The following is a 139,748-nucleotide window of genomic DNA, read 5'->3' on the forward strand; positions in this document are numbered from 1 at the left end:
GCCCCACCCTGAAGCATTCAACACCTGTACTTTGTTTGAAGTCATTCTATACTGACAGAGTCCCAGAAAAAATTTTTTTGTTTTCCCCAAAAGTGTTCACCTAACCACGTTATAAACAATAACTCCTTGACCCATCAAGTTATCAAAACAAGGAACTTCTTTCCCATCATTCTTCTGGTCACAAGGCCACACACAGGAGTGGAGGAGTATTCCCAGCAGTGGGAACCACACTAATCTATCAGTTATCACCCACTCACCTATAGCCTGTATGACTTTTTAAGCAATGAGCCATACAGGCTCTGTGCCATTGTGCATGAGGCCTTACTTACATTCACTACTACCTCAAAAGTAGCACGGTGTAAATGGTTAAAGCCCTCTATAATTTTACACTTTCATGACAGTTTTGCTTGTTTCCATGGCAAGTGATGCGTCCATGAGCAGTTTGTGTTTGCCATCACTGCTAGTAAAGTGACAGCTCTTGCTGTTAGGGTCTTCTGAAACCCCCTAAACCCACATTAGTGGTATGCTGAGCAAGTTCACAGCTTTGCAGGAGACAACTTTATCCCTCATACATGTAGGGCAAAACAAAAATATTTTTCATGGTTTACAAAACACTTTGGCATTTATTCAGATTTTTATCATCCATGGTTGTGCATGTTGCATATATGGATAAATCATGAGCCGTATCACATTTTGAACCATGTAAAGAAAGAAAAATGACCCTAGAAGTCACATACATTGCTTTTCAAGAGGTAGCAACAGTGGTATCCACCATTATAATTGCTATGCACTTCTATCATTCTGGATAACGTGTACAAGGACCAGCTTTATTTAAAATAAAAAATATATATAAAATACATTTTAGGGCCACACACAGTAGCTAAACAATGATGAAGCAGTTTAATGCCCTCACAATAAGACTAAAAATACCACTCATTAAGAGTCTTTCAAAAAAACATGCTGCCGTATTTAAGTAACAATAAAATCCTTCTTCATTTGGTGAATAAAAAAAATTCTGAAAAAATATCCTGAGATAATAATGCAGCAATAAAAGGGTTAGGGTGTTCTGCAGCAGAGGTAAAAGTAAGGTGTCCATAGAGTTTGTAACTTTTTCCATGAATCTGTCAGGAGTTCTGTAGTTTGATGACGCCAAATTCAGTTAAGAGTGCGATAACCAGAAAGAGCACATAGAGGAAGATTAGTGCGACCCCATAGCCTCGATGTAGGTGAAAACACTGTATAGGTACTGCTATCAGGGAGAAAACCAGACTCGCGCCAAGACCTCCGGCCAGGATCCACACCAACAGCCCTTCTGCTTCAAGCTACAGAAGAAACTAAATATTAGGCAGAAGTAAAACAAACTCCTTCCTGCTCTCAATCAGAACATTGGTCAGCCCAGCATAGGGAGTAGAACATTACCCATTATTTACTGTATACTCCACCCAATAAAAGGAACGGAAACCACAGGTTAAAAATGGGACACAAGATTCTGGTGTAGATACAAATTTCAGAGACATAGCAGTTCCCCATCTGACCTGTAACACTGTCGTGGATGGACCCATCTGTAGAAGACAACCAAGACCAACTCCGATGAGGACATCTTATATTGGGTCAGGATAAATTAATTACAGTGTTTAAAGGTAATGCTACACAAAGATTTTAGTCTATCATCAGTGGAAGGACTTCAATTTATGAAATACAGTTCTACTTTTAGTAGAGAGCACACATGAAAACAAGCAACTTTGTAACATATCTTAACAGAGAAATCTGCTTTCTCCTTCAGGAATGATCCTTTCTTCAGAAATCTTCACTGAATACAGATGTTAACCCATTACAGAGATAGGAGACGACTAATGATGAGCGAGTGTACTCGTTGCTCGGGTGGTCTCCGAGTATTTGTTAGTATTCGGAGATTAAGTTTTCCTTGTTGCAGCTGAATGATTTACAGCTATTAGCCAGCTTGATTACATGTGGGGGTTGCCTAGCAACCAGGCAACCCCCACATGTACTCAGGCTGGGTAGTAGCTGTAAATCATTCAGCTGAGGCAATGAAAATTTAATCTCCGAGCACTAACAAATACTCTGAGAACACCCGAGCGCGCTCGGGAAAACCCAACAACGAGTATATTCGCTCATCACTAGAGACGACCAGTGCTACTGATGAGCTTCTAAAATCATGTGAGTGGGAGGAGCCTGCCTCTAGCTCCTCCCTAGAGCCTCTCAGTAGCAACTCCCAGCTCCATGATTTATAGATCTGTCTTAACTAAATATAGATTTTACCCAGGAATTGAGAATTTTGAGAATGAGTGCTCAGCCCAGGAGGAGAGAAAGAAGCAGATTTCTCCGATAAAAGTGTACTATATTGTATCTTCTTTTCATGCATATTATTGATTTATGAACAGAAAATTAACACAACAGTTACTCTTTAAAGAACACTGCCATATTACTTCACTATAGCCACCGATTCTACTTCTGCATGCCTCCAAATTTATATTGAGGTTTTCATACAGGATGTGAAAAAATAAAATCTAACTATATGTGGCACGTTCACACAATCAGTAAGAGCCATACAGATGACTCTGCCAGGTACAAGAGCAGTAAACTGAAACAGCAGAAGCTACTTTCATGACCGGCGTGATTTTTCCAGAAATTAAACCTAGATTCCTGATATCACTGGCCATGAATGTTGATCTGTCAGGCTTCCTATTCTGCCCATCTCAGGGCAGCTGCATAGGTTTACAATTGTCAGGGTCAATTACACAAAGTAAGACCCCACTAATATTTTTTTTTTTAAAAATGGGGGGGGGGGGGGGGAAAGGAGAAGGAGGGGGGTCTTAAAGCGCAGGTGTCTTAATTTCAGAAATCAATACTACACATGTAAATAAGCAAGTCTGATTTTCTCTAACAAGTAAAACTACTGGTTTCTCCCCAAGATGAATTGTTAGTCTTAAAGATTCTCAAAAATATAAAAATTTGACAGTGGATCAGTTGCCTACAAAAGAACCCCAAAACAGATCTGGCAGAGATCATTTAGTAAATAACAAATTAAACTTGTTTTAGCATAATTTTTCCCCAATAGATTTCTGCTGGACCCATTGCATCAGATCATTACTGGACATGTGAACATAGCCTTACCTGGGAAAAAATGGTAGTTACCTGCTGATAACGGTATTTCTCTGATCCCATGATGGCACCACGGAGAGAGGGGTCCGCCCCCAGGGACAGGAAACCTACAGGTGAAAAAGGGCATACCTCTCTCCCACATCAGTTGGATTACAGAGCCTTATACAGAACTTCAGCTGCAACTCAATATTTGCACAAATTAAACTTAACCTATTTAACTTAACAGAGGCACCGTGACTAAAATTAATTACTAGTACATTACAAAGTGCACACCTGTGTGTGAAAAGGGAGGGAATATACGGGTGCCATCATGGGATCAGAGAAATACCGTTATCGGCAGGTAACTACCATTTTCTCTATCCCCATGATGGCACCACGGAGAGATTTGAATAGATAGAACTCTTAGGGAGGGACCACTGCCTCTAGAACCCTTCGCCCAAAGGTAGGATCAGAGGAGGTCAAGTCTAAGCGGTAATGCTTGAAAAATGTAGACTGGGAAGACCAAGTGGCCGCTCTACATATCTGTTGTATTGAAGCGCCAGCTCTCTCCGCCCAGGATGATGCCACTGCTCTGGTCGAATGAGCCTATATATTCTCTGGGATGACTGTCCCACAGGATGAGTAGGATAGGGCGATGGCGTCTCTTATCCATCTCGCTAACGTGGCTTTCGATGCTTTTTGTCCCTTCCGTGGACCCTGGAAGCAGACAAACAGAGCCGTATCCTTCCTGCACTCCCTAGTGGCTGACAGATATTGGACCAGACATCTTTTTACGTCTAGGGTATGCAGTGTTTTTTCCCCCTCATTTTTAGGGTTTGGACAAAAGGAGGGCAAAGAAATTTCTTGCGTTCTGTGAAACTGTGACACTATTTTAGGGAGGTAAGCCGGGTCAGTTTTAAGAATGACTCTGTCATCAAGTATCTGAGTAAAGGGTGGGCATGAAGATAACGCTTGTATATAGCTGACACGACGAGCCGAGGTTAGGGCTACTAGGAGTGTGGTTTTTAGAGATAAGATCTTTAATGTAACTTCTGCCAGGGGCTCAAAGGGAGGTTTGGTTAGAGCGTTTAATACAAGGTTTAGATCCCACGGAGGAGAATTGTGGAGGGGAATAGGCCTGGACCTACTTGAGGCTTTAATAAATCGCATGACCCACAGATTTCTGGCCAAATCATAATTATACAGTGCTCCCAAGGCTGCCACCTGAACCTTTAGAGTACTTGTAGCCAAACCTCTTTCCAAAACTTTCTGTAAGAACAAGGATTTTCTCTATTGGGATCTCCCCGGACGGGTCTGCACCTGATACTGACATAAATTTTTTCCACACTTTCCCATATATTTTAGTGGTTACGAGTTTTCTACTCTGTAATAGAGTGGACACTAGGTTGGGAGAGAACCCTTTATCCCTCAGCAGCCTCCTTTCAAAAGCCAGGCTGTCATGTGTAGATTTTTTACATTGGGGTGAAATACCGGACCCTGGGACAGAAGTTTCGGAGTGTCTGGTAGAACCCATGGACTTGATATGGACATTTTTCTTAGCCAAGAAAACCATATTCTGCGGGGCCAGAATGGCGCTATTACTATCACTGTTGCTCCCTCCTCTCGAATTTTCCTCAACACTAAAGGGATGAGCGATATTGAAGGGAACGCGTAGGCGAGGTGATAGTTTCAAGGAATTGTCAGTGCGTCTAGAGCTACAGGGCTCCCCCGGGATCGATTGAGCAGAATGTTTTTACTTTGTGGTTTTGGCTGTTCGCGAATAGGTCTATCTCTGGTAAACCCCAGAGATTCATGATTTGATTGAAGACCGACTGGTTTAGTTCCCACTCTCCCTGCTTCAAGCATGTTCTGTTCAGGAAGTCTGCAGTTTGGTTTTCCGAACCCTTTAAGTGGAGAGCTGTCAAAGACTTTAGACTGTGTTCCGCTATGTGGAAGATGGATTGGGTTACCTCCATCAATGCTCGACACCTGGTGCCCCCTTGGCGGTTTAGATATGCAACCACTACTTGGTTGTCTGAAAAGACTTTTACGTGATGGGAGTGAAGGAGATATAGAAAGTGCGTTAGGGCCAGTTTTACCGCTAACAGTTCTTTCATGTTGGAAGAAGCTAGCTCTTGACTTTTGCTCCAATTCCCCTGCGCCACTTGATCGCCTATATGTGCTCCCCACCCCCAGGGGCTTGCATCCGTCGTTAGAATTTTCTCCGTCGGTAGCGCCCAAGGAACCCCCTTGGTTAAATTCCCTGGGTCTGCCCACCATACTAGGGAGTGTATCGTGTTTGATGAGATACTTAATTGCCCGTCTAAATTTCCGTGCAGAGATATGCCTGAATCTAAAGTCTCCCATTGTAGGTCCCGGGAATGACATTGTGCCCACTGTACGGCCGGGATGTAGGCAGTCATAGAGCCCAGCAGGGACATTGCTTTCCTCAGAGTAGTGACTGGGGATACCGTCAACTGTAACACTGCCTGTGTCATTTTTTTAATCTTCTCCTGAGGAAGATAGCACTTCTGCGTGATCGAGTCTAGGACTATCTTTAAGTATTCCTGTACCTGGGATGGCACTATTTTGGATTTGGGTATGTTTAGCAGCCACCCTAGACTCGACAGTGAAGCCATGACCAGATCCAACTGTTCTTCGCAATGTTGGAATGAGGTCCCTACCACGAGGAGGTCGTCCAGATAGGGAACTATTAGGACATTCTGTTCCCGTATGTGGGCCATCACTTCTGACATTATTTTCGTGAATAACCGAGGAGCGATGGCTATCCCGAAGGGGAGAGCTCGGAAATGGAAGTGTTTTACTTCCCCCTGGATATTCACTGCCAGTCTGAGATATTTTTGATGATCTCTGTGGATGGGCACATGGTAATATGCGTCTCGTAAGTCTAGAACAGTCATGAAACACAAGGGAAAGAGTATTTTCACGCAAGATTTTACTGTCTCCATTTTGAAGTGTTGGATCTCTAGGAAACGGTTTAATTTTTTGAGATTTATGATCGCTCTGTACGATCCGTCCGGTTTCCTGCTGAGGAAGAGGGGAGAATTGAAGCCCGTGCCTCTTTCCTGGTATGGGACTTCTTGCAATACTCCTTTCTGGATTAAGTTCAGAATTTCCTCCTGGAGAGCTGACTGTTCGTGTGACTGTTTCTGAGGCGTTATCATGAAGGAGTTGCCGGGAGGTATACGAAATTTGAGTCTGAGGCCTTCTCGTATAATACCTAAAATCCAGGGACTGTTTGAAATTTTTTCCCAGGCTGGAAGAAACTCGGCTAGTCTCCCTCCGACCCGGGGAGTACCTTCATTGTGATTTTTTTATTATCCGGAGGGGGGGGGTTTGTTGAACAAAAAGCCCCTGTTTTTGTTCCTTCTATCTTCCCATCCGTCTTTATTCCCTTTTGGGGGTCTTCTCCGCATGAACTTTCTGTTCCGAAAGGAACGCCTATACGACTGGTTAGGAAACCCGGGGAAAGATTTCTTTTTATCTCCCGCTTTGTCAAGGATGTCGTCCAATGTTGACCCAAACAGAAATTCACCTTCGCAAGGTATTGAGCATAATTTGGTCTTCGTTTGCAAGTCCCCCGGCAAGCACTTTAGCCACAGGGCACTTCTTGCGGCATTTGAGAAAGAGGCCGACCTGGCTGCTAATCTCGCTGAATCCACCGAAGCGTCCGCCAAAAAGGCTGCCGCCCCTTTCATCATGGACACGGACTTCTGGATTGTTTCTCTTGAGACTTTTCCCTTGAATTGGGAATCCAAGTGCTCGAGCCATACCATTAAGGCGCGGGCCGTACAAGTGGATGCGATGGCTGGTTTTAGACCACCTCCTGCTGCTTCCCAGGAGTTTTTTAAGAAAGTGTCAGCTTTTTTGTCCATCGGGTCCTTTAGGGTACCCATGTCCTCGAAGGGCAGGGCGAATTTTTTAGAGGCCTTTGCTATGGCCACATCCAATTTGGGTGCTTTGCTCCAGGATGAGCAGGCTGGGTCATCAAACGGGTATTTTCTCTTGGGGGTCAAGAGAACTTTTTTATCCGTTTTTTTCCATTCTTTTTTGATCAATGAGTGAATTTTCTCGTTTATCGGGAATACTCTTCTTTTCTTTTGTTCCAATCCGCTGAACATTATGTCCTGTGCTGTTCTTTTAGGGCGTTCGTCTACCAGACCCATGGTCGTTCTGATGGCCTTTACCAGTGCGTCTGTCTCTTCGATGGGGAAGCAACTGCGTCCCCCCTCTGACGATAGTGAAGAGGTCTCGGATGTCGACGAATCGTTAGAATCAGATGTTTCACTTTCTGACTCGTCTACGCTAGATTCAGGAGACTTGTGACCTGATCTGTGTTTCTTCTTTGGAGCTTTAATGCCTTTAAGGGCAGTCTCTACCTGATTTTTTATTAGCAATTTTAGGTCGGATGCGAACGCCGGGGATTCCTCCTGAATGGTTTTCTCTATGCAAGACCCGCATAGCTTTTTCTCCCAGGAGGAAGGTAGCTCTTCTAGACGTATCGCACACACTTTGTGCTTTGATTTGGCTGTACATTTTCTTCCCTAGGAGAAAGAGTAACCCCATATTACATTAGTACTTTCACGTAGATCACTCACCCCTTGTGAATAAGAGATACCGTCTCTGGCCTCGGGACTACATCCACTGGATTCGTCACCGGTCGCATAGTTTTTTCAGAGACTCGGCTGCGTTGTGACCCTGAGCGTCCACTGCTGCTGCGCTGCTGAGAGGAAGCGTTTCCCTTGCGCTGATGTTGTGAGCGCGGGTGCCGCTGTACCTCCACTTGCTCAGGCGACAATTGTACACACTCCTGTGCATCTTGCTGCTCTTTGTCACTCATAGTGGCCTCCACGCTGCGTTTTACCAAAGAGGAGGTTTGATCCACATATCCACCTTGGAAATGCTGCTTTTTAAATTTACTGCCGGTGGAAGCGGCGATCTGCGCATGCGCGCGCCACTTCCGGTCCCAAGCACAGGCGCCCCATAGGGAGGATATAATCGGGGACGCCCGCGCGCTTGCTCTAGCGTTCCGCCCCCGTCCTGCCGTCCCGGGTTTCCGGTTTAGGCGGCCGGCGCCAGCGGTGCCATGTGCGCTTTTAGTGCGCTCCTGCGTCCCCTCATGGTAGCGTAGCCGCCGCTAACTCCATGTACCGATTAGCGGTACAGAGGCTAGATCGGTGACCGCCGTCACCTGCCTCCTTCCTCCCCCCTTTTTTTTTTCCCCCTCGGGTAAGGCAGGCTCAATCCCCTTCACTGCCTCACCCCCCACACTCACCCATAGGGCCCGCCGACCCCAGCGGTGGTGCTTCAGGGCCGGAGAAAAGGGGGGAGAAAACCTGCTGGATCCAGCCATGACAGGGCGCCCCCTGTCAGGAACCGACCGGACCAGCTCCCTGGAATCCCACGCCGAATCCTCAGGTACGTGCTGTAGGTTCCCCGTCAGGGACAGGAAACCAACTGATGTGGGAGAGAGGTACGCCCTTTTTCACCTGTAGGTTTCCTGTCCCTGGGGGCGGACCCCTCTCTCCGTGGTGCCATCATGGGGATAGAGAAATGAGAATTTTGAAAGTCATGGCAGAGAAGGAAGTAGATTTCTTTCAAGATCTATTAGGGTATGCGTCTGCTGCATCCAAAGCACTGCCGGCTATTGAACGCAGATGCATCCACATATGTTCATTGAACTGTGCGGATTCACCACATCCAATACATTGTATGGGTGAAATGTATTTTGTCTGTCTCCGCGGGTGATCTGCGGGCATCTCTGGATGCATAGTGGACATGAGATTACTTGAAATCCCATCCACTGTGCTGTAATATCTGGACACTGCACAAGTAGATAGCATTAAACCCGCAGCGATTACCGATCGTGGGCACCTACCCCCAAAAAACACAACACACACCTTTATTTCCACATGAACTATTGATTTTTGAAATGATTAATAAATCTATTTACTCCTGGTTGTTTACCCAGAAAGTCATTAAAGGATACTGAAGATGATTCCGCCAAAACAGGCAGAAAATGCCATGCGTGGATAGCCCTGACGAGCCATTGTGAGGTCAGATACAAAGTCTGTAGGAACATTTATGGTAATTGGATAGGAGAAGAGAAAAAAAAAACAAAAACTGTTAGACACTACACATACAATAAGCGATTAGGCAATGTCCACACACTACATTTGTCTGTTCCTATGAGGAATAAATGCAATTAAATGTCCCAAACCATTTGGCTGTATAAGTAAAACAAAGCCCAGAAGAACCCATAATAAGGAATTTGGACCCTCCTTTCCCCTTTCCAAAAAGACCCAGAAGTAAAGTGCATCATGCAGAATTAATCATACATATTGTGCATGAAGATTTATAAGTGACGAATTCAAGAAATAGAACATTTGGCAGTTTCCTGCAGGACAATATCGGCACACCGTGAGCGAAGCTTTAAGGCTAAGTGCACACACTGCATGTTTTATTGCGTAATTTTCCGCAGCGGATGTGCAAAATCCGCAGTGAAAAACCGCTGTGTTTTTTACTGCGGATTTACCGCGGTTTCTTTTGCGGTTTCCTCTGCGGGTTTTCACCTGCAGATTTCTACTGGAGCAGGGGCAAACCCGCAGCGGAATCTGCAGAAAGAATTGACATGATGCGGAAAATAAACCACTGCGTTTCCGCGCGTTTTTTTCCGCAGCATGTGCACTGCGGATTTCATTTCCCATTGCTTTACATGGTACTGTAAATGCATGGGAAACGGCTGCGGATCCGCAGCTGCGGAAACGCTGCGGATCCGCAGCAAAATCCGCAGCGTGTGCACATACCCTTAGAGATTTGATTTTCATGGAATGAGGTCTTTTTTTTTTTATAGGTTACCATTTGAGGGTTAAAACGTAACCCCCTTCCAATTTACGGTTTGCTCCTATTTGTGCATGGAAATTGCAAATTCTGACTTTTTTGGGGGGGAATTATTTTTACATGACATTGAGTTACAAATAATCTGGCAATGGGATTCACCTCAGCAGCAAGATTGCGGCGATATCAAACTTGTCCAGAGTTTGTTATTTTAGTGAATTAAAAAAATAAATAAACAAACTTTGAAAATGGTGACAAAAGCAAGATTTTTTTTTTTTTTTTTTTTTTTTCTTCAATGGAGACCCATAATGCTTGCATTTCTTTGGACAATGGAGCGGTGCGAGTGCTTGGGCAGAAAAAAAAAAAAAATCCTAGTTATTTTTATATTGTGATCGTTAAGTCTGAAAGCTTTTGTTACAGAAGGACCGAGGGTCCAGAAATTTTATTTTTGGTACAGCCTCCATTCAAATTTTAAAATCTAATAACCAAATCTGGACCAATAATAGAGATTTCAGCTCTGAACCCTGAGTTATTGTAGCTCTAGAGAATAATACGCTGCAAACTATCTTTGTTACCGATTCCAAATTATAATGTATGTACAAAGTATTAATGCACAGTATTTACCTCATTTTCAAATTCTACACACTCACCCCCAATACTATTCCCCCAGGCAAGTAAAGTTAGACCTAGCACTGTGTTACTCAAGCGAAAGATTACGCCAAAGGTGCGCAAAAGGTTAACGACTTCAGTTGCAGAGGCACTTATCCAAAGTGCACTAGTAATGAATCCCACAAAGGAAAAGATCTGTGAAGAAGAGGCAAAAAAAAGGGGGGTTACATAATCTGTAGTCCAAAAGAATAAACTGTATTTTTTTTATTTTTTATATACACACAAATGGTATACAAATTCTTACCCAGTGATATTTTGGGGGTTCTTCATTTTTGGTGCAAAAGAAAATAATAACTGATAAAGGGAATCCAATCAGCAACAAAATGGCCCACACCGGGAGCGCTCCCTGAACATAGAAAGCATCTAAGTGGATAGGAAAAACAATTCCACCAATAAATCTGTTACTATATGTTGCCCAACACTTTCAGATACCCAAGGAGACACAAGGAAGTCTTCTGTAACCGATACTTACAAATTCCTGAATTTAGACAGAATAAACAGAGAAGTGGACTGGTGATTACATGTAGACAGTTCAGGGGTCTTTGCCAGTTGCGATCTTCTTTATCTGGGTCCACGACTGGCACACAGAGTAGCAGCAGAACCTCTACAGGAATCTAGAGGAAAACATATGCCCTATGCGATTACATTTATTGATCCTGATTCTTTACCAAAGTCAATTAGGAGGTCTACTTGGTTCGCATCTACCATGTGCTCGATGCAAGATTTATTTTTCTGGAGTAAGAAAAATATAATGTCTGGTTCACAAAATGTTTTGCTGTATAATTAAGAGTGATCTTCCCTTGATTGGTTTCCTCTTAGTAGCCATTTTGGTTTTGGATAGTTAAGTTGGAGTATCAAACTTGTTCCATTCCTTACACAGAATTCAGCTTGGAGATGGGGAACCCCACATTTTCCTTACTGCAATATGTAGAAGTGCTCAAGGTCAGATCCTGATCAAGCAGCATCCAGACTACTGCAAAATTCACTACAACTTTAGTACCTAATCACAATAAGCAGTCACTGATTATGTCCAAGTACTTTCCATCAGGAATTTCAGGATATGGATTTTCATGGTTAAGCAGTGGCACATATGGGACTTCAGGTTTAACCCCTTCACGACATGTGCCGCACATGTAGGGTTCCCCCATTGATGTGGGCTCCAGCGCTGAACCTACATCTTTTACGGCACGTCAGCAGACATGTGCCCCCAGCAGCCGCGGGTGAAATTGCGTTCCACCCACAACTGTTAACATGGTAAATGCCACTGTCAATCTCTGACAGCGGCATTTAAAATGCTTGCACCAGAAGCGCGTAAAAATCTTCGCCCATCACCACCCGTGTCACATGACTGCAGATTGACTGGCATGACAACCTGGAGTCTGCAGGAGATCGGTAAACTGCGTAACTAGAAAAAATAAAAAAGCCATAATTACATTTTTTTTTTTTAGCACCGCAACATTGCATAATTAAATTGCAATAATGGGCAATAAAAACATCGTATTTACACCAAAATGGCACAAAACAGTCAGCTCGGCAAGCAAAAAAAAAAAAGAAAAACCCTCACCCAGCCCCAGAAAAATGGACACGCTACAGGTCTCGGAAAATGATGTAATATTTTTTTTAAAAAAATTAAACAAAATTTTGGATTTTTTTCATTACTTAAATAAAAAAAAATTATACATGTTTGATATCTACTAACTCGTAATGACCTGGAGACTCGTAATTGCAGGTCAGTTTCAGCATTTGGTAGACCCCCCCCCCCCAAAAAAAAAAAATAAAAAATTGTGGTATTGCACTTTTTTGCAATTTCACTGCACTTTTCTCCCTGTGGATCTGAGCTCTGATGTCTCAATATAGCGAGCATGATGTCACATCGCGCCCAGAGCTTCAGAACACACGATAGAGACTGGAGCAGCAGAGGAATGAGGAAAGGAGGTTTTTTTTTTTTTTTTTGTTAATCAATGAGTACATTGTGCGGACTATAATATACTGTTGGGATGGCATTATACTATAAAGGAAGGCCATCTATTGCCCATTATACTAGAAAAAAAAGTGGTGTAGGAAAAAGCAGGTAGAACCACTGCACAATTTAAAAATATTTCTATTTAAAACCATTGATTGCCTTTATAGTGTGATCTAGGTGGCAGCTGTCTGCTCGCAACAAAGTATCACCACTGACTGGTTTTCTAAACATAGCTGTGTGAACCACCCCAAAATCCACATTACAATTTTCAGATATTGACTTTGGGAAGAAGGAATCAATATCACCATTACACACTGAACGGGAAACCACTGGGTAAATCTGACAGGGAGAAGGACTTGGGGATCCTAGTTAATGATAAACTTACCTGGAGCAGCCAGTGCCAGGCAGCAGCTGCCAAGGCAAACAGGATCATGGGGTGCATTAAAAGAGGTCTGGATACACATGATGAGAGCATTATACTGCCTCTGTACAAATCCCTAGTTAGACCGCACATGGAGTACTGTGTCCAGTTTTGGGCACCGGTGCTCAGGAAGGATATAATGGAACTAGAGAGAGTACAAAGGAGGGCAACAAAATTAATAAAGGGGATGGGAGAACTACAATACCTAGATAGATTAGCGAAATTAGGATTATTTAGTCTAGAAAAAAGACGACTGAGGGGCGATCTAATAACCATGTATAAGTATATAAGGGGACAATACAAATATCTCGCTGAGGATTTGTTTATACCAAGAAAGGTGACGGGCACAAGGGGGCATTCTTTGCGTCTGGAGGAGAGAAGGCTTTTCCACCAACATAGAAGAGGATTCTTTACTGTTAGGGCAGTGAGAATCTGGAACTGCTTGCCTGAGGAGGTGGTGATGGCGAACTCAGTCGAGGGGTTCAAGAGAGGCCTGGATGTCTTCCTGGAGCAGAACAATATTGTATCATACAATTATTAGGTTCTGTAGAAGGACGTAAATCTGGGGATTTATTATGATGGAATATAGGCTGAACTGGATGGACAAATGTCTTTTTTCGGCCTTACTAACTATGTTACTATGTTACTTGCCAGCTATAGTTTTATTGCAATGCGAAGCAGTGAATTTGAAATTAACATAATTGATGTTTAACGAAGTTTGGTATGGCTGCCATGTCTCCGTTCCATATAGACAAATGTCATCGACATAGCGGCCATACCACATCAACTGATCACTGAAATGGTTAATGTCAGTAAATGTGAAATTTTTTCCACCAGGAAACATAAAATAGCTAGAGAATGCGAGAATCTAGGACCCCCATTAGGGCTCCCTTAATTTTTTGCAGACATTAAATCAAAAATAAATTATGTGATATTTTATTGTGATGGCAGTAAATTTTAAATAGTCATATGTACTGAAAGTGTTTAAATTATATGCTACTAACTTCAGTCCAAGGTGATGAGGAATATAACGAGTACAAGTTTATTACATCACAGGTAATAAAGCCCCACCCCCCAAATTAGAAATCATGGGGACTAATAGCTGAAGTTCTATGTATGCTGTGAAATTTTTAAATATAATATATAAGTCTTACAAGGCTCATAGACTTACATTGAGAAGATGTGACGGACGTTGTGGTCACCAAATGGTAGTGCACGACCCAAGTGGCCCCAGGAAAAGCTCAAGATGGCAGCTGGTGAGTATAAGGCTATGTTCACATGTTGCGTTTATGCCAAATTTTAAGCTGCGTCTTACAGTACCAGCAGAGGCTGTGTGATTTCAGAAGTCTCATGCACACAGTTTTTTTTCCTGACAATTGGAACACTGCTGTGTTTTGTTTTCTTCTTTAAACTGCAGCATGCCACTTTCAGCACTTTTGCAGCATTTTTTTCACCCAGAGAAAGCAATGAGTAAGTATGTATTAAGTTTTGCTGCTTTTTAGAGGAAGAAAAGAAAAACAAAAACAGGTATAGCAGTACATAAAACCCATTTAGTAATGACCCCTAATAAATTTGACACCACTGCCCTCACAGAAATGAGCTTTCAGGGGGCGTGGCCTATCTGCCGATGGAGTAGGTCGCACAGAGCGGTAGCTCCGCGGCCAGGAACCTTAAAGCGGCTCATATCTACCTCTCCGGCGTCCTCGCTCACCTCCACGATATCGGTACCGGTCCCCGGTGCGGTGGTGAGTGTATGGGGAAATCCAAAGCTGGCGCCCGTGATCCCTCCAGGAGAATTCCTGATTTCTTTGCGGCCACCGCCGAAATCCAAGATGGCGCCGTCCTCCCCCAGGCCTTCCCGCTCTTCACAACGCAACGCTCAAGCGTCGCAATTAGGTGGTGCAGCGTCGCATTCAGGCGGAGCAGCGTCGCATTCAGGCGGTACAGCGTCGGATTCGGCTGACGGTCCGGTGACTGCTGCTCTCCTCAAGGGCTTACTTGGAGACCTCAGAACCTCCATTCAAGAGGATATGCGCACTATGCTGGCTGAATTAAGAGGGGAGGTGGTGGAGCTGGGTAATCGCACTGATCGCTTGGAACGCAAGATGGCGGAGCTGGTCTCCTCTCATAACGAACTCTGGGACGCTCATGAGACCCTGCAAACCCTGGCCACTAAAACCCACTCTAAAGCCCTGGACCTGGAAGATAGGTCCAGGAGAAATAACATTAAACTCAGAGGCATTGAGGAATCTGTCCTGGCAGGGGATTTGAAGCTATTTTTGCAGGATTTTATGGCTGCAGCTCTCCCTCAGTTTGCTCCAAAGGATATTCTAATTGACCGTGTGCACAGGATCCCTAAACCGTCTGGCCTGGGGCCCTCCGTCCCAAGAGATGTGCTGGCACGCATACACTTCTACGAAATGAAGGAAGATTTTCTCCAGGCTCTAAGGAAGAATCCATTTCTTCCTGAAAGATTTGCACGCATCTCTGTCTTTCCAGATCTCTCCCCGGGTACTTTGGCCCTTCGGAGGGCCTTTGCCCCCTATACTACTATCCTCAGAGAGAAGGGCATCCTGTACCGCTGGGGGTTTCCTACCAAGCTCCTCATCCGTAAAGATGGATCGATCACCACCTGCCTGACTCCGTCCCACGCAGCTACCGCTCTCTCCAAATGGGGACTCTCAACTCCTGACTCTCCGGTCTCTGTGACCCTTTCTAGGCCTGGAGGTGGCGGAGGCCTCAGGGCCCGCATTACACCGGACTGGGAGGTGGCCTGAGCCCACTGCATCTACGGTTCCTGGCTATTTTCCCGCACGGATTTACTTTGTTTTCCTTTTTTTAAGCTGCGCTGGTCCCTCTTTTGAGAGTATCCGCAGCATTTGTTTGCCCCATAGGTGAACTGTTTTTCTGATTCTCACCTTTAGGACTCAGGGTATCCCTGAATGGACCTCGGTCCACTGGTTTATTTGTTGTGTGTCTTGTTTGTTTCCTCCCCTTTTTTTTTCTTCCCTTCTTCCGGTCTCCCCCTACTTATGCTCTAGTTTACTGGCCACATGTCTTCTATTCTTTTACACAGGTTATCGGTGTCCAGAAGATTGTAAAACTGTTTACATGCCCTCATTATGAGTATTTCGTTGTATTCAATTAATGTTAATGGTCTCAACTCTCCGGGCAAGAGGTCTGTTGTATGGCGTCAGTTGGGCAAATCCCGTCATGACATTTTGTGTCTTCAGGAAACACTTGCTGGGATGTGATAATCCCAGAATGCACTCAGGTTTATACCCGCATCAATTTTTTGCCAATGGTCCGTCAAAAAAGGCGGGAGTAGCCATTTTCTTTAGCAGGGCCAACTCCTTTCAGCTGGTTCGCTCCATAGCGGATCCGCTGGGTAGGTTCATTGTGGTTCTATGCCTTATTAATAATGCCCCCTACACCATTGCCTCGATCTATGCCCCTAATGTAGGGCAGCTTAAATTTCTGGAGGGGGTTTTCAAAATTCTACACGACATCCAACACTGTCACAAACTGATTGCTGGTGATTTCAATGCCCCAATGTCTAGAGATCTGGACTGCTCTGCCTCCTCCCTGTCAAGATGCTAAGCGGGACCTCTAACTAATTCTTTCAACCTACATGATATCTGGAGATATCTGCATTGCGGCGAGAGAGATTACACGTTCTTGTCTCCCAGGCACGGTTCCTATAGCAGGATTGATTTTGTGCTGGTGAATGACGAGGCTCTTCCTCACTGCATCTCAGCAGATATAGGCAGTATCACCTGGTCAGACCATGCCCCGGTGTCCCTTACCCTAAAAGACCCCTTGGCCATCAGGCCCCCCGCGCACTGGCGTCTCAACGTCCATCTCCTTGCTGACCAATGCAACTCCCAGTATGTAGAGGAGGCCTTGCGGGAATTTTTTGCCTCCAATGATACTCCTGACATATGTGACGACACCCTTTGGTTTGCCCACAAGGCGGTAATTAGGGGTTGTTTCATTAAGCTGGCGGCAACGGCAAAAAGGAAGTATAATGAAGCTCTCCAATCTGCCCTAGATTAATTAATTCATCTGGAGTCTGCTCACAAACTATCCCCTACTCCAGCGCTTCTCTCTGATCTTTCTAAAGCTTGCATGCATGTCCGCAACTTACTCCTCCATAAAGCTGAGAAGGCCCTGAGGAAAACTAGAGCTAAATGTTATACAATGGGGGATTGAGTGGGTGCTGTTCTGGCTAGACGTGTTAGGAAGAGAGAGGCTCAATCCAAGATCCCATTCTTGCTCAGGCCTGACTGTTCCCAGGTGTGCAACCCTATTCATATTGCTGAGGAGTTTGCATCTTATTATTCCGCTCTCTATGACCTCGGGTCTGACCCAGGGATTCCCCAGCCTTCGCGGGAGTCAATTTTGGCATTCTTGGAGAGGGCTAATCTCCCCTCGGTCACCCCGGAGCAGCTCTCTTTCCTAAACTCCCCCATTGTCGAGTCTGAGCTCTCGCAGATTGTCATAGAAGCCAATAAGGGTTCCTCCCCTGGGCCAGATGGCTTTTCTTTTCTTTACTATGCCCAGTTCTTTTCTGCCCTCTCCCTTTATCTTCTGCGCCTTTTTAATAATTGGTTGTCGGCAGGCAGTATTAGGGCTGAGGGGTTGGAGGCTTCCATAGCGACTCTCCCCAAACAAGGGAAACCCCCAACATCTCCGGGGAACTTCCGCCCGATAGCACTCCTAAACTGCGACGTTAAGATTTATGCAAAAATCTGGGCCAACAGATTATTCTCGGTTCTCCCTAGCCTCATTCACCCCGACCAAGTTGGGTTTGTTCCTGGCAGACAGACCAGGGATGGCACCAGGCGCCTGATAGACCTTTTAGATGTGGTGGAGAGGGGAGTCCTCCTCAGTGTATTTCTGTCGCTTGATGCGGAAAAAACGTTCGACAGGGTGCACTGGGGATATATTGAACTCACACTGGAGAAATTTGGGCTCACCGGACAAATTGGTAAAGCGGTTATGGCATTATATTCCAACCCCTGTGCGTCGGTTCGATCGGCGGGATTTGGGTCTCGGACATTTCCCATTCGGAATGGTACGCGTCAGGGCTGCCCCCTCTCCCCTATCATCTTTGCTCTGGTCATGGAGCCCTTGGCTGCAATGGTCAGGCAAAGTGCGGACATAAAGGGAATTGGGGTGGGGGGAACTGAACACAAAATTGGTCTCTATGCCGACGACGTGGTCCTGACCTGCACCTCACCTTTAACCTCGTTGAACGCGATCACCTCCATTTTAACTGAGTTCTCGGCGGTTTCATATTACAAACTTAATTTGACCAAATCCACAATTTTTCCCCTTTTCCTCCCAGCCCCCCTTCAAATCCAAATTCAATCTCAATACGCGTTCATTTGGGCTGCCCTGGGCTTTACGTACCTAGGTATCAGGATAACTAGGTTAGACAATATAGTTTGTGCAAATTGTGAGGAAACTCTTGGAGGTCAGGAAGGGCATGGATCACTTATCGAATGCGTCGCTCTCATAGATGGCCCGCATACAAACTGCTAAAATGCTATTCCTACCTAAAATTATGTATCTTTTCCGATGCCTCCCCCTTTTTGTCCCCTCGAAGTTTATTTCAGCTTTTCAATCGCTTATAGATCGGTTTATTTGGAACAAGAAGCCTCACAGGGTCAGGTGTCGGATTATGTCCCTACCGTATTCTGTGGGTGGGCTGGGCGCTCCTGCGGTGCAGTCTTACTATAAGGCGGCGATCCTTGAGCCCCTTAAAATATGGTGGGAGGGGAACTCATGTTTGCCCTGGTTTCTTATTGAATCTCACTTTGCCCCCCAAAACTCGCTTAAATTGCTCTTAGAGCTTCAGCTGCTTCGGGTTCCTCTTGTGGGCCCTTGTCTCCGTTCCATCAGGAATGCTTCTAAACTTTGGGCGCTGCTTAGCACCTCCCATCTGGTGTTTATGTATGATTATGTCTCTTTGCAGGCTTTGGAGTATGCTATCGGGCACATTTCTCTTTCCTCCTGGAGAAGTCGCGGGGTGCTCCGGGTGGCGGACCTATTCGGCTCAGATGGCCTTCTGTCGTTTGAGGACCTCTCGGGGAGATTCTCCCTTACTAATTCTGACTTTTTCCAATACCTTCAGCTCCGTAGCTTTCTCAGGTCATGTCGGTCGTTCGGGGCACCCCCGCCTTTGACAGAGGACCCGGCTCATAGATTCTTCAGACCGGCCACTATATTGCCCCATGGCATCTCCATTATCTATAAAGCCCTCATATCCTATAGTACTACTGACAAGTTTCCTTTTATGGCTTCCTGGGAGTCCTCGCTGGGCTTTGAGGCCTCCCTGGAGGATTGGCAGTTTGCAATGGTACATCCCTCTAAGTTCTCCTCATGTCTTGGCCACTTGGAACAGGTGAAAAAGATTCAGCTGCATTGGTACCTTACCCCTGTCCACTTGGCGAAGTTTTCCCCGTCTTCCTCTCCTCTTTGTTGGAAGGGGTGTGGCGCCTTGGGGTCCTCCTCTCATGTCTGGTGGTCGTGCCCGCAGATTCAGGCTTTCTGGCGCGAGGTGGAGGCATTGATTGCCGATCTGACTCCCCCTGGCGCTGAGTGGTCAGCTCGCTGTCCTAGGCATTTCCCTCATTGATCTCCCCTCCCCTCTCCGGCCCATAGTCTCTAATGTCCTAGTTGCCGCCAGACAATGTATTACGAAGCATTGGAAGTCCTCGGATCTCCCTTCCAGAGCCGAACTGATCTCCAAGATCGATTTACACTTCTGCAATGAGGTTATTATGGCTCAGGGTTTATCGAGGAAAACTAAGGTCCTCTCATGGTGGGACCCCTGGGTGTCCTCGGCATTCATCTCTCAGTCTGCTCTTACCCTCATTTAAAACGCATGTTTCTTTAATTTTTTGCTGTATCTGACACTGTAATTGTGTATTTTGTACTGATTATGTTGTGGTCTTCAAGTATTATGCACTGGATTTTTCCCCTCATCCCCCTTCCCTCCCCGATTGCCCTCCTCTCCCTTCCTCCCCCTCCTCTTCCTGAAGTTTTCTGATGTGTTTGACATGCAATATCTCAATAAAAATTTATTGGTTAAAAAAAAAAAAGTAATGGACTTTCAAAGTCTTTCTCTAAGGATTTTGTAAAACCTCGTGGAGGCCCAGACAAATTGTACGCACAGCAATTTTTGACACAAAATCACCATTCATCATTTTCTAACTGGACTCCTGGAGATGCAATAGAAAAGGAGATTTTTGTGTACTCACAGTAAAATCTTTCCTCCGAGCCAATCATTGGGGGACACAGGACCATGGGTGTTCTGCTGCTTGCCAATAGGAGGACACTAAGTAAACACAGAATTAACTCCTCTGCAGTATTCACCCCTTGACTGGCCAGTAATGACCTAGTTCGGTAGTAAAGCAGTAGGAGTATAAGAAACCAAGACAAGTAAACTATGTCAAAACTGAGGAAGACCAACAACAACAACCAGCCAATAGGCTAACAGGGTGGGTCCTGTGTCCCCCAATGATTGGCTAGGAGAAAAAGATTTTACGGTGAGTACACAAAAATCTCCTTTTCTCCTACGCCTCATTGGGGGCCACAGGACCATGGGACGTCCTAAAGCAGTGCAATTGCACTGCTAAAACCCCATGTACCACTGGCTTACTGAGGTACCGCTGTCTGCAGAATGCGCCTGCCAAGGGCAGCGTCTGCCGAAGCCTGGGTATGAACGAGATGGTCCAGCCTGCATACTTTTTACGAAGCACTAAGTTGCAGCTTTGCAAAGCTGCTGTGCTGACGCCTGGTGCGGAATGGCCCAAGAGGCACCAACCGACCGAGCCGAATGCGCCCTAATCCCTGCTGGGACAGGGATGTTCCTAATGCGGTAGGATTCCTGGATAGTTGAGCGAATCCACCTGGCTAGAGTGGCCTTTGAGGCAGCTAGACCTTTCCTATGTCCCTCCGGAAGCACGAACAGAACGTCCGACTTACAGAAGGGAGCCGTCCGAGAGATGTACCGCCAAAGAGCCCTAACTACATCCAGAGTATGGAGCGCTTTCGCGATACGATGGGTTGGTGCTGGACAAAATGACGGCAAGACAATGTCCTCATTTTAGGTGAAAAGAGGAGACGACTTTAGGTAGGAAAGAGGGAGAAGTCCTCAAAACTGCCTTATCTGGGTGAAAAATTAGAAAAGGGGGTCGGCAAGAGAGCCGCCAACTCAGACTCGCCCGATTGACATAATCGCCACTAGAAAAACCACCTTCCATGAAAGGAGGGTGAGAGATGTCCTGCAATGGTTCGAAAGGGGCCTCCTGAAGAACTCTGAGAACCAAGTTAAGATCCCATAAGCCAATGGCATTCTATAGGGAGGGACCATCCGGGAGACTCCTTGGATGAACGTCTTAACCTTCAGTCTGCAAGCGATCTTTCGTTGGAATAGAACTGATAATGCGGACACTTGTCCCTTGAGCGAGCCTAAGGCAAAGCCTGACTCTAAACCTGATTGGAGGAACTCCAGAATGGACGGAATGGAAAACACCAGAGAAGAACATCCATGCGCATTGCACCATGAAAAAAAAAAAGGTGCGCCAGGTGCCATGATAAATGCGCATGGATACGGGTTTCCTAGCATGAATCATGGTAGAAGAAACCCCTGGAGAGAATCCGGCTTGGGCTAAAATCCAGGATTCATCAGCCACGCCGTCAAAGGCAGGGCCCCGAAGTTTCAGGTGGCAAATCGGGCCCTGTCAGAGAAGATCCATGCAATCTGGAAGTCGCCAGGGGACGTCGGCGACCATTTGGACAAGTTCCGCGTACCATGCTCGGCAGTCCGGTGCGACAAGGATCACCGTCTCCCCTCTGCCCTGATCATCTTGATGACCCTTGGGAGCAGAGGAAGGAGGAAATTTTTACGGCAGCTGGAACCGATGCCATGACAGAACCATAGCATCTGCTCCGATGGCGCAAGGATCGCGGGATCGAGCAATGAACTGGGGAACCTGGTTGTTTTGCCTTGAGGACATGAGATTCACATCCGGCGCCTCCCCAGCGAAGACAAATCTGCTGGAAAACTTCCAGATGGAGGGACCACTCGCCCGAGGCAAGATCTTGGCGACTGAGGAAGTCCGCTACCCAATTCTCCACACCCGGTTTGTGGATCGCCGAGATGAGCGAACGATTGGTCTTGGCCCAGCGTAGGATGTGGGTGACTTCGCGCATGGCTGCCCTGCTGCGGGGTTCCCTCTTGCCGGTTGATATACGCCACAGCCGTGGCGTTGTTTGATTGGATTCTGATGGGATGGCCTGCGAGGTTGTGCTGAAAATTGCGTAAGGCAAGTGTGATCGCTTGAATCTCCAAGATATTGATTGGGAGACGCGACTCTCTTATGGACCAACGACCCTGTGCCGTGTGGTGATTGAAAACTGTGCCCCAGCCCACAAGGCTGGCATCGGTGGTCACCACTAACCAGCACATCGATAGAAAGGACTAACCTTGGTTCAGGGAGGACTGTAGCGTCCACCACCTGAGGGTCTGTCTGACCTGTGGGGACAGGCGAAAACGTCGGTCAAGGGAGAACGGACTCCTGTCCCAGGCTAACAGCAGCACCTGTTGCAGGGGACAGAGATGTAACTGCGCAAACGGAACGGCTTCTATTGCCGCAACCATTTTCCCGAGGATGCGCATCGTGACGCAGATGGAGTGAGGGACTGGGCGGGAGAGCTTGCGCGCTCCCTGTTGTAAGGACAATACCTTCTCTGGAGGGAGAATGACTAACCAGCGGGAAGAGTCCAAAATCATGCCCAGGAAGCAGATTTGCTGAGCCGGCACTGGAGATGATTTCTCAAAGTTGATTTTCCAACCCAGGCGAGAAAGAGAATCCACGGTGATACTTACAGACTCCTCGCAGGCAGAATGGGACAGACCCTTGATTAGTAGGTCGTCCAGATACGGAAGAACTACCACTCCCCGAGCGTGATGAATGGCCATGACAGCTGCCATGACCTTCGTGAAGACTCTGGGGGCAGTGGCGAGTCCGAAGGGCAAGGCCACAAACTGGAAGTGTTCGTCCTGGACTGCGAAGCGCAGAAACTGCTGATGAGAGGGACAAATCGGGATGTGGAGATAAGCATCCTTGATGTCTATGGATGCTGGAAACTCTCCTTTTTCCAGAGACGCGACAACGGAACAGAGCGACTCCATCCTGAAGTATTGAACCCATACGAACTTGTTTAGCAGCTTGAGGTCCAGTATGGGCCGTAGAGTCGCGTCCTTCTTTGGGATCACAAATAGGTTCGAGTAAAACCCCTTGAATCTTTGGTCTCGAGGGACCGGAACGATGACACCGTCCCTTCGAAGCGCCTGTATGGCCTGAAGAAGGTGTGATGCTCTTGATTTGGGTTAGAGGACTGGAAGAAGAGTGGGGGGAATTGAAGAAAATTCGATTTTGTATCCGGAGGACACTAGCTCTGACCCACTCGTCGTGAATGACAGAGCCAATTTTAACGGAATGAAAGAAGGCGTCCGCCTACTTTGTCGGTGTCCACCGGACATGTCGACGAGTTATTGTGTAGAAGGTTTAAGGGAAGCGGATGCCTTAGGGCCAGAAGGTCTCAGTCTGGGTTTCTAGGAAAGTTTAGGTCTGTATGAGACCTGGGGATTCCTGTTTTCCCGCCGTCCCGAACCAGGGGAAGTGGATGACCAACTGGAGTGGTTATGAAAGGACCGGAATCGAAACGGTTGTTAATTCCGAAAGGGCCAGGTAGGTTTTTGCTGAGGAAGAAATTCACTCTTCCCTCCGGTAGCGTCATGATTTAGTCTAGTTTCTCCCCAAATAAACGGACCAGGGCCGGCTCCAGGTTTTTGAGGGCCCCGGGCGAAAGAGTCTCAGTGGGCCCCCCTCTTTAAGACATACCACGATTCATGATGCACAGATACAGCAGAGAAATATAGCACAACCAAGCAGCATACAACACAGCCCATGTAGTATATAGCACAGGCCACATAGTATATAGCCCAGGCCACGTAGTATATAGCCCAGGCCACGTAGTATATAGCCCAGGCCACGTAGTATATAGCACAGGCCACGTAGTATATAGCACAACCACGTAGTATATAGCACAGCCCACGTATTATATAGCACAGCCACGTAGTATATAGCACAGCCCACATATTATATAGCACCTCCACGTAGTATATTGCACAGGCCACGTAGTATATAGCACAGCCACGTAGTATATAGCACAACCACGTAGTATATAGCACAGCCACGTAGTATATAGCACAGTCACGTAGTATATTGCCCAGCCACGTAGTATATTGCCCAGCCACGTAGTATATTGCCCAGCCACGTAGTATATTGCCCAGCCACGTAGTATATTGCCCAGCCACGTAGTATATTGCCCAGCCACGTAGTATATTGCCCAGCCACGTAGTATATTGCCCAGCCACGTAGTATATTGCCCAGCCACGTAGTATATTGCCCAGCCACGTAGTATATTGCCCAGCCACGTAGTATATGGCACAGGCCACGTAGTATATAGCACAGGCCATGTAATATATAACACAGCCCACGCAGTATATACCACAGCCCATGCAGCATATAACACAGCCACCCACGTAGTATATAGCACAGGCCCGGGCCGTGACGTAGTATATAACACAGCCCACGTACGTAGCATATAACTCAGCCAGCCATTTAGTATATACAGACAGTCTAGGACTACAAGTCCCAGCATCACTAACATACCATATTATTGCACAAGTCCCAGACAGAGAGTGAGACAGTACTGTCTGTCTTGCAACTTGCACAGAGCAGAGACCAGGCATGATGATCCACTCCCAGGCTCACAGCAGGCTGCATCTCCCCCGCAATGCGTTGGCACAACCAGGAACTTGGAAGAAAGACTCACTCACTCTTCATCACTTACTGCTTCACTTCACCGTTGTGGACACAGGCAGGGACAGGGACCGGGTGCATCGTCCGTGCACCTGACTGCATTGCTGCTCCTGCCTCCTGCTCGTCTTTCTGCTTGGCGCTGCGCCTGCGCTGCCGCTGGATGCCTGGCCCTGGACGGTGGAGGACGTGGATGACAGCAGCAGCCGGATCTCTTCTCAGAGCTCTTAGGATGATGAGCTCTCACCCGACCGGAAGTGACAGGAGAGATGGCCCGGAAGTGACTGCGTATCCATGGTGACGGTCCTGGAGCCGGAGGTGAGCATTCCTGCAGCTGCGCAGCAGGGCGGTGATGATGGATGTGCTCCGATCCTGGCTGGGAGACTGTCACACTGTGTCACACAACAGCACAGCGACTCAGCGGGCCCCCCCCCCAGGAGCGCATAATGGCATAAGTGTGTCAGTGTGGAGTGTGTGAGTGTACAGTAGTACTTGTTGTGAACCAACCGTTACTACTGTAAATGGGCCCCCGTCTCGCCAGGGCCCCGGCACTTGCCCGGGTACGCCGGGTGCTGACGCCGGCCCTGAAACGGACAGCTAGGTAAGGTAAAGAAGTCAGCAACTTTTGAGAAGCAGAATCTGCTCGCCAATCGCGGAGCCACAAGGCCCTCCTGATGGAGATTGCATTTGCAGCCGCTTGCGCTGCGCAATTAGCCGCATCTATGGAAGCGTTAACTACCAAGTCTCCGGCCTGAGCCATCTGGTTAGCGAGTCTGGCCGCCTCTGGGGAAGACTACTGTCATGGACGGTAGAGGTTAACACCTCTGCCGAGGCAACCATTGCCTTAGCTACCCAGGTAGCGGCAAAAGATGGAAGGAGTGCTGCTCCTGAGGCCTCAAAGACTGAGTGAGCCAGGTAGTCAATTCGACGGTTCATCAGTCAAAAACCTTTCTGACCGTCAGACAGAGATAGGACTGTTTTGGATGCGAGTCACGATACGGCAGGATCCACAGAAGGAGAGAGAAGCAACTCCATTAGGTCCCTGGAGAAAGGATATTTAGCTTCCGTGGCCTTTTGAGCCGTAAATCGCTTATCCGGGTGTTCCCTGTGTTTTTGGACAGTGTCCTGAAATGCAGGGTGATTGGCAAATATCTTTTGGACGCGTTTAGTCTTTTTAAAAGACTAGACGTGTTCCTGAGTGGATACAGATTCCTCGTCCTCCTCGTGTTTTGTTGACTGCCTCAATAAGGGAGTCAAGTGTCTCCTGATCGAGGAGTCTTGGGTTAATGATTCCTCCGACTCGTATTCCGAGTCATGTACGCTGCGACCCTCGGGGGAGGGGGAGCGAGAAGTTGAGCTCGCAGATGTTGAAGCAAGAGCATGTACGGGGGATGAGGGATGGGTTCTTTTCCTGGAACCCTAAGATTCCCATAGTACAGTACGCCCCCTGTGGCCGAACGGCCCCGTACCGGTGCCAGATTCCGTCGCGGTCGACGGAGGGGAGTTCTGGCTTAGGGAGGAGCCCCGGAAAGAGTCCAATGCCTTGGCCAAAGAATCCATAGAACGTGACAAGGAAGCGGCCCACTCAGGAGGGTTAGGCTCGGCGGGGGTCGGTGGAAACATTGGAGGTGGTGGCAGTAGGCGGCTGCGCACAGGCCAAGTCACAGTTCTGGCACAAAGAAGTATTGTGGGCACATGGCAAAGCAGAATTTCAAGTGGCACACGAAGTAAAAAACAGTGTGCTTTTTATTGCTTCGTTTAGCCTCCATAGATTGAGACATAGTGTATGTCTATTCCTCCAATAAACTGCGATAGCAGGGCTATGGGTGCAGAGAAGGGGTTACGTTTTTCCCTATAGAGTGGAGCAGCTTACCCACAGTCCTGTGCTGGTGTCCCCAGGGAGGAAGAGAGGGAAAGTAGTGTTTTCGTCTGATTTCCCCGCAGAAGTGGAGATGGCGCCCGAGATTTGCAGGGCTCTTCTCAATCAGAACGAGATGCGCCCGAGTAGTGGGCGAGGCTCCAGCGCTGGGCGGGAATTTCAATCTGCGGCCTAGTCCGGCTGAAAAAGCCGAGGACTAAATTTATGGAGCCTGCCAGCGGAACGCGCCAACGGCCGCGACGTAGCGCTGAATGATCGCTGCTGGCGTCTAGTCAGAGGCACCTCTCCTCAGGGACCTGGACCGCACCTTCCCTCGCAGGCAGCGTGAGGAAGGGCACTACTCACCGAGCAGGGATGCAGCCTCCAGCTCAATCGATCCTCCCTATGCCGGGGGATGGAGAGCGTCTGTGCGTCTTCAGATGTGCCTGCCGCAAGGGACTTACAGCTGTGCCTGCCTCAGGGGACTTACGGCTACCATGGGGACTACATGACGCCGAGGTGAGGGCTTAATTGCAGAGGAGCCTGGGAGATGCACATAAGAGGTAAACTCTGTGCTCACCATCTTACAGGGGGGAGATCGGGACTGTATAGGAATCGTCGCCCTAGCGTAGATTAGGCATGCCCCAGTCATCACAGGAGAGGTACGGGGAGGTATACTCGCCGTGCTCGCCTGTTGATGGTTCGGGGGAGAGTGGACCCTAGAATGGAATCAGTCGCCCCCTTCACTCCGTTAATAAAAAAATAAAAAATTTACAGAAAATATAAAAATGGTGGGGTCTGAAAACAAACCCAAGTGCCTCCTACAGACACTAAATGTACCTTCACACTGAGCGACTTAACAACGATATCGCTAGCGATCCGTGACGTTGCAGCGTCCTGGATAGCGATATTGTTGTGTTTGACACACAGCAGCGATCTGGATCCTGCTGTGACATCGTTGGTCGGAGCAGAAAGGCCAGAACTTTATTTCGTCGCTGGATCTCCCGCAGACATTGCTGAATCGGCGTGTGTGACGCCGATTCAGCGATGTCTTCACTGGTAACCAGGGTAAACATCGGGTTACTAAGCGCAGGGCCGCGCTTAGTAACCCGATGTTTACCCTGGTTACCATTGTAAATGTAAAAAAAAAAAACAAAAAAAAAAAACAGTACATACTTACATTCCGGTGTCTGCTGTCCCCTCGCCGTCAGCTTCCCGCACTGACTGTGAGCGCCGGCCGGCCGTAAAGCACAGCGGTGACGTCACCGCTCTGCTTTACGGCTGGCCAGCGCTGAGGCAGTGCAGGGAAGCTGAGGCCGGGGGACAGACACCGGAATGTAAGTATGTACGTTTTTTTTTTTTTTTTTTTTTCATTTACAATGGTAACCAGGGTAAACATCGGGTTACTAAGCGCGGCCCTGCGCTTAGGGGACTTCGGCATCGTTGGTCGCTGGAGAGCTGTCTGTGTGACAGCTCTCTAGCGACCACACAGCGACGCTGCAGCGATCGGCATCATTGCCTATATCGCTGCAGCGTCGCTTAATGTGACGGTACCTTAAGCAAGAACTGGGTCATTACTGGCCAGTCAAGGGGTGTATACTGCAGAGGAGGAGTTAATTCTTTATGTGTTTACTTAGTGTCCTCCTAGTGGCAAGCAGCATAACACCCATGGTCCTGTGTCCCCCAATGAGGCGTAGGAGAAATTATGTTTGGCCTGGTCCTTCACATGAGGCTACTGAAAGCCATAATTTCAGCAATATTAGAATGTTGAGGTTTTATACAACACTTCAGTGTTCCGCATGGGCATGACCCATAAATGTTTTGAGCCCATCCAAAAAGGTTTGCATTACAATGATAATGCAGTGTGTCATCCCTGAGAGGATTCCATCTTTGACAGTCTATTCAAAGTTCAGCCGGCCATTGAGCACTTCAACAACAAGTTTGCTGAGGTATACTTGCCCCAAAGGGACATCTGCATGGACAAGTCCCTAATCCATTTCAAGGGGAGACTCAAATTCCAGCAATACCTGCTCAATAAGAGGGCCAGGTATAGAATTAAGCTGCACGCACACTGAGTATCTGAAGGGAAGGATCCCCAGATTGAACCCCCTGAATGTTCCCCCCCCCCCCCATGTCCTGGGAGTGAGTGGAAAAATTGTGCGGGATTTGGTGCACTCATTGCTGGATCAAGGTCCCCATCTCTACATCCAGCTCTTTGCAAGATACAGATGGCAACACCCAGAGCACTGTTCGAGGTACCTCTATACAGGTTTGCAAACCACAATGTGTACTGTGGAACAAAAAGAATATAGAAGTGTTGAGCTCTGATAAAGTCCTCCAGCCGTACAGTGCAATGAGAAAAGCCAAGGTGTAGTGCAAGAAGCTGGCCATGCACACCAAAAAGGATGGCAGTGCACAACGCTTTCATGCGAACACGATATGCAGACAAGGCCAGGCCAGTATGTCGTTCCTTCAGTCCCAGGAGGTAGTGATCAAGGTCCTAATCATTGGAGATCAGGAAGGAGCGGACTCCAGTACATTTGGAACTGAAGGTGCTTGTATCATACAGGCCAACATTTCCCCGGGGAGGTCCCTCAAAAGCACAGAAAAGGGAAGGTCGCAAAAGAGGTGCGAAGTGTGTTACAGAAGGGAAATACACAAGGACAGCACTTCTCAATGCGACAACTGCCCCGACAACCTTGCCCATGTATAAAAGAATGCTTCAGACTGTACCATACATCCATGGACTACCAAATTCATTTCGGACTTCAACAACTCATGTATCCAACCTGATGCAGTAAGCAACTTACGTATGCCATTACATTATAAAATTCACATACCAGGAAACAGTGTGGTCACTTGTGGGCAGTTTCCACGGTTTAGGAACATCAGGGGCTCTCCAAACGCAACATGACACCTACAGACCATTTGATCAAGGGTGGTGTTCCAAAATGTCATTCCTTCCCTTCCGAGTGCCCAAACAGTGGTTCTTCCACATATGAGGTAGCAGCATACTTATGAGAAACTGCACCACAAATTTTAGGGTCCATTTTCTCAGGTTACCCTTGTCAAAATTAAATTTGAGACTAAAAGATCATTTTTGTGGAAAAAATAAAAAAGTGATTTTGTATTTTCACAGCTCTACCATTATAAACTTCTGTGAAGCTCTTGGGGATTTAACGTGCTCCGCACACATCTAAATAAATTCCTTGAGGGGTCCAATTTCCAAAATTTGGTCACTTGTGGGGGGAGGTTTCCATTGTTTAGGCACATCTGGGGCACTCCAAACACGACATGGTGTCTGCTAATGATTCCAGCAAATTTTGCATTCAAAGAGCCAAATGGTGCCCTTTCCCTTCCGATCCTGAGCCCAAACAGTGATTTCCCCCCCATATGGGGTTTTGGCATGCTCAGGAGAAATTGCACTACAAATTTTGGGGTGTATTTATTTATTTATTTATTTTGTGAACCTTGTGAAAACTAAAAATAAAAATAAAAAATTAAAAAGGGAGAATGTTAAATGCTCATTTTCCCCATCCACTTTGCTTCACTTCCATGGTGCCACTTTTGGACATTTTCTGTCACATACCCCTCAAAATCACTTCAAATGTGATGTAGTAAAAAAAAAAAAAAAGTCTGTAAAATGTTGGAAAAATGAGAAATCACTTGTCAACGTCTGACTCTAACCCTTAACTTCCAAACAAAAAAGAAGAATTTTGTTTAAAAAAATTTAGCAGATGTAAAGTAGACATGTGGGAAGTGTTATTTATTAACCATTTTGTGGGACATCTCTCTGATTTAAGAATTTGAAAACTTAAAAGATTTTTTTAAAAATAATTTTTTTTCCACAAGTTGTATCGAACTAATTTTACCACTATCATGACGTATGATAGGTCACAAAAAAAAAAAAATAAAAAAAAAAAAAAAAATTGTCTCTCGAACGCTTCAACAGATTCCACTGATTCTGAGTTACTTCAAAGGGACACTGGTCGGAATTGTAAAATTCACAAGACAACCATGACTATTTTTTTTTTTAGTGCGTTCCTGCTTGAAGAATTTTACACTAGGTACCCTTACCTTAAAAACCTTTAAAATTTTCCAATGCCAACGTTTCCGTCTCCACTTCCTTGGGTCCACTGGGTTGAGGCCATCCCACATTATCTCCCATGTAGTGCTTTGCATCGGCAATAATGGCTGGTACTCATCTCCTAGGTAATCAGTGCAAAAGAAACATATGACGTACACAATTTTATTTGGCAACAATTTCATTTGCGTGATTCAAGTTTAGTTTTTAGTCAGGAGCATTCTCCAAATATAGTCCTATTAGTGCATTCTTAACCAAAACAAGTCTAATGATTGGAATTCGTAATACAGAAAGAGACCTAGACTCACAGAAGTCCGACAATATGGATCCAAAAACTTCTCACTTCATATGATTTATTTTCTTCAATAGATAAAAAAAAAAAAAAATCTCCTTCAGGCCATGTACACACTGCATCTTTCGCACGCTGTCCCACCCACAGAGTTTTCCCAGGCGAAGCCACTTGAGAAAATGCCAGCGCTCATTTTCCTCAAGCGGCTGGGAAGGCATTATCAACGTTGCCCTAACAGTGGATCCACCACTGGCATCTTACTATAGAAGGTGAAGAATAGAGAGCAAGCAGCTTCACAGAAGAAGCCTAAAAGATGTCCTGCGTGTTTCCTCTACAAAGTCTTGCCTCTGGCACTAGTTATATTTTTCCCCAATGTACAGAGGGAGCAGTTACAGAGACGACTCTACAAACTTATTACAGCTCAGAACCAGTCTCGTGACAAGAATCTACACTACATCTATTCCAATCGGTTTAAAATGACTGCAAACTACACAGCCATCTTCACAAAAGGCCTTCAGATCACGTTGCCTCAATTATTCTGCTTTGCATGAGTAACAGTTTAAGCTAAGGTCCCACAGACATGGAAACTGTCCTCCACATCTTGTGGGTTAATCCATTTTAGCTGGGCATCTTTGATTACATTAAATAAAAAAATACAAATTACTACACTGCAGCTAAAAGATCTAAATGCCTCAAAATTCCATCTCTAAAATTGCTACAAATGAATGAAAGACCCATAAAATGTACACCAACATGGAAATGTATACAGTTGAAGTTACAGGCCCAAAGCCTAAGGCTGCATTTACACATCTGTCAAGAGCTCCAATTTTTTACTTTAGTTTTAAACTGCACAGTATTTGGACCCATAGAGCAGAATTAATGTAATCTCCTCTAAAATTAAAAAAAAATCTGAGAGTGAGATGTGTGTGACTCAGAGCAGGTCCTAAACAGAGTCCATGCCTGTGGAATGTTGACACTCACAAGTGTGTGAATGCACTCTTAAGGTACCTTCACACATAACGATATTGTTAACGATATCGTTGCTATTTGTGACGTAGCAACGATATCGTTAATGAAATCGTTATGTGTGACAGCGACCAACGATCAGGCCCCTGCTGGGAGATCGTTGGTCGCTGAATAAAGTCCAGAACTTTATTCCGTCGCTGGACTCCCCGCTGACATCGCTGGATCGGCGTGTGTGACACCGATTCAGCGATGTCTTCACTGGTAACCAGGGTAAACATCGGGTAACTAAGCGCAGGGCCGCGCTTAGTAACCAGATGTTTACCCTGGTTACCATGCTAAAAGTAAAAAAAAAACAAACACTAGATACTTACCTACAGCCGTCTGTCCTCCAGCGCTGTGCTCTGCTCTCCTCCTGTACTGGCTGTGAGCCGGAAAGCAGAGCGGTGACGTCACCGCTCTGCTTTCCGGCTCACAGACAGTACAGGAGGAGAGCAGAGAAGCAGAGCGCAGCGCTGGAGGACAGACGGCTGTAGGTAAGTATCTAGTGTTTGTTTTTTTTTACTTTTAGCATGGTAACCAGGGTAAACATCTGGTTACTAAGCGCGGCCCTGCGCTTAGTTACCCGATGTTTACCCTGGTTACCGGCATCGTTGGTCGCTGGAGAGCGGTCTGTGTGACAGCTCTCCAGCGACCAAACAGCGACGCTGCAGCGATCCGGATCGTTGTCGGTATCGCTGCAGCGTCGCTAAGTGTGAAGGGGCCTTTAGACTGAACTAACCCAGGTTCTTAGGACGACTTCCTGATCTTCTAGTTCAGGGTTTCTCAACTGCAGGCCTCAAGACCAACCAACAGGTCATGTCATGTCAGGATTTCCTTAGTATTGCAGAGGTGATTGAATTAATGCTTGAGCAGGTGATGAAATCCCCAATTATGCAATACTAAGGAAATCCTGAAAATTTGACTTGTTGTTGGGTCTTGAGGACTGGAGTTGAGAAACACTCTTCTAGTTTGATGTAGGTTGGTCACGGAGAACCCGTTTGGGAATTAGAGTAATTATATTGTTGCATTTAGTAGTTTGGATTCAACGTGGCAAGTATGCATACATGATATAAAATCAATGGATTTGGATCCAAACAAGGTTGAATCCAAATTTTCATCTTACCCGGGACTGTTTGGGAGTGTCTACTTATCGTTTGTGATAGCGACAGCCAATGGCTGTGTTCACACGATGCCGCCTACTCTTTTGTGTTTGTAGGACTTCGCTCAGGGGAGGCAAGTTTCAGAGTGTAGATTCCCATCAATCTACACATTGCCAGGACTGGTTATCACACAGTGGCCGGTTTGTAAACCAAGTTTAATTTATATAGCAGTAATGCAGATTAGACATCAGCCAATATTAGCACACAATATGCTGCTGCATATATTTTGCCTAAATAGCAACTTTTTTTTTTTTTTTTTAAGATCATACCATACTCTGAGCCATGAGGGGTGGGGAATGCATCATCTTCTGCCTCTGTCAACAGCTCTGATGAAAAAAACAAACAAACAAAAGAACCATAAAAAAGCATCATATAAAGTTTGTGAGATCACGGCAATTTTAATATGGATTTAGTGAATTGTTTTCTTGATCATGGCACATTACCATTTACAAACAGAGAATTTTAAGCACAATTGTTGTTTCAATAATAAGTGGTCATGTGTGCACATGGGGAATAACACCATTTCTGGGGGAAGGCAGATTTCTCCCATTCACTGTAAAGATGGGATTCTGCTCCTTCACTTGTAGCACACGCCCAGAGGCAGAAGTAGCATGACGGACATTATGTCGCAGTTAAGGTACCTTCACACTGACCAACTTCACAACGATATCGCTAGCGATCCGTGACGTTGCAGCGTCCTAATAGCGATATCGTTGTGTTTGACACGCAGCAGCAATCAGGATCCTGCTGTGCCATCATTGGTCAGAGCAGAAAGTCCAGAACTTTATTTCGTCGCTGAATCTCCCGCACACATCGCTGAATCGGCGTGTGTGACGCCGATTCAGCGATGTCTTCACTGGTAACCAGGGTAAATATCGGGTTACTAAGCGCAGGGCCGCGCTTAGTAACCCGATGTTTACCCTGGTTACCAATGTAAATGTAAAAACGCTACATACTTACATTCCGGTGTCTGTCGCGTCCCTCGGCGTTCTGCTTCCCTGCACTGTCCGCGCTGGCCAGCCGTAAAGCAGATTACAGCGGTGACGTCACCACTGTGCTTTACGGCCAGCCGGCGCTCACAGTCAGTGCAGGAAAGCACAGCGACGGGGGACAGACACCGGAATGTAAGTATGTAGTGTTTTTTTTTTTTTTACATTAGCACTGGTAACCAGGGTAAACATCGGGTTACTAAGCGCGGCCCTGCGCTTAGTAACCCGATGTTTACCCTTGTTACCAGGGGACTTCGCATAGTTGGTCGCTGGAGAGCTGTCTGTGTGACAGCTCTCCAGCGACCACACAGCGACGCTGCAGCGATCGGGATCGTTGTCTAGATCGCTGCAGCGTCGCTAAATGTGACGGTACCTTTAGCGAGCAGTTCATCTGTGAATGCAGATCACACATACCAGGCATCACAGTCTCTATGGTCTCTCCTCACCTACCGCCCTTCTCCATAGACTACTATGGGACACAGCTGTAATCTGACCCCTCAGGGTGTTGAAAGCCTGCCTTCACTAAAGATCGATTAGCGCAGGGAAATCCGAGTAAATCAGAGAGTCATGTCAATTTTGGCTATCAGTCTCCCTGAGGAGGAGAAGGTGGGGAAAAAACAAACAAACACACACCATACGTAAACAGTGGTTGCAAAGGTATTCATTTTTCATGTTTTGCTACCTCAACCTAGAATTTCACTTTTTTGGAGGGTTTGCATCAGTTCATGTAAAGAACATGTCTACAACTGAACATTTGGGTTTTTTTTTGTGAAGCAAACAAGAAATAGGACAAAACTGAAAACGTCAATGTGCAAAACTATTCCTCCCCGTAAAGTCAGTACTTTGCAGATCCTCCTTTTGTGGCATTTACAGCTGCAAGTCACTTTGGATAAGTCTATGAGCCTTCAACATCTTGCTACAGGGATTTTTGCCCATTCATTGAGGAAAAACTGCTCCAGCTCCTTCAAATTAGATGGTTTCCTATGGTGAACAGCAATCTTCAAGTCTCACCAGACTGTCAGTTGGATTAAGGTCTGGGCTTTGGCTAAACCACTCAAAGATTTACATTTATATCTCCCCTTAAACCACTCGAGTGTTGCTTTTGTTGTATGCTTAGAGTCATTATCTTATTGGAAGGTGAACCTCCGTCCCAGTCTCAAATCACCGAGACTGAAACAGCTTTTGCTCAAGAATATCCCTGTATTTCACAACATCTATCTTCCCTGTCCCCGCTGCCAAAAAACATCCTCACAGCATGATGCAGCCATTATGTTTCACTGTGGGGATGGTGTTCTTGGAGTGATGAGCTGTGTTGGTTTGGCACCAGATATAGGGTTTACCTTCATGGCCAAAAAGTTCAATTTTGGTCTCATCTGACCACAGCACCTTCCTCCATAAATTGCAAATCTGATTACAAAAATATATAAGCACAGGTTGTAACGCAACATATTGCTAAAAAGCCAAGGGGATGAATACTTTCACAAGCCACTGTATCTCCCACCTTCTCCATTCCGTCAATCTATGGAACGCTGACTGCACTCAGATGTCCTCTGATTGTAGTCAGAATGTTAGGGCTAGCGGAACGCACCAAATAATTATAAGGATGGTATAAGGTGCGTTTGCAGCCTGGGGTCCACTGTGCAGAGATGGAACCTGCTGCTGAGTAATGACTGACTATATGGCGGTATAATATGCATACACACACACACACGGGTTAGCTTCACCCGGTATGAAGGAAGCGAACCCTGTTACTTCACAGGGCCGCGGTACCGCACAAAGAGTGCAAGCAAAGAGTCACAGAACTCCGTCCCAAGACTCAGGGAAAGAGTTCCCCTAGACCTCTTGCACTCGACACCGCTACTGGGGTGTCAGAGATTAATAGAACTAATAATTTACTGCACAAGAGTGCGTGCAGTGCCACTCTGGCGGACGCCACTAACCACCCAGACTTGGGCCAGGAAAGCGCACTGGCGGTTACTGCTATCAGACGCTGTATAGTGTGCTAGATGTGCGGGATAGCACTGTCAGGCGCTAGGTAGCTTCCACCATTCGCGAACAGTCAACAACACTAGGGATGGGAATGATTCAGAGCTTTCATCCATCGACAGGCATGCATCCACACACACACACACACACACACACGATAATAAGTTTACACTAGCGCATAGCCGTGCAGCCATGCAAACCTTTTATAGCGGAAGCTCTCTGGGACCTTCCTAGTGGTCCAATAGGAGCTGCTACAGGACCTGAGCATGTGACCGCCAACCTCCAATGAGAGGTCATCCCTTGGGCATGCTCAAAAGAAGAAAAGCAGGACTTAGTGCCAGGGATGCCCGCTCGCCGCTGATCAGTACTGGTTACAATGGCTGAGCCTGGAAGGACAGCAGTAACCAGCCGCACAGTATCAGCTTGAGCCAGACGCTGGGACCGACGTCTCCGCATAGCAGGCTCCACTGCGGCTGGAGTAGAATGGGAGACCGCAGCGGAGATGGTTCGACATTCCCCCTGTGCAGCGGCGGGAACTCGACACCCAACAGAGGTTTTCCATGGAATGACTTGAATAGCCAAGGGCGATCCAAATATAGGCTCAAACTCTGGCATGTTGGAAAGGTTTTTGGACAATATAACGTGCACAGCCCCATAGACTGACATTGGTCTTCGTGCAATCTGATGTTTTGTTGTATTGCACTCGAAGCGGTAAGGCTACGTTCACATTGGCGTTCCGCCAATGTGCGTCGCTGTTGCGCCGGCGACGCGCCCCTCTGTTTAACATAGGGGACGCGTGCGTTTTTTGGGTGGCGTTTTTCGACACTTGCGTCGTTTTCTACGCTAGCGTCGGACGCAAGAAAATGCAACAAGTTGCATTTTCTGTGCGTCCGATTTTGGTCAAAAAACGACGCACGCGTCGCAAAACGCGCGCGTTTTTGCGTGCGTTTGCGCGTGTTTTTGCGCGCGTTGCGTCGCCGACGCAGGGCGGCGCTACGCTAGTGTGAACGTAGCCTAATACAGTTATTTGCACGAGGCAGTGGATGACGATAGTAGGTCTGATAAGTGGGTAAATAAGACCTTCTTGACAAGCACGTTAAAATTTGGTTACTTCATTTGCATTAAGTACTTTTTTTTATTGAGTCAGGATGTACATAGACCATCAGAAATACCACCCAGGAAGTTATAGTATTACAATAGAGGAAATATTGTGGGTATCATCCACGCTGCTGTACAAAAGGCAGTCCAGGGGTGTAGAAAGTAAAGGATGGTTTTATTTCCTCAACGCGTTTTGAAGTCTACAGGACTTCTTCCTCAGGAGAGGATATAAAAACCCAGGAAGTTATAACATGCAGAACAAAGACCATCATAAACAGTGTAATATTTTACTGATGTCACTATGGCCTTGTAGGATTTTTCAATACACCCTGTACTTTGTTCTCACTGGGGTCAAGCTGCTGCCAATGGCGTAGACATGCCATGTAAGGAGGCTCGTGGAGCCATGAAGTTGGCTGAAACAGCAAACAATATTTCATCCATTTGTGCTTTAATGGTTACAGAAGGCACTAGCTGTAGGCCTCTTTTGTATTCACTTTTACACTCAAGGACAAATGCACTGGATATAAGATTTAGCGTTCTTGGATTTTAACATGGCTAACCCTTTACTTCTATGGGTTTACCATACCATTATTCCCAATCTTGTCTAGGAACTGCTGGTTCTCATCAAGACGATCCAGCTAAAATTATGGAGGCCAACATTGCTTCATGACAAGAGTATGCAAATTAATTTTCACTTTGCCATAAGGCATCTCATCTAGCCAATCACTACCCAACTATGCACTGATGGGCGAAAGTATCAGACCAAGGTCAAAAAAATGGATTTCTGATTTTTCTAATATATTGTGATGCTCATGCAAAGAGTGGGACGTTGACTAGGGCAGTTACACCCAATAGGTGGCAATAATGAGAGTTTTCCTTCTGTTTGAGGAGAGAATTTACATCTCCCTACTCAAAAAACATATGCATATTTGACCAAGCCAAGGACATACGTGAATAGAAGCACTGAACAGCTGTTGGCCAGAAAACCCTTCGAATGTCAACTAATGTATTTGTAAGGGGGCTGTCTTACTTGAGCAATAATCTTGCTGTAATTAAGTGGATACAGAAGAGAATACATAATCAAGAAGTTCCAAGCACACAGACAACTTTGTAGTGAATTATCTAAGGAGAGCTATACCTGGTTGCTCTAAGCTGGGGGCTGCCGATAGCTGACGACGCATTCTCTGGTAGACCCAAGTGGAGAGGACAACCACAAGGACATAAGCCAAGTATAGAGTCAAGTATACTAAAAAAAAAAAAAAAAGTGATAGAAATTAATATTGCATAAGTAATAGTGTAACAAAAATGAATGAGAAAAGACTGATATTTCTAAAGACTGAGCAACAAAAGAAAACTGGCTAATATAACGATAAATAGACAAAGTAAAATGCCTTTAAACAGTTACTAAAAGACACGCCAAAACAATCATGGTGGGCCAACACTAATGTGTATGGGAGCGCCAGCAAACTGATAGTTAAAGTAGTAGTGGGAGGGGGGAGAGAAGATGTCAATCTGGCATGTCTGATTTAGCAAGATAACTCCTCAATCACAAGCTAAAGTCTAAATAACAGGTGGGGAAGCCAGGAAAAAATAAAATAGATAACGAGAAACCACATACCAAAGACTTCTGGCAGGCTCACATAACCTCGATAGAGCACATAAAATGTGAGGAAAATGGCAGACATATAAAATACAATGTCTCTCAGAAATGGACGAGAAGCAGCTGTAAATGGTTTCACCAATGCAATGCTTCCAGCCACCACAGTGGTGACAAACACACCGGCACCTGGAACAGATAGGGCATCTCAATGGTTACCGACAAGGAGACTACATAATTTATTAAAAAAAAACAAAAAAAAAAAAAAACAACCTTTATATAAAATGTGTAGTTTGTCAAATGCCAGTTCTGCACAAAGGTGTACACAACATTTACGCAAGAGGATTTTGTAGTTATGTAAAAATCATACCAAAAAGTGCACCTATGGCTAGCCCAGCCGTTCTGGAGTCCGAGAAAGCAGCAACAGCACTGAAAACATCAGGAGCACCGTTCCCAAAGGCCAAAAATGTGACACCATGAAGATCAACTGTTAAGGAAAAGAAGTTTTCTAAAAGTGAGATATGGGTTTATTTAATTGAAATCTAGGCATGCAAATACTATGATGGAGCTGCTGAAGAAGAGTTGTCACTATACAAGATACCCTCATCATCTATATAGTCACATCCTTCTCCAGACTTACACTTCTTTAAACCTGCAGATTGAACCATTCTGTCATATTGTAACTTGGACTATAGCCAAGTAAGGGATATATTAATCTCTGGCACAACTAGGATGCTTCCAAATGATTTTTTTTTTATCTCAGAATATGTAAATTTTGCTGTGAATCTGTGACAATTTACAATTAATCTGAAATAAACATTTGTATGCAGAAAGTTTATAGATAGTTTCCATTTTCTTCACTTGCACAACATTGATTTATTAATAATTCACAAGCACTTAGACACCTTACTGTCATCATGGATGTTATTAATAGTTACCTGACAAGTTCTGCCATGCTGAATGCACTTGGACTCAAAAATCATCAAAATCTGTTGCTGGCAGCTACCTTAGCAATTAAGGACCAATGATGGCTCCCATCCAGCACATCTTTAACAAGACCAGAGATGCTGCAGGCCATGGAAACATGTTTAGACAACACAGGAAGCTCAAGAAACGGCTCCTGTGACATTTTAATTACATTACCCCACTCCTCACCATTAACCGAGAACAAGGACCAATGTAACATTACTTTATGAAGGCCTCTTTAAGGCAATGCTCATGTAGTCTGTACTGAAAGTTAGACGTCACATACCAAGACTAAAAGGCTAACTCCTGTCTACACAAACCATTCAAAAACAGCATTAGCACGATAATGGGCTAGGAGTCAGATGTTCAGCTATAGGTATTCTATTGACCTTACGCCACTTAGCTCAAAAGCCATCAAGCATGCAGGCTAGCAATAAACGCAGGAATTCATGTCTAGCCTCTTAAGCGCAAAGTCCTGCTTTGGTCTGTTGCTCGAGCTACTGTGAGCTACTGGACCATATTTGTACTCCATGGGAGACATCAATGATTGGCAATTGTAGAGAGCGCAGCCAGCAGTGGATTTTGATGATTTGCTTGTCCAAGTTCATTCCGCATGGCACAACATTCCTGGCAGTTGAGACTGCTAACGTCCCTGTGATTTTCATAATTCCACAACTTATTTTTTTTGAGTTACAATTCAATGTTGAAGGCGTGTGTATAAATCAGGGCTGTGGAGTCTGTAAACCATACCTCCGACTCCATGACGTCCTCACTACTGAGCATGAATATGAAAAGTGAAGCACACATTCATCTCAACTAAAAGCAGAGATCCTTAGATCAGGAACAGAACAGACAATTATATAGGACATTTCATAACTTTCCCTAATTCTTATGAAAACTTTTATACCACATCCTGCACTGAACCAAATTCGTTACATATTTTTGGAGTCGGTCCACTTTATACTGACTGCACAGCCCTGGTATGTATCCATGTATGTATGTATGTATGTATGTATGTATGTATGTATGTATGTATGTAAGTAATACACACACACACTTCTTATTTTCCTGTACTTGAATATCCATGTGATTATGCAGTGTTGGGATATGTTATATGTACATACACACAAATATATATATACAAATATATATATATATATATATATATATATATATATATATATATATATATATATATATATATATATATATATATATATATATATATACACACACACACACACACATACACAGACACAGACACACACATCACCAGCCACATTTGCTGGATCCCCAGGGAGGGCAGGAAAACCGAAGCAGCTGTGCTGTTGTGTGCAAACTGCTGATTTCCAACAGTGAAAGGTACATTCCATCCAAAAGGATGCAGTTTGTCATTTACACTTATATACCAAACTTTTCTAAAAAAAAAAAAAAAAGGATACAGCTACATTATGTGATAGCCTGAGTGTTTGAGAGATTGCAGACAAATTCGGACAAAAGCTGGAGGAAAAAAAAAAACAAAACAAAAAAACCATTATACTTTAAAAATTACTTAAAATAAATTAACCATTTTATATTTCTAATTGTAATATTCACCATAAAAATTTAATACACACACACACACACACTAGCAACGCCCTGTTAAATGTGACAGGGAAAGCATTAGGATAAAGCTGACTAGGACTTAAGGAGTAGTCCCATTACCAAGATCCTATCCCAGCATGTGGTAGGTATAATGTTAGCAAATACCACCAATTAGATATATAGTATAGCTTTTCTGATTCGCTATGTCTTCCCTCATGTGCAGGGCATTGTAGGACCTTAGGTATCCAAGGTTGCAACCATTGGAGAGAGAAAGAAAAAAGTGACAGCTAGTTGCTAGTGGTCGTAGCCATGGATAACCAAGGCCCTGCAATGCCTGCACATGAGGAATGAGACATTGTGAGTCAGAAAGACTACTACATTTCTAATTTGAGGCATTTGCTAATATTTTTATACCTACCACATATTGGGATAGGATCTTTGAGATGGGAATAACCCTTTTAATACCATCAACTTGGACCTTTTGGCACCCACCAGAACTACAGTTTAGAAGGTTTTTTTCTTCTTAAAAAGATACATGCCAATAATTACAGGTACATTACTTAAAATACTACAGAGCTTCAGGTGTTAAAGGGTTTTTTTTTTTTTTAAATCATAAAATAGGTAAAATTGGTTAGTGCCTGAAAGACAAAACATGCCAACTTAGCAATTTAAATCTTATTAAAAACAATATTAATCAATAACAGAGGGATTTTATTCTAACTTGCCTAGATTACCGCTACCTCATTGTCAGTGGCGGCTAGTGTAGAAGGCACACAGTGCTTTTAAAAGGGACTGTCCGCACAGAATGACTGTTCACACCAAGTACTGGCGCTTGGGGCTTCACAGCAATGACAATCATTTATATACACCTTCCCACATTCTTGGTTTCCATCTATCTCCACCCTTCTCTGGCCCTATGAAGCCAGATGTGTCAATCAAGAAGGGCCCCAATCAACTGGCAGGACCAATCAACTAAATACATCTTCCCATTGATTGTTTTCCTGCCATCTCCACTGCCCCTTTCCCCAAGCAGCGAGAAGGTGTAGTCACTTGATTGGGCCTGCCAATTGAATGATTGACCCCCCTTTGATTGACACGTCTGGCTCCATAGGGCCAGAGAAGAGTGGAGATGGATGAAACCAAGAATGTGGGAAGGTGTCTAGAAACGATTGTTCCCGCTGTGTACTTGTTTTGAACACTTATTCTGTGCTGACAGTGCCTTTAAGTTCTGTTCTATAGAGCTTGTAAGAGTTGCTCTGTAGCTGCATTCAGCCCACTTTAGCGTCCTGTGCCCCTCACTGTAGTGAAAATGCCACCTGGCTGGTCACAGCTTTCTAAGGCAAAAGTAGCCATTTTCTGGAGGTGCAAAGAGACTGACCGCAGCAGTCATTTGATCAGTGGAGGCTGCATTAGGAACAAACAGTTTGAATATGTGACAACCCCTTGAAACCTTGGCTCCACTGTGCAAGCAGGCCTCCAGCCAACACTACAGATTAGATTAACCAGGCATAGAATAAAGTGGGAAATCTTAGAAAATGTTCCCTCCGCTTCTAAAGGTACCTTCACACATAACGATATTGTTAACGATATCGTTGCTATTTGTGACGTAGCAACGATATCGTTAATGAAATCGTTATGTGTGACAGCGACCAACGATCAGGCCCCTGCTGGGAGATCGTTGGTCGCTGAATAAAGTCCAGAACTTTATTTCGTCGCTGGACTCCCTGGAGACATCGCTGGATCGGCGTGTGTGACACCGATCCAGCGATGTCTTCACTGGTAACCAGGGTAAACATCGGGTAACTAAGCGCAGGGCCGCGCTTAGTAACCCGATGTTTACCCTGGTTACCATGCTAAAAGTAAAAAAAAAACAAACACTACATACTTACCTACAGCTGTCTGTCCTCCAGCGCTGCGCTCTGCTCTCCTCCTGTACTGGCTGTGAGCCGGAAAGCAGAGCGGTGACGTCACCGCTCTGCTTTCCGGCTCCCAGACAGTACAGGAGGAGAGCAGAGAAGCAGAGCGCAGCGTTGGAGGACAGACAGCTGTAGGTAAGTATGTACTGTTTGTTTTTTTTTTACTTTTAGCATGGTAACCAGGGTAAACATCGGGTTACTAAGCGCGGCCCTGCGCTTAGTTACCCGATGTTTACCCTGGTTACCGGCATCGTTGGTCGCTGGAGAGCGGTCTGTGTGACAGCTCTCCAGCGACCAAACAGCGACGCTGCAGCGATTCGGATCGTTGTCGGTATCGCTGCAGCATTATAGGATAAGTGATCGCTTACTGATCACTAGGGGTCCAACCACTGGGACCCACAGATATCTTGAAAATGGGGTTCGGGAACCCAGCCGTGACAGGCTTGAATAGAGCAAGGGTACACATGCCCAGCCTCCGCTCCATTCATAGTCTATGAGGGACTGAAGAGCTCAGCTTTCTCCAGCAGTCTCACACCGGAAATGGAGCGGTGATAGAGAATGCACACCTCCACTACATTCAAGATACACAGATCTGTTCACGATGCCCAGGATTACTGGGATCCTGTGCATAAGGAACAACTTACTATGTTATTACAGTTAGGCTGCCGTCACACTAGCAGTATTTGGTCAGTATTTTACATCAGTATTTGTAATTGTAAGCCAAAACCAGGAGTGGGTGATAAATACAGAAGTGGTGCATATGTTTCTATTATACTTTTCCTCTAATTGTTCCACTCCTGGTTTTGGCTTATAAATACTGATGTAAAATACTGACCAAATACTGCTAGTGTGACGGCAGCCTTAAGGTACCTTCACACATAACGATATCGTTAACGATATCGTTGCTTTTTGTGACGTAGCAACGATATCGTTAAGGAAATCGTTATGTGTGACAGCGACCAACGATCAGGCCCCTGCTGGGAGATCGTTGGTCGCTGAACAAAGTCCAGAACTTTATTTCGTCGCTGGATCTCCCGTGGACATGGCTGGATCGGCGTGTGTGACACCGATCCAGCGATGTCTTCACTGGTAACCAGGGTAAACATCGGGTAACTAAGCGCAGGGCCGCGCTTAGTAACCCGATGTTTACCCTGGTTACCAGCGTAAAAGTAAAAAAAAAACAAACACTACATACTTACCTACCGCTGTCTGTCCCCGGCGCTGTGCTCTGCACTCCTCCTGTACTGGCTGTGAGCGTCGGTCAGCCGGAAAGCAGAGCGGTGACGTCACCGCTCTGCTTTCCGGCCGCTGTGCTCACAGCCAGACCAGAGAAGCAGAGCGCTTAGTTACCCGATGTTTACCCTGGTTACCGGGGACCTCGGGATCATTGGTCGCTGGAGAGCGGTCTGTGTGACAGCTCTCCAGCGACCAAACAGCGACGCTGCAGCGATCCGGATCGTTGTCGGTATCGCTGCAGCGTCGCTTAATGTGAAGGGGCCTTTAGAAATTAGGTTAAAGGATTATGCCAACTACTTTTTTTTTGTAAATATATTAGTGCTATGGTTAGCTCTTATGGGCAGAATCTGCTTCCCTTTTGTCTTATTGTGGACTAATAACCTCAAAGGTGATAAAGAAAATAATGTGTTCTGCTTTTACGGATTGTAAAGTGCTGTTAGCAATATCAGTAAAAAGTTATTGTAGGCGAGGACAGAGGCAGTATATACTTACAACTTCTCTGCAGTCACTGCAAGAATTATGAAGAGGTAGAGGAGCCAGAGGGCCTGTTGAATACATGAGGAAAAAAAATACTTAACTTTCCAGCTTAAGATGTCTAATACACAAGAAAAATGTTAGTCCAGAGGCGTAATCATGAAAAATTACTAAACTGCACTTTTTCTGGTTCTTCTTGCATCAGATTTGATGCATGTAAAGATACCATGAGGTTATTATATTGTAGATATCATACTATTACATAAAATGTGCATGCATCATTATACACACTGTAGTAATATAATATAGTACTTTTAGTTTACGTTCCAACATTCAATTTGACGCTGCATATTTATTTTAAACATTTAGCATCTTACAGTTCCAGAAAAATGAATGGGATTCATAGAAACCTCGTGTCCACTTTGTTTGTTTAGCCCGCTGCATAAATAGACCAGTAGTGATGAGTGAATGTGCTAACGGAGTGACTTCGTTGTCCTCGAATACTATGTGAGAGTCCTCGAGCCTGCATGTCTTGCAGCTATTCGACAGCCACAACACATGTAGATTGCCCGTTTGTTAAACGTATGTGCGTCTAGTGCGTTCTCAGTGTGGAAATTCTCTAAAAATGTGTGCAATCCAAATATGACCTTCATTTGCCAAAGCCAAATACCAGGAAGTAACAAAAAAACAAAACAAAAAAAAAACAACAACAACAACAACCAACTTCTATTTAAAACATGACAAACCAAAAAGCTAAAACTGCAGCAATTAGGCCGATAGGTGCAGAAACAAATACTGAAATGCTCATCTTGGGAACGTAGTCTTAGGCCGGGGTCACAGTTGCGAGTGTGATGTGAGAAACTTGCGCGAGTCTCTCGCATCAATACCCAGCACTGCCGCCGGCACTCAGGACCGAAGTGTGCAGCTGCATGTAACTATGCAGCGGCACGCTCCGGTCCCGAGTGTCGGTTATTGATGAAAGTTTCTCGCTTTGGACTCGCAAGTGTGACTCCGGCCTTGGAGGAAAACTCAACCTGTGAATCAGAACTAAGGAGCCAACAATGGTTTTATTTTGCAGTGTTACAGGCACACCACCTCAGGAGGCTGGAGGGTATGTGCACACGTTGCGGATTCTCTTTTTGAGGTGCAGAAACGCTGCAGATCTGCAATTGATTTACAGTACAATGTAAATCAATGAGAAAAAAAAAATGCTGTGCACACTTTGCGGAAAATCCGCTGCGGAAACGCTGTGGTTTAAAAGAAGTAGCATGTCACTTTTTGTGTGAATCTGCAGTGTTTTTCCATTATAGAAAACTGAAGGGTTAAAAACCCAGCAAATCCGCAAGAAAACAGCAGCAAAAACGCACAAAAAACGCAACAAATCCGCAGGTGCGTTTTCTGCCAGGAGAGGCAGAATCTGCACCAGAAATTCCTAAACCTAATCCGCAATGTGTGCACATAGCCTCAATGTTAGGGAGCCTATTAACTCTTATTTCCCATCTATAGTTAAAGCATCATTTACATTTTGTTTTGTTTTTGTTTTTTACTTTTGGAGAACGTCCAAATTAGAAAACAACCTCCAAGCAGGTGCTGTAATATTAATGAGATATTACTGTAACAACATTTTTCACAATGCTTTACGGAACTAGCAAGACAGTGTGATGTTCAGGTTGCACAGTTGAAAAATAGACTTGTTTATTTTCCCCCACATAATAGATTGGGGTACAGTATACCATAGTCTACTCACAAGGATCTTCATGCCTATATTTTCTTCTTGAGCAAAATAATTTGGTTTAATACATGGATGCAAGATAAATAAAAACTTGTGCCCCCATAAAGAGCAAGAATTTAGAACTGTCAGCAGCGGGTTAATCAGCGTGATGTCCACAACGAGCAACAGAGAATGTTCATTTATTAAGAATCAAGAACATCCAGCATTACAACATGAGAACAGGATCAATCTGGTTTCTGAGAGAGAGAGAGAGCTGCTGTGAGTCCTTCTGCTTCAGCTACACACAAGAAATGTGCTCACAGGGAAGGGGGAGGAGGAACATCCTGTCTGTAAATGAGGACTCTTTTTTTTTAACTTTGTTGACATGTGAACAATATGCATGCAGATATATAAATCACATCATATTAAACAAACAATAGTTGTTGCAATACAAACAGATGAATATGCATTAGGCCAACAAGAACAGAAGACATATGCAAGTTAAAAGGAACAGAATTTTGCTGCCCAACCCACGCAGCAGGAATCAGACCCTGGATGAGGAGTTTCAGAGAAAACACTTTAAAATACCCGGCCTCAGACGATGCATCTCAGGTGACTAGTCTGCATTGAGTCCCTAGTGGCTTCTGCCCAACATGCTCCCCTAGACATGCTCACAAGAGCATTGGAAATAAGACCTGTCAGTCTAGGGAAGTGGGGCAGGGAAAAACCATTGTGGACTGGCCTCTGACTAGTCATCCAAAGCACTGTTCCATTTCCTCTGGATGTCCCATTTGTCCAAGTGAAGAAAGCTTGGAGCTGGTGCTGTTTGGCTGTAGGCATCAGTGGAATAGCGCCTACACAGCAGGAAAGCATAGGTATTATTTAAGAAGGGGGAAACCCTGATCAAAAAGGGGTTGTCCATTAAGTGGATAACCCCTTTAGGCAGTGTTGATGAAGTTTTTAGGAGATACCGTAACTGCTAGATCAGCTAGTATTCTCATGATTGCCAGAACAAAAATCCATGAGACACACGCCTGCCCCCTCCACAAAAAACTGCTGCTCCATTCAAAGTCTATGAGACTGCCGAAGACAACTGTGTACTCTAGCTTCAAAACTGAACGCCTTAAAATACTCCAACCCTACATCTGTGAAATATTTTCTTTAACCCCTTAAATGTTTAATAGGCTTTTGTCTTTTCATTTAAGCAGCCATAACTTTTCATTTATCTACCCCCCCCCCTGCTGTAAGACTTTTTGTTTTTTAAATGTAACCTCGGAAAACAGCGCCCTATAGTGACCCAAGTCACTGGCAGAGATGATATATGTCTGCTATGCCAGGCAGTCGCCCAATGAGCACGTAATCATTCATTACTGATGCTTAGATTAGATAGAGGCCGTATATAACTGCTGTCTTCCGGCCCATTTAGGTTCTCCGACAGTCGGGGGGGCCTACATGCCACTGCTATAATGGAGAAGCAGTGATACAGAAAGGACAACAACCCTTCAGCTATTAGAAGCATATAAACATACTCACGTATAGGAAGATGGCCAAGGGAAACAGCTGAAGAGGAAAGCTGCAGAACGCCACATCCAGGTAGCTAACGTAGCCATCATGGTCACCGCAATCGGAGGTGTTCCTGACAAACTCGCAGCGAAGGGAAACATTTAGTGTCCCCACCGTCTGGCACTGCATACAAGACATCATATAGTCAGTCATTTCACAGATGAAAAATTGCAACAAAATTTCAGTTTGTATTTTACAGCACACTCCAGTCTATATAAAAACCTCATGTGTCATGGACAGGGTAAAGAGTTTACGGTATGTATATTTGCTCTAAAACAGGGAACAAGATTTCTGATTGTTTTACGACAAAATGTTGTGCTATATGTACAAAACAGTGACCATGTACATGTACACAAGATTTCTGGCAACACGACCATTCTTGTGTGATGAGGGAGAAAACTTCTGCCAGGTGCCTGAAGCTGCTTAAATCCCCCCCCCCGTCCCCCAACCCTTTTGTTCTTGGGGGGGGGAGGAGATAATGTTCAGGAAGCCCCTGTCGCCCAAACCCAAATGGTGACAGGTCCACCACACTTTAATTGCCATTCATCTTGAGTAAAGAGGAATAAGGCAAGGACGTACTAGTACCGAAAACTGGTGCTAAAGTAACATTAAAAAATAAATAAATACAAAAATAAAGAACCTTTTAATTGATTTTGGAAAACCATCAATACACTAGAATATCGAAACTTATCGACATTAAGACGTGGATCAGAAGGAAGTAGAAAACCGGTGTTACACAGGCAAGACTTGTACTCACATCTGCTTCCTCCGCGGTGTAGTTCCCTCGTCGGTCGGGAGTTGGAAGGTTCCAGTGCAGTGGGAAGTTGACGACTTCTTGACTTGATGTCATGAGCCATTGTGAGATAGTCAGGGGCATGCTAGGCGGTTAGAAGAACAAAACAAAGAAGTAGTAAGGTCTTAGATCGAAAGAAATCCTTTTACATTCTGGCCCCACATGTCAGTCCTCCGCTGTCACAGCACACCACTGTCTACACAACCTTCTTCCTGAACTCGGCAGAACATAGCTATCACTTTCCTGAAGCGAAGTCATGTGAGACAGAGGAGGAAGTAAAAGTCACATTCTAAAGGAATTCACATCTCATTCAGGGTGTCACTGCCAAAGACTGTCAGTGGGCAAGAAACCACAAGACTGAGCCCCATCATGTGCGTCGCCTAGCTGCAAAGGTAACAAATACAGGGCCTGCTTCATACATGGAGCTTCTTCTTGTGACAGATTTGTTACATTTAGGTTATGTGCACACGTAGCAGATTAGGCTTAGGAATTTCTGGTGCTGATTCTGCCTCTCCTGGCAGAAAACGCAGCTGTGAATTTGTCACGCTTTGTGCGGTTCCGCAGCGTTTTTGTCTGCGGTTTTCTTGTGGATTTTCTGGGTTTTTAACCCCTGCGGTTTTCTATAAATGGAATGGGTACAAAAACGCTGCAGATTCACAAAAAAGAAGTGACATGCTACTTTTAAACCGCAGCGTTTCTGCAGCGGATTCTCCGCAAAGTGTGCACAGCATTTTTTTTTTCTCATTGATTTACATTGTACTGTAAATCAATTGCGGATCTGCAGCGTTTCTGCACAGAAAAAAACGCTGCGGATCCGCAGAGAACCCGCAACGTTAAATGAGGTATAAACAAATATTAGAGGGACTGAGGAAACCGTAATATAGCAGTTATGTAAAATGTAAAAGGAAGTGCAGCCTTTAGTCAAGGCACCTTGACTGACAATTTGGTAATGTTAGAAGATGCAAAAGGCTGCTTATGGCAAAGAAAAAAAAAAAAAGAAATAACTCCACATTTACCAATATATACGGTATTCATTTTATCCCCATCACAAAGCCTGATTTCTGCAGAGAGTAAATATGCAAATTGTCTCAGAGGAAGGACTAGAATGCTAGCGCCACCTACTGGAAGTAGCAATCCTACAAGTCAATATCGACCCATTTACTTCAGATAAACGTCAAACGGGAGAGGGAGAGGCTCAAGTCTATGAGAATAAGGCGGATCTGGCGGCAACTTTTCACGGATCCATTTTTTCCCCCCAAAATTCGCCAGATTGTGCATGACAGCAAAAACTGATGTGTGAAAGTAGCCTTAAGGTACCTTCACACTGAGCGACTTTGTAACGATAACGATACCGATCCGTGACGTTGCAGCGTCCTGGATAGCGATATCGTTGTGTTTGACACGCAGCAGCGATCTGGATCCTGCTGTGACATCGTTGGTCGGGGCTAGAAGGCCAGAACTTTATTTCGTCGCTGGATCTCCCACAGACATCGCTGAATCGGCGTGTGTGACGCCGATTCAGCGATGTCTTCACTGGTAACCAGGGTAAACATCGGGTTACCAAGTGCAGGGCCGCGCTTAGTAACCCGATATTTACCCTGGTTACCAGTGTAAATGTGAAAAAAAAAAAAAAAAAAAACACTACATACTTACATTCCGGTGTCTGTCGCGTCCCCGGCGTTCTGCTTCCCTGCACTGTGTCAGTGCCGGCTGGTCATAAAGCAGAGCACAGCGGTGACGTCACCGCTCTGCTTTACGGCCGGCGCTTACACAGTGCAGGGAAGCAGAACTCCGGGGGACGCGACAGACACCGGAATGTAAGTATGTAGTGTTTGGTTTTTTTTTTACATTTACACTAGTAACTAGGGTGAACATCGGGTTACTAAGCGCGGCCCTGCGCTTAGTAACCCAATGTTTACCCTGGTTACCAGGGGACTGCGGCATCGTTGGTCGCTGGAGAGCAGTCTGTGTGACAGCTCTCCAGCGACCACACAGCGACGCTGCAGCGATCGGCATCGTTGTCTAGATCGCTGCAGCGTCGCTAAATGTGACGGTACCTTTAGTCAAATCAGATCTCATGCTTTGCACTGAGGGGCAACACCCCCAAAACACCATGTCTGCAAATTGAGATTCTAGTTTGGCTTTTATTCCAAATCATATTGCAATGCTAGTTAAAAAGTTGATTTTGACTTTTAGGATCACTACTTCTAATAGGTGGAACTAGAGTTCTAGCCCACTTCCTCTGGACAGTTTGCATAATTAATTATCCAAAAGCAATCGCCAAAACGCACGTCAGGGTGGACGCATCCTCTGGACAGCCTGTCACCTTGTCACCTATCCCACAGGTAGTTACTACTTTCACTTTATGACAACACTTTGAGAGATGTTCATTATCTGGTTATTAAAGAGTCAATCTGTATACAGTAAGTGAATACTTATGTGGATGCCATTCTATTTGCACTGCCATATGCCACTTTACTTGAGTATATCCACACTCTTTGCCTAATTGTTCCTAAATATTTTCATTGATTACCCTATAATAAAATTCACACTATGTAGTGTGAGTTTATCACCTGTATTATGCAATCATATATACACCATGTGAACACTTATGTGGATACCACCTATATACACTGCTATATGCACTGTCACTTTACTTGTACACATCCATATGTTTAATCTCCGTGTTGTCTTTTGGCACTAATATATATATTTTTTTGTAAATATAATATATATATATATATATATATATATATATATATATATATATATATATATATATATATATATATATATATATATATATATATATATATATATATATATATATATATATATATATATACATATATATACACATACACACAGTGGGGCAAAAAAGTATTTAGTCAGTCAGCAATAGTGCAAGTTCCACCACTTAAAAAGATGAGAGGCGTCTGTAATTTACATCATAGGTAGACCTCAACTATGGGAGACAAACTGAGAAAAAAATATCCAGAAAATCACATTGTCTGTTTTTTTAACATTTTATTTGCATATTATGGTGGAAAATAAGTATTTGGTCAGAAACAAACAATCAAGATTTCTGGCTCTCACAGACCTGTAACTTCTTCTTTAAGAGTCTCCTCTTTCCTCCACTCATTACCTGTAGTAATGGCACCTGTTTAAACTTGTTATCAGTATAAAAAGACACCTGTGCACACCCTCAAACAGTCTGACTCCAAACTCCACTATGGTGAAGACCAAAGAGCTGTCAAAGGACACCAGAAACAAAATTGTAGCCCTGCACCAGGCTGGGAAGACTGAATCTGCAATAGCCAACCAGCTTGGAGTGAAGAAATCAACAGTGGGAGCAATAATTAGAAAATGGAAGACATACAAGACCACTGATAATCTCCCTCGATCTGGGGCTCCACGCAAAATCCCACCCAGTGGGGTCAGAATGATCACAAGAACGGTGAGCAAAAATCCCAGAACCACGCGGGGGGACCTAGTGAATGAACTGCAGAGAGCTGGGACCAATGTAACAAGGCCTACCATAAGTAACACACTACACCACCATGGACTCAGATCCTGCAGTGCCAGACGTGTCCCACTGCTTAAGCCAGTACATGTCCGGGCCCGTCTGAAGTTTGCTAGAGAGCATTTGGATGATCCAGAGGAGTTTTGGGAGAATGTCCTATGGTCTGATGAAACCAAACTGGAACTGTTTGGTAGAAACACAACTTGTCGTGTTTGGAGGAAAAAGAATACTGAGTTGCATCCATCAAACACCATACCTACTGTAAAGCATGGTGGTGGAAACATCATGCTTTGGGGCTGTTTCTCTGCAAAGGGGCCAGGACGACTGATCCGGGTACATGAAAGAATGAATGGGGCCATGTATCGTGAGATTTTGAGTGCAAACCTCCTTCCATCAGCAAGGGCATTGAAGATGAAACGTGGCTGGGTCTTTCAACATGACAATGATCCAAAGCACACTGCCAGGGCAACGAAGGAGTGGCTTCGTAAGAAGCATTTCAAGGTCCTGGAGTGGCCTAGCCAGTCTCCAGATCTCAACCCTATTGAAAACCTTTGGAGGGAGTTGAAAGTCCGTGTTGCCAAGCGAAAAGCCAAAAACATCACTGCTCTAGAGGAGATCTGCATGGAGGAATGGGCCAACATACCAACAACAGTGTGTGGCAACCTTGTGAAGACTTACAGAAAACGTTTGACCTCTGTCATTGCAAACAAAGGATATATTACAAAGTATTGAGATGAAATTTTGTTTCTGACCAAATACTTATTTTCCACCATAATATGCAAATAAAATGTTCAAAAAACAGACAATGTGATTTTCTGGATTTTTTTTCTCAGTTTGTCTCCCATAGTTGAGGTCTACCTATGATGTAAATTACAGACGCCTCTCATCTTTTTAAGTGGTGGAACTTGCACTATTGCTGACTGACTAAATACTTTTTTGCCCCACTGTATATATATATATATATATATATATATATCGTCTAAGGGTCACCTTCATCTTTCTGTCCTTCTGTCTGTCACGGATATTCATTAGTCGCGGCCTCTGTCCATCATGGAAATCCAAGTCGCTGATTGGTCATGGCAAAACAGCCACGACCAATCAGCGACGGGCACAGTCCGGAAGAAAATGGCTGCTCCTTACTCCCCGCAGTCACTGCCCGGCGCCCGCATACTTCCCTCCAGCCACCACTAACACAGGGTTAATGCCAGCAGTAACTGACAGCGTTATGCCACGGGTAACGCACTCCGTTACCGCCACTATTAACCCTGTGTGTCCCCAACTTTTTACTATTGATGCTGCATATGCGGCATCAATAGTAAAAAATGTAATGTTAAAAAGAAAAAAAAAAAAAAAAAGAGAAAAATCTGCTATACTCACCCTCTGATGTCCGCCGAGCCGGCCGCCATCTTCCGTTCCCGACGATGCATTGCGAAATTACCCAGAAGACATAGCGGCCTCGCGAGACCACCAAGTCATCTGGGTAATTTCGCAATGCATCCTGGGAATGGAAGATGGCGGCAGCCGCGCGCTACAAGGGGCCCTCGGATCGGATGGTGAGTATTTTTATTTTGTAACCTGTGACATACGTGGCTGGGCAATATACTACGTAGCTGGGCAATATACTACATGGCTCTGTGCTGTATACTACGTCACTGGGCAATATACTACGTGGCTGGGCAATATACTACGTGGATATGCATATTCTAGAATACCCGATGCGTTAGAATCGGGCCACCATCTAGTGTACCCATAAGGACCAACACATTTCCTATCCATAGTAAAAGTTTAGGTCAAAAGACATCTACCAGTAACAATCCATATGTGATGTATATAGAGACTTCGCAATTGCAAAAGACGGTAAAAAGAATCGAAAGTGCTACATATAGAAATGCCTTACCTACACCCATGTGGGTGTGGTGCCACTTCCCCTACACGCATTTCGGCAGCGTGCCTTCCACTGCCCCCGACGAAGGCACGCCGCCGAAACGCGTGTAGGGGAAGAGGTACCACCACCACCTGGGTGTAGGTAAGGCATTTCTATATGTAGCACTTTCGGTTCTTTTTACCGTCTTTTGCAATTGCGAAGTCTCTTTATACATCGCATATGGATTGTTACTGGTAGATGTCTTTTGACCTAAACTTTTACTATGGATAGGAAATGTGTTGGTCCTTATGGGTACATAATACCGCTATTTTGTTGCTGTATAGTTGTTTAATAGTTGGTTGCCTGTCCTCCCAGGGTGGTGCCACTGTGATCCTTTTTGGCTCTTTTCAAGCACCACTGGCTACACTCTTAAGATGTGCAATGTCTTGTTGTTGCTATTAATAAAATGTTCTATGTTGTTCAATGAATGTTTTTTGTCTATATGTTTCTAATAAAATACTATATGCATAGTCAATCAAGTGAATGGGCAACAAAAAACAAACAACCCCATCATGTTAGGGTTCTCATTCTTAAATGACGCTTTTTCTATGAACCAATACACTGTGGTGAGTATGCACATGGGACTTTATAAAAAAGGAGTAAGCTGTGACACCAATATTTTTTCATATGGTTCCAATTCACCTTTTCTTGTTATTTAATACTATTTGATATCACTTTAGAAGTAATTGGTTTATATAAATTTCAGAAACTCGCTCTTGGTTACAATGACGCACATATGAATTGTATCCCATGGCTAGAGTTTGGCTTAGGAAACTGGTACTGGAGCAAAGTGTGCATTTTCTTTACATATTTTTGTTAGGTCTAGGATAGCAATACATTACAGATTTACATTGTGAAAATGTAGGAAGCACAACAGATCTTTTATACCAGTCTTTCTTATGTTCAATTACATATCCACTTGATAAGCCATAAATGCCTCAAAGGTTCATGTCCTCCAATTTTTATCTTGCAGCCACATCCAGGTATGGCGGATGAATGGAGACGTGGACAGGCATGTGCACACTAACTCCGCTGTAATACAACTCCTACAGAAGTGTGAAAGCCTTCTACATTTAGCCCCTGCCTCGATGCGGCAACCAATGGCTGCCTCAACAGCAAGGATCAATGTTGGGCCGCCACAGCTCTAGTGTCATGACATAAGGACAATAGAAGGAATAATCTTGGATAACTGAACAGAGTAATTATTTATAGCAATAAAGAAACTGTTAAGTTGTCAATTTTTGTTTTTAAATCTAATATATAAAGATGTATGTATGTATGTATGTATGTATGTATGTATGTATGTATGTACAGTCATGGCCAAAAGTATTCACACCCCTGCAATTCTGTCAGATAATACTCAGTTTCTTCCTGAAAATGATTGCAATCACAAATTCTTTGGTATTATGATCTTCATTTAATTTGTCTTAAATGAAAAAACACAAAAAGAATTGTCCTAAAGCCAAATTGGATATAATTCCACACCAAACATAAAAGAGGGGGTGGACAAAAGTATTGGCACTGTTCGAAAAATCATGTGATGCTTCCCTAATTTGTGTAATTAACAGCACCTGTAACTTACCTGTGGCACCTAACAGGTGTTGGCAATAGCTAAATCACACTTGCAGCCAGTTGACATGGATTAAAGTTGACTTAACCTCTGTCCTGTGTCCTCGTGTGTACCACATTGAGCATGGAGAAAAGAAAGAAGACCGAAGAACTGTCTGAGGACTTGAGAAACCAAATTGTAAGGAAGCATGAGCAATCTCAAGGCTACAAGTCCATCTCCAAAGACCTGAATGTTCCTGTGTCTACCGTGCCCAGTGTCATCAAGAAGTTTAAAGCCCATGGCACTGTGGCTAACCTCCCTAGATGTGGACGGAAAAGAAAAATTGACAAGAGATTTCAACGCAAGATTGTGTTGGATAAAGAACCTAGACTAACATCCAAACAAGTTCAAGCTGCCCTGCAGTCCGAGGGTGTCAACCCATACTATCCGTCGGCGTCTGAATGAAAAGGGACTGTATGGTAGGAGACCCAGAAGACCCCACTTCTTACCCCGAGACATAAAAAAGCCAGGCTAGAGTTTGCCAAAACTTACCTGAAAAAGCCTAAAATGTTTTGGAAGAATGTTCTCTGGTCAGATGAGACAAAAGTAGAGCTTTTGGGGCAAAGGCATCAACATAGAGTTTACAGGAGAAAAAAAAAAAAAGAGGCATTCAAAGAAAAGAACACGGTCCCTACAGACAAACATGGCAGAGGTTCCCTGAGGTTTTGGGGTTGCTTTGCTGCCTCTGGCACTGAACTGCTTGACCATGTGCATGGCATTATGAAGTCTGAAGACTACCAACAAATTTTGCAGCATAATGTAGGGCCCAGTGTGAGAAAGCTGGGTCTCCCACAATGACCCAAAACACACTTCAAAAAGCACTAGAAAATGGTTTGAGAGAAAGCACTGGAGACTTCTAAAGGTGGCCGGCAATGAGTCCAGACCTGAATCCCATATAACACCTGTGGAGAGATCTAAAAATGGCAGTTTGGAGAAGGCAGCCTTCAAATATCAGGGACCTGGAGCAGTTTGCCAAAGAAGAATGGTCTAAAATTCCAGCAGAGCATTGTAAGAAACTCATTGGTGGTTACCGGAAGCGGTTGGTCGCAGTTATTTTGGCTAAGGGTTGTGCAACCAAGTATTAGGCCGAGGGTGCCAATACTTTTGTCTGGCCCATTTTTGGAGTTTTGTGTGAAATGATCAATGTTTTGCTTTTTGCTTCATTCTCTTTTGTGTTTTTTCATTTAAGACAAATTAAATGAAGAACATAATACCAAATAATTTGTGATTACAATCATTTTCAGGAAGAAGCGGAGTATTATCTGACAGAATTGCAGAGGTGTCAATACTTTTGGCCATGATTGACTGACTGTCTGTCTGTAGCCACGCCCACTCCACGTAGCTGGCACAGGCCACGTCTAGCTCCGTCGTGTCTAGAATGGAGTTGCTTCTATGAGGCATGACATCAATGGAAAGGGAGGAGCCTCATGGATACAGATGTGAGGGGGAAAAATGAGAGGAGTGAGGTGCTGCTGCATATGAGGCAGTGTATAGAGAAGAATGAGGCGCTGCAGGTGGAGGCTGTGTACAGTGGGGCAAAAAAGTATTTAGTCAGTCAGCAATAGTGCAAGTTCCACCACTTAAAAAGATGAGAGGCGTCTGTAATTTACATCATAGGTAGACCTCAACTATGGGAGACAAACTGAGAAAAAAAAATCCAGAAAATCACATTGTCTGTTTTTTTAACATTTTTTTTGCATTTTATGGTGGAAAATAAGTATTTGGTCAGAAACAAACAATCAAGATTTCTGGCTCTCATAGACCTGTAACTTCTTCTTTAAGAGTCTCCTCTTTCCTCCACTCATTACCTGTAGTAATGGCACCTGTTTAAACTTGTTATCAGTATAAAAAGACACCTGTGCACACCCTCAAACAGTCTGACTCCAAACTCCACTATGGTGAAGACCAAAGAGCTGTCAAAGGACACCAGAAACAAAATTGTAGCCCTGCACCAGGCTGGGAAGACTGAATCTGCAATAGCCAACCAGCTTGGAGTGAAGAAATCAACAGTGGGAACAATAATTAGAAAATGGAAGACATACAAGACCACTGATAATCTCCCTCGATCTGGGGCTCCACGCAATATCCCACCCCGTGGGGTCAGAATGATCACAAGAACGGTGAGCAAAAATCCCAGAACTACGTGGGGGGACCTAGTGAATGAACTGCAGAGAGCTGGGACCAATGTAACAAGGCCTACCATAAGTAACACACTATGCCACCATGGACTCAGATCCTGCAGTGCCAGACGTGTCCCACTGCTTAAGCCAGTACATGTCCGGGCCCGTCTGAAGTTTGCTAGAGAGCATTTGGATGATCCAGAGGAGTTTTGGGAGAATGTCCTATGGTCTGATGAAACCAAACTGGAACTGTTTGGTAGAAACACAACTTGTCGTGTTTGGAGGAAAAAGAATACTGAGTTGCATCCATCAAACACCATTCCTACTGTAAAGCATGGTGGTGGAAACATCATGCTTTGGGGCTGTTTCTCTGCAAAGGGGCCAGGACGACTGATCCGGGTACATGAAAGAATGAATGGGGCCATGTATCGTGAGATTTTGAGTGCAAACCTCCTTCCATCAGCAAGGGCATTGAAGATGAAACGTGGCTGGGTCTTTCAACATGACAATGATCTAAAGCACACCGCCAGGGCAACGAAGGAGTGGCTTCGTAAGAAGCATTCCAAGGTCCTGGAGTGGCCTAGCCAGTCTCCAGATCTCAACCCTATAGAAAACCTTTGGAGGGAGTTGAAAGTCCGTGTTGCCAAGCGAAAAGCCAAAAACATCACTGCTCTAGAGGAGATCTGCATGGAGGAATGGGCCAACATACCAACAACAGTGTGTGGCAACCTTGTGAAGACTTACAGAAAACGTTTGACCTCTGTCATTGCCAACAAAGGATATATTACAAAGTATTGAGATTAAATTTTGTTTCTGACCAAATACTTATTTTCCACCATAATATGCAAATAAAATGTTAAAAAAACAGACAATGTGATTTTCTGGATTTTTTTTTCTCAGTTTGTCTCCCATAGTTGAGGTCTACCTATGATGTAAATTACAGACGCCTCTCATCTTTTTAAGTGGTGGAACTTGCACTATTGCTGACTGACTAAATACTTTTTTGCCCCACTGTATAAGGACACACTCACACGGTTTAGTATTTGGTCAGTATTTTACCTCAGCATTTATAAGCCAAAACCAGGAGTGGGAGAAAAATATAGAAGTGGTGACGGGTTTCTAATAAACTTTTCCTCCGATTGTTTTATTCCAAGTTTTTGCTTACAAATTCTGAGGTAAAAAACCTGACCAAATAACGTGTGAACGATGTCTAATACAGGAGGCGATGACATACAGGTATATACTGGGGGGAAAATGAGAGACGTGGGGGGGGGGAATAAGACGTGAGGTGCTATGACGAGAGACGCGAGGCGCTATGACTAACCAGTTAGTTACTATGCCTAGGCAACGCTGGGCTCTTCAGCTAGTATTATATAGAATACACTTACATGAACTATCCCATAAATTAGGCCATAGAAACAAATACAGCAATTAACGGAGGCCAAAATAAAATCAAGGTATAAAAAGTAGGCAATAAATATTACATGTACAGAAATAATTTAGCTGTTATACATGGCTAGAGCTATTAAAGATATAAGAAATATAACATCAAAAAGTATACATATCCCATATAGTAGTCAGTGTACACAGAATCACATTTAAAGTGACAATCTTTGACCTATATGTACACCCTAGCAGGTAATACTAATTAAAGTCAGATTGTATGTATAAACATATGTCAGCAACTGAGTAAACACATGGATCATTAGGTAATGAGTTACATAGGGGTATGCATAAGATATTGGTGCATAGGTTAGTGACAAGATAAGTGAATTTAAGGCAAAGATAAGCCCTCTCATATAAACCTGAAGATAAGAGTACAGTATAATCTCAATGCAACCCTTTTGTTTGTCACGATTAGAGATGGGCAGACCCATGGATGTTTTTTGGTCCGGCAGGTTCGACCAAACAGTTAAGAAAAATTTGGGTAGAAGAACAGCAACCGAAACCCAGGGGAAATGGGGGTGCCAAACATCCAGTGTTTACCACGCTGTCATGTACATTACAGCACAGCAAACACTGCCTCTGATCGGCGACAAAAATCATTACCACCGGTCAGACAGCTGCGGTTCTGACACTGTGCGTGAGCATACGGCTGCAGTCTGAAGTAAAAAGTTTACCTATGGTCACTGGCATCAGCTAATGGGACTACTAATCCCATCAGGCTATGCCTGATGCCGCTAACAGATGCCTATGGATGGAGGAAAGGAACATTTACTACCAGACCAGTATTTGTAATGATTCCTGTGGCCAGCTGGGGTAAGTGACGGAGTCAGCAACTTTGTGTTCCATCACAACTAACAGTATGCGTGTCTTGAGAACACAGATTCTGTTAATGTAGCAGACAAAACAGCTCACGACCAGACAGGCCCTTCTGGCATTTGCCAGAATTTCCAGATGGCCAGTCAGGCCCTGGTCCAGACAGAGAACCACTGGAGAATGAAGTGCTGCGAGGTCAGTTTAAGTGACTAGCGTAGACGCCAGAGGTTACTGAGGCTGCATTCCAAGCCGGGCCCCTGAACTGCGGGGACCTTGGAAACATCACCGCTAGCAGTGTGAGAAAGTCTCACGGTGCAGCGGTGAGTTCACCGCAGTACACCGGGAGGAATTCCTCATTTCTCCTGGTGACAAGCATCTTATAGAAGTCTCTCCATTACGAGAGAGAGAGAGAGAGAGAGAGAGAGAGAGAGAGAGAGAGAGAGAGAGAGAGAGAGAGAGAGAGAGAGAGAGAGAGAGAGAGAGAGAGAGAGAGAGAGAGAGAGAGAGAGAGAGAGAGAGAGAGAGAGAGAGAGAGAGAGAGAGAGAGAGAGAGAGAGAGAGATGCTGAATTCCTGTGTTTGATGGTCAGTGAGCGATTTTCCGACTTGCAGAAAAAAACATTCCTCTGAACGTTTTCTCTACCCGACGGACAGATATTTTCCGACGGATCCAGTGCACAACCAATGAAACGGATGGCCTGTTTTTTCGACGGGAGGAAAAAGACAGAAGTATGAAAGAGGCTAAGGGGTGGTGGTGTGGTGGTTGCCCTGTCCAACAGAGCAACAAGTTGGGCTGGATGAATCAGACATCTAGTGTGAACCACGTCAGCACCAGAGGTTCTTCCTCATCATTATGGTTTCATCACAGCATTTAAATAATAATAATATAATATATATACACATACACTGTATATATACATACATATACACATACATACATACACCCTCTACGGGTTATTAAGTACAGTAATAGAATTATAAACACATACATTTGGCCTGGGGCCATACAGCAACTTTGGCTCCTGTCGTGTCTGATAAATCAGTGCAATTCAAGTGAATGGTGGGTTAGTTTCCAATTGCTGTTTCCGCCCAACAACCCCAAGGCATAATTTTATGCTTCCTATGCCAAATTTTATGGTAATTTGGAGCTAAATAAAGACAAATGGTGCATTGAATGCAGTGGATGTTCTACACTAATAACCATAACAAAGGCGATTCATAGTAGCAAGAAATACAAGTCTCATAGTATACCTAACAAAAGAAGCCAGTATTAACTATCAATTAGGCTGGTACATAGCAATTAAGTCATTTTAATGTTTGCGTTCCTCCTCATCTTGAAATTTTAGATCTACTATTATCAAATTGTTCCCTGTTGCATGATTTGCAAAGCGCACACCCCTAGGGGTTCAGCATGCTTCTAGAGCCGCGGCTGAGATACCAACCGTACCACAGAAAGGGGACATGCCGATATAGCAGCCGTTCTTTACCCTACCTCTATGCAGGAAAACAGTCATTAAGTGCAGAGTATTGAGCAAGTAAATGGCTTTACAGGTCAAGGTTGTAATATCAGATTGGTTTACTAAAGGTACCTTCACACATAACGATATTATTAACGATATCGTTGCTTTTTGTGACGTAGCAACGATATCGTTAATTAAATCGTTATGTGTGACAGCGACCAACGATCAGGCCCCTGCTGGGAGATCGTTGGTCGCTGAATAAAGTCCAGAACTTTATTTCGTCGCTGGACTCCTGCTGACATCGCTGGATCGGCGTGTGTGACACCGATCCAGCGATGTCTTCACTGGTAACCAGGGTAAACATCGGGTAACTAAGCGCAGGGCCGCGCTTAGTAACCCGATGTTTACCCTGGTTACCATCCTAAAAGTAAAAAAAACAAACGCTACATACTTACCTACAGCCGTCTGTCCTCCAGCGCTGTGCTCTGCACTCCTCTTGCACTGGCTGTGAGCGTCGGTCAGCCGGAAAGCAGAGCGGTGACGTCACCGCTCTGCTTTCCGGCCGCTGTGCTCACACAGACAGTACAGGAGGATTGCAGAGCACAGCGCTGGAGGACAGACGGCTGTAGGTAAGTATGTAGCGTTTGTTTTTTTTACTTTTAGGATGGTAACCAGGGTAAACATCGGGTTACTAAGCGCGGCCCTGCGCTTAGTTACCCGATGTTTACCCTGGTTACCGGCATCGTTGGTCGCTGGAGAGCGGTCTGTGTGACAGCTCTCCAGCGACCAAACAGTGACGCTGCAGCGATCCGGATCGTTGTCGGTATCGCTGCAGCGTCGCTTAATTTGAAGGTACCTTAACTGATGTTCAGGAGCATCCATGATATAGAGTAAAGGTACCTTCACACATAACGATATTGTTAACGATATCGTTAATGAAATCGTTATGTGTGATAGCGACCAACGATCAGGCCCCTGCTGGGAGATCGTTGGTCGCTGATCAAAGTCCAGAACTTTATTTCGACGCTGGACTCCCTGGAGACATCGCTGGATCGGCGTGTGTGACACCGATCCAGCGATGTCTTCACTGGTAACCAGGGTAAACATCGGGTAACTAAGCGCAGGGCCGCGCTTAGTAACCCGATGTTTACCCTGGTTACCATGCTAAAAGTAAAAAAAAAAACAAACACTACATACTTACCTACCGCTGTCTGTCCTCCAGCGCTGTGCTCTGCACTCCTCCTGTACTGGCTGTGAGCCGGAAAGCAGAGCGGTGACGTCACCGCTCTGCTTTCCGGCTCCCAGACAGTACAGGAGGAGAGCAGAGAAGCAGAGCGCAGCGCTGGAGGACAGACGGCTGTAGGTAAGTATGTACTGTTTTTTTTTTTTTACTTTTAGCATGGTAACCAGGGTAAACATCGGGTTACTAAGTGCAGCCCTGCGCTTAGTTACCCGATGTTTACCCTGGTTACCGGCATCGTTGGTCGCTGGAGAGCGGTCTGTGTGACAGCTCTCCAGCGACCAAACAGCGACGCTGCAGCGATTCGGATCGTTGTCGGTATCGCTGCAGCGTCGCTAAATGTGAAGGGGCCTTAATATTAAGTCCTCAGTGTCAACACAACTGGTGGACAATATGTAAAGGAGGTGACTAGGATTTGTTAAAATCAACTCAAAGCAGGTAAATATAATTATGTACGTGGTTAAGTGACTGCGGCCACCACTCATCGTCTAGCAGGAAACCTGCACTGGTGACCTGTCTGAGCGTCACCTCCGCCATGAGATATTATATGGACAGGGATTGTTTGGGCTGCTGGTCAGTGAGGCCTGTGATAGTGAAGGACACAAGTGTTTTGTGAGGGCCAGAGAGCCCAAAGGCTATTCTGAGCCGTGATGTATTTTGCTAATGACGGTTCCCACAGAACGCACTTACCGTAGACCTCCGGCATCTATATTTCCACTGTGACCATCACTTTTAATAAGGCGCAAGTAAGAAGCAAATCACCCTTTGCATGGCAGTGTGAAGCTCGCACCTACATCCGCAGCCCAAATTGATTTAATGGGGGGGATCCCAAACCTGCAGCTCCTGTCAATTTATGCTGAGGATTTATTTCGCAACATGTTCATGAGATTCCTTCAAGTCTCATGCACTTTGCAGGCACTATAAAACTCAGGTTTTTATGCAGGTGAACTTTTACACCATGGGAACTGGCTTTACAACTAGTTGCAATCAACTTTAGGAAAGGAAGTTTCTTTTTCCATATGCTAACAATCTCTCAGACAATGGAAATTCAAGTTGTCATAACATTTCTTTCTAAACTGTAGGAAATGGATGTCTGTGCTCGTTATTTGGTGCAGTTCTCAATCAGGTCAGTAACAAGTGCCGGTAGCAACGGCTGCTTCTTGAAGAGCTACCTCTCAAGTACAAGTGTATAATCGACATTCCAGGCATAGCAAGAGCCATGGACCAATGCTTAATACATCTAACTTACAGCATTGCCTGTTAAATCCTGGAACGTCCGGACACTTTGCCACAGGTTTGTGGTTTCAACAACAATACTCAACATAGGGTTTAGGAAAAAAATCCCAATGCACATTGGAATCTGAGTAAATTGGATTTAAACAAGGTGCAGCAGGATAAGTGGTCCTACAGACCCCATAGAGAAAGCAGCCAAGTCTCCTGGGTGTGTAATCCTCCAGCATCTCCAGACACCGCACTAAGGTATGTAATACGGGTTACATTGTGCATCTTTGGTGCGAGACATTGCATTTCATAGACTTATTTATTATAATTAGAAGTAACATTTCTGGGTCTGAAGGTTTCAAAACAAGCTAAGGAGGTTTATACAGAGCCAAGTGTCCCACAGATGGCCATGTAATGTCTTTTAACGGTGCCATCCATGAAGGGATTTTTTTTTTAATTAAAAGTAATTAACTAATTGCCATGGCAAGTCAGTAGACATGTCACAACACCGCACGGGTCCAGTCCAACTTATGCACTTAGAAACATTGCGTCCTGCCACACCTAGCCAATCATAAGGATTTCACTAACTAAATGTTTTAAAGCCGTATGTATCCTATAAATCGGCTTGGATTCGAGTACTCAGAAAATAATTATTGGCCGCTTCTCCCAGGTTACAGCAAATATGTCAGAAAGTTTGGACTAGTCATTGAGCATTCAATGGCGTTTACCCTGCTGAAGGGCCCTTAAATCAAAGATCTGGAACTTTATGGTCAACTTATTATTCGATTATACTGAATATATTCACTGGTTCATGTTTGCAGAGACTTACGACTGTCAGATGCTGGGGTTTTCTGAGAGATGAAAGGAGAACACTAGAAAGAGAAGGAAAACATGATGAGTGTAAATGTCTGGAAACAGGCAACATGCATCCTGTAAAGCAGTTTACCATGGTGCATAGTAATATTTGGCTCTACATAGTCAGTGTATGGAACACATACTTGGTGCCCTATTGACAAAATGGTGCCAGTCTCAATCACTGAACAATGGGCTTGGATAGTCTATGGCGGCCATTTCATAGACAGGCAATCCGGGCTCCAGATGAAGAGCAGCACAACCGCGGACTCCCTGACATACTAGACTCTAGGATATATAGTACAGAACCATAAGTAATGAGGTTGCCACAATCCCATTAAATAAAAATAAATAAATGATAAAAAAATGGGCACAAATAGGTAGCGAAATAAATCCTCCCATACTTTACTTGCAGTAATATCCAGCAGGTGTCTCACGGGACCACTGCAACGGAACAGCAGCTACTGATCAGCTTGAAGTGGCCACGTCAAAAACGCCAACCAGATTTTGATGTCTCAAGACCGGCGGGGGACACCGCATTGAAAGGACAAGCAGGGCTGTTCACGAAAAAGACTTTTCTTTTTATCTTAAACACTATACACCATCTTCGACCCCATTAACATTAAGTTTTAAAGTAGCAAACAACGCCTATTAATGGATATTTGTTATACTCACTTATATGGCACCAACACATTCCAAATACTGTTCCCAGTGAGGCTCACGATCTGAATTATTTGGCAGTATGTCTGGATGTAAATATACAATCCCAAGGTCTACAAGGTGTACTCACATCTTGGTGTATAAGTGCACTTCACACAATCGTGCAGTCAGAATTACCAAACACAACGATATTAAATATAAAGGGCACAGTATTTCTCAACAGGGCTAAATTATGTCATATGGTTCCAGAAGAATCATTTACTGTAGTTGTTCAGTGGCTTGCGAAAGTATTCACCCCCTTGGCGGTTTACCCATTTTGGTACATTACAACCTGTGCTTAAATATTTTTGTAATCCGATTTGTGTGTAATGCATCAGCACTAAATAGTCTAAGTTTGTGAAGTGAGAAAAATATAAAACATAAATTACATTTAAGGGATTAAATAGCTAAAAATTGGCGTGTGCGTATGTATTCACCCATTTTCCTATGAAGCCCCCTAAAAATTTCTGGTGCAAACAATTCCCTTCTTAAGTCACATGATTGGTGTTGGGAAGTCCACCTTTGTGTAATCTAAGTGTCACATGGTCTGTCAGTATATACACACCTTTTCTGAAAGGCCACAGAGGCTGCAACACCATTAAGCAAGAGGCATCACGAGCCAAACACCATGAAGACCAAGGAGATCTCAAAACAAGTCAGGGATAAGGTTGTGAGAAATACAAATCAGGGTTGGGTTATAATAAAAGATTATCCCAATATTTGATAATACCCCTGGAGCACCATCAAATCCATTAGCATCAAATGGAAAGAACTTGGTAACACGACAAACTGCCAAGAGGTGGCCGCCCGCCAAAACTCTGAGCCCGGGCAAGAAGGGCATTAACCAGAGAGGCAGCAGAGACCAAAGGTAACCCTTAAGTAGCTGCAGAGTTCCCAAGCAGAGACTGGAGCATATGTCCATTATGACCACAATAAGCTGCACACTCCATAGAGGTGGCCTTTATGGAAGAGTTGGCAGAAAAAAAGCCTTTACTTACACACAAAAATTGTAAGGCTTGTTTTGAGTTTCCCAAAAGATATGTGGGAAACTCTCCAAATGTCTGGAGGAAGGTGCTGTGGTCTGATGAGACCAAAAATTAAACTTTCTGACCACCAAGGTAAATGCTAAGTCTGGCGCCAAACCAACACACTTCATCAGCCCAAGAACACCATCCCCACAGTGAAACATCATGGCAGCATAATGCTGTCAAGATGTTTTTTGGCAGAGGGGACAGGGAAAATGCTGTGTTTCAGTCTGTCAGTGACTTGAGACTGGGACAGAGGTTCATCTTCCAACAAGACAATGACCCAAAGCAACACTTGAGTGGTTTAAAGGGGAAACATATTTTGGAGTGGCCTAGTCAAAGCCCAGACCTTAATCCAATTTACAATCTGTGGTCAGACGTGAAGAATGCTGTTCACCAGAGGAAACCATCTACCCTGAAGGAGCTGGAGCAGTTATGCTTTGAGGAATGGGCAAAAATCTCAGTGGCAAGATGTGTAAACGTCATAGAGACTTATCCAACAAAATTTTCAGCTGTAATCACTGCCACAGGAGACTCAAAGTACTGACTTTAGGGGGGGGGGGTTGAATAGTTATGCACACTGGAGTTTAAAGGTATTGTGTCCTGTTATTTGCTGCCCAATAAAAAGGAAACCAAATGTTCAAAGTTGTAGGCATGTTCTTTATAGGAACTGATGCCAACCAAATATGCCAAGGATGGGGGGTGTTGAGTACTTTCACAAGTAGCTACATATCCATTACGTTATCTCAGCTCATCAGGAAACCTTAACGTAAAGGCATACAGAAGAAATAGGTCACAAAAGGGTATTGCCAGATCTATGCGGAACCATCCACGGGCCTGTACGGCGGTGTTCAGGCTGATCAGGTCTGTGGCACACTAGTCACACATTGCTATAACAGGGTTTGGGTATTTTTGGGCTGAATGATGAAGGGGCAAATTGTGAGGGAGTGGGGCGGTTCAGAGTGATTTCTCACCACCGTGGCACCACTCGGATTACACTCGCCACACAATGGGCGTACAAGAGAAAAAAACCAATCCTACAGATGACAATGTCACATGGGCTTGTCTGATCTCGAGTCCCAACCTGCCAGACAGGAAGATCAGCCACCGCCGGCTCGGGACAAGCACAACAAGGCTCTTAAAGGGATTCCGAGTGTATTATACTTAGCTACCCAGCACGGTGTAGCAGCATTATACAGCACCCGGGGTATTGGATTTCACCTGTTTTACCAAAGGCGAATACTCCCCCCACTGATCCCCCAACACCCCTCTCCCACTGCTTCATGGGCTTTCACCAGTCTCATAATTCTGCTTTTAGCCAGACAGGCACGTGACTACTGCAGCCAATCACTGACCAAGGTATCACTGTTACAGTCAGTGATTGGCCGCAGCGGTCACACAATGGATACATACCTGGTACACGCCGCACAGAGCCAGGCTCTCTATACAAGCTGTACATGATCTATTAGCAGCGTGTAGGTGTGAGGGAACGGCGGACACATCACTAGGCACATGGCCTGTCAGGGCCCTGGAAAAGCTGGGTGACAAGCCCCACACCCGGCTGTACTGCATGCTCAGGTGGGCACATTACCTGCACGATGGCGGCTCAGACCCCTGTGCACATGCCTCAGGAAGGCAGCAGCCGGTCCCCGCACACACAGCAAGCAGCTCTGCCTGGTCAGCTGAGCCGACAGACTCTTGAGAGAGACAAACACGCCCCACCCACAGCACGTGTCTCATGAAAGGGGCGTGGTCTGTTTAAAGCCCCACTGAGGTAGTAACAGCAGCGAGCGCTCCCAGGACCGGCAGTTATGTCTATGTATAAGAGGTTAACCCGAGGCTCCTCCCCGCAGGTGTCAGCTGACTGACTACTTCACGTGACTGTGGACTTCCATCCCAGAGAGCAGAGATGGCCGCTTGGATGTCGCTGCTGCTGCTGGCAGCCCTGGCTCCCTCTGTGGGGCGGGCGCAGAGCGCGGAGGTGTCCGTCATCCTGGACGAGACCACTGGCAAGCTCAGCACTGTGCCCGAGCGGAGGGCAGACGCGGTGGCGTGGGCTGTGCTCCAAGACACCATCGGGGAGAACGGGTGAGTGGGGGCTGTGGGCAGCGTGACCACCCAGTGCCATCCGGCTCAGGAATACTAGGCTTGTGCCCTGACCTGGAGGCAGATGTGGAACATGACAGTGCCAGGCGAATGTGTGCCCGCCTCGGCTGCTGAGGGTAACTCCCTTTGGAACCCTTACAAACCCCTTGTGCGGGACAATCCCATGCTGTGCCCGCCCCATACTGTGCCCGACCCATGCCGTGCCCGTGGCTGCCCCATGCCTGCCTCCGCGCTGCCCCATGCCTATCCTTATCCCTGCGCCGCCCCATGACGTGATGCCCCATGCCGTGCCCTCCCCCGTGGCCCCCCCCATGCCATGCCCGCGCTGTGCCCCTGTGCCGACTCATGCCACCTTATTCTATTCGGATTACAAGATTCCCGCCATTTTGAAATCATCGCCCTTTCTTGGTGTCTGGGCGAATGAACAAGACTCCCTCCCCTTCCCTCCCAAATGCCTCCGTGATGCCATAAGCCCTTGAGCCTATTCCTCAAGACTTCTTCTGGGAAGTGAATCTGTCAGCAGGTTATTGGTATGTAATCCGAGAGCAGCATGCTGCAGGGGCAGAGTCCCTGATTATAGTGATGTCACTTACTGGGCTGAATTTTTCTGTTTCCATACAGTTGTTTTATCAGCAGGAGATTATCACTACAGGGCAACTTGGCATGTGCAGGATAGTCCAGCCACACCTCCGCCACCGATTAGCAGCTGTCACCATACAATGCAGAAAGCTGTGGTGTGGGCCTGGTAACGTAGGGCTGAACATTCTGAGCTCTGCAGCAGATGAAACTGTGATTCTGCTGCACCCAGTAAACTAAGTCAGAGGTCCCAACTCCAGTCCTCAAGGCCCACCAACAGGTCATGTTTTCAGGATTTCCTTTGCATTGCACAGGTGATGCAATTATTACCTGGGCAAGACTAAGGAAATCCTGAAAACATGACATGTTGGTGGGCCTTGAGGACTGGAGTTGGGGACCTCTGAACTAAGTGACACATCACTGGAATCGTGGTCTCAGCCCCTACATCATGCAGCTGTCAGATTACATAGCAAAAACCTGCTGACAGATTCCCTTAAGAGCTTGTCTAATATTTAGAAAATTAGCACAAAGGGGAATGGGAGACAATTCCAAAACTCGCTAATGCAATATCTTATTTCTTAGGATCCCATCTCTGTGCATTAGGGGTTATTGAGGGGCGACCTCCTGATCATGAGGACGAGGGTCCAATGTTCCCTCTGTGAATGGAGCGGCAGTGTGACCACTGTGTATGGAAGCAATGGTCGTACATGTGACGGAGCGGTGGTCATTGCCGTGCCCTACTGCTCTGAACGGGACTTTATGACTCGCATCCCTGGGATCAGTGGGGTCCCAGCAGTCAGACCCCCACCCATCATACTGTGAATTGGTCCATAATGTTATAATAACTGATCCAATTCTACATAATTCATCAGTCTTTTCTCCCCCCTACCCACGTGTATGAAGTGGGTAACTCCCTGGGTAAGAATGATTTGGTGCAGTTGCCAATACACTAACTGTGCCCCGCCTGTGTAGTGCCGGCAGCTCCCGGAGGGGTCACTGTGCCCACCCGTGTCTAAAACTCGCTGCTTTGCCTTGTGACGGTACTCTGTTTTATTTATACACTACAAACGTTATATAATAATACAAACTAAAAAATAGGAATTAGTGTGGGGGGGAGGGGGAGCCTTTTGAGGAAGCTCCAGCAGCAGAAGTAGATCACATTTGCCTGAAACATGGATATTTAAGGAAGTGAGAATTGTGTTTTTGTTCTTAAACAGAAGTCTAACTTTGGAACTAAGCAGCCCCGAGTGCCCCGGCTGCAGGTGGTCATGCTGTTATTTTCTCTCCCCAGGTGGGCAGTTCTTGAGTTACAGAGCAATGACCGGTATAATGATAGCATCCAGGCCTATGCGGCAGGGGTGGCGGAGGCGGCGGTCACACAGCGGGTAGGTGGCATGGATGTGCGCTCTCCTGGAGTATAACAAGATCTGCTTATTACACCGTGCTATATGTGTGGCCATGTCATTCGGCTGGCGGCTCTCTGTCCCGACTTCCGCCCCACCAAACCTTCCTGTGTTCTCTGAGTCAGGCTCCTCGGAATGCGGCTTATCTCCTTGCAGAACTACAGAATCCATCATTGACAATCCAAGGGCCAGGTCCTTCTCTCCCCTGACATGATCTGTTGGAGAGTCAGGAGACCCCCTTATACATTAGCTGGTCGGCCTTTCATCTGCGAGGACCTTAATGGCGCCAACACATGCGCAGATGGAGATCTCGGCTCAGTGACCTCCTTTACAAATGTAATTGAGCAGAGATCTAAATCTGCGCATGCTCCGCCACCAGTGACAGACATACATACATACATACATACATACATACATACATACATACATACATACATACATACATACATACATACTTTTTTTAGATTAGCCGTTCACGGAGCAGTGACCTGACATACAGACTCCAGAGGCAGGTGGAGGGGCCATGGCAGGAGCCGAAGACCCTACCCACTATCCTGCCCTTAAACACCTAAAAGCTAATTGCACAAAAACATCAGATGACGATCAAAAGACAACTACAAAGCCAATATTGTCACTGAAGGTGTCAATTTAATTTGTATTTATATTTATTTTACTCAGTTATATAGCGCCATTAATTTCACAGTGTGTTACACACATTATCATCACTGTCCCCAATGGGGCTCACAATCTACAGGGTGGGCCATTTCTATGGATACACCTAAATAAAATGGGAATGGTTGGTGATATCAACTTTCTGTTTGTGGCACATTAGTATCTGGGAGGGGGAAAACTTTTCAAGATGGGTGGTGACCATGGCGGCCATTTTGAAGTCGGCCATTTGGGATACAACTTTTTTCTCTAGTAACCCCCCACGACAGCACACCTGGAGGAGGATGTTACCCCTTTCCTAATAGGGACAGGAAATGACAAGAGGTTAAATAACCCCTCCCTCATCCTCCCCTCAGTGTTTTTTCCTGTCCCTACTAGGGATGAAGAGGTCATCCCAGGTGTGCTGTGCCGGCAGCGGTCACCAGGGAGAAACAGATTCTATGCCGGGCAGCTGGGGAACAGACTTACCTCTCTTCCCCGAGCGCTGCTCCCGTCTCTCCAGGACTCGGGACTTCCGCCACCAGTCCGCACCGACAAGGCAAGGTCTGGGCGGCATTCTTCGGCTGGAGGCCTCCCTGAGCTCTCCAGCCCCTCTCCTCCTCCAGCGCTGTGCGCGCGATGAGGGCTTCCGGTCTGAAGCTGGCGGCTGGAAGTGACGTCAGACGCCGGCCGGCTTCAGTACTCAGGAGGCTCCTTTGCGTTCCATGCTGGAATGCATGTCAGTTAGCGTGGATATCAGCGGTCTTTCTCCCCCCACATCCGGACATTGGAGGAGGAGGTCCTCTCACAGGAGGACAGGTGCTGTGTCCGGTCGCCTATTTAAGAGCCCCGGACAAGAAGACGTCTCAGGTAAGACCACAGTGTGGTGAAAATCATGGAGACATCTGCCTCGCGCTCTGCTCTTGCAGATCCCAGCACCATCCCGGCCCCAGTAAGTAATCTGGCCCAGGGTGTCCATTCCCTGATGTGGGTTGTAGTCTTATGATTCCTTCTTCCCTTCCTTTTTAGGGGGACAAGGAACCCACATCAGGAAGCAAAACAAAAACTACCCGCAAATGCGCAGTTTGTATGAAGAAGCTGTCCTCTTCATACAAGAAATCATTGTGCAAAGAATGCACAGACAAAATAATCAGAGAGGAACAGCCATCCCTGATAGAAGAGATTAAAACCTTAATCCAGCAGGAGATTAAAACATCTCTGGCCACTCTTTCCCAGCCTACACCATCTCCTAGTGCCCCTCCTGAGGCTAAGAAAAGGAAACTTAATCCACAGGAGGAAGAGCAGGAGGACTCTCAAGGAGAGACGTCGGACGAACCCCCAGAGGAGGTTGAATTATCCCTGGACTCTGAAACTGTCCAGCAAGAGAGATACTACTTCTCTTCATCTGATATAGAAGAACTCCTTACGGCTGTAAGGAAAACTATGGAGGTTGAGGAAGAGAAGACGGCCCAGTCAGTGCAAGAAGAGATGTTTGGAGGACTTCGTTCTAGGAAGCGTCAGGTGTTTCCTATTCACCAAAACATCCGGGATTTAGTTCTGGACGAGTGGGAATCCCCAGAAAAGAAGCTGACTACTCCAGCAGAAATTAAAGACAGATTTCCTGTGGATGCCGAGACAGCGTCATGCTGGTCTGAAGTTCCAAAAGTGGACGTCCAGATTGCCAGAGTAGCCAAAAAGACCACGCTACCATTCGAGGATGCCTCCCAACTGAGAGACCCCCTGGAACGTAAGATGGACGGACTACTAAGGAAGTCGTGGGAAACGTCAGCGTCTTTACTGAACATTAATTCAGTATCCACCTGCGTGGCTAGATCGATGCATCGCTGGCTGGGGCAGCTAGAGGAGCACTTGTCCTCAGGTACCCCGAGAGAAGATATTCTAGCCTCCTTGCCTATCTTTCAGAAAGCAACAGGCTTTTTAGCAGATGCTTCCGCAGAATCCGTGAGAGTGACGGCGAGATCATCCGCACTGTCAAACTCGGTAAGGCGTGCACTCTGGCTAAGATCCTGGTCTTGGGATATGACTTCCAAGATGAGGCTGTGTTCTATTCCTTTTAAAGGAAAGTATATGTTTGGACCAGCCTTGGATGACCTTTTGGAGAAGGCTTCAGACAAGAAAAAGACCTTACCAGAACCTAGAAACCCTAGGAAAAGACCCTTCCGCGCTCAGCAGGAGCATACTCCTCAATACAGAGGAAAGGGTAAAACAGGTCGCTGGAGCTATCCGAAAGGAGGGAAGGACAGGAATCTTTTTCTTTCACAACCCCAAAACCAGAGAAAGCAATGACGCCGTCATAGTGGGGGGTCGGATTTCGAACTTCCTCCCAGTCTGGCAAGAGATCGGTGTGGATCAGTGGACCTTAAGATTGGTCAAAGAGGGGATGAAAATAGAGTTTACATCATATCCCCAAAAAAGAATGAAAACTACAACGTTATCAACACCGAAGCTACAGTCCACCCTGATAACTGGGATAGAAGATCTCTTAATCAACAATGTGATCTCCACAGTCCCAAAAGACGAAAGAAACAAGGGCCATTATTCCAGCCTATTTCTGATAAGGAAACCAAACGGAACCCATCGGATGATAATCAATCTGAAACCGCTGAATCAATATGTAACCTACAGAAGATTCAGAATGGAGTCCGTCAGATCGACAGTACCCTTAATAGGGCAAGACTTCGTCATGGCAACCATCGACTTACAGGACGCATATTATCACGTCCCAGTCCATCCAACCTATCGGAAATTTCTAAGGTTTGCAGTCACCAGAGGAGAAGTTATAGACCACTTCCAGTTCAATGTCCTCCCATTCGGACTATCATCAGCTCCAAGGATCTTTACAAAGCTCATGTCCGAGGTGATGGCGTACATCAGAAGTCGGCGGATATGCATAATCCCATACCTCGACGACCTCTTGGTAGTGGCTCCCACGGTTCCAATTCTACAGGAACATCTTCAAACAACAGTCCAGATCCTGTCATCCCTGGGTTGGGTGATAAACCCCAAAAAATCGGATATGGTTCCGTCCACAACGAAGATCTTTTTAGGGGTCTTATTAGACTCCCACAGACAAACATCTTTCTTGCCCGAACAAAAACGGTCCCTGCTTACATCAAGGATAAGAACATTGCTGGACAAGAAGAGAGTATCTCTAAGATGGGCCATGTCGGTTCTAGGTACCATGACATCTTGCATCCAGATGGTGGCATGGGCTCAAGCCCACACCAAGATACTTCAGACACATATTCTGTCAAGATGGGACGGATCCCCAGGTTCTCTAGACAAAAAGATCCGGATACCACCGCATGTAAAGTCCTCATTAACATGGTGGCTACAAAAAGAGAACTTAATGAGAGGAGTTCCCTGGTTGCAGGTACCAGCAGTGACCATAACAGTAGATGCCAGTGGAAAAGGTTGGGGAGCTACGGTAGACCAGCACATATTCCAGGGATTCTGGTCAGCCGAAATAGCACAACAATCCTCGAATTTCAAAGAGCTAAAAGCCGTAGAAGAAGTTCTCAAAGCGGCGGTAACTCTTGTACAAAATTCCCACTTAAAAATATACTCAGACAACATGACAACAGTTGCCCACCTTCGCCACCAGGGAAGTACAAGACACGAAGATCTAAAAAGAATATCCGCAAGAATATTTTCGTGGGCCGAAGAACATGTTCTCTCCATATCCGCCCTACACATAAAAGGGGAGATAAACGTACAAGCCGACTTCCTGAGCAGAACAGAGGTCCATCCAGGAGAATGGAGCCTAAACCCAGAAGTCTTTCAGATACTAGTCAAAAGATGGGGACAGCCAGAAGTGGACTTGTTCGCGAACAGTCAGAACGCAAAGGTAGACCAGTTCTTCTCGCTAGATCCGATGAATCCGAGGTTAGCTGTGGACTCATTGGTCCAGCCATGGACATTCTCGCTAGCATACGCTTTTCCGCCATTGCCGGTCCTACCAAAAGTCCTGCAGAAAATAAGGGCAGAAAAACTCAAGGTGATCCTAGTGGCTCCACTTTGGCCCAAAAGAGGTTGGTTTGGGGCCCTCATCAGTCTAAAGATAGATGGGCCAATAGCACTTCCACCGGTCAAAGACCTTCTCTACCAGGGGCCAATACTGCATCCAGATCCCGAGAGGCTACACCTAAATGCCTGGCTTCTGAATTCTCAATTCTGAGAACTAGAGGACTATCAAAGAGGGTAATTGAAACATTACAAAAAAGTCGCAAAACGGTTACTAATTCTATTTACCAAAAGATCTGGAAGACGTTCATCACATGGTGTGCTCCTGAGCAACCTAACCCAGATAAACCAAACCTAGCAAAGATCCTGGATTTTCTACAAGATGGGCTGGAGAAGGGTCTCAGACCCAGCACCCTCAAGGTACAAGTGGCAGCCTTGAGCTCTTATTTTGACCAGTCTTTAGCCAACCATAGATGGGTAAGAAGATTCATGACGGCGGCATCCCGCATATCTCCAAGACCCATAAATATAGTTCCATCCTGGGACCTGAATATAGTCCTGAAAGGACTTACACTGCCACCATTTGAACCCTTATCTTCCATAACCATGGATAAACTCGCTTGGAAAACCACCTTCCTGGTAGCTATAACAGCCAGAAGAGTGGGTGAACTACAAGCCCTGTCAATCAACGAGCCCTACATGAAGATTCTTCAGGACAGGCTTATCCTACGACTAGACCCATCCTTTCTCCCAAAGGTCGTCTCCGATTTCCACAAATCGCAGGAGATAATTCTTCCATCATTCTATCAAGAACCAAAGAATGAGGAAGAGGAACATTTCCATACTTTGGATGTTCGAAGAATGGTACTCTATTATCTTCATGCATCAGAAAAGATTAGGAAAGATCAAAATCTGTTTATTCATCTTCTCGGCCAGAATAAGGGGAAGAAGACTTCCAGATCCACAATTGCAAATTAGATCAAAAGAGCAATCCTGGAGGCTTATCAAATTCAAGGCCTTCCACCACCAGGAAAGCTTACAGCCCATTCTACTAGAGCAACAGCTGTCTCCTGGGCCGAGAAAGCCAGTGCTTCCATCGAGCAAATATGCAGAGCGGCTACATGATCCTCGGTCCATACGTTCTCCAAACATTACAGGCTTGACCTGATGTCAAAAGAAGACTTAGCCTTCGGAGAAAAAGTCCTTAGTGCTGTAGTCCCTCCCTAAAAATTACTCTTGGGTACTGCTCCAGGTGTGCTGTCGTGGGGGGTTACTAGAGAAAATGGAATTATTCTTACCGTTAATTCGGTTTCTAGTAACCCACCACGACAGCAGGAGTAATCCCTCCCTTTGCTTAATATACGTTCTGAAAAGAATAAATATAATTTGAAGCATTCATTCTCCTGTGGTCCTTTATAATAACACTGAGGGGAGGATGAGGGAGGGGTTATTTAACCTCTTGTCATTTCCTGTCCCTATTAGGAAAGGGGTAACATCCTCCTCCAGGTGTGCTGTCGTGGTGGGTTACTAGAAACCGAATTAACGGTAAGAATAATTCCATTTTTTTTTTTTTTTTTTTTTTCAATGGGAAGAGGGTCATGTGACACATCAAACTTATGGAGAATTTCACAAGAAAAACAATGGTGTGCTTGGCTTTAACGTAACTTTATTCTTTCATGAGTTATTTACAAGTTTAATATCCATAAGACAACCTTTACAACAACAGATTACAGTCCGTATCATAATGTGCTATCAGAATCCAAAAAACAAGGAGTGTATAGAACAATAAACAACATTTTAAGTACAGATCGTGTCAGAGATGCAGCAGAGATTAGCAACACAATGCCGTTGTGCTCCATAGAAGTGACTGGGACCGAGCTCCAATACCACCCACAACCTTTGGCAGGATGTGGTCCGGTCTGGTTGTAACGTCTGTTTTTCTAATTCTAGACAAACTCCTAAACTTTTCTTCTTCTGATCAATGTCCTAACAGTATCAATGATTAGAAAGCTGCTCCATCATCTCACATGATAGATGGCCAATATGTCTGCTACATGTACATGACTACGGTCTATAAATATTCGGCACTCGTGCTCCATACACACAGGAGCATACACTCGCCTACCTCTACTGGTGAGGAAACATGACATTTGTCACAGTGTGTCAGCAGTATTGGTCCCCACTGACCTTTCCAGGATGGCGCCAGCAGCCGCCTCTCATGTAGAAGAATAGGAGAAGTATTCAATGGGTTTTTTTTTTGTTTTTTTTTAAATTCCAACTCAAATCGATGTACCTAGTTAGGGCACATGGACACCATAGTAGCTGGCACTTGGCGGTCAAGTGATACCTTTGGGGGGGTGGGGAGGAGTCTGGCTGGTCCCGCTGCAAAGTCAAGACCAGGGGTGATGTAGAGCTAATGGCATTACAGGAGGGCGAGCAGGGAAACTCGAGAGGCAGGTATCAAAGAAAGACATTGCTGATGCAGATATATAGCATTTACAACTAATATCTGTTTGCAGCTTATCTACATGCACTGGATGAACACCATGGTGGGTTACTGTGGCCCTTACAAGTACCAGACTCCATACTGTGAAAGGCTGAGGAACTACCTAGAGGCGAATTTAGCCTGGATGCAGGAACAGATGGAGAAGGAGCAAGATCAGGAATACTGGCACCAGGTAAGAGAAGGCGTCGCGTGTGTTTGAAATGAATTATACAGCACTATGGAATATGTTGGTGCTATGTAATCGGTGAGAAATAAAGATGCTGGAGAGAAGTGGCCAGGCGATCCCTGACTTGCCAGTAACTATATATTTAAATAAATATATATATATATATATATATATATATATATATTTTTTTATTACTAGATGGTAGCCCGATTCTAACGCATCGGGTAAACTAGAATATATATATATGTCCACGTAGTATATTGGCCAGCCACGTAGTATATTGCCTAGCCACGTAGTATATTGCCCAGTCACGTAGTATACTGCACAGAGCCACGTAGTATATTGCCCAGCCACGTATGTAACAGGTTAGAAAATAAACATATACTCACCCTCCGAGGGCCCCTTGTAGTCCTGTCGCCTGTGTGCGGTGCACGCGGCAGCTTCCGGTCCCAGGATTGGTATTAGCGCAGGACCTGTGATGATGTCGTGGTCACATGACCGTGACGTCATGGAAGGTCCTTCTCGTATAGCATCTTTGGCATCGGAACCTGCCGCTTGCACTGCCGAGGACAGCACGCACGTCGGAGGGTGAGAATAACCTTTTTTTTTTTTTTTATTATTATTATTATTTTTAACATTAGATTGTTTTACTATTGATGCTGCATACGCAGAATCAATAGTAAAAAGTTGGTTACACAGGGTTAATAGCTGCGTAACAGGAGTGCGTTACACCGCGTTCCGGTAACGCTGGCATTAACCCTGTGTGAGGGCTGACTGGATGACTGGAGGGGAGTATGGAGCGGGCACTGACTGCGGGGAGTAAAGAGCGGCCATATTGCCGCCGGACTGTGGTCATCGCTGATTGGTCGTGGCAAAACGCCCACCACTAATCAGCGACTTGGATTCCATGACAGACAGAGGCCGCGACCAATGAATATCTGTGACAGACAGAAGGACAGAAAGACGGAAGTGACCCTTAGACAATTATATAGTAGATTTGGATTAATGTCAAGTAGCCTTATAATCCCACACAGAATAACATTAAAGGTAATATAGTAGGAAATGTGTGTATTTTATAGGGGTCTCCCCTTTCAGAAAACGTTCCTGCGGGCTCATTGTAATCACACAAGCCTTGCTTTCCTTCCCCTCCCCCAGCTCAGTGCCTTGTCTCTGACATCACCGCTGCAGCCGATATACAATTCCGGAGGCTTAGCTGATGTACCTGGCATGAGCCGCTGACCTCAGGGATTGGCTGCAGCTCTGGTGATGTGATGTCACCACTGCTACCAAACAGACCAGGGCAGTGCCAGAGACGGTGCTGGACCCGGGGAAGGTGAGTCAAGTCCAGTGAACTGGGATAGCAGAAAAAAGTCCTGAAAGGGGCCACTCCCTTTAATGCTGTGCTTCTCCGCCATCAGCCTAGTATGCAAGGCCGTGGGGCTTCTAATACGCTAACAGGGTATAGCTTGGCTACACTGGTAAATGGTGCCATACTGGACATGTCCTGAAAGTCTCCCTGCGTCAGTGGCAATGAGCTCCTACACTGATGGATCTGGTGGGCTTTTACCGTAATCTGGTCATTATTGTAATTCTTACTTGTTCATAAAAGGACACGGGACATCCGTCCCACCCGTCAGCAGTTCCGTGTCTTTTGCACTGTTTTGACCAGAATATTCTGCGGGGAGCAGGGCCTAATATCTGGTCTTTAATACCAATGGTTTTCGTTTAATAAAAGGTGGATTTGTGCATTTTCAGGTTCGGCTGGCCCTGCTGCAACTGAAGGGCCTGGAGGACAGCTATGGCGGCCTCATCTCCTTTCCCCAGAAGGACTTCACCCTTAGTCCCTTTGGGTTCCTGTAAGTTTAAGAATATATAATAGTTGGATTGTGCACTGTACAACAAAGCAGCTGTGTGTATTAGTGCCCTGATAAAAAGCATACATGTAATGAAGTCATATGTTGCTCCTTAAGGCTATGTGCACACGTTCAGGTTTTTTCGCTATAAAAACTCATTAAAAACGCATACATTATGCATCCTATCATTTAGAATGCATTCTGCATGTTTTGTGCACATGATGCGTTTTTTTTTCCGCGAAAAAAACACATTGCGGTAAAAAAAGCAGCATGTTCATTAACTTTGTGGATTTTCTGCGTTTTTCCCCGCTATTCTATGCATTTGAAAAAAAAATGCACCAAAAACGCGCCAAACGCGAAAAAAACGCATGCGGATTTCTGGCAGAAATGTCCGTTTTTTTGTCAGGAAAATTTCTGCAAGAAATCCTGACGTGTGCACATACCATTAGACATACCTTTAATTTCACCCAAAACTCAGGAAGTCTGGTATTGCTGCACCAAACTGCGTTTAGTGCATGTACTGTCTATTGGACTGTCCCAATTCTCTACCTTATTTGCTGTCTGCTATATTTTTTATTTTTATTTTTTCAGTGGACTGTTCCTCCCCCATCAGCATTCTACCAGCACTATTGCTGCTGGAACTTCCTTTCCATTGTTTGCTCACATGCTTTGACATTGACTCTCAATACCCTGTTCTTAACTGACTGTTGCCTCTTGTTAACCCCATGTGCAGTTTGACAAGCAGGAGAACAGGAGCCACCCCAGCTTTCTGTAATCCAGATTGCACAGGAGATCCCTAGTGGCCAGCATTTTTTTTTTTTTTTTTTAAATCCGTTCAAATGTAATGTTGGGTAAAGCATTTAGCAGTTGCGTTAGCCATTGGCTATAGATGAGTCTAAGATTACTGACCTTTTAATAATCCTTTCAAGCATTGAAAAATCTGCTAGAATGCCAATAAAAATGGTAATAATATATTCAGTAAAGCAAAAATCACAGTATAGAAGCACATTCCAAAGTGACTGTACTGATTATAAAAACAACCTAGTTTATGAATGGAAGAGAGGGGAAAGTTGATCCAACATTCCCAGGTCCATTTGAACCCCTTAGTTTTTTATTTTCACAAGGTATCAGGAGAAAATGGACCACCAAATTTGTTGTGCAATTTCTCCTGAGTCCACCGATACCCCGTACGTGGGGGAAAGCTACTATTTGGGCGCATGGCAGGGCTCGGAAGGGAGGGGGAGCACATTCTACTTTTTGAGCACAATTGGCTGGAATCAATGGTGGGTGCCATGTCGTGTTTGTAGACCCCCTGATGTACCTAAACAGTGGAAACCCCCTAATCCCAAACCTAGCCCTAAAGGAAAAGCGGAAATACATTTTTTTTTCTTTTATTCTTAATTTTATTACTTTTACCTAACTAAGGGAGTGATAAAGGGGGACTTGATTTACTTTTTTTTTTTTTTTTTCTATTTTGATCACTGTGATGAGGTTTATCACAGTGATCAAAATGAACCAATAGGAGAAATCTCCTGTTGTTGCTGGGTGCCGGTCAGCAGATCTCGGTGGGCACACTGCGTATGTGCCTGCCATTTTCTTCCCGGAAGATGACGCCGTGGGACAGGAACGGGGGATGCAGGAGGGTCCAGGGACACCTGAGGTACTGGGGGTGGAGGGGGCTCGGAGGACCCCATTTCTCTCTCCTCTGATGTGCTAAATCATAGCAGAGGAGAGAGAAATTAAATGGGAAATCAGACTTTTTTTTTCTTTTCTTTTTTTTGTGGTCGCCGTTATTTTGTGAAGCAAATTTGACATACCAGAGGACTGTTTAAACATTGTTAATATTTTGACTCCTACTGTTCTTTCTCAGCCCCAGATTGAAGTCCTGACTGCAATTTTTCTTTTTTTGTCCCTGAGCAGGACTTTAACCTTTTTCAAACAATGCTTGATGTAAAATGTTTTTGTATGAGCGCTAACTGTTTGGGAGAAAAAAAAAAATGTTTTTTTTTTTTTTTTTGGGGGGGATATTGATGCGGTCGTTGATGTGATAATTGGTGATGAGCAAATGTGCTCAGATAACGTGTAATAGTACGTTCCCACGGTCAGGAACCGGCAGCGCTTTGGACGCAGCACATGTCAGATTCATCCAAAGAGCTGCCGGATTTTGAACGCAGGCGAGTCTGCATGTGTTCATTGAACCGTGTGGAATCACCGCGCCCAATACATTGGACGGGAAATTTATCTTGTGGAGACCTGAGCGTCTCCGCAAGATAAATAGACATGCTGCGGTCTCGAAAGACTCGTTTTTTTTTTGTTTTTTTTTCTGCGTAGTATAATTGTATGTTAATTTTGAGATCTCACAAAAGGGAGAGGACGACTGCACCATATTGAAGGGAGAATGGGGTCTTGTATCGTGAGATTTTTGCCAACCACCTGATTCCCTCAGTAAGAGTATTGAAGGTGGGTCCTTGCTAGGTCTTCCAGCATGACAATAACCTGAAACACTCAGCCAGGGCTACTAAGGAGTGGCTCTGTCAGAAGCATTTCAAAGTGCTGGAGTGGCCTAGCCAGTCTCCAGACCTGAACTCAATACAAAATATTTAGAAGGACCTGAAAATCAATGTTGCCCAATGACAACCCCGAAACCTAGAAGATCTGTATGGAGGAGTGGGTCAATATACCTGTTGCAGTGTGTGCAAACTTGGTCAAGAACTACAGGAAGCATCAGACCTCTATAATTGCAAACAAAGGTTTCTCTACCAAATATTAAAATTTTGTTTTTCGATTGTATCAAATACTTATTTTATGCAATGAAATGCTAAATCATTATGTAAAACTCGTACAAAGTGATTTTTCCAGATTTTTTTTATTTTTTAGATTCTGTCTCTCTCAGTTGAAGCATACCTACAATAATAATTAGACCTCTCCATTCTTTGTCGGTGGAAAAGCTTGCCAAATCGGCAGTGTAGTAAATGCTTATGTTTCCTTTGACGTAATTATTCCATTTGATGGAACTGCAAAGGCTGCAGCCCATCAGCGGACTTAAGTGACGTAAACAATATCACAAAAATTGTCGGGAGCACATCGCTCAAAACAGTCATATCGGAATTACATATGCTTTTTTTTTTCTTACATTTTTATACTATTCTAGTGACATTTATGATGTATGAAAAGGAGTTTTTCCATTAGTGGACAACCCCTTTTTACGCAGCCTCAAATTTTCAATCTTTTTTTTTTTACATATCGCAGACTCTTTCAGCTCGGTGGTGACTTAGAAGATCTAGAAGCGGCGTTGAATAAGACCGATGCCTCCAGAGAGTTGGGCTCGGGGTCCTGCTCTGCTCTCATCAAGCTTCTTCCTGGGAATAAAGATCTTCTTGTGTCTCATGTAACCTGGAACACGTACCAGTCCATGTTGCGCATCACCAAGAAGTACACCCTTCCCTTTCGCTCTAACCCCAATGGTGAGCAAGACCCATTCTCTGCTAATGACAATGAACAAATAGAATTCCATGTAATGTATGAGATAGACTTTAGTTTGCCAGTAAGTAGGTTGAATTGTAACTTTTTAAAGAGTTTTCCAGGAATTTTTTTCTTTTTTTACTTCAGACTCCCTCTATATGAAATAACAGAACTTTCCTTGCCCTCCCCTGCTCCAGCTCTTCACCACTACCCCCCGACCTTTGCTGATCGGCTGCAGTGGTGACCTTGCGTCAACAGCACTACAGCCAAGCTGCTCGTAAATCACACACAATTTATGGAAGTTTCCTTAAGTCCAGTAACTGTTTTATGATTTTTTTTTTCTTCACTAACTGTAGAAGTTTATCAAATTTTTAATATACTTATTTTTTGTTTTTTCTTATTTAATATTTGTTTGATTCTTTTTGCAAAGCCATGGATTTGTGACAGCAGCTGATGAGTTCCCATTTCTTTGTCAGCAACAGATCTTAAAGGGAATTTGTCACCAGGTTTTTGTGATGTAATCTGAAAGCGGCATAATGTAGTGGCAGAGATCCCCATTCTAGCCATGTCACTTACTGGGCTGCTTGGCGCAGTTGTAATAAAATCACGTTTTTATCTGCTGCAGATCTATAAGATCACTTACTGCTGTGCTCTATATAACCCCACTTGTAACAATTTATACTGATAGAACGGTTTTTGTTTTTCTTTTTTAAACCTACACCAATAAAATCAGGGGGAGAATTCGGACACAAGCCCTGATTGGACCCACGAACATGATAAGCGCATTATAGAATTGCGCTAACCTTGAATTACACAGGGAAGTCCCTTGCTGTCAATGAATTGTCACCTCGAAAGCCAGCTTCCAATTCATCATGCATAGGCAGTGTTCTCTTCCAAAGCAAAAAATGGGGCACTTTGACAATCCCAATAAAGGGATTATGAAAATAATTTTCTTCCATAACTGGCACCTCCCATGATTACAGGCTGTACTGCAGCTCGGCGGCATTGAGCTTAATGAGGCTAGGCTGTGTGGCCATGCACAACCTTTACACGTGTTGATTACTAAAATAGTGGCGAACTTGAAGGGGCAAGAACTATAGATTGCAAATGTGATCTACCTATTATGTGGTACTGTAACTCTGTTTACCTCTGACATAAGACGTTCCCGGGAGGTCTTTATTGCATTTCTTTGTCTCTGCAGGAAGATCTGTAGTACCAGGCTCTGTGCAGACGTTTTCTTCTTACCCAGGAACGATCTTCTCCGGTGATGACTTCTATATTCTGAGCAGTGGGCTAGTGAGTACCCATTCCTTATTTGCATTATTTAAATGTATGTAAGGTGAAGGCTTCACCTCTCCACCAAAACCCTCCTGACACTCATTCATATGTTATTTTTAGATTATGTGATCCTGAAGGGCAAATGTATTATATAAAGGGTGTGGGGCAGGCGGCAGATCTACGTTCTTGAAGAACATGAAAGTAAAGGCACCTTCACACTCAGCGACGCTGCAGCGATACCGACAACGATGTCGATCGCTGCAGCGTCGCTGGAGAGCTGTCACAGACCGCTCTCCAGCGACCAACGATCCCGAGGTCCCCGGTAACCAGGGTAAACATCGGGTTACTAAGCGCAGGGCCACGCTTAGTAACCCGATGTCTACCCTGGTTACCAGCGTAAACGTTGAAAAAACAAACACTACATACTTACCTTCAGCTGTCTGTCCTCTGGCGCTCTGCTTTCCTCTGCACTGTGTAAGCACAGCTGCCGGAAAGCAAAGCGGTGACGTCACCGCTGTGCTTTCCGGCTGGCCGACGCTGACACAGGATGCATGAGGAGTGCAGAGAAGCAGAGCGCCGGGGACAGACAGCTGTAGGTAAGTATGTAGTGTTTGTTATTTTTTACTTTTACGCTGGTAACCAGGGTAAACATCGGGTTACTAGGCGCGGCCCTGCGCTTAGTAACCCGATGTTTACCCTGGTTACCAGTGAACACATCGCTGGATCGGCGTCACACACGCCGATCCAGCGATGTCAGAGGGAGATCCAGCGACGAAATAAAGTTCTGGACTTTCCTCAGCGACCAACGATCTCCCAGCAGGGGCTTGATTGTTGGTCGCTGTCACACATATCGATTTCCTTAACGATATCGTTGCTACATCACAAAAAGCAACGATATCGTTAACGATCTCGTTATGTGTGAAGGTACCTTAACACAATTACCACCACAATTACCATCTAGCTTTCCCTATGAGTCACTGTCCAACCATAAATGCCAAAACAGAACCACCTCTACAGACAGCCTGGTTCGGGGGGGTTTGCTCCTCATCAGTGTAGTGCAAAGTTCAGCTGGCTGAATGCAACACCCTTGAGGAAATGTTGTGGAAGTATTGATTCTCCATTTTAATGCTACGATCACACATTCACCATTTTGTCAGTATTTGTAAGCCGAAACCAGAAGTGGGTGATTAAATACAGAAGTGGTGACGTGTTTCTATTATACTTTTCCCCTGATTGTTCCACTTCTGGTTTTAGCTTACAAATACTGAGGTAAAATACTGATAACTTGTCTTTTAGGTTACGGCCACATTGAATATTGAGTCTTACAGGCAATGCTCTATGTTGTGAAAATTACTTACAATTATTAAAAAAAAAAAAAATCTGACTTTTGTGGATGCAGTGATACCAAAAGGCAAAGGAGCAGCTGCGGGAGTAAGGTCCAGGACGATCGACCCAGGCTGCCCGGCTTAAGGCTATGTGCCCACGTTGCGTTTAAGCGTTTTCACCATGTTTTTCCACCTCTGAAACACTTAAAAACCGCTAACAAAACGCGTCCCATTATTTTTAATTGCATTCCGCAATTGTTGTGCCCATGCTGCGTATTTTTCCACAGCGGAAATGCATCGTGGAAAAATACGCAGCATGTTCATTAATTTTGCAGAATCGTGGCGATTCCGCCGCCATAGAATTGTATTGGAACACCCTGGCAAGGGTGTGCGGTTTTCATGATGAAAATTCTGCTAATATTCTGTAACGTGGGCACATAGCCTATAGGTATTACAATAGAGTCCGTCGCCGACCCAGCTCTCGGTAACGCGCACAAAAAAGACCTCTTCATCCCTTAGGTACAGGAAAATGCTGAGGATAGAGGGAAGGGGAGGGCCATTTAAACCTCGTGTTTCCTTCCCTAATTAGGATGGGGAGGCAACCTCCTGTGTGCTGTCGTAGAGGGGATTAGAGAAATATATACACTGCTCAAAAAAATAAAGGGAACACTAAAATACCACATCCTAGATATCATTGAATGAAATATTCCAGTTGTAAATCTTTCTTCATTATATAGTGGAATGTGTTGAGAACAGTAAAACCTAAAAATGTTCAACGTAAATCACAACTAATATCCCATGGAGGTCTGGAGTTGGAACAATGCTCAAAATCAAAGTGGAAAATCAAATTACAGGCTGATCCAACTTCAGTGGAAATGCCTCAAGACAAGGAAATGATGCTTAGTAGTGTGTGTGGCTCCACGTGCCTGTATGACCTCCCTACAACGCCTGGGCATGCTCCTGATGAGGCGGCGGATGATCTCCTGAGGGATCTCCTCCCAGACCTGGACTAAAGCATCCGCCAACTTCCGGACAGTCTGTGGTGCAATGTGACATTGGTGGATGGTGCGAGACATGATGTCCCAGATATGTTCAATCGGATTCAGGTCTGGGGAACGGGCGGGCCAGTCCATAGCTTCAATGTCTTCATCTTGCAGGAACTGCTGACACACTCCAGCCACATGAGGTCTGGCATTGTCCTGCATTAGGAGGAACCCAGGGCCAACCGCACCAGCATATGGTCTCACAAGGGGTCTTAGGATCTCATCTCGGTACCTAATGGCAGTCAGGCTACCTCTGGCGAGCACATGGAGAGCTGTGTGGCCCTCCAAAGAAATACCACCCCACACCATTGCTGACCCACTGCCAAACTGGTCATGCTGAAGGATGTTGCAGGCAGCAGATCGCTCTCCACGGCGTCTCCAGACTGTCAGATTGTCACATGTGCTCAGCGTGACCCTTCTTTCATCTGTGACGAGCACAGGGCGCCAGTGGCGAATTTGCCAATCCTGGTGTTCTGTGGCAAATGCCAAGCGTCCTGCATGGTGTTGGGCTGTGAGCACAACCCCCATCTGTGGCACTCAGACCATCCTCATGGAGTCTGTTTTTAACCATTTTTGCATACACATGCACATTTGTGGCCCGCTGGAGGTCATTTTGCAGGGCTCTGGCAGAGTTCCTCCTTGCACAAAGGCTGAGGTAGCGGTCCTGCTGCTGGGTTGATGCCTTCCTACGGCCCCCTCCATGACTCCTGGTTTACTGGCCTGTCTCCTGGTAGCGCCTCCAGCCTCTGGACACTACGCTGACACACAGCAAACCTTCTTGCCGCAGCTTGCATTGATGTGCCATCCTGGATGAGCTGCACTACCTGAGCCACTTGTGTAGAGTCCTTCTCGTGCTACCACGAGTGTGAAGGCACAACCAACATTCAAAAGTGACCAAAACATCAGCCAGAAAGCATTGGTACTGAAATGTGGTCTGTGGTCCCCACCTGCAGAACCACTCCATTGAGTGTTTTGATAATTGCCAATCATTTCCTTCTGTTGTCTATTCCATTTGCACAACAGCAAGTGAGATTGATTGTCAGTTTGATTTCACAGAAGTTGGATTTACTTGGAGTTATATTCTGTTTGTGTTCCCATTATTTTTTTTGAGCAGTGTATTTAATATTTTTTTTTTTACACCCCCTTAGGGTAGAGTGATGTATAGGAAAAATCAAGCCGTATCTAGAAAAAAAATCAGCTCATCATATGGTTGAGCTTCACAGGAGATCCCGGATGACAGCGATGGGGGGGCATCAGCAGGCCCCCGACGGCCGTGGTAACTTATCGGTCCTCTATGAATGCTTTTTGAGGTGGGACGATGAGCGCTGAAGTCCATTGTGCGACACGCTGTTTAAACGGTTAATGGCTGTGACAGGAGTTCGACTGTTAGAAAAAAAAAAAAGTTTGCTATGTAACATAGCTGATGTCTGCCACGTGTGGGGAGAGAGCAGCTCCCGATTGCCCTTCACACATGCGGAATCCTTCCAGGACATTGATATTTCATGATCTGATACAGGATTAAGAACCATCATTCCCCTCCCGTTTCCATGCATATTGTTGCTGTGTATTAAAACCAAATTGTATTGATTTTATAACAAAATATATTTTCTAAGTGGTTTTTATTTGTTTTTACTAAATACTTTGGCAAAAATGAAATCTAATTAGACATTTTGCAGATCACCTTGGAAACAACCATTGGGAACAGCAATCAAGATCTCTGGAAATACATCCAACCACAGAATTCTGTCCTGGAGTGGCTGAGGAATATTGTAGCCAATAGACTGGCCACAGGAGGGAAAGAATGGGCCGATATATTCTCAAGGTTTAATAGTGGAACGTAAGTAGAGAAGATCTTCTTGTGATGGATTGTGTATCAGTAGTCAACATGGCTGAAGAATCAGGCAGCTATGGAGCCAGAGTGGTGGATGATGTGTGCCTGATTTTTGAGCAACCATTGTCTATAGATAAGCAGAAGTCCTGTAGTTCCCATTTTTTTTTTCTTAGTCAATTTTTCTTGTATCACTGTATAATCTTCCCTTAGGTACAACAATCAGTGGATGGTTGTGGATTACAAAAAATTCAATATTGGAAGCACAGAGGTACCCAGCGGACTTCTCACCATCCTAGAACAACTTCCGTAAGTTGCATACTTTTTCTGCCTTGACCGGGATGTATTGAAATGGACAAACCAAGCTATCTACATTTTATAAGAGGCATCCATATCACTTTTCTTGTTGGGGATTTTGCATCTAAAGGAAATCTGTCAGTAAGTTTTTGACACCTAATTTGACAGCGGCATAATGCAGGAAAAGACACTGAATTCAACGATGTATCACTGTGTCCGAACTGCTCCATTTAGTAAACTACCAGAGTTCTTAAATTTAAGATGAAGCACAGCTGATAAAGCTAATCCCACCCACACCAAGCTCTGTATTTACTTTGTCTATTGACAGTGAGCTGCTTATCACAGGAGGAGGAGGAGTCTGAGGAATGCCCATGTGCCAACTAGTCTAAGCAATGATAATGTCATATTGCTAAAACCTTCACTGCATGTAAACAGCACGCAGTCTGTTAAATGACCTGTGCTTGAACCCCTACTTCCTCAGATTCCATAGCAAAAACTTGCTGACAGATTCTCTTTCTTAAAAAATAACTTTGGGGAATTGAAGAGTGACTGACTTGACCTTTTTTCTCTTGGTGCAATTATAATCAATGTTTATTGATGTGCAAAAAAAAAAATCTTATTTATGGTCCATATTTATCCTTTTTTTTTCCCCCCAATACTTCTAGCGGTATGGTTGTTTCAGCAGATAAATCCGATCTTCTTTACCAAACTGGCTATTGGGCAAGCTACAATGTCCCGTAAGTTAATCAACACAATCTGTCACATCCGTGAAAACCTAGACCTCCGAACTATCCGAGACAGATCACTTCCCAAGGAGCATAGTCATTGAATTATGAAGGCCTATATTTAAGGTTAAAAACATTTTTATTAAAGAATTTCATTAGTAATAAAGGTAAAACCCAAGCAAGGATTTTGAACTCTATCAAAAATGTATATTGACAAAGTGGTGCTCATATATACCTGTGCCTAGAAAGAAATGACTAATTGTATACTAATGACTCTATGGAGTGCAGATCCAACACAGTAAAAAGTATTAAACAAAAATATTGAGCAAAAAAGCATTACAGAATAAATCCAAAAATTTATATTGAGGTGCAAGAGCTTTTGGTATTTTTCCAAATTTCCATTTTTTATTTATTTATTTATTTTTTTAAAGATGGAAGGGAAGGAATTCAACAAACAAGTGTGTAGATCAATGCGGTCAATAAAGTGCAAATTATATCAGTACTATACTGAGTTCCTATTCATCGATTGGAATTCAGTATTGGAATAGGGTTCTGGAAAGTAAATCCCCACCAGTGGTCAGTTTACTTAATCTCTGGGCGATATACAGTCGTGGCACTCTTACCTGTGCAGCATCTAATAGAGAATATGTATACGGGCCACTAGTGACCCTTATTTAATTCAATTCCATCTTTGCCTTTAAAAAAAAAAAAAATTAGAAAAATACCAAAAGCACTTGTACCTCAATGTATTTTGAATTTACATATTCATAAATGCCTTTTTTCTCAATACTTTTGTTTACTACTTTTTACTGTTTGATCTACACACCATAGTCCTATTGGTATAGAATTGGTCATCTCTGTGGTGCCCATGTATACCTGTGCCTAGACTTTGTCAATATACATTTTTGCTACAGTTCCCTGCTTGTTTTAATTGTATTTTTAATGAAATTCTTAAATACAATTTTTATTAAACCCTACAAGTTTAAACCCTACACATAGTCTTGGGATTACGAAGGCATATGTTCCTTGCGTAGTGTTCTGTCAAAGTCATAAAAGTACCGCTAGAGGTCCCGTAGTGACCGAAAGTGGGTCTGTGGTGTCTGCTTATTTATTCATCCGTCCTTCCTTCTTATAGGTACTTTGAAGAGATTTTTAATGCTAGTGGGCAAGTGGACCTGTTGAAAAAATATGGAGACTGGTTCAGTTATTCAAAAAATCCTCGTGCTCAAATATTTCGCAGGAATCAGACACTTGTGCAGGACTTGAAATCTATGGTGAAGCTTATGAGGTGAGAGGGTGACCATGACATGGTGTCTGATATTTTACAGAAGTCATACCGTATCCTGATGTAGACCTTTTAAGAGGACATGATTTGCTCTTAATATTTCAGGTACAACGATTTTCTTCATGATGCTCTTTCACGTTGCGAAAGTTGTGATCCAAAGCAAAACGCAGAGAATGCAATATCTGCTCGATCTGATCTTAACCCTGCCAATGGAACATACCCTTTTGGAGCTATGCGTCAGAGACAACATGGTGGTACTGATGTGAAGGTGGGTAATGTCTTAAAAGGTACTGTGAAAAATGAGGAAAAACCAGCACCAAACAACTTAATATACAGTACCTTTTCAATCTTACTTGGCGGACCAGCAGTGGACGGCTTGCAAAATCCTGGGTACAACACCTGAAACTATCTGCATCGTACAAAGTCCAGGCCAAGGAGCAAAAAAAAAAATCGGTGGCACTCTGTGATGAAGTAAAACAATCCTTTCTTTATTCAATGCAAGTAATACATGGATGCAGGGGAGCAGGTGCAGTGGAGGGCAATGGCCGTTTCGCATCGATCAGACGCTTCAACGGTACCTGAACATATTGAAGCGTCTGATCGGCCGTCGTCCTACATTGCACCTGCATCCATGTACTACTTGCATTAAATGAAGAAAGGATTGTTTTACTGCATCACGGATGTGCCACCTATTTTTTCCTCCTTAGCTTGGACTTTGTCTTAAAGGTACGCTCACATGACTATTGAGGAGACAAATCTACACACATGACCTCAAACTGTTCCTAGAGTAGCATATTGCTATAAAGGAAGTTATTCTTTGTGTAATTGGCACATTAGTCCATATCCCAGTATTTTTTTTTTTATATTGTACAACATAACAAGGGTACATCATAGAACAAAAAGCATTTCTCATTAATACTGTTGCAGAAGAGTTAACCTAACCATCACATACCATATGTCTAAGATCTTAACCAAAACCATAAGTCACCAAATATCACATACTTTGAGCGAATACTCCTGATCACCTGGGGCCTAATGTGAGTCAAAGGGGAATCAAGCCAAGGCTTCCATACCCCCCCCCCCCCCCTTTATTTTTTTTTTCACATTTTTGGGGACCACCTTCTCATAGGAAGCTGCAGTACTTTCCATATTGACCCAGTGTGAGATTTGCCGGTGACTTTTTTCCATCCTTGTCATCACGATGGCTTTGTAGGCTAAAACTATGTTTCCCTGTGAAGACTGTGGGTTTTTAGGCCAGGATTCCTAACAAACACGCCTTTAGAGCAGAGTGGTACAGGGGGTGTATGATCTCTATGAAGATGGCTATGGCCTCTTTCCAAAAGTCTACAATAGGGAGGGCAGTACCACATGTGTATAAAATCTGCTGCCGCTTCGCACCCCACACTTATGGCAATCTGCAGTAGTGGATCTACCCATTTTATATAACCTGCTAGGTGTCATTGATGGACTATATACACATTTGGGCTAACTTGTTATTTATTAATTGATGGTTTAACATTTTGTGGGGCAATCGAGGCCTTGCTCCAATCTTCCTCTGATAGGGAGGGTATTGCTGTCTTAAGCCAACAATGGCGATGAGGAGCATCTTCAGTGACAATTCTTTTTCCTTGACAGGTCACAAGTTATGAATTTGCCAAACATCACAAATTGGTGGTTGTTAATGGTCCTACATGGGACCAGGTCCCTGCTTTCCAATGGAGCACTTCTCCCTTCAGCAACCTCATGCACATGGGCCATCCTGACCTCTGGAAATTTTCTCCCATTGTCATCAGTTGGGATTGAGGCATTTTCCTTCTTTGTACTATTTTCCTCAATCAATGCACTTTTGATCAGCATTTGTAACTTCTGCCTGGACATGCATTGCAGCTGGCATGGTACTAATATTGGGAAGGGTACTGGTTAAACCAGGGAATTGAGTTATTAAAATGATAAAGGGATACATTTAGTGTGTTAAGGTTAAGTGTTTTATTTTGCATAACTATACATCAAAGTACAGATGATGGTCATTCATTCTCTATCCTATAAACATGTGGTCTTTGAGCTAAATTTGTGCTATTCGCCTATTATACCAAAGGAAATCTATACTGACACATTTCAATGCTGACTACCTGATAATTATATAAAATGTGATTGGATTTTCTTTTACAACTTATGAACTATAGGCCTTTCCATTTGACCATCACATTTGAGCTCAAGTTCCTGCTTGATTTGACTTGAACCTGAATTGGTGGATTAGAGGTGATTTGAGAGAAGGACTTGTTCTAAAGATAGAAGGGGGTCATGTAGGACCACCTGATTTGGCCTCCCTGCTGTGTGACGTCCTTATGAATATTTGGTATTTCCAGAAGCTTTGATAGTGGTCTCTGCAGTTTACTAGGAGAAATCTATGTGTAGATTAGGTGTACATGCTGACATATGCTGTGAATGATTTAAATGGTGTTACCGCAATATGAAATGGCGTCTGCTGATCTGAGTGACAGGCTTCTTAGATTAGAAACTATCCGTGTAGTATGTTTCAGATCCATTTTTTTTTTTTTTTTCAACCTTGGCTGTAGGATCAGCCACATGGCCTTATGCAGTTATGTTTATACTGCCCTAAGGCTGTCAGAATTTTCAGGATATTCATAATTTTGCCTTTAGAATTAAACCTAATTTTTCTTTTTCTCCCCCCTACAAGCAAGGAACCATGACCCATATGGGGGAATAACCTACGGTGTTGACCATCTACTGTTACTCAACCTCCCCCTTTTGACATATCTATGCAAGTCTTTGTTTCCAGCAGGCTGATGCTGCCAGTGGGCAGCTGTGTTCATGAGATTTGTGTGCTAGGCTTTTTTTTTTTTTTTGTATAAAAAGTACAGTGTTTTGTTTTTTCTTCAGTGCACTTATTAAAATTGTAACATTACTTTAGTCATTTGTCTGAATCTTCTTTTGCGCCATACCGAAGAGGTATTACTAGCATTGTGATGTGGTTTACAACATTCACTTACCCATATGCTGTCACTTCTATGGTTTTTTTTCCCCCACTTGTTTGGCAATTTAAAAAAAAAAAAAAAAAACCCACAGTAGATTGTTTTAATATATATCAAGTAGTTTAATGCCACAGTAGTAAAACATAAAAAATTACATTAAAAAGGCTTTAGACAAGAGGTAGTGGTAACATTGAGTTGTTAACTAATCCTTTGTTAGCCCTTTCATACCAGCTCCCTACAATCCACATTATACACTAACAAAACTTGATGTGACTCTGATCTGACAAAGTAATCCATCTCTGGATGCCAGAGGATAAGGTCAGATGAGGAGTACTGACTAGTGATGAGTGACCGTTCTCGGATAACTTGTTATCGGAACATCTTGAGTGTGCTCGTATATCGTGTTTGAGTCCCAGCAGCTGCAAATCAAGCAGCCACAGGGACCTGAACATAATGAGTACAGCCAAGATACTCGGATAACAGCTGACTGTGCTTGGATAAGATGTTATCAGAGCAGGTTCGCTCATCACTAGTACTGACAAGTCTTGTGTATGCACCATATGATTATCTTATGTCACCGACAAGTCTGAGGACAACCAGTAGAGGAATGTAAACTTGTCGGATTCACACATCCAGATGCACGGACTGTCCTCAGAGTAACCAGATCAGAATTTGACAGTTCTATTTTATGCATCTTGGGCTGAGTTCAGGTTGGAGACCCTCAGCCATTCTGTGACACAGACTTGTGAATTCGGCCTAAATTATACAAAACTCCTATATTGAGCATACAGATGGTGAACCTGAATTGTTTGGAAACCACATTTGCTCCTGTTTAATCTGCTTGGTAACGTTAGAGCTGATGGAATTCCCAGGAAACTGGTACCATGACTTGGCCCGCATATCTGGATGGTAAGTTCTTCCAATGCAGCAATGACTAACTAGATGCCCAACTGATCCTTGAGTCGGAAGAGCTGGGCGAGGGTGATGTTGTTCCCACCACATACGATGACTACCACAGATAACAGATCGTGGCTCAACTTTCCCTCCTTCTGCAGCTTCCCAATCACATCACTGTAAACCGCAGCAAGAGCTGCGCCACACGCTGGCTCAACAAGCATCTTCTCATCATCTAGAGGGAGACAGAACAAGCAAGTCAGCAATATACAGGTACACTCGAGCTCAAATTATTAGAGCATCACGTCACCCTTGACTAGTAGTCGCAATCCCACAAGGAGTAAAACTGTTAAGGTACCGTCACATTTAGCGACGCTCCAGCGATATAGACAACGATCCGACCTAAACTAGATCGCTGGAGCGTCGCTGTAGAGATGTCAAACACCGCAACTCCAGAACGATGCAGGAGCGATCCAGTGACATACTTATCGTTCTCGCTGGTTGTTAGCGCCGTGAAAAAACATTGCAGGCATCGTTGCTTTTGCTGTCAAACATGACGAATCATGCCGACCAAATAAAGTTCTGGACTTTCAGCTACGACCAGCGGGATCCAGATCGCTGCTGCGTGTCAAACACAACGAGATCGCTATCCAGGACGCTGCAACATCACGGATCGTTGTAAAGTTGCTCAGTGTGAAGGTACCTTTAGTGTAATAAATAAGACCCCTGAAGAGCAGCTTTAGCTTAAGGCCCCTTCACATTAAGCGACGCTGCAGCGATACCGACAACGATCCGGATCGCTGCAGCGTCGCTGTTTGGTCGCTGGAGAGCTGTCACACAGACCGCTCTCCAGCGACCAACGATCCCGAGGTCCCCGGTAACCAGGGTAAACATCGGGTAACTAAGCGCAGGGCCGCGCTTAGTAACCCGATGTTTACCCTGGTTACCATGCTAAAAGTAAAAAAAACAAACACTACATACTTACCTACAGCCGTCTGTCCTCCAGCACTGTGCTCTGCTTCTCTGCTCTCCTCCTGTACTGTCTGGGAGCCGGAAAGCAGAGCGGTGACGTCACCGCTCTGCTTTCCGGCTCACAGACAGTACAGGAGGAGAGCAGAGCACAGCGCTGGAGGACAGACGGCTGTAGGTAAGTATGTAGTGTTTGTTTTTTTTTACTTTTAGCATGGTAACCAGGGTAAACATCGGGTTACTAAGCGCGGCCCTGCGCTTAGTTACCCGATGTTTACCCTGGTTACCAGTGAAGACATCGCTGGATCTGTGTCACACACGCCGATCCAGCGATGTCAGCAGGAGATCCAGCGACGAAATAAAGTTCTGGACTTTATTCAGCGACCAACGATCTCCCAGCAGGGGCCTGATCGTTGGTCGCTGTCAAACATAACGATTTCATTAACGATATCGTTGCTACGTCACAAATAGCAACGATATCGTTAACGATATCGTTATGTGTGAAGGTACCTTTACTCTGGGTATAAATACACTGTGTTCCAAATTATTATGCAAATTGGATTTAAGTGTCCTGAAGATTTAATTGTTTTGTTTTTCAAATAAACTCATGGATGGTATTGTGTCTCGAGGCTCAATGGATCGCTGAAATCAATCTTAAACACGTGATAATTAGTTTTCCAGGTGATTCTAATTAAAGGAAAACTACTTAAATTATGTTCCACATTATTAAGCAGACCACAGGTTTCAAGTAATATGGGAACTAAAAAGGATCTCTCTGCTGCTGAAAAGCATTAAATAGTGCAATGCCTTGGACAAGGTATGAAAACATTAGATATTCCACGAAAACTTAAGAGTGGTCATCATACTGTGAAGAAATTTGTGATTGAAACAGAGCACAGACAGAGTTCATGCAGATAAAGGCATAACGAGGAAGGTTTCTACCAGACAAATTCATTGGATTAAGAGAACAGCTGCCAAAATACCATTACAGAGCAGCAAACTGTTATTTGAAGCTGCTGGTGCCTCTGGAGTCCCTCAAACCTCAAGGTGTAGGATCCTTCAAAGGCTTGCTGTGGTGCATAAACCTAATATTCAGCCACCCTTAAACTGTTCAGAAGCAGAAAATGTTTAAAGTGGGCCCAGACATGCATGAACACTAATTTCCAAATAGTCTTGTTTACTGATGAGTGTCAAGCAACCCTGGATGGTACAGATGGAGTAGTGGATGGTTCATCATCTTTCCCCCACCTGATCTATCTATTATGGTAAATGGCATCACGCTCTCACCCGCACCTGAAATCCGCTGCCTCGGGGTAACTCTCCATTCTGCCCTGTCCTTCAATTCTCACGTCCAAGCTCTTGCCACCTCCTGTCGCCTCAAACTCAAAAATATTGCTAGAATCCGTTCCTTCCTCAGCCCACAATCTACTAAAACTCTTGTGCACGCTCTCATCATCTCCCACCTCGATTACTGCAACACCCTCCTCTGTGGCCTCCCAGCTAACTCTTGCACCACTCCAGTCTGTCCTCAACTCTGCTGCCCGGCTAGTCCACCTCTCCCCTCGCTACTCCCCTGCTTCTCCCCTCTGCAAATCCCTCCACTGGCTCACAATTCCCCTACAAATCCAGTTCAAACTACTAACACTGATCTACAAAGCCATTCACAACCTGTCCCCTCCCTATATCTCTGAACTAATCTCCCACTATCTTCCCTCACGTAATCTTCGATCCTCCCAAGACCTCCTACTCTCCTCCACACTTATTCGTTCCTCACACAACCGCCTGCAAAATTTCTCCCGAATATCCCCCATCCTCTGGAATTCCATGCCTCAACACGTCCGATTATCCACCACTCTCGGATCCTTCAGACGGAACCTGAAAACCCATCTCTTCAGGAAAGCCTACAGCCTACAATAACCAAGCCGCCACCAGAGCCGCCGCCTCACCCCTACCTTCTGTCTCTTCCCCACTATCCCATAGAATGTAAGTCCGCAAGGACAGGGTCCTCTCCCCCTGTAATAATAATAATGGTTGGTGGATGGCCACCATGTCCCAACAAGGCTGCGACGTCAGCAAGGAGGTGAAGGAGTCACATTTTGGGCCAGAATCCCGGGGAAACAGCTGGTAGGACGCTTTAAGTTTCCTGACGGTGTGAAAATGACCTCTGCAAAGTATTTAGAGTTTCTGACTGACAACTTTCTTCTTCCATGGTCTAAAAAGCAGAAACGTGCCTTCAGGAGCAAAATCATCCTCATGCTGACAATGCCCCATCTTATGCTGCAAAGAACACCTCTGAGTCATTGGCTGCCATGGGCATAAAAGGAGATAAATTCATGGCGTGGCCACCATCTTCCCCTGACCTCAACCGTACAGAGAACCTTTGGAGTATCATCAAAAGATCTATGAGGGTGGGAGGACGTTCACATCAAAAAAGCAGCTCTGGAGGCAAAGAAATACAAGCAGAAACTCTCCAAAAATTCACAAGTTCAATGGATGCAGGAATTGTGAAGGTGACCGCAAAAAGGGTTCCTATGTTACATGTAACTTGGCCTGTTAGGAGGTTTTGGAGTTAAATAGCTGTTTTGTTCAGTGAATGTGACCTCCTAATGCTGCAAATTCCACAAATGAGCATTTTCACTTCTGTATAACATATCAAATGTATAGAAATTCTACGGTGCCTAATAATTTCGAACAGTGCATTTTGAGTTTTTATTTATTTTGGAGATAATACTGTTATCATTGGGAAGTTTCTTCAATAAAATTCCATGTATACTCTGGGTGATGACTTTTATTAGACTGACTGTCATTTGCACCGACCATTTAGGAAAATCTGAGAAAAACATAATTTGCATAATAATTTGGAACTCAGTGTAGTTGGTAGTTTATAATATCACTTGATCCTATTTTTAGTATAATACTTAAAGGAAACCAGTCAGCAGGAATATACATGTCTAACTAAAGGTATGGGCAGAATGGCGCGGTCAAGCGGATTTAATACTTAGTGTAAGTCTGTAGCCTTTTTTTTTTTATTAAAATGATCAAGATTCGGATTCCTCAGCGCATCAGGGTCAATGACCAGGAGAGGTGTCATTCTGCACATGCACCACGTCTGACGCCATTTATATGAAGACCGCCATCAGCTGAATCGGCGAGAACACCGCACACAGCTAGGATGGCACCAGCCCGAAATTTAAATGGCCAAGATGATCAATGCAACAGGGGCAGTGAAGAGGTCCATGGCTGAGCGAAGAGCCTACCTACAGTCCCACCACAAAGCACTGAGGAAAGCGAAATTTACCATTTAACGAAAACTGGGGTGAAGAGTTTCACACTAAAGGTATGATGGTGCCATTCTGCCCATACCTTTAGTTTAACATGGATGATCCTGATGACAGGTTTCCTTAATTTTACACTTTCTAATACTATGTTTTACATGACATCCAGAATCACTTACCAAGAAACCTTTCGATGGCAATCACAGCGTCTTGGTCAGTGATGACCTCTGAGAATACAGGATGTTCCTGAGCCACTTTCAGGGTTTGTGCTCCCACAGTTCTAGCTCCCAACGTCTTTGCCACGCTGTTTGGGGGGAGGAAAAATAAGACATTTGTACATTTTCCTAACCTGTGCTGTTCGCTAAGAGATATATGGTATGTTTACTGTAAAGTGACAAGCTGACACTTCCATTAAGTCAAGACATGCAGATCTAAGCCTGCAGCCTTCTTTCATTTACTAAACTAGACGTAGACTCACATGCAGTAGTAACATTCGTTTCCATACCCTTCAGTTTGCAGGGGGGGTTGAAAACAAAATTGGCATTAAACGAAAAGTAATTTGGTATAATTGTCATTTTATGTTTTTCATAAATGAATACTATAAGTGATAACAAGAAACTTTGTAATAACTTAGCCCGGTTTCACACGTCAGTGGCTCTGGTACGTGAGGTACAGGCATGTACTACGGAGGACAGAGAATGAACTTCATTCCAATATTGCAGCCAGCATGCAGCCAGCGGGTAAGGAAAGGGTGAATCAAACACCCGAAAACCCCGCCCCTATGGCTGAAAATTGTTCCCTCCAAATTCAGGTGACAGAGTCCCTTTAACCTTGCGGGACTCAATTTACACCTTTGGCCTAGGACCGCTCATAGAATCTCACGGCTTGCAGTATAACCTTTATGCTGATGACACATAGATCTACCTCTCTGGACCAGATATCACCTCCCTACCAACCTAAATGTCTGTCCGCTATTTCATTCTCCGCTAGATTTCTAATACTTAACATGGACAAAACAGAATTCATTACCCCTCCCCCCCCCATATCTCACTCAACCCCCTCAGACCAATCCAGTAAAGTAAATGGCTGTTCACTCTCCCCAGTCCCACAAGCTCGCAGCCTCGGGGTAATCCTTGACTCTGATCTCTCCTTCAAACCACATATCCAAGCCCTTTCCAATTCAACTAAAAAATATTTCCCAGATCTGTACATTCCTCATCCTAGAATCTGCAAACACTAATGCATGCCCACATCTCACACCTTGACTACTGCAACCTCCTTTGTGGCCTCCCCTCTAACACCCCTCCAATCTATACTAAACTCTGCTCCCCGACTAATCCATCTGTCCCCCCGCTATTCCTCAGCCTCTCCTCTCATTCAATCCCTTCACTGGATCCTTATTACCCAGAGACTCCAGTTCAAAACCCTAACCGTGACATACAAAGCCATCCACAACCTGTCTCCTCCATACATCTGTGACCTTGTCTCCCGGTACTTACATGCAAGCAACCTCCGATCCTCACAAGATCTCCTGCTCTACTCCCCTCTTATCTCCTCTTCCCTCTTCCCACAATCACATACAAGCTTTCTCCCGCACATCTCCCCTACTTTGGAACTCTGCCCAGCTCTGCCCTTGCCTATTTTATCCTCGCCCATCCCTTGTAGATTGTGAGCCATCGTGGGCAGGGTCCTCTCTCCTCCTGTACCAGTCATGACTTGTATTGTTTAAGATGACTGTACTTGATTATGTACACCTCTTTTCAAATGTAAAGCGCCATGGAATATATTGCGCTATAATAATAATCGCTCAACTCTAGTGATGATTCTTATATATTTATATGCATACACCTAAATAAAATGGGAATGGTTATTAATTATTCTAGCACCATTTATACCATGGCGCTTTACATGTGAGGAGGGGTATGCATAATAAAAAAACAAGTACAATAATCTTAAACAATACAAGTCACGACTGGTACAGTAGGAGAGATGACCCTGCCCGCTAGGGCTCACAATCTACAATGGTTGATATCAACTTCATGTTTGGGCACATTAGTATATGGGAGGGGGAAAACTTTTTAAGATGGGTGGTGACTAGTGATGAGCAAATATACTCGTTACTCGAGATTTCTCGAGCATGCTTGGGGGTCCTCCGAGTATTTTTTTAGTGCTCTGAGTTTTAGTTTTTCTTGCCGCAGCTGAATGATTTACATCTGTTAGCCAGCTTAAAGGGAACCTGTCACCTGAATTTGGCGGGACTGGTTTTGGGTCATATGGGCGGAGTTTTCGGGTGTTTGATTCACCCTTTCCTTACCTGCTGGCTGCAATATTGGATTGAAGTTCATTCTCTGTCCTCCATAGTACACGCCTGCACAAGGCAAGATTGCTTTGCGCAGGCGTGTACTATGGAGGACAGAGAATGAAGTTCAATCCAATATTGCAGCCAGCATGCAGCCAGCGGGTAAGGAAAGGGTGAATCAAACACCCGAAAACTCCGCCCATATGACCCAAATCCAGTCCCGCCAAATTCAGGTGACAGAGTCCCTTTAAGAACATGTGGGGATTCCATAGCAACCAGGCAACCCCCACATGTACTTATGCTGGCTAACAGATGTAAATTATTCAGCTGCTAAAAACTAAAACTCCGAGCACTAAATAATACTCTGAGGACCCCCGAGCATGCTCGAGAAATCGAGTAACTAATATATTTGCTCCTCACTAGTGGTGACCATGGCGGCAATTTTGAAGTCGGTCATTTTGGATCCAACTTTATTTTTTCCAATGGGAAGAGGGTCATGTGACACATCAAACTTATTGAAAATTTCACAAGAAAAACAATGGTGAGATTGGTTTTAATGTAACTTTCATGAGTTATTTACAATTTTATGACCACTTATAAAATGTGTTCAAAGTGCTGCCCATTGTGTTGGATTCTCAATACAACCCTCATGTAGGAATGCTCGGACCTGACTCCCAAGATGGTGCACCACCACATTATGGATGTCAGGTCCGACCGTCTGAGCATTCCTACATGAACAGTTTCTTGGAAAGTGGATTGGTCATCGTGGGCCAGTTGAATGGCCACCAAAGTCTCCCGATCTGACCCCTTAGACTTTTATCTTTGTGACCATCTGAAGGCAATAGTCTATGCTGTGAAGATATGAGATCTGCAGCATCTGAAACAATGGATACTGGAAGCATGTGCTAGCATTTCTTCTGTGGTGTTGCTATCAGTCTGTCAAGAGTGGGAGAAGAGGGTTGCATTGACAACCCAACACAATGGGCAGCACTTTGAACACATTTTATAAGTGGTCAAACTTGTAAATAACTCTTGAAAGAATAAAGGTACATTAAAACCAAGCACACCATTGTTTTTCTTGTGAAATTGTCAATAAGTTTGATGCGTCACATGACCCTCTTCCCATTGGAAAAAAAGTTGGATCCAAAATGGCCACCATGGTCACCACCCATCTTGAAAAGTTTCCCCCCTCCCATATACTAATGTGCCACAAACAGGAAGTTGATATCACCAACCATTCTCATTTTATTTAGGTGTATACATATAAAAAGCCCACCCTGTAGTATTGACTATTTTTCACACAATTCTTAAAGGGAGCACACCCACTTCATTGATTTTCTGCAAAGACAGGTTTTTTGTCTGCCTTTTTTTTTTTTTTTTTAAGGCTTAGCACACAAAAAAAAAACAAAGTGCAAAAATTGCACCAAAATATCTGGCGTATTTACTATAACTTGAGGGGACTGGAGTACATGTTCAACAAGTTTAATGTTTAAAAAAAAAAATTATAATAATAATAATATAGAAACCCTAAACTCTGATAGTGGCAAATTAAAAAAAAACAAGCAAAAAGGACATCAAAAGAGGCACAAATTGAAAGATTTAATATGACGCAAAAAGAAAAAGATATCCCAAGTGCTATAATGAATTTGGGCCATTGAGTTTTTAAATGCGGTATCTATGTCTTTATCAAGTTAACAAAATAATTTTTGTCACTTGATAAAGATGCCAGTACGGAGTTGAAACACGTTGTGAATAAAAAAAAATTATTCTATTTTCTGAAGAATTGATTTACTCCAGCAGCACAGCCCAGCGGTCATCCAACTGGATCAAATATTTCCTGGAGGATTCATTCACCAGCCACAAGACTGCTTTCATTCATGCCAACATAGGAGTTGTGCCTGTCACAACTCCACCAGGTGAGCATAACTCTCCTACTCACCCTCCATAGGGTATCGACCTATTGTGCGCCCTGTTTGACACTTTTAAATTTGTTAATCTGTTAAGCATTTGGTCTTCTTGGCAAGTGTGGCATGGAATTGGGGAGAGAAAGAGAAATTGTATTGAGTGTGCAATCTAAAAAGCAGCCATGTTTCACTAGTACTGTCCGGTAACCCTACTAAGATCAAGCAAGTTGGCATTTTCTAAACTTGACCCATGGAGACCAGGTTGCCTTAAAGAGTGTGTGGGTCTCAGATTCTCACCTAGCACGTTCATCTAACTAGAAAAAAAACCAAAAAACTTCTGATTTAGTGTTGGTAGGATTTGGGATGTCCCAGGAAGGGGGCACATAAGTTCTGGCGGCTGCACGCAGTCTCGCTCTTTAGACATTTATTTACCTGGTAATTTCAGGAAGAGTCACGAGCTTTCCTTCCTCTAATGCAGCATTAAGACTGTGAGCACCTCTCGTTTCCATTGCAATGATGGGAATGTCACTCCATCCCACTTCCCGTAGGCCTTGGACTACTCCACAGAGCATACCACCACCACCTACTGAGAGGACAATTGCTCCTGGTTTTGAAGGAAGACTTTCCTTCATTTCTTTTGCCAGTGATGTGTGGCCTTCCCTAAAAAAAAAAAAAAAAAAGTTTTGCAAACAATCAATATTCGATAATAAACTTAAAGAAGCCATCCCATTAGGTTTTTTTTGTACTTAGTATAATCGGTTAGTGTTGAAATACTTATCTACTACCGTCTTCTCTGGGATCCAATGCAGTTCTGCTCCTCTTCTCATTGACATCACACACACTTCCTATTCTCAGGCTCTATGCGTGAGCTGGAGGTCTTTTACAACGTAAGCTTATGGTGCCTCGTTCTGATGCTCCATAGGATCACATTATAAAAGGCACTTTTGGGTCACGAAGAGCGCAGTGTGATCCAGACCAGGGGTGTCAAACTGCATTCCTCGAGGGCCTCAGACCATGCGTGTTTTCAAGATTTCCTTTGCATTACACAAGGTGCTGGAATCATTCTGTGCAATACAAGGAAATCCTGAAAACATGACCTGTTTGCGGCCCTTGAGGAATGCAGTTTGACACCCCTGATCCAGACAGTATCAGAGTGGTGGCATCACGGACAAGAACGGTGCTGGACACCAGAGAGAGCAGTGGCAGGTTAGTATATTAATACACACCCTTCACGGGAAGACTTCTTTAACCCAGCCACTTATAACAATAGTGCCATTTCCTGTAAGTCAGTCTGACATGTGACACACCATGAAGATGTAGACAATGCTTTGTGAAAACTATGACGATATATTAATAAATTGTAATTTGTAGACTATCATACCATATTAAAGGATCGTCAAATGGAGGGATGTACACCCATCCAGGGTTATTCTTCACCAACTCTTTAGCATGCTCAATAGTATCATCAAGCATCTGTAAGGAAGAACAGGCATTGTTAAAAATAAATAAATAAATAATATATATATATATATATATATATATATATATATATATATATATACACTTAATTGTCTTTGTACTTGCTATCATTTTAACAAACTTCTCATGTTCTCATGTCATTGTAACATATCAAGTTTTGATTGTTGGGGCAGATGCCAAGACCCCCACTGATCACTAAAACTAATGGGTGTGAACACTCAGCTAAACACTGCCCCTCTGTCTGTTTCCGGCTCTCATTGGAGAGTGGATCTTGGAGTACGGAGTCATACAAAGGTTAATGTTGGTGTGATAAAAAGGAATTATTAAACATGAACATTCCATAATGCTAAATATTGCATTTTGAAGTAGTGGAAAATGTAGGTATTCTGTGCTGTTGGTTTCATACACCCAATAAGAGTCCAATATATGGTATACCAGTGAGGCTATATTCTTGACACGTTGTGAAGTTGACAAACTTCAGAAGAACCACAAAAAAGTTGTGGTTCTCCTAAAGAAATTTGGACTCTTATTGTGTATATAAAAAAAAACCCCCACCAATGCAGAATACTCAAATTTTCCACCATTTCAATACCATGCTGGATCTACCAACCCGTGGAGCTGCAGCAGGTAGAATATCTCTTTTCTAAAGCCTTATTGGTGTTGTTGCACAACCCTATAATGTGAGCAGGTACTACTTTTCCTTATACATTGGTATACTGGATAAAACCCTATTGCACTTATCATCCATGCGAAACCAAAGGAACAGGCAGATTGGCACTGTCATCCTGATTTAATACCTACCTTTGGTGTAAAAGTCTGCATCCTGATTTTCGTTAAATCATCAATATAGATTTTGGTTTCCTTTATGCTTCATGTTGGGACTTGTGTGTAGGGTATTCAGTTCAGAGGGCTCAACCAAGGTGCCTCAACTGGATTCATAATCATGCATTCATTTAAGTTTTGGGCTGGGGCAGTCTTAGCTGATCTTCATGAAAATGGTGCCGCCGGCATACGCACAGATTGCCTTCAGCCAGTCTTCAGGAAAATGGCACCGGAGGTGGGGCACGCATAGAATGAGATCTCTGTTCACCTAAAGCTAAGGGTACCATCACACAGTGGCATTTTGATCGCTACGACGGCACGATCCGTGACGCTCCAGCATCGTAACAATATCGCTCCAGCGTCGTAGACTGCTGTCACACTTTGCAATGTACGACGCTGGAGCGATAATTTCATGACGTATGTGCGATGTAGAAGCCGTTGGTTACTATGCGCACATCGTATACAATATCGTGCACACCTTTGTTACACCATGCGATCATGCCACCACAGCGGGACACTAGACGACGAAAGAAAGTTTCAAACGATCTGCTACGACGTACGATTCTCAGCGGGGTCCCTGATCGCAGGAGCGTGTCAGACACAGCGAGATCGCTGGAACGTCACGGATATATCACTGGAACGTCACAAATCGTGCCGTCGTAGCGATCAAAATGCCACTGTGTGACGGTACCCTTAGACAGTACCAGCACAAAATGTAAATTAATGCCTGCATAGGTGCCGTGGCTGAGCCCTCTGAGCTGAAGACCCTAACCACAGTTCCACCCACAAGTCCCACCCTGATACTCCGGGGGAAACTGAAATCTATCATTATGATTTAATGAAAACTAGGCTGCAGATTTTAACACTAAAGGTATCTATTAAATCAGGATTTCATCGGCATTCCTTAAGTTTCACATGGATGATCCTGATGACCGGTTCTCTTTAATTTGTCCCCACTGCCTATTCAGAAATATTGCATTTTGTATTCTGATTTTTTTTACTTTATTTGTATGGCATGTTGAATTACAGAATTACAGTCTTGATCGTTATGAATTTGCAATATCTTGTCTCTGGTTGATGCGATCTGGCTCAGAAATATATATATATATCTGTTTGGAATATATATATATATATATATATATATACATACTTTTTCATTGTTTAATAAATGTTCTGGATCTATAAAAGTAAAAAAGAGTGCCTGGGGCAACTGACCATCAAACTATTCTGTTTGGAATATATATATATATATATATATATATATATATATATATATATATATATATATATATATATATATATATATATCCAAACAGAATAGTTTGATGGTCAGTTGCCCCAGGCACTCTTTTTTACTTTTATAGATCCAGAACATTTATTAAACAATGAAAAGGTATAATGTTCCAGGTGAGAAAGATTGAACTTACCTCTCCCACTACACAGACTGTAGCACCTTCGTCTTTGACTCTCTGGATGGTGAAGCTTGGAGTGGTAACTGGGACCAGAATAGTTGCAGGGATGGACAGCATGCGGGCACTATAGGCGGCTGCCAGGCCAGCATTACCTCCTAAATATACAAAAAAATTAGATATCACACGAAACCACATGACTATCCATGAGCCCTGTGTTTGCGTTTCTATATCGTGTCAAGAACTTCCAATTTGATATACATGGTGTAGAAAACAGATTCTATTCATGATTTCCAAATTATAGAGGGTATCTTTGTGCAATATATTTTCTTTCCCATTTAATGTTTTTCAAAATTAGTAAACTAAAGTACTGATTTTCTAGAGAAGAACTTGGCAAACGGTGCACCACATTTGGCCCTCTGGCTGTCCCAGTGCAGCCCATGGACAGACACAGCCGAAGGGCTAAGGCCGGTTTCACACGTCCAGATAATTCCGGTACCGGAAAAAAAATCAGTACCGGAATTATCCGTGTCCGTGTGCCCCTACGTTTCTGTGGCACATCAGTGTGGCACACGTGTGCCGCCCGTGTGCCCACTGGGTACCACACGCACCGTGCTGGGTACCACACGTACCAGCATCTGGTGCTGAAGCCGCGATTCATATCTTCCCTGCAGCAGCGTTTGCTGCAGAGAAGATATGAATAATAGTTTTTAAAATAAAGATCTATGTGCCCAACGCCCTCCCACCCCCTGTGCGTTCCCCCCCCCCCCCCCCGCTGTTCTGAAAATACTCACCAAGCTCCCTCGTTGGCTGTTGCTGCTTCCTGTTCTGGCCGCATCTTCTCCTGTATGCGGTCACGTGGGGCCGCCGATTACAGTAATGAATATGCGGCTCCACCCCTATGGGAGGTGGAGCCGCATATTCATTACTGTAAATGAGCGGCCCCACGTGACCGCATACAGGAGAAGATGTGGCCAGAACCGGAAGCAGCGCCGGCGAGGGAGCGAGCCGGGTAAGTATTTTAAGAACAGCGGGGGGGGGGGGAAAGACACAGGGGGTGGGAGGACGGTGGGCACATAGATCTTTATTTTAAACACTATTATTCATATCTTCTCTGCAGCAAACGCTGCTGCAGGGAAGATTTGAATCGCGGCTTCAGCACCAGTGGGGGGGGGACAGCGCTTACTGTAGCGTTGTCTCCTGCACGGCACACGGACTGCACACGGACAACGTCCGTGTGCGGTACGTGTTTTACACGGACCCATTGACTTTAATGGGTCTGTGTAATCCGTGCGCTCCCACAAACACTGACATGTCTCCGTGTTTGGCACACGGAGACACGGTCCGCAAAAAATCAATGACATCTGCACAGATGCATTGATTTTTATGTGTCTACGTGTGTCAGTGTCTCCGGTACGTGAGGAAACTGTCACCTCACGTACCGGAGACACTGACGTGTGAAACCGGCCTAACACAGTGGCCCATGGGCAGCATGATGCCCTTTCTGGCCGCAGATAGCAGCGAATACATTGGCTCATTCCACCAATAAGCGTGTGCGACAGACAGCTGACTCAATGACGTCACTTCATCTTGTCAGCTGTGCATCGGTAACAGGAGGAGTCTAGGTGTTTTTTTTTCTCTTTATATTTGTATGGTATGTATGTAGGGGGCTGTGTCTGGGCTTGGGGGGGGGGGGATGTCGGCATACTTAATTTTCCTTAATATTAAGTGATACTGTTTCACACATTAATATAAAATAATTGCAAGAGGAATCATATGCAATGGTTGCTGTGTCCCCAGGAGGCGCAGGGAGCACATATTAAACCCGCTGGAGTACATTGTAATCACAGCCACAGCTGGAGTTGCAATACAAAATAAAAGAGAGTGGATTTGGTCAAGCTGTTTGACCAAGTCAGATGGAAGAAAACCTAACATGGGCTTTTAGTTTTGGAGAGATCTGTAGTATGGTGGTGAGGCGTTCTCTCCCTCCACTCTGGGTTTTGCGAGTGGCCCATGTCCACGATTCACATTGAAACTTTGAGTTGAGGTTAGGGTCGGTTAGTGTTTTGTTTCAAAGCTTCGAAGCAGGAGGATCTATGCAAGACAGGTCTGTGTGAGACTGAACTCAGGCCAGAGAAGGCAAAGCTACTGATGCACCCCTGAGGGATACAGTGGTACGGTCGTCCACGGAGATAGGCGGATGCAGACTTTCCGGCTTAGAACCGGAGGATAAAGGTTCTGGATTTATTTTGGGAGTTTGAAAATAAAGGCTTATGTTGGACTAACCTGGGTCACTGCCTCTTTACTGCACTGTGTGAACACCGCTGCATTACATACAGTATGTTATTACTTTTGAGCAGAATTAATTTCAGCTTATTGCTTCGGCCCTCCACCACAGTCACAGTCTCTCATGCGGCCCCTTAAGAAAATTAATTGCCCACCCCTGATCTACGGGCATTTTATATGGTAGAATTGATCGAAGTCTTAGAGCTGATACCCCACTAATTGTTAGAATGAAGGATAATCACTATACAGTTTGTGGGCATCACTTGAGTTAAACTCTATGATTTGGACGAGCATGCTATGTAGATTTTGAAACAAAGAAATAAAAATCTTGTTACTTTGGCATGCTCAAAAAAAAAAAATGTTCGAGTCCCCGTTGGTGCATCTTTCACATGCAGGGATAGTCTTAGACATGAGACATGCAGGCGTGGGGACTTGAACATATTTTACGAGCATGCCGAAGATACTCGATTAGCACACAAGCATGCTCAGATAACACCTTATCCCAGCATGTGTGCTTATCACTAATAACCATTAGCTAACTCTTAAACGGTCGTAGGCATGAGCCCTAAATCAGACGAGCGCCATCTGTGGGTATGGTAGCTCTTTGCACATGTGCCATTTTTTTCTGAAGTGGTGAGGTGGAAGAGGGAAAATAAATCGCATCAAGTACAATCTAGCTCTGAGAATCAAATGACTCTTGCCCATTCAAGTCTATGGGTCTGTGAGAAAAAAAAAATAATTACCGCTCCACCCCAGAGAAAAATGAATCAGCGTAATCAGACCATTTTTCTAGGATGGAGCGAAAATGGTCATATGAAACAAGCCTTAAAATGATACGAAAATGCTCTGTATGAAGTATAGCAGGTGATCTAAACAGTCATCATCACACTGTAGTAAAAAAGATACGTACCTGAAGAACAGACAAAGTGCTTACAGCCTCGTTCTGCCCACTGTAATATAAGAGCATGTCGAAAAGGTAAAAATTTACATAATTGATAATCAGGATTCTAGTCATCACCATTTACAGCTAAATTATTTGCATTTTGTCCTTTTTCTACTGGACATTAAAAACAAAATACCCAGACTTTATTGTTTTCTTACAGTTTTACAAAGATGTCCAATCCCACGGATTTTGAAGGACCCCGTTGGTTGTGCATTGTCAAGTTTTAGATACACTTTGGTGCCGCATAGTTTGGACATCGGCACGCTGTCCCTTAATGGAGTGTTCAGATGCAGGCTGCTAATTTCTGGCATGTTGATCTGTAGGGCGATTAGAAAATCTAAATGTTTACATTTTATGTCTATTACAGTCATCATAGTAACACATTTTCTTTACATTTGCCATAAAAACAAAGCCCATAAATTTCACCTATTTTATCATGACAAAGGCATAAAAGTTTTCACTGTTTGGAACCTTTAGGCTATGTGCACACGTGCGGATTTTGCAGCGGATCCGCAGCATTCCGCAGCTGTGGATCTGCAGCAGTTTCCCATGAGTTTAGAGTACAATGTAAACCTATGGGAAACAAAAAACGCTGTGCACATGCTGCGGAAAAAAACACGTGGAAACGCAGCGTTTTATCTTCCGCAGCATGTCACTTCTTTGTGCGGAATCCGCAGCGTTTTTGCATCTGCTCCAATAGAAAACTGTAGATGTAAATCCGCAGCAGAATCCGTAATAGAAAACGCGATAAATCTGCAGTGGACCATTCTACGTGTGCACATACCCTTATACATCAACGAAAAATTTAAAAAAATGATATATATAAAACATTTTTCTCTCAATTACGTACATATTCCTCACTTATAAGTGGCATTAATAACAGTTAATATGTGGCATATAATTTCCCGGTTTGATGCATTATAATGTGACTTCACTACACAGCTGTGGTTTGTGCTTCCTACCACAAGTGAAGCCAATCTCGCCATGTCACATAGTCTACAGCATTATGCCACACTGAAATCCCAGAGAGATTTACGGCCTCGTTAGTGGACACTGCCACCCTGGTAATGAATCCCAGGGGAAACATTTTACACATGGGACCAGAAAATTCTAGTAATTCCCCCTTCTTCATTGTATTCAAAGTTTCCTAGGAACCAGGGGCCTTGATAGAAAGGAGTTCCCATGATGCACTTGTGCTAACAGCAAGAATCATCATCAGTATGCAAAGATCTTCATCCTCGAAACTTCTCACAGGCAGTCAAGTAAGTGCAAGTTACAGGTTTTTGTAAGGAAAAAAAAATATTTAGGGTACTGTTCATTAATTACGGTATGTATGAACCGGAATCATTTGGAGAGATTCGTTCAGTGCATATTCCAAAATTCTGCTAAGAATGTATTTATTGTAGACATTCGATGTAAGAAGTTGTACATGCATGGGGGGTTGTGTCACATTTTATAATGTCACATGTGCCCATTGCCTGGCCACCTTTAGGGATATATATATCACACACACTGTATGCGTGGTAGGTGTGTATGTTTATACTTTATGTGGATAGTCCATGTGTCCGTATATTTGGTATATGCCTGTAATTTGTGTGTAGGTGCATCTGCCCTTGATAAATATTCTTATCAGTGTGACTGACTGCTTTATGTTGTAGTTTGTGCACATGCTGTGTGTTTTTGCTTGTCCTGCTCTTCTGTGATGTGTGGATTTCTCATCTGATGTGTTCAGCGTATATACGAGTTATGTGATGTTTATATGTGCACTTTACCTGGGGGGGGGGGGAGAGAGAGAGAGATTCCCATTGACTTTGCATTGGGTTTCGGTCGAAACCCGACTCGATCAATACACCAGGTGAAAATGAGCAACTCTGATTTTATTAATTCCTTTCTCCCCTAGCGCAAATCAATGGCCACGAAAAGAAAAAGAAAACTTAAGACACCTCTAAGAAACAGAGGGGTCCATACACAATGCATGTGTATAGCAAGAGGAATCGACATTCTGCGGTCTGGAAAGACGCTCCACATGTCCGTCTCAGTGGACGCATAGTGGACATGGGATGTCTTAAAATGCCATCCACTATGCTGAAACATCTGGCCGCTGCGGTATTTGGTCAGTATTTTACATCAGTATTTGTAAGCCAAAACCAGGAGTGGAACAAATAGAGGAAAAGTATAATAGAAACATCTGCACCACTTCTGTAGTTATCACCCACTCCTGGTTTTGGCTTACAAATACTGATGTAAAATACTGACCAAATACTGAACGTGTGACGGCAGCCTCACAATACAATGTGGCGAATGTCTTCACCTAGGAATCCTGACAGTCTAGCGGGAGACTTTGTACCTCTTTATCTGTCTTTTTCAGCTGCCTTATGGCCACAGAACACATTGAACTTGAATGTGCAGCGAGACAAAGCCTTCATAAAACAAAATGGTGCAAAATTTATAATGAACCCCAAAATACAACAAATTAAAAAATTAAAGTCCCAAAATGCAGCAAACCCCTATCCATAAAATTAGAGATAAAATTCTCATCCCAATAGGCCATACTATAGGCCCCACTGATAACTAGAACAGTGTCTGAGCCCCTCTTTCATCCTCGCCGAATGACTGCAATGAGTAGGAGCGTAGAGTAGTGGTCACACATGTATCCAGCCTCTTTCATTGACTTTAGTGTTGAGTAAACAAGCCATGGCACTTCCGTCACATGCACACATGAACTGATAAATCCCCCCAAATATTTTACCTACAGATCTATAGCTATTATATGCATGCAAAGTGCAAAGAAAAAAAAAAGATTCTAAAGAGTATGTATGTATGTATATACATATATTAGTAATTAAAAATAAAAATAAAAACAGTTTTCTACATTTGATTTGAAGGGTCTCCGCATGTCAAAGATGAATAGATGATCCACCTAAGGGGAGTGTAATAATGCTAAAAATTATGCATATATCAGTTCTCCCTTTTAACTATTTCAAATCAATAATTTAGCTTATTAAGGAGCATTTGATCAGGGCATTGTACAAACTGGGAAGTAGAAAGGAAAATGGAATCATTACTATAGGGGCATCAGGCTCACCTACTGCTGGATGATGGGCGCTGTAGTTGGAGAAGGATTTGCTGGCAGCTCCTGAAGGATGCTTCCCTCTGATAAACTTATAGGACCAGGACCATTCCCTGGCACCAATCAGAACCCAGTTACAAACACACCCCCAGCACACCCCCACTCTACTATCTGCATGCACAGCTGTCAGGAGATGTTAGTTAGACAATACCAAAAGGGTCCAGTAGTGGGAGGTAACAAGCAGCTAAAGGAAATGCAGGCTATTTTAAGTCACTTCTACCAAAAGGAGTGCAAAGACCCATTTGCAGGTTGACCCCCCCCACCCCCCCTCTTCTTTGGTTGCACTACTGTTTCATCATGGACCAGCTCAAGCTGGTCAGACTGGTTTCTAAAGATCACAGTAAACCTGAAGAGGGGGAGAAAAACAAAAAAAAAAACTGCTGGGGGCTATGTGAAAGGTTTAAGGTCCATGTAAAAAACATTCCTGTTCCTCTACATAGAATAGATGCAGCAGATAAACACTTAGGAATGCTGTGCCTGGAGAGACAGGAAAAAGAAGATAAAATACCATGTTCTAAAAACAAGTTCTCAGAATGAGCTCATGCTGCAAAAACATGTTTGTGTTCTTACTGTACGCTGCTATTATTACACCACTGCACGCGGAAGAAAGGGAATGGAAAAATGGAGTACACTGGTGCACACTTGCCACTTTGAAAAAAAAAAAAATTGTTTTTAATAAAAAAAAAAAAGCTTTATTATTTCACATGAAAAGTACCAGGGAATAAGTGACGCTATAATAATTAATAAATAGTATTTATTATTGCGTTACGGTTCCCTTGTTCAAAAATGTAGATAAATACTCAACCTTCAGGATTAGGCGGCGCTCACATTGGGGTTATAAATTGTATATTGAGGACAGAATAATGGAATTCATGATGGGACAAATTTGTTATATTATGGACACCCATCAGCGCTGGCTACAATGGGTGGAAAAAAAATTTAAAAAAAACCCTCAATGCTTCTTACTGGATCAGATCCTAAGTTAGGTGCAATAAATCAAGCACAGGATCGAGTGCAGAAAAATATATTAAAGTGTAAATTCCTTTATTATGAGATTTTATGAAGATATCCATGAAGTCAGGTATTTAGCTAAATAGTCATGGCGGTATTTGAAATAAAAAACGTCATCTGTTACTCACCCTGCCCAGGTCCAACGCTTTGTCTTCCCCACTGCTCTGATGATTGGCAAAGCCATTGAACTGAGTGATTGTGTGCAGGCTACAGCACTGCAACCAATCACTGGAGCAATAATCATTCTAATAGTTCATATAACGATCACAAATCTTGAAATTTCTAGATAATTTGGTGATGGTATACTTACCAGATACTCAGATCCCTGATCTTTTCTCCTTCAACAAGAGCTTCCTGGTCTATCCTCTTGGTAACTCTCCAAGTTTAGTATAGTATATTACTTTTGGGCAATGCTTGGATCCTTTATGCTTCTGGTGAAAGGAGTTTTCTTTTGTCCTCCTGCTTGGGAGACATCCAGTCTCATCTTCATTACAAAGAAACTCTTGATGGCCAGGTGGGATTCTTATCCACCATCCCCCTCAAGTACTAGGAAAAGGAAGAAAGATAATACCACTTCATTATCAACTAGTTGTTGGAACTGTGACACTTTGACCCCCCCCTCAGTTATATGGTTTACATTGTTAGGCTATGTTCACATGTTGCGTTTTTTGCTGCAGTTTTTCCATAAGGTTAAACTTGCCTTAAAAAAAGCAGGTTTTGCTCAGTTTTTTTGTTGCATTTTTTGCTGCGTTTTTGTCCGGGTACATTTGTCTCTTGTGTATGCTGATAAAGTTTAGTGCATAAAAAAATTGATTCTACTTCATCAGATCTTGGCAGCAAAACCTGATACCTGCGTTTTTTTCAGCGGTTTTTGCACTACCCATTTCTTTCAGTGGGTGAAAAACGCTGTGAGCAGGGGCTTCTTTGTGGCACAGCAACTTGGTAGACCCAGGTCCTTCTGCAGGCGGTGACGAATTGTCCTAGTTGCGATGTTCTGGAGGAGCATAGGGTACTTGTTTTTTAGTTCAACGGCAGTTATAGAAGGATGTGACATCACTTCACGCTTCAGAAGCTTATCAGTCCTTGGTGAAGTCTTCTTAAGTGCGCCAGAGCCCGACTTCCTCTGCGGTACCATCCCAGGAGGCAATGATGCCGCCGACCGCTTCAGTTGATAAATTGCTTCTCTTGACACTCCCAGATCTCTAACTACAGCAATCACCGAATCCCCCTTCTCGAGCAGAGTCAAGGCACGGGATTTCTCTTCCATTTTAAGCTTCTTTTGACCCATTGTGAGAGATAATAAAAAACTGAGGGAGATAATAAAAGACTGCCTAATGGCAAAACTGGCTGGGCTGCACATAACAACCAATCAAGAGTGCAGCTTTCGCTTAACCAGAGAAGTGAAAACTGAGCGTTGATTGGTTGATATTTGCAACAAAGCCAGCTTTAATATTAGACAGTTTTTTATTATCTCCCCCATTGTGTACACTTTTAAAAAGTGAAATTATGATGTGGATTAACATGTAAAGTTTTTTTTTGCTGCGCAAGTGTAAAGATTTTTTTTGCCGGCACTGTAGCTTAAAAGCCGGTAATTCAATTGCCGGCTTTTGCTTTCTCCTTCCTAAACCTGACATGATATGAGACATAGTTTACATACAGTAAACCATGTCATATCCCTTTTTTTTTGCATATTCCACACTACTAATGTTAGTAGTGTGTATGTGTAAAATTTGGGCTCTGTAGCTATTGAATTAAAGGGTTAAATCGCGGAAAAAATTGGCGTGGGCTCCCGCGCAATTTTCTCCGCCAGAGTGATAAAGCCAGTGACTGAGGGCAGATATTAATAGCCTGGAGAGGCTCCATGGTTATTGGCCCCCCCGGCTAAAAACATCTGCCCCCAGCCACCCCAGAAATGGCACACCTGGAAGATGCACCTATTCTGGCACTTGGCCACTCTCTTCCCATTCCCATGTAGCTGTGGGATATGGGGTAATGAAGGGTTAATGTCACCTTGCTATTGTAAGGTGACATTAACCCCTTCATGACCCAGCCTATTTTGACCTTAAAGACCTGGCCGTTTTTTGCAATTCTGACCAGTGTCCCTTTGTGAGGTAATAACTCAGGAACGCTTCAATGGATCCTAGCGGTTCCCAAATTGTTTTTTTCGTGACATATTGGGCTTCATGTTAGTGGTAAATTTAGGTCAATAAATTCTGTGTTTATTTGTGATAAAAATGGAAATTTGGCAAAAATTTTGAAAATTTCGCAATTTTCACATTTTGAATTTTTATTCTGTTAAACCAGAGAGTTTTGTGACACAAAATAGTTAATAAATAACATTTCCCACACGTCTACTTTACATCAGCACAATTTTGGAAACAAAATTTTTTTTTGCTAGGAAGTTATAAGGGTTAAAATTTGACCAGCGATTTCTCATTTTTACAACGAAATTTACAAAACCATTTTTTTTAGGGACCACCTCACATTTGAAGTCAGTTTGAGGGGTCTATATGGCTGAAAATACCCAAAAGTGACACCATTCTAAAAACTGCACCCCTCAAGGTGCACAAAACCACATTCAAGAAGTTTATTAACCCTTCAGGTGCTTCACAGCAGCAGAAGCAACATGGAAGGAAAAAATGAACATTTAACTTTTTAGTCACAAAAATGATCTTTCAGCAACAATTTTTTTATTTTCCCAATGGTAAAAGGAGAAACTGAACCATGAAAGTTGTTGTCCAATTTGTCCTGAGTACGCTGATACCTCATATGTTGGGGTAAACCACTGTTTGGGCGCACGACAGGGCTTGGAAGGGAAGGAGCGCCATTTGACTTTTTGAATGAAAAATTGGCTGCACTCTTTAGCGGACACCATGTCACATTTGGAGAGCCCCTGTGTGCCTAAACATTGGAGCTCCCCCACAAGTGACCCCATTTTGGAAACTGGACCCCCCAAGGAACTTATCTAGATGCCTAGTGAGCACTTTAAACCCTCAGGTGCTTCACAAATTGATCCGTAAAAATGAAAAAGTACTTTTTTTTCACAAAAAATTTATTTTCGCCTCAATTTTTTCATTTTCACATGGGCAATAGGATAAAATGGATCATAAAATTTGTTGGGCAATTTCTCCCGAGTACGCCGATACCTCATATGTGGGGGTAACCACTGTTTGGGCACATGGCAGGGCTCGGAAGGGAAGGCGCGCCTTTTGACTTTTTGAATGGAAAATTAGCTCCATTTGTTAGCGGACACCATGTCGCGTTTGGAGAGCCCCTGTGTGCCTATGCATTGGAGCTCCCCCACAAGTGACCCCATTTTGGAAACTAGACCCCCCAAGGAACTAATCTAGATGTGTGGTGAGCACTTTAAACCCCCAGGTGCTTCTCAGAAGTTTATAACGCAGAGCCATGAAAATAAAAAAATAATTTTTCTTTCCTCAAAAATGATTTTTTAGCCTGGAATTTCCTATTTTACCAACGGTAATAGGAGAAATTGGACCATAAATGTTGTTGTCCAGTTTGTCCTGAGTACGCAGATACCCCATATGTGGGGGTAAACCACTGTTTGGGCGCTCGGAAGGGAAGGCACGCCATTTGGCTTTTTAAATGGAAAATTAGCTCCAATCATTAGCGGACACCATGTCGCGTTTGGAGAGCCCCTGTGTGCCTAAACATTGGAGATCCCCCACAAATGACCCCATTTTGGAAACTAGACCCCCAAAGGAACTAATCTAGATGTGTGGTGAGCACTTTGAACCCTCAAGTGCTTCACAGAAGTTTATAACGCAGAGCCATGAAAATTTTAATAAAATTTCTTTTCTCAAAAATGATTATTTAGCCCGCAATTTTTTATTTTCCCAAGGGTAACAGGAGAAATTTGACCCCAAAAGTTGTTGTCCAGTTTCTCCTGAGTACGCTGATACCCCATATGTGGGGGTAAACCACTGTTTGGGCACATACTGGGGCTCGGAAGTGAAGTAGTGACGTTTTGAAATGCAGACTTTGATGGAATGCTCTGCGGGCGTCACGTTGCGTTTGCAGAGCCCCTGGTGTGCCTAAACAGTAGAAACCCCCCACAAGTGACCCCATTTTGTAAACTAGACCCCCAAGGAACTTATCTAGATATGTGGTGAGCACTTTCAACCCCCAAGTGCTTCACAGAAGATTATAACGCAGAGCCGTGAAAATAATAAATACGTTTTCTTTCCTCAAAAATAATTTTTAGCTCAGAATTTTTTATTTTCCCAAGGGTTACAGGAGAAATTGGACCCCAAAAGTTGTTGTCCAGTTTCTCCTGAGTACGCTGATACCCTATGTGTGGGGGTAAACCACTGTTTGGGCACACGTCGGGGCTCAGAAGGGAAGTAGTGACTTTTGAAATGCAGACTTTGATGGAATGGTCTGTGGGCGTCACGTTGCGTTTGCAGAGCCCCTGGTGTGCCTAAACAGTAGAAACCCCCCACAAGTGACCCCATTTTGTAAACTAGACCCCCAAGGAACTTATCTAGATATGTGGTGAGCACTTTGAACCCCCAAGTGCTTCACAGACGTTTACAACGCAGAGCCGTGAAAAAAAAAATCATTTTTCTTTCCTCAAAAATGATGTTTTAGCAAGCAATTTTTTATTTTCTCAAGGGTAACAGGAGAAATTGGACCCCAGTAATTGTTGCGCAGTTTGTCCTGAGTATGCTGGTACCCCATATGTAGGAGTAAACCACTGTTTGGGCACACGTCGGGGCTCGGAAGGGAGGGAGCACCATTTGACTTTTTGAATACAAGATTGGCTGGAATCAATGGTGGCGCCATGTTGCGTTTGGAGACCCCCTGATGTGCCTAAACAGTGGAAACCCCTCAATTCTAACTCCAACACTAACCCCAACACACCCCTAACCCTTATCCCAACTGTAGCCGTAACCCTAACCACAACCCTAACCCCAACACACCCCTAACCCTTACCACAACCCTAATTCCAACCCAACCCTAACCCTAAGGCTATGTGCCCACGTTGCGGATTCGTGTGAGATTTTTCAGCACCATTTTTGAAAAATCCACGGGTAAAAGGCACTGTGTGATTTCCAGTGTTTTTTGTGCGGATTTCACCTGCGGATTCCTATTGAGGAACAGATGTAAAACGCTGCGGCGCTGCGGAATCCGCACAAAGAATTGACATGCTGCGGAAAATACAACGCAGCGTTTCCGCGCGGTATTTTCCGCATCATGGGCACAGCGGATTTGGTTTTCCATATGTTTACATGGTACTGTAAACCTGATGGAACACTGCTGCGAATCCGCAGCGGCCAATCCGCTGCGGATCCGCAGCCAAGTCCGCACCGTGTGCACATGGCCTAATTCTAAAGGTATGTGCACACGCTGCGGAAACGCTGCGGATCCGCAGCAGTTTCCCATGAGTTTACATTTCAATGTAAACCTATGGGAAACCAAAATCGCTGCACACATGCTGCAGAAAAACTGCACGGAAACGCAGCGGTTTACATTCCGCAGCATGTCACTTCTTTCTGCGGATTCCGCAGCGTTTTTACAACTGCTCCAATAGAAAATTGCAGTTGTAAAACCGCAGTCAAATGCGCAGAAAAACCGCGGTAAATCCACGATAAATCCACAGCGGTTTAGCACTGCGGATTTATCAAATTCGCTGCGGAAAAATCCGCAGAGGACCAGAATACGTGTGCACATACCGTACCCTAACCCTAACCCTAGTTCTAACTCCAAACTTAGTGGGGAAAAAAAAATTCTTTATTTTATTATTGCCCCTACCTATGGGGGTGACAAAGGGGGGGGGGGGGTCTGTTATTACCTGGTGGTCAGGACAATAATGGACCTGGTGGTTAAGAGCACACGGAATCACCTGATAGTTACTGATAATAAAGGACGAGCTCTGGGACGTGGGAACTCTGCTGACCGCAATCCCTAATCCTATCAAACACACTAGAAATAGCCGTGGATTGCGCCTAACGCTCCCTATGCAACTCGGCACAGCCTAAGGAACTAGCTAGCCCTGAAGATAGAAAAATAAAGCCTACCTTGCCTCAGAGAAATTCCCCAAAGGAAAAGGCAGCCCCCCACATATAATGACTGTGAGCAAAGATGAAAATACAAACACAGAGATTAAATAGATTTAGCAAAGTGAGGCCCGACTAACTGAACAGACCGAGGATAGGAAAGGTTACTTTGCGGTCAGCACAAAAACCTACAAAAAGACCACGCAGAGGACGCAAAAAGACCCTCCGCACCGACCCACGGTGCGGAGGCGCTCCCTCTGTGTCCCAGAGCTTCCAGCAAGCAAGACAACAATAAAATAGCAAGCTGGACAGAAAAATAGTAAACCAAAGAAATACAAGCTGGAACTTAGCTTCTGCTGGGAAGACAGGTCACAAGAAAGATCCAGGAGTGAACTAGACCAATACTGGAACATTGACAGGTGGCCTGGAGCAAAGATCTAAGTGGAGTTAAATAGAGCAGCCAGCTAACGAATTAACCTCGTCACCTGAGGAAGGAAACTCACAAACACCCACCAGAGGAAGTCCATGGACAGAACCAGCCAAAGTACCATTCATGACCACAGGAGGGAGCCCGACAACAGAATTCACAACAGGGGTCATTTACTGTTTTTTTTTTATTTTGATCACTGTGATAGGTTTTATCACAGTGATCAAAATTCACATTGGAACGAATCTGCCGGCCGGCAGATTCGGCGGGCGCACTGAGCATGCGCCCGCCATTTTGGAAGATGGCGGCGCCCAGGAAAGAAGACGGACGGACCCCGGGAGGCTAGGTAAGTATAAGGGCGAGGGGAGATCAGGGCACGGGGGGGCGTCGGAGCACGGGGGGTGGATCGGAGCATGGAGCATGGGGGGGTGGATCGTAACACGGGGGAGTGGACCAGAGTGCGGGGGGTGGATCGGTGTGCGGGTGGTGGATCGGAGAGCAGGGGGGGTGGATTGGAGCACGGGGGGTGGAATTGGAGCACGGGGGAGCGGACAGGAGGACGGGGGAGCGGAGCACAGGACAGAGGGGAGCGGACCACAGATCGGAGAGCTGGGGGGGGGGCGATCGGTGGGGTGGGGGCACAAAAGTGTTTCCAGCCATGGCCGATGTTATTGCAGCATCGGCCATGGCTGGATTGTAATATTTCACCAGTTTTTTAGGTGAAATATTACAAATCGCTCTGATTGGCAGTTTCACTTTCAACAGACAATCAGAGCGATCGTAGCCACGGGGGGGGGGGGGGGTGAAGCCACCCCCCCTGGGCTAAAGTACAACTCCTGCTGTCCCTGCAGGCCAGGTGAAATTACAGTTAACCCTTTCACCCGGCCTGCAGGAGCCCAATCCGGCCATGACGCATATGCTGCGTCACAGGTCGGATTGGCACGGGTTTTCATGACGCATACGGTGCGTCAAAGGTCGGGAAGGGGTTAAGCCAGATTAATAATGGAGAGGCGTCAATTATGACACCTATCCATTATTAATCCAATAGTATGAAATGGTTAAAAAACACACACACATTATTACAAAGTCTTTTAATGAAATAAATAGACAGGTTGTTGGAATATTTTATTATTCTGGTAATCCACCTGAAGACCCTCGTCCTGTAACAAAGTTAAAATAAAAAAACAACAATATTCCATACCTTCCATCGTTCTGTAACGTTCCACGATGTAAATCCATCTGAAGGGGTTAACTTTTTTTTACAAGCAGAAGCTCTGCTAATGCAGCTGTGCTTCTGTCTGTAAAACCCCAGCGAATGAATGGAAAGTAGGTCAATGACCTGTATTTACCTTCAGTTGCAGTGAGTGTTGTGAATTCTGCTTTTGGGCTCCCTCCAGTGGTTGTAAATGGTAATGCAGTTGTCCCTGGGCTGCAGTCTTGCACAGGTGTATCTGCTGATTGCAATTCTGACTGGGGTATTTAGGTTTGCTGGACTCTTTACTCCTGGCCAGTTGTCAATGTTTCTTTGGAAGTGTTGGATCTCTCCTGGCCTCTCCTGCCTAGCTGCCAGTTCAGCAAAGATAAGTGTCTGTTTCTTTTCCTGTGGCACACATGCAGTGTGCTTATTTTCAGTACTGTTCGTTTGTTTTTCTATTGTCCAGCTTAGACTGTGTCAGTGTTTTTCAGTCTGGTTGGATTCTCTGGAGTTGCAGATATACGCTCCACACCTTTAGTTAGGTGGTGGAGTTTATTTTTGTATTTTCTGCTGTGGATATTTTGGAAGGATTTTAATGCTGACCGCTTAGTGTCCTGTGCTATCCTTTCCTATTTAGCTAGAAGTGGCCTCTTTTGCTAAATCCTGTTTTCTGCCTGCGTTTGTCTTTTCCTCTACTACTCACAGTCATTATTTGTGGGGGGCTGCCTATCCTTTGGGGTTCTGCTCTGAGGCAAGATAGTATTCCTATTTCCATCTTTAGGGATATTTAGTTCTCCGGCTGTGTCGAGGTGTCTAGGTTTTGTTAGGCACACCCCACGGCTACTTCTAGTTGCGGTGATAAGATCAGGGTTTGCGGTCAGTATAGTTACCACCTACTCCAGTGAAAGTTTTCATGCTGCTCCAAGGTCACCTGATCATAACAGTACAACTGGCCCATAATGAGTTAAATGCATCTCAGAAGAAGGGAAGAAAGGTCTTGAGCCATTTTTTTTTCTTCAGTCTACTTTGTCTACTCCTCCCTCTTAATCCCTGGGTGGCTGAAGAGCCTTGTGCTAGCATGAATGTTCAAAAATTAGCTTCTCGTGTAGACCAGCTTGCTGCTAGAGTACAGGGTATTTCTGATTACATTGTTCAGACTCCTGTTTTAGAACCGAAGATTCCTACTCCTGATTTGTTTTTTGGTGACAAGTCCAAATTTTTGAGTTTTAAAAACAACTGTAAACTGTTTTTTGCTTTGAGACCTCGATCATCCGGTGATTCCATTCAGCGGGTTAAAATCGTCATCTCCCTGCTGCATGGTGACCCGCAGGATTGGGCATTTTCCCTGGAAACTGGGAATCCGGCTTTGCTTAATGTAGACTCCTTCTTTCAGGCGCTAGGATTATTATATGATGAACCTAATTCTGTGGATCAAGCTGAGAAGACCTTGTTGGCCCTGTCTCAGGGTCAAGAGGCGGCTGAATTGTATTGTCAGAAATTGAGAAAATGGTCTGTGTTGACTAAATGGAATGATGATGCTTTGGCGGCAATTTTCAGAAAGGGTCTTTCTGAATCTGTTAAAGATGTTATGGTGGGGTTTCCCACGCCCTCCGGTCTGAGTGATTCTATGTCTCTGGCCATTCAGATTGACCGGCGGGAGCGCAGAACTGTGCGCGCTGTGGCGTTATCCTCAGAGCAAATTCCTGAGCCCATGCAGTGTGATAGGATTCTGTCTAGAATGGAACGACAAGGTTTCAGACGTCAGATTAGGTTGTGTTATTATTGTGGCGATGCTTCTCATGTCATTGCTGTCTGACCTAAGCGGACAAAGAAAATCGCCTGCTCATTTACCACCAGTACTGTACAACCTAAATTTCTGTTATCTGTGTCCTTGATCTGCTCATTGTCATCATTTTCTGTCATGGCGTTTGTGGATTCAGGCGCTGCCTTGAACTTAATAGACTTTGAGTTTGCTAGGCATTGTGGTTTCCCTTTGCAGCCTTTGCAGAACCCTATTCCTTTAAGGGGCATTGATGCTACACCCTTGGCTAAAAATAAACCCCAGTTCTGGACACAGGTGACCATGCGCATGGCGCCAGCCCATCAGGAAGATTGTCGATTTCTGGTGTTGCATAATTTGCATGATGCTATCGTGCATCGTGCTGGGTTTTCCGTGGTTGCAGGTACATAATCCTGTTTTGGATTGGAAGTCCATGTCTGTGACTGGTTGGGGTTGTCAGGGGGTTCATAATGAGGTTCCTTTGATGTCAATCGCCTCTTCTTCCTCTTCTGAAATTCCAGAGTTTTTGTCCAATTTTCAGTATGTATTCGATGAGCCCTAGTCCAGTTTCCTTCCACCGCACAGGGACTGCGATTGTGCTATTGACTTGATTCCAGGCTGTAAGTTTCCTAAGGGTCAACTTTTCAACCTGTCTGTACCTGAACATACCGCCATGCGGAGCTATATTAAGGAGTCTTTGGAGAAAGGGCATATTCGACCATCTTCTTCACCATTGGGAGCGGGGTTCATTTTTGTTGCCAAAAAAGATGGTTCCTTAAGACCCTGTATTGATTATCGCCTCTTGAATAAGATCACGGTCAAGTTTCAATACCCTTTACCTTTGCTTTCCGATTTGTTTGCTAGGATTAAGGGAGCTAGTTGGTTTACTAAGATTGACCTTCGGGGGCATATAATCTTGTTCGTATTAAGCAGGGTGATGAATGGAAAACTGCGTTTAACACACCCGAAGGCCATTTTGAATACCTTGTGATGCCATTCGGACTCTCTAATGCTCCATCTGTTTTTCAGTCCTTCATGCATGATATCTTCTGGAATTATCTTGATAAATTCTTGATTGTATATTTGGACGATATTTTGATTTTTTCCGATGATTGGGAGTCTCATGTGCAACAGGTCAGGATGGTATTTCAGATCCTTCGTGACAATGCCTTGTTTGTGAAAGGGTCTAAGTGTCTTTTTGGGGTGCAGAAGGTTTCTTTTTTGGGCTTTATTTTTTCTCCCTCGTCTATAGAGATGGATCCGGTTAAGGTTCAGGCCATTCATGATTGGATTCAGCCCACATCCGTGAAGAGCCTTCAGAAATTTTTGGGTTTTGCTAATTTTTATCGCCGTTTCATTGCTAATTTTTCCAGCGTGGTTAAACCTTTGACCGATTTGACGAAGAAAGGCGCTGATGTGGCGAATTGGTCCTCTGCGGCTGTCTCTGCCTTTCAGGAACTTAAACGTCGATTTACTTCTGCTCCGGTGTTGCGCCAACCGGATGTTTCTCTTCCGTTTCAGGTTGAGGTTGACGCTTCTGAGATTGGGGCAGGGGCCGTTTTGTCTCAGAGGGATCCTGTTGGTTCCTTAATGAAACCGGGTGCCTTCTTTTCCCATAAGTTTTCGCCTGCTGAACGCAATTATGATGTCGGCAATCGGGAGTTGTTGGCTATGAAGTGGGCGTTTGAGGAGTGGCGACATTGGCTTGAGGGAGCTAAGCACCGTATTGTGGTCTTGACCGATCATAAGAATTTGATTTATCTCGAGTCTGCCAAACGGCTGAATCCTAGACAGGCTCGATGGTCCTTGGTTTTTTTCCCGTTTTGATTTCGTGGTCTCGTACCTTCCGGGTTCTAAGAATATTAAGGCTGATGCCCTCTCTAGGAGTTTTTTGCCTGATTCTCCTGAGGTCTTGGAACCGGTCGGTATTCTGAAAGAAGGGGTGGTCCTTTTCGCCATTTCCCCTGATTTACGACGGGTTCTTCAGGACTTTCAGGCTGACAAACCTGACCGCTGTCCTGTGGGGAAACTGTTTGTTCCTGACAGATGGACTAGTAGAGTGATTTCTGAGGTTCACTGTTCCATGTTGGCTGGTCATCCTGGCATTTTTGGTACCAGAGACTTGGTTGGTAGGTCCTTTTGGTGGCCTTCTTTGTCGCGTGATGTGCGTTCTTTTGTGCAGTCCTGTGGGATTTGTGCACGGGCCAAGCCTTGTTGCTCCCGTGCTAGTGGGTTGCTTTTGCCATTGCCGGTCCCTGAGAGGCCCTGGACGCATATTTCTATGGATTTTATTTCCGATCTTCCTGTTTCCCAGAGGATGTCAGTTATCTGGGTTGTTTGTGACCGATTCTCTAAGATGGTTCATTTGGTGCCTTTGCCTAAATTACCTTCCTCTTCGGATTTGGTACCATTGTTTTTTCAGCATGTGGTCCGTTTGCATGGTATTCCGGAGAATATTGTGTCCGACAGAGGTTCCCAGTTTGTTTCCAGGTTTTGGCGGGCCTTTTGTGCTAAGCTGGGCATTGATTTGTCTTTTTCTTCTGCATTTCATCCTCAGACAAATGGCCAGACCAAGCAAACTAATCAGACTTTGGAGACTTATTTGAGATGCTTTGTGTCTGCTGATCAGGATGATTGGGTGGCTTTTTTGCCATTGGCCGAGTTTGCCCTTAATAATCGGGCTAGTTCGGCTACTTTGATTTCGCCTTTCTTTTGTAATTTTGGTTTTCATCCTCGTTTTTCTTCTGGGCAGGTTCAGCCTTCTGACTGTCCTGGTGTGGATTCTATGGTTGACAGGTTGCAGCAGATTTGGGCTCATGTGTTGTGAATTCTGCTCTTGGGTTCCCTCCAGTGGTTGTTGGTGGGAATGCAGTTGTCTCTGACTCGCAGTCCTGGCCAGGTGTATCGGATAATTACAATCCTGACTGGGATATTTAGGTGTGCAGGATCCTTTAGCCCTTTCCAGTTGTCAATGTTTCTGTGGAAGTGTTGGATCTCTGCCTGGCCTCTCCTGCTTATCTGCCAGTTCAGCAAAGATAAGTGTCTGTTTCTTTTCCTGTGGCACACATGCAGTGTGCTTATTTTCAGTACTGTTCGTTTGTTTTTCTTTTGTCCTGATTAGACTGTGTCTGTGTTTTCTTAGTCTGATTGGTTTCACTGGAGTTGCAGATATACGCTCCTACATCTTTAGTTAGATGTAGGAAGTTTTTTGTATATTCTGCTGTGGATTTTTTGAAGGGTTTTAATACTGACCGCACAGAACTCTGTCCTGCTAGAGTGGCCTCCTGTGCTAAATCCTGATTTTTCTGCCTGTGTGTTTTTTCCTCTCCGACTCACCGCCAATATTTGTGGGGGGCTGTCTATCCTTTGGGGATTTTCTCTAAGGCAAGACAGTATTCCGATTTCCATCTTTAGTGGTATTTAGTCCTCCGGCTGTGACGAGGTGTCTAGGTGTGTTAGGTACACTCCACGGCTACTTCTAGTTGTGGTGTTAAGTTCAGGTTTGCGGTCAGTATGGTGGCTGTTGTGAATTCTGTTGTCAGGCTCCCTCCTGTGGTCATGAATGGTACTTCGGCTGGTTCTGTCCATGGACTTCCTCTGGTGGGTGTTTCTGAGTTTCCTTCCTCAGGTGACGAGGTTAATTCGTTAGCTGGCTGCTCTATTTAACTCCACTTAGATCTTTGCTCCATGCCACCTGTCAATGTTCCAGTATTGGTCTAGTTCACTCCTGGATCGTTCTTGTGACCTGTCTTCCCAGCAGAAGCTAAGTTCCAGCTTGTATTTCTTTGGTTTGCTATTTTTCTGTCCAGCTCGCTATTTTTATTGTTGTCTTGCTTGCTGGAAGCTCTGGGACGCAGAGGGAGCGCCTCCGCACCGTGAGTCGGTGCGGAGGGTCTTTTTGCGCCCTCTGCGTGGTCTTTTTGTAGGTTTTTGTGCTGACCGCAAAGTAACCTTTCCTATCCTCGGTCTGTTCAGTAAGTCGGGCCTCACTTTGCTAAATCTATTTCATCTCTGTGTTTGTATTTTCATTTTTACTCACAGTCATTATATGTGGGGGGCTGCCTTTTCCTTTGGGGAATTTCTCTGAGGCAAGGTAGGCTTTATTTTTCTATCTTCAGGGCTAGCTAGTTCCTTAGGCTGTGCCGAGTTGCATAGGGAGCGTTAGGCGCAATCCACGGCTATTTCTAGTGTGTTTGATAGGATTAGGGATTGCGGTCAGCAGAGTTCCCACGTCCCAGAGCTCGTCCTTTATTATCAGAAACTATCAGGTCATTCCGTGTGCTCTTAACCACCAGGTCTATTATTGTCCTGACCACCAGGTCATAACAGTACAGGTGGCCCAAAGTACTAATGCATCTCAATAGAGGGATAAGAGAAGTTCTGAGACCATTTTTTTTTCTTTGCAGTGTGTTTTGTCTCTCTCTTCCCCTTTACCTCTGAGTGGTTCAGGACACTGGTGTAAACATGGACATTCAAGGTCTGTCCTCTTGGATGGATAATCTCACTACAAGGGTAGAAAACATTCAAGATTTTGTGGTTCAGAATCCGATGTCAGAGCCTAGGATTCCAATTCCTGATTTGTTTTTTGGTGATAGATCTAAGTTCTTGAATTTCAAAAATAATTGTAAATTGTTTCTTGCCTTGAAACCTCGCTCCTCAGGTGACCCTGTTCAACAAGTAAAGATCATTATTTCTTTGTTACGTGGTGACCCTCAAGACTGGGCATTTTCCCTTGCGCCAGGAGATCCGGCATTGCGTGATGTTGATGCGTTTTTCCTGGCGCTTGGATTGCTTTATGACAAACCTAATTCAGTGGATCAGGCAGAGAAAATCTTGCTGGCTCTGTGTCAGGGTCAGGATGAAGCGGAGATATATTGTCAGAAGTTTAGAAAGTGGTCTGTGCCCTGTGGAATGAATGTGCCCTGGCAGCAATCTTCAGAAAGGGTCTCTCTGAAGCCCTTAAAGGGACACTGTCACCTGGATTTGGAGGGAACAATCTTCAGCCATGGAGGCGGGGTTTTTGGGTTTTTGATTCACCCTTTCCTTACCCGCTGGCTGCACGCTTGCTGCAATATTGGATTGAACTTCATTCTCTGTCCTCCGTATTACACGCCTGCACAAGGTAATCTTACACAGCGCAGGCGTGTACTATGGATGACAGAGAATGAACTTCAATCCAATATTGCAGCCAGCATGCAGCCAGCGGGTAAGGAAAGGGTGAATCAAAAACCCAAAAACCCCGCCTCCATGGCTGAAGATTGTTCCCTCCAAATCCAGGTGACAGTGTCCCTTTAAGGATGTCATGGTGGGGTTTCCCATGCCTGCTGGTCTGAATGAGTCTATGTCCTTGGCCATTCAGATCGATCGACGCTTGCGTGAGCGTAAAGCCCCCGTCACACATAACGAGATCGCTAGCGAGATCGCTGAGTCACAAGTTTTGTGACGCAACAGCGACCTCAGTAGCGATCTCGCTATGTGTGACACGTAGCAGCGACCAGGCCCCTGCTGTGAGATCGCTGGTCGTGTCGGAATGGCCTGGGCCATTTTTTGATCATTGAGGTCCCGCTGGGTAGCACACATCGCTGTGTTTGACACCTTACCAACGACCTCGTTGACAGGACGTCCCATTGAATCGTCATGAAATAGATCGTCGTACAGGTCGCTACAGGTCGCCGCATCGCTGCTGCGTCGTTGGGGAGATCGCACTGTGTGACATCTCACCAGCGACCACATAGCGACGCAGCAACGATCCCTGACAGGTCGTATCGTTGTCGGGATCGCTTTAGCGTCGCTATGTGTGACGGGGCCTTAAAGCTGTGCACCATTTGGCGGTACTATCTGAGCATGGGCCTGAGCCTATGCAATGTGATAGGACTTTGACCAGAGCTGAACGGCAAGAACACAGACGTCGGAATGGGCTATGTTTTTACTGTGGTGATTAAACTCATGCTATCTCCGATTGTCCTAAGCGCACTAAGCGGTTCGCTAGGTCTGCCACCATTGGTACGGTACAGTCTAAACTTCTATTTTCTGTTACTCTGATTTGCTCTTTGTCATCCTATTCTGTTATGGCATTTGTGGATTCAGGCGCTGCCCTGAATTTGATGGACTTGGAGTATGCTAGGCGCTGTGGTTTTTTCTTGGAGCCCTTGCAGTATCCTATTCCATTGAGAGGAATTGATGCTACGCCTTTGGCCAAGAATAAGCCTCAGTACTGGACCCAATTGACCATGTGCATGGCTCCTGCAGATAATGAGGATATCCGCTTTCTGGTGTTGCATAATCTGCATGATGTGGTCGTTTTGGGGTTGCCATGGCTACAGGTTCATAATCCAGTATTGGACTGGAAATCTATGTCTGTGTCCAGCTGGGGTTGCCAGGGGGTACATGGTGATGTTCCATTTTTGTCTATTTCATCTTCCACTCCTTCTGAAGTTCCAGAGTTTTTGTCGGATTATCGGGATGTATTTGATGAGCCCAAAGCCAGTGCCCTACCTCCTCATAGGGATTGCGATTGTGCAATTAATTTGATTCCTGGTAGTAAGTTTCCTAAGGGCCGATTGTTCAATTTATCTGTGCCAGAACACGCCGCTATGCGGAGTTATATAAAGGAATCCTTGGAGAAAGGCCATATTCGCCCGTCGTCATCACCGTTAGGAGCAGGGTTCTTTTTTGTGGCCAAGAAGGATGGTTCTTTGAGACCTTGTATTGATTACCGCCTTCTTAATAAAATTACAGTCAGATTTCAGTATCCTTTGCCGTTGCTGTCTGATTTGTTTGCTCGTATTAAAGGGGCTAGTTGGTTTACCAAGATAGATCTTCGAGGGGCGTATAATCTTGTGCGTATTAAACAAGGCGATGAATGGAAAACAGCATTTAATACACCCGTGGGCCATTTTGAGTACCTGGTTATGCCATTCGGGCTTTCCAATGCTCCATCAGTATTTCAGTCCTTTATGCATGACATCTTCCGAGAGTACCTGGATAAATTCCTGATTGTGTATTTGGATGATATTTTGGTCTTTTCAGATGATTGGGAGTCTCATGTGAAGCAGGTCAGAATGGTGTTCCAGGTCCTTCGTGCGAATTCCTTGTTTGTGAAGGGGTCAAAGTGTCTCTTTGGAGTTCAGAAGGTTTCATTTTTGGGGTTCATTTTTTCCCCTTCTACTATCGAGATGGACCCTGTTAAAGTCCAGGCCATTTACGATTGGACTGAGCCGACATCTGTGAAGAGCCTGCAAAAGTTCCTGGGCTTTGCTAATTTTTATCGGCGCTTCATCGCTAATTTTTCTACTGTTGCTAAACCGTTGACTGATTTGACCAAACAGGGTGCTGATGTGGGCAATTGGTCTTCTGCAGCTGTAGAGGCTTTTCAGGAGTTGAAGCGTCGTTTTTCTTCTGCCCCTGTGTTGTGCCAGCCAGATGTTTCGCTTCCGTTTCAGGTTGAGGTTGATGCTTCTGAGATTGGAGCAGGGGCTGTTTTGTCGCAAAAAAGTTCTGATGGCTCGATGATGAAGCCATGTGCTTTCTTTTCTAGAAAGTTTTTGCCTGCTGAGCGTAACTATGATGTTGGTAATCGTGAGTTGTTGGCCATGAAGTGGGCATTCGAGGAGTGGCGTCATTGGCTGGAAGGAGCCAAGCATCGCGTGGTGGTCTTGACAGATCACAAGAATTTGACTTATCTTGAGTCTGCCAAACGGTTGAATCCGAGACAGGCTCAATGGTCGTTATTTTTCTCCCGTTTTGATTTTGTGGTTTCGTACCTTCCGGGCTCTAAGAATGTGAAGGCTGATGCCCTGTCAAGGAGTTTTGTGCCTGACTCTCCGGGTGTTCCTGAGCCGGCAAGTATTCTCAAAGAGGGGGTAATTTTGTCTGCCATCTCCCCTGATTTGCGGTGGGTGCTGCAAAAATTTCAGACTGATAGACCTGACCGTTGCCCAGCGGAGAAACTGTTTGTCCCTGATAGATGGACTAGTAGAGTTATCTCTGAGATTCATTGTTCAGTGTTGGCTGGGCATCCTGGAATCTTTGGTACCAGAGATTTGGTGGCTAGATCTTTCTGGTGGCCGTCTTTGTCGCGGGATGTGCGTTCTTTTGTGCAGTTCTGTGGGACTTGTGCTCGGGCTAAGCCCTGCTGTTCTCGTGCCAGTGGGTTGCTTTTGCCCTTGCCGGTCCCGAAGACGCCCTGGACGCATATTTTTATGGATATTATTTCTGATCTCCCCGTCTCTCAAAAGATGTCGGTCATTTGGGTGGTTTGTGATCGCTTTTCTAAGATGGTCCATTTGGTACCTTTGTCTAAATTGCCTTCCTCCTCTGATTTGGTGCCATTATTTTTCCAGCATGTGGTTCGTTTACATGGTATCCCGGAGAACATCGTTTCTGACAGAGGTTCCCAGTTTGTTTCGAGGTTTTGGCGATCCTTTTGTGCTAGTATGGGCATTGATTTGTCTTTCTCCTCGGCTTTCCATCCTCAGACAAATGGCCAAACCGAACGAACTAATCAGACTTTGGAAACATATCTGAGATGCTTTGTTTCTGCTGATCAGGATGATTGGGTGTCCTTTTTGCCGTTGGCTGAGTTCGCCCTTAATAATCGGGCCAGCTCGGCTACTTTGGTTTCGCCGTTTTTCTGCAATTCTGGTTTCCATCCTCGTTTCTCTTCAGGGCAGGTTGAGTCTTCGGACTGTCCTGGTGTAGATACTGTGGTGGATAGGTTGCAGCAGATTTGGACTCATGTGGTGGACAATTTGACATTGTCCCAGGAGAAGGCTCAACGTTTCGCTAACCGCCGGCGCTGTGTGGGTCCCCGACTTCGTGTTGGGGATTTGGTTTGGTTGTCGTCTCGTTATGTTCCTATGAAGGTTTCCTCTCCTAAGTTTAAGCCTCGTTTCATTGGTCCGTATAAGATTTCTGAGGTTATCAATCCTGTGTCATTTCGTTTGGCCCTTCCTGCTTCTTTTGCCATCCATAATGTGTTCCATAGGTCGTTATTGCGGAGATACGTGGCGCCTGTGGTTCCATCCGTTGATCCTCCTGCCCCGGTGTTGGTTGAGGGGGAGTTGGAGTATGTGGTGGAGAAGATTTTAGATTCTCGTGTTTCGAGACGGAAACTCCAGTACCTGGTCAAGTGGAAGGGTTATGGTCAGGAAGATAATTCCTGGGTTTTTGCCTCTGATGTTCATGCTGCCGATCTGGTTTGTGCCTTTCATTGTGCTCATCCTGGTCGGCCTGGGGGCTCTGGTGAGGGTTCGGTGACCCCTCCTCAAGGGGGGGGGGGTACTGTTGTGAATTCTGTTGTCGGGCTTCCTCCTGTGGTCATGAATGGTACTTCGGCTGGTTCTGTCCATGGACTTCCTCTGGTGGTTGTTTCTGAGTTTCCTTCCTCAGGTGACGAGGTTAATTCGTTAGCTGGCTGCTCTATTTAACTCCACTTAGATCTTTGCTCCATGCCACCTGTCAGTGTTCCAGTATTGGTTTAGTTCTCTCCTGGATCATTCTTGTGACCTGTCTTCCCAGCAGAAGATAAGTTCCAGCTTGTATTTCTTTGGTTTGCTATTTTTCTGTGCAGCTCGCTATTTTAATTGTTGTCTTGCTTGCTGGAAGCTCTGGGACGCAGAGGGAGCGCCTCCGCACCGTGAGTCGGTGCGGAGGGTCTTTTTTGCGCCCTCTGCGTGGTTTTTTTGTAGGTTTTTGTGCTGATCGCAAAGTAACCTTTCCTATCCTCGGTCTGTTCAGTAAGTCGGGCCTCACTTTGCTAAATCTATTTAATCTCTGTGTTTGTATTTTCATCTTTACTCACAGTCATTATATGTGGGGGGCTGCCTTTTCCTTTGGGGAATTTCTCTGAGGCAAGGTAGGCTTTATTTTTCTATCTTCAGGACTAGCTAGTTCCTTAGGCTGTGCCGAGTTTCATAGGGAGCGTTAGGCGCAATCCACGGCTATTTCTAGTGTGTTTGATAGGATTAGGGATTGCGGTCAGCAGAGTTCCCACGTCCCAGAGCTCGTCCTTTATTATCAGAAACTATCAGGTCATTCCGTGTGCTCTTAACCACCAGGTCTATTATTGTCCTGACCACCAGGTCATAACAAGTGGCCACTTTCTCTAGTGAAAGTTCTCATGCAGCTCCAAGGTCACCGGATCATAACACTCATGTGGTGGACAATTTGGTATTGTCTCAGGAGGAGGCTCAACGTTTTGCTAACCGTCATCGGTGTGTTGGTTCCCGGCTTCGGGTTGGGGATCTGGTCTGGTTGTCTTCCTGTCATGTTCCTATGAAGGTTTCTTCTCCTAAGTTTAAGCCTCGGTTGATTGGTCCTTATAAGATTTCTGAGATTATTAATCCGGTGTCTTTTCGACTGGCGCTTCAGGCCTCCTTTGCTATCCATAATGTCTTCCATAGATCTTTATTGCGGAAATATGTAGAGCCCGTTGTTCCCTCTGTGGATCCTTCGGCCCCTGTGTTGGTTGATGGGGAGTTGGAATATGTTGTTGAGAAGATTTTGGATTCCCGTTTTTCGAGGCGGAAGCTTCAGTACCTTGTCAAATGGAAGGGTTATGGCCAGGAGGATAATTCTTGGGTTTTTGCCTCTGATGTCCATGCCTCTGATTTGGTTCGTACTTTTCATCTGGCTCATCCTGATCGGCCTGGGGGCTCTGGTGAAGGTTCGGTGACCCCTCCTCGAGGGGGGGGTACTGTTGTGAATTCTGCTTTTGGGCTCCCTCCGGTGGTTGTAAATGGTAATGCAGTTGTCCCTGGGCTGCAGTCTTGCACAGGTGTATCTGCTGATTGTAATTCTGACTGGGGTATTTAGGTTTGCTGGACTCTTTACTCCTGGCCAGTTGTCAATGTTTCTTTGGAAGTGTTGGATCTCTCCTGGCCTCTCCTGCCTAGCTGCCAGTTCAGCAAAGATAAGTGTCTGTTTCTTTTCCTGTGGCACACATGCAGTGTGCTTATTTTCAGTACTGTTCGTTTGTTTTCCTATTGTCCAGCTTAGACTGTGTCAGTGTTTTTCAGTCTGGTTGGATTCTCTGGAGTTGCAGATATACGCTTCACACCTTTAGTTATGTAGTGGAGTTTATTTTTGTATTTTCTGCTGTGGATATTTTGGAAGGATTTTAATGCTGACCGCTTAGTGTCCTGTCCTATCCTTTCCTATGTAGCTAGAATTGGCCTCTTTTGCTAAATCCTGTTTTCTGCCTGAGTTTGTCTTTTCCTCTACTACTCACAGTCATTATTTGTGGGGGGCTGCCTATCCTTTGGGGTTCTGCTCAGAGGCAAGATAGTATTCCTATTTCCATCTTTAGGGATATTTAGTTCTCCGGCTGTGTCGAGGTGTCTAGGTTTTGTTAGGCACACCCCACGGCTACTTCTAGTTGCGGTGATAAGATCAGGGTTTGCGGTCAGTATAGTTACCACCTACTCCAGTGAAAGTTTTCATGCTGCTCCAAGGTCACCTGTTCATAACAGGTGAGGCGTCCTCTGCTGGATGTCCTCATATGAACTCGAGCCTGGGAACTTTTCAGAATATTTTCCCACACTCGAGTTCATATGCTCTGTGTTATTCTCCCCTTGAGCGCGGTCAATCCTTTTAACACTTGTTTATTTTTCTATAAGGGTGATACCTACCCTTTATTGACCTTAGCAGCTGAGGGGATTCTAGTGGTGGTTTTCTTCTGCATGGTCAGGTAGCGCTTGTGAGTTTTTGTATTTTCATTGTATCTTAACCTGTGTGATGTACTTTGTGTATTTAATTCCTGCGCATGATACAGTTCACGTATCTAATCATAGAAAGTTATAGTCCAAGGATCGAATCCCTGCATGAGATACAGTCTGCATATCTAATCCCAGAGTGTGATACAGTCCACGTATCTAATCCCTGGCATAGTACAGTGTGCGTATCTAATTCCAGAGTGTTATATAGTCCACGTGTCCAATCCCAGAGCATAATTCAGTGAGCAGCACCAACTAACAAAATCAGAGCCATCGGCCGTCCTGGAAAACACTTTCCACATCTCAATATCACATTGCCGTTACTAACACAATGTCTCCACTCTGTGATTCTAAATCTGATCCTCCCTTTTTCTTTTGCAAACGCCCAGAATGGAAGGAGAGGAGCGACATCAGACTCGTTAGCAGATCCTGCTCACTTTCTTCTGTCGGAGTATACTAGGTTCATGGCAAATTTCAACAGCTGCTCCCCCTAGTGTTTAAAATTGGAAAATATCAAAACTAGTTTGCATTATTTTTCATATTTTATACCATTGAAAAAATAAACATTAATACTTAACATTTGGATGGTACATTCACTTTAAAAGAGTTGTTGTTTCATCACAGATTTATTCCAGCATCTCCAGCAAGCAGACGAGACAATGGGGGAAGCCACTGTAGCGTAAATTTCGTGCAGATGAATTGTATTCCATGTAATAAATGGACACATTAAGTTTGTGACAGCAGATGCCTCTTTTACAGAGCAGCTCTCCACTCTAGCTTAGGCCCCCTTCACACTTCCATTTTTTGTGTCCATATATGGTCCATTTTTTTAAGGGTCGCAAATACAGACACGCGCACACCCATTGGTTTCAATAGTGGTGCATACAGACATGTCAGCATTTTATCAGCAGCATTGACAAAATGTGTGCCGCACATGTGCACACTGATGGCACACAGATGACGACATCCTGGGAACAAGCGGTACAGTTCTCACTATTCCCAGATGCCGGATGATGAAGGCAGCTCTCATCATGATGGGAGTTGTATTCGGCACCCGCTGTGTCCCTCCTGTGTAAAATAAAGAATTAAATAAAAAAAAGTTGTGGGCTCCTGTGCAAATTTTATAACCAGCAAAGGGAAAGCCTATAGCTGGGGGCTGATGTTAATAATCTGGGAAAAGGGGCAATATCCGATAAGGTTCCCATGCTATTAATAACAGCTCACAGCTGTTTGTTTAGCCATTCCTGATGAATTTACAGGGACCCCAGAAAAAAATGTTGTAGTGTAGCGTCCCCCTATAAATTCAAACCAGCAAAGTCTAAACAGACAGCTATAGGTTGATATTAATAGCCAAGGAAGGGGCCAGAGATATTGCCCCGTCCCTCCCAGGCTACCAACATCAGCCTTCAGCTGCCCCAGAACTGGCGCATTCATAAGATTCACCAAACCTGGTGCTTGGCCTCACTCTTCCCACTTGCCCTGTGGTGATAGCAAGTGGGGTAATAGGGTTGGGTTGATGTCACCTTTGTATTGTCAGGTGATATCATGTCCAGGAGTTAGTAATGGAGAGGCGTCTATAAGATTCCCCCATTACTAACCCCATATTACGTACTGAAATAAACACACAGCAAGAATAAAATCTTTTATTTTAAATAAAACAAAACACCCTGATTTACACATTTAAAAATAAAAAATACAGTTATACTAATCTTTACACCTAATCCACTGAAGCCCATGTCTCATGTAAAAAAAAACCTGTAGGGACAATCATACTATGTGTGAGGCTGTGAAGGGATGATAATATATTTAGGGGCTATAGGAAATCATAATGTGTGTGGGGCATCATACTGTGTTGGAGTAGCTTCATATTGTGTTAAACACACACAGTTTATTATTTAAGTTTATTGGTTACCTCCACCACAGTCATGACATCTCGCCAACTCGGGAAAATGAATTGCCCACTCCAGCATATAAAATTACAGAAAATAAAGAAAGAAAGAATAAACAAAAGAAAATAACTGAACCTGACGTCACTGCAATGGCTTCAGAGCTTAGTGGATGAAAGCAATTCGATTGAAAAATGTCTTGTTAAAGTGGATCAAGCCTGCACAGCGATGTATCTTTCAGCATTGAACACAGATCATAATTTGCCTTGTCTTTTTATCAGCACCTAAGTTACCCCCACACATCTCCTCCTGATAACTCATAACAGGGCTGATCCTGGGATGTGGCTTTAGTTTCAGAGTATGAGATTACCAATTTTCACTCCTGACGATCACAGGCATTCAATATTGCCATCATATTTTTGTATGTAATTTTACATTTTAATAGATGGGAAGCATCACATAGATGTTGCCAGCTATCTGGCCACTATTGATTTGGGGCTGATTGGCATGTCTTACAGTTTTGAAAAAATATGCATATTTTTCCCGTATTAGCCCTAAAGTTGAAAATATATGTCCCATCAATATTGGATTGACACAACCTCCAATATTCATATCTGACCTTCGAAACTGAAACAACAAGTTGGTTGCGGACATCCAGTTTCCTCTGAAGGGAACAAGAGTTACCTCTAAAGGTACCGTTACACTAAACGATTTACCAACGATCACGACCAGCGATACGACTTGGCCGTGATCGTCGGTAAGTCGTTGTGTGGTCGCTGGAGAGCTGTCACACAGACAGCTCTCCAGAGACCAACAATGCCAAAGTCCCCGGGTAACCAGGGTAACCAGCGGCCCTGCGCTTAGTAACCCGATGTTTACCCTGGTTACCATTGTACATGTAAAAAAAAAAAAACAGTACATACTCACATTCCGGTGTCTGTCACGTCCCCCGGCGTCAGCTTCCCGCACTGACTGTGAGGGCCGGCCGTAAAGCAGAGTACAGCAGTGACGTCACCGCTGTGCTTTACGGCTGGCGCTCACAGTCAGTGCAGGGAAGCTGAAGGCGGGGGACGTGACAAACACCGGAATGTGAGTATGTACTGCTTTTTTTTTTTTTTTACATTTACAATGGTAACAAGGGTAAATATCGGGTTACTAAGCGTGGCTCTGCGCTTAGTAACCCGATATTTACCCTGGTTACCAGTGAACACATCGCTGGATCGGCGTCACACACACGCCGATTCAGCGATGACAGCATGTGATCAGCGACCAAAAAAAAGGTCCTGATCATTCCCAGCGACCAACGATCTCCCAGCAGGGGCCTGATCGTTGGTCGCTGTCACACATAACGATTTCGTTAATGATATCGTTGCTACGTCACAAAAAGCAACGATATCATTAAAGAAATCGTTATGTGTGACGGTACCTTAAAGGTGTAAAGGTACCTTCACACTGAACAACATTACAACGATAACGATAGCGATCAGTGACGTTGCAGCGTCCTGGATAGCGATATCGTTGTGTTTGACACGCATCAGCGATCTGGATCCTGCTGTGACATCACTGGTCAGAGCTAGAAGGCCAGAACTTTATTTCGTCGCTAGATCTCCCGCTGACATCGCTGAATTGGCGTGTGTGACGCCGATCCAGCGATGTGTTCACTGGTAACCAGGG

At 44.5% G+C, this 139,748-nt stretch overlaps 3 protein-coding genes across 5 annotated transcripts; 1 reads left to right on the plus strand and 2 right to left on the minus strand.

The window, feature by feature from the left end:
• Positions 1-990: 990 nt before the first annotated feature.
• Positions 991-68,871, minus strand: SLC8B1 (solute carrier family 8 member B1). 2 transcript variants are annotated; one of them, XM_069759759.1, is made up of 17 exons: positions 68,745-68,871; positions 65,407-65,449; positions 49,187-49,307; positions 48,400-48,552; positions 45,174-45,226; positions 41,387-41,445; positions 39,350-39,454; positions 39,001-39,168; positions 38,521-38,628; positions 33,579-33,635; positions 30,849-30,979; positions 11,102-11,243; positions 10,874-10,992; positions 10,611-10,764; positions 9,113-9,193; positions 1,536-1,600; positions 991-1,322 (listed from the first exon to the last, which is right to left on the minus strand). In XM_069759759.1, the coding sequence occupies exons 3-17, from the start codon at positions 49,304-49,306 to the stop codon at positions 1,125-1,127; spliced, it is 1,713 nt and encodes a 570-aa protein (XP_069615860.1). In that variant the 5' UTR covers position 49,307; positions 65,407-65,449; positions 68,745-68,871; the 3' UTR covers positions 991-1,124. The 2 variants fall into 2 exon arrangements, with proteins under 2 accessions (XP_069615860.1, XP_069615864.1); XM_069759763.1 differs by lacking the exons at positions 65,407-65,449; positions 68,745-68,871 and having other exon boundaries at positions 49,187-49,429.
• A 58-nt stretch (positions 68,872-68,929) lies between these two features.
• On the plus strand, positions 68,930-94,569 carry PLBD2 (phospholipase B domain containing 2). The gene is made up of 12 exons (XM_069759768.1): positions 68,930-69,241; positions 71,127-71,220; positions 78,390-78,548; positions 80,298-80,398; positions 83,645-83,859; positions 85,059-85,153; positions 89,180-89,340; positions 89,545-89,640; positions 90,294-90,365; positions 91,489-91,641; positions 91,744-91,906; positions 93,274-94,569. The coding sequence occupies exons 1-12, from the start codon at positions 69,063-69,065 to the stop codon at positions 93,439-93,441; spliced, it is 1,656 nt and encodes a 551-aa protein (XP_069615869.1). The 5' UTR covers positions 68,930-69,062; the 3' UTR covers positions 93,442-94,569.
• A 168-nt stretch (positions 94,570-94,737) lies between these two features.
• SDS (serine dehydratase) lies at positions 94,738-114,160 on the minus strand. Of its 2 annotated transcripts, none has more exons than XM_069759777.1 (8): positions 113,997-114,160; positions 111,070-111,228; positions 110,879-110,918; positions 107,701-107,840; positions 105,354-105,445; positions 104,405-104,632; positions 99,949-100,073; positions 94,738-95,760 (listed from the first exon to the last, which is right to left on the minus strand). In XM_069759777.1, the coding sequence occupies exons 2-8, from the start codon at positions 111,220-111,222 to the stop codon at positions 95,570-95,572; spliced, it is 969 nt and encodes a 322-aa protein (XP_069615878.1). In that variant the 5' UTR covers positions 111,223-111,228; positions 113,997-114,160; the 3' UTR covers positions 94,738-95,569. The 2 variants fall into 2 exon arrangements, with proteins under 2 accessions (XP_069615878.1, XP_069615883.1); XM_069759782.1 differs by lacking the exon at positions 113,997-114,160 and adding an exon at positions 113,259-113,273 and having other exon boundaries at positions 95,444-95,760.
• Positions 114,161-139,748: the final 25,588 nt, after the last annotated feature.

This window comes from Ranitomeya imitator, chromosome 1 (assembly GCF_032444005.1).
Source record: "Ranitomeya imitator isolate aRanImi1 chromosome 1, aRanImi1.pri, whole genome shotgun sequence".
NCBI classification, from domain to species: Eukaryota; Metazoa; Chordata; class Amphibia; order Anura; family Dendrobatidae; genus Ranitomeya; species Ranitomeya imitator.

Coding starts and splice junctions, on each gene's coding strand:
- SLC8B1 (XM_069759759.1), bottom strand. CDS start 49,306: ATGCCCCTGACTATCTCACAATGGCTCATGACATCAAGTCAAGAAGTC. Junction 48,553..49,186: donor ACACCGCGGAGGAAGCAGAT/GTGAGTACAAGT, acceptor TCTTGTATGCAG/TGCCAGACGGTGGGGACACT. Junction 1,601..9,112: donor TTTTGGCGGAATCATCTTCA/GTATCCTTTAAT, acceptor ACCCAATATAAG/ATGTCCTCATCGGAGTTGGT.
- SDS (XM_069759777.1), bottom strand. CDS start 111,222: ATGCCAGAAATTAGCAGCCTGCATCTGAACACTCCATTAAGGGACAGC. Junction 110,919..111,069: donor TTGGACATCTTTGTAAAACT/GTAAGAAAACAA, acceptor CTTATATTACAG/TGGGCAGAACGAGGCTGTAA. Junction 104,633..105,353: donor TTTGACGATCCTTTAATATG/GTATGATAGTCT, acceptor TTTTTTTTTTAG/GGAAGGCCACACATCACTGG.
- PLBD2 (XM_069759768.1), top strand. CDS start 69,063: ATGGCCGCTTGGATGTCGCTGCTGCTGCTGGCAGCCCTGGCTCCCTCT. Junction 83,860..85,058: donor CTTTCGCTCTAACCCCAATG/GTGAGCAAGACC, acceptor TTGTCTCTGCAG/GAAGATCTGTAGTACCAGGC. Junction 90,366..91,488: donor TGGGCAAGCTACAATGTCCC/GTAAGTTAATCA, acceptor TCCTTCTTATAG/GTACTTTGAAGAGATTTTTA.